This window comes from Pholcus phalangioides, unplaced genomic scaffold (assembly GCF_987345545.1).
Source record: "Pholcus phalangioides strain wild (caught in Gottingen) unplaced genomic scaffold, Ppha-v1.0 ptg000017l_1, whole genome shotgun sequence".
NCBI classification, from domain to species: Eukaryota; Metazoa; Arthropoda; class Arachnida; order Araneae; family Pholcidae; genus Pholcus; species Pholcus phalangioides.
The window spans coordinates 58,156,508-58,300,686 of NW_028301610.1; the positions used below are offsets into that span (position 1 = coordinate 58,156,508).

At 37.1% G+C, this 144,179-nt stretch overlaps 2 protein-coding genes, 1 long non-coding RNA gene and 1 other non-coding gene across 5 annotated transcripts; 1 reads left to right on the top strand and 3 right to left on the bottom strand.

The window, feature by feature from the left end:
* Window positions 1-5,615: 5,615 nt before the first annotated feature.
* On the bottom strand, window positions 5,616-100,694 carry LOC149074167 (saccharopine dehydrogenase-like oxidoreductase). The gene is made up of 13 exons (XM_089246640.1): window positions 100,423-100,694; window positions 95,203-95,403; window positions 88,119-88,219; window positions 78,284-78,364; window positions 74,572-74,701; window positions 57,516-57,562; window positions 53,563-53,702; window positions 45,740-45,857; window positions 37,967-38,086; window positions 34,645-34,701; window positions 17,248-17,377; window positions 11,619-11,700; window positions 5,616-6,550 (listed from the first exon to the last, which is right to left on the bottom strand). Exons 1-13 carry the CDS (start codon window positions 100,451-100,453, stop codon window positions 6,448-6,450), a joined length of 1,341 nt encoding a protein of 446 aa, XP_089102766.1. The 5' UTR covers window positions 100,454-100,694; the 3' UTR covers window positions 5,616-6,447.
* A 2,241-nt stretch (window positions 100,695-102,935) lies between these two features.
* On the bottom strand, window positions 102,936-103,009 carry TRNAS-GGA (transfer RNA serine (anticodon GGA)). Its single transcript has one exon. It is a non-coding gene; the product is annotated as a tRNA-Ser (tRNA).
* Window positions 103,010-118,043: 15,034 nt separating this feature from the next.
* On the bottom strand, window positions 118,044-118,397 carry LOC149074169 (protein GVQW3-like). The gene has a single exon (XM_089247344.1). It carries the CDS (start codon window positions 118,395-118,397, stop codon window positions 118,044-118,046), a length of 354 nt encoding a protein of 117 aa, XP_089103470.1.
* A 10,260-nt stretch (window positions 118,398-128,657) lies between these two features.
* LOC149074170 (uncharacterized) lies at window positions 128,658-133,203 on the top strand. 2 transcript variants are annotated; one of them, XR_016194438.1, is made up of 4 exons: window positions 128,658-129,747; window positions 130,537-130,735; window positions 130,953-131,204; window positions 132,516-133,203. It is a non-coding gene; the product is annotated as an uncharacterized LOC149074170 (long non-coding RNA). The 2 variants fall into 2 exon arrangements; XR_016194437.1 differs by having other exon boundaries at window positions 128,658-130,735.
* Window positions 133,204-144,179: the final 10,976 nt, after the last annotated feature.

Below are 144,179 nucleotides of genomic sequence, written 5' to 3' on the forward strand. Positions count from 1 at the left end.
TTTCTGCCAAAATCTCGTGAAATTTTAACAAATCTGGAGAGCAGGAGGAAGGATGAAAAACCCGGAGTCTCCCGCCTAAATCCGGAGAGTTGGCAGGTCTGGGAGCGGTATCACTGAATGCAATGTGCATCTGACGATACCATTGCTTTTGACTTGCGTTGAGTCCTTCCTGAAATACGAGCGTTTAAAGAATTTCGTAACGCAACTTTTGCGAATGTTCCCAGCGTGGTCCAACCCCTCGGGGTAAAGGGCTTATATCCCTCATGGAACAGAGCCTGGGCCACGTCTGGTCTTACAGTCAGGGCCGCAACTAGATGCTTGGTCAGTCGGGGCAAGCACGCATTTTGGCGCCCCCTCATAATGTCGAAGGAAAGGTTAAAGAGTGAAATTTGCGCCCTCTCTAGTCCTGCACCCCCTAGTTGCGGCCCTGCTTACAGTTACAGTATCGTCAATGATTTAAAAGACGTATTCAAGTCTAAAAATTCTATAGAAACTTGGATAGGAGCAAGCTTACTTAAAGTGAAGTAGAATCTAGTTTTTAAGCAATTGTCTTTAGGAGTGTTTCATCATTCCACCTTAGTCATGTGTATGTCTGGTCCTTCCACTCATAAAAAAAGAAATCAACTGGGCTGCGGGCTTCCGAAGGTTGAGCACAATTGCCTTAAACTGTGCAAAATAACTGAAGATATACAGGGTGTCCCATAAATTAGTAAATAGTTTAAAAACTCATAAAACTGCAAAAATTGGTGTATTTGAATACAATTTGCAAAAACGTTCTTCTCATGGAGTTTTTTTTGGTACAGAAAAAAAATTGTTCAAATTTTTGTCAAAGAGGGTGCTGCACGTGTCCTCCATCGACCTCCTTTCTTCAATCTCTTCTCTGTGTCTGAAACATTCATAAAAATTCAGCCGGTGATTCATGGGTGCGGTAAAACAACTTCACCAATAGTGCTTCATCCACCAATAATCAACACACCTTACGTGAGAATCAGAAACAGGAAAATTCAGAAATGAGCTGTGAATCATACACCCGACACTTTACAGGACTCTGATTTGCAATTTCCACTGATTTGCTTTTGTGCAGACAAAAATTTAAACTAAAGTTTCTTCAGTGTCAAAAAAGTGCCCCTTTTTTTCACAAACCACATTCAAATATACAAAAGTTCCTTCAATTTTTATGAGTTTCTAAACTATTTACGAATTTATGGAACACCCTTTACTTTTCCATCTGGTGAGAGAAAAAATTTTACTTTTTTTTTTTTCAACCGCATCTCATCAATTTAACTGATTCTCAGCCTACTGTGCTCATTTTCTAATATGCTGGGAGCAAATTTGAAAATTGAACATTACACTTCCCATTTCAATTCGGAAAGTAAGCAATTGAGAATTTAAAACAGTGTTTACAAAAAAAGGCAACAGAAAATGTTTTTGGGGGGATAGAAGCTACAGGTATAGCATAAGAATAGGGCAACTATGATCTAAAATAAGAAGGGGGGGGTGTTTATAAAAGTTGAAAAATCACCTATGTCAAGAAATGAAGTACTACCGCATGGGCGCGGCACCTAATATGGTGGTCATAGTGACAGACTCGTATCGTGAGAACCTGAGTTTGAATCCATCAGCAGTGCAGTGGTGGTCAGCTGAAGTTTTATGTAGGTCCCGGCTTTGAGACATAAATGGGAGCCTATCTCCTTGTTAAAAAGTCTCGCCACAGAGAGCAACAAGCCTACAATGGTAAAAATATTCAATCATTACACTTCACATCTGAAATATTGATCGCAACACTACTACTACTAAACCACACATGCACCTCGTCCATATTCCTCTGCGGAACCTCTAACGAATTGGTACATGCGGGAATGTGTGTGTACGTGTAGTGAAACCTGGCGTGAAGTTTGTTTCTCTGTAATGCTTGTTATGTGTAGTGCTGCCATCTGCCACCAGTTTTTCTAACTATGAGTGAAGTGTAATAATTGAATAATTAATCGTTGTAGGCCTGTTGCTCTCTGTGGCGAGACTTTTCAATAGGGAGATCAGCTCGCATTTGTGCCTCGAAGTTGGGAACCACAGGAAACCAACTTCAGCCGACCACCACTATGGCGACGGTGGGGTTCAAACCCGGATCCTTGCAATGCGAGTCCGTCATTATGACCACTCGACCACCACAGCGGCTGATCACAACACTGAAAAATCAAACACTATATACACACATTCAGACTGTTAGGTACACACAGTCGCAACTCACTCAGTGGTAAACTTTCCATGGCAATAGACTGGAGTTGTGCTTGATTTGAAAGCCCCCCCCCCCAATAATTAATGCACTTCACTCCTCCTACATATGGGCTTGAGTCATGTTTATATGGGACAACTGACACAACTTTCAGCCTCCTCAATATTTTCATGTCAGTACCTCTGTACTACAGTACTAGAAATGGCAGTGCTCTCTATGGAAAAAAAAAGCAGCATATGAGATTAACACTGATTTATATTATGATTTATAAGTTGAGAAAGCAATTTTAATCCTTGATTTCAGTGAAAAATAACAATTTAACTAGGCTTTTGTTGAAAATATAGGACATCTATAAAAAAAAAACATGACAACTAAAATTACAGGAAAATGCAGGTCATATGGTCACCCTAGTTAAAATAATAAAATACAGTATGTGTATATACAGGGTGTCCGATCAAGACCACCCAGATTTTCTTGCTTGGAATACATAAAAAATGGAACTGTACAACCCATAGTTTTTGAGAAATATGTGAAAGAAAAGTATGACACCATATCCAGTGCAAGAAAAAAAACTTTATTGCAAACATGAACATCGGTATTTGCATATGTTTACACAGGAAGATGTTTGAAATGTCTACTGCCCATATCAAGACATGCATGCGCATGCCGTGGAATGACGTCAAGCTGTCGTTTGATATAGCACCAGATATGATGTCATACATTTCTTTTGCATTTTTCTCGAAAACTATGCATCATACAGGTACAGTTCTTTGGGCATTTTTTATGTATTCCAAGCGAGAAATCTGGCTGTGCAGAATTTGGGCAGTCTTGATGAGACACCCTGTATATGACCGGTTTCTTAAGCTATTTCAAAAATATGAAAATTCGGAGATATGTGTGCCCAACACAAGCAAAAAAATCGTTTTTTCAGTTTTAGGAGAATTTTGTGAAAAATAGATGACAATAAAATTCTGACGTTGCACAGATTGAACAAAAGGCAGGGGAAATACAGTACAAGCAGAGAATAGCGCTCCTGTCAGAGAAAAGGGAAATAATGAAAAAAAAAAATAGAATCTATATTCGTATGCCACAAAGAGGATGATCCAGCAGTCATTTATACATAATGGAAGCAGTTCAAGGGTTAACAAACCAGAAGGATTTAATCTGTTGCAGCATTTATCGGTTACAAGTTAATCATTAATGCTACTTACAATTCGATAAGTGGTGCAAATTTAAAAAAAATTGCTATTGCAGGGAGTCCCATATTGAGGGGTTAGAACACTCACCTCTCTGTGAGTATAAAAAAAGGCTGCTGTTCGGAATCACCAATTAATTGTAGGTCCCGGTCTAATTAGCCCTTGTGTGCAGAAAATGGCAGTGGAGTGACAAAAATGATCGATGAGAAAATTTCAAGCAGGATTTGAAATAATTAAAAATTTTAATCTATTCCAGTGTTTGCCAAAGTAGGTAATATCAGTTCTGTAGGTGGAGGTGTTAGTATCTACAGATACAAAATAAGATCCTAAGGGATGGCACAACAAAGGGGCATGAAATTTGTTTTCTGAGAAGGGGGGAACTAATGAGCTAAATAACTTTTAAAAACTGATCTAATTTTAAAAAAGGCTTTCCTCTTTATCAATCTATCTCAATCATTACATGTTTCACCAAATAATCCAAACACTTTCATCTGTACAACTCATCCAATTGAAGATCATTTGAACAACTAAGCTATAAATAAAGAATAGGTACATCAACAGAAAACATTATAGAAAAAAAAATCAAATATTTATTATGTTATTATAGTTAACACAATCAATATACAAATATTAAATACAAATTTTTATTTACCTCCTGCAAGGAAGACTGGGAAAAAATTTTTGGAATGAGTTATGGAATGAGCTTATTAAATAATCAATAAATAAAGTAAAGATTTATTATTATAAACAATTTAAAAAGTGGCTAAAGAAATATTGATGCTGTATGACCCAACTCTTTGTTAGAGTTATTTCAACAGATTTTGTCACAAAATAATTCAAAAAAGTATATACATAAAGCTGAAATATATATACAGTCGAATCCTGTTTTAACAAATATGGTTATAGCGAAAATCTTGTAACTAAAACTTTTCTAGTCCTTAAATAAGTTTGCATAGAAACAATTCATTCCTGATTCTGATATTTGTGAAATGAAAAATCTTTTTTCTGAAAATCAACAATAGAGTACAGAACGTTCCAAAAATGGTCCCATAAAATCAGTTTTAGAGCTGAACTTGCTGAACTGTTGGAGAAGAAGTGTTAACCAATATAGTGCGTGAAAAAGAAATGAAATCTGTGGTAAGCCGATGCTACATTTTAGGAATATTTCCTCTGTTTCAAAATGAGTGGCCTCAAAAGGAAACAGTTTTCGATTAAAGAAATGCTTAAGATAAATTCTGAAGTTGATGCTGGAATAAATAAAAACAATGTGCATTAAAATATCGTATGTCTCCATCTAATCTTTCAACATTTTTGAAAAATCAGACCAAGTTGAAATTTCAAATAGCAGTCATAGGATCCCGTAGAGAAAATACTTTTGAATTTTTAAGATGTGGATGTAGCTGTCTTTACAATAACCAGCCAGATCGAGTCAACCAAAACACCAAGGCCGAAGCTGATCCTTAGCTATGGCTCTCTCCAGACAATCAATCCCCCATTTAAACCAAGCCCACATTGCTCACCAAAATAGGTTTAGGGCGAGACGACTCGACCTGGCAGTTATATATATATGTATATAAATGTGTGTATATGTGTATTTCTCTTTCCTCTATTCAAGTTCTTCATACATTTCATGTCCACAACACACGTGCCTACTCATATTGTTGTATTCATGTTGCTCACCGAATAAGGTGCTAAGCGAGATGCCACGGGTGATCCCCCTAATTGTATATATTCCCCCACATAATACTTCTATTTTGTATATTTTCATTAAATCCACCGGAGCGAGTGAACTCAACCCAATAAAACTGATGCTGGCGTCTAGTCGCAAGTTATCAAACCCATTTGCTCACCAATAAGGTGTTAAGCGAGATGACTCGCTCCGATGGATATATATATATATATTATTTCGCAATAAGATTCTCATTTCTTTTTGTATCCTGTGTATATAATATGGCAAGTGTAAGATAACAGATGAGATGGCATGGGGGGGGGGCGCTCAATTGCTTTTAAAACATACCTCCATCCTAATATGTGTACATTCACCTTAACTAAACCCTGAAACTTCTCCAACTCCTAATCCCATCTCATCTGTAATCACCACAAAATTTGTTAATCGCGAGAGACAGTACCCAATTGTCCGGGGAAAATATGTTGTAAAAGTTTGTATCTTTTTTTTTTCTTTTTTTTTTGACACAAAATAAAGTGTTCCAGACTCTGCAATGAAGCTGGGCAGGAAGAGATCTCGGCAACGGGATAAGTCCAATGGCAAAGTTCTGCCGTTCATTCATTCAGCTGTCTTTACAAGGCATTTTCCAGGAAAACATGTGGTTTTAGGACAATCATTCCCAAAATGTGCCAGTTACTAGCCCACTAATACAAGGAAAGACTGGAATTTACATGTGTTTTTGGATGTGAAATCTTTAAAGCATTTGTTTCAAGCATTGCATGCATTTAAGCATGTGTATACTTTAGAGGAATTTTTGTTGTTTCCTCGCCTTTCACAATACTTGTACAAAAAAAAAATCATGGATTATTTGTCTTAAATATGTTAAGTAAACTTATCCAAAAAAATTCAATGCCTTATTGATTCAAGTTGCTTTGATTCATTCTTGAAATTTAACTTAATTATTTTTATTACCTAGAACGTAAAAATAAGTAATTTTTTTCTTAGAATCAAATTCTGTAATAAAATTTTCTATTGCCGAATATTAAATTCGTAAAATCGGAAATTCCTTTGTAACGAAATGATTTCTTCAGTCCCTTGGAGTTCGTTATAATGGGATTCGACTGTGTGTGTATATATATATACATATAGTATTTCAATAATAAATTGTTTCTATGATGATCTTGTTTCAAAAACTCTACATTAAATTTAATTTATTCAACTTCTTGAGGATATGAATATTGAATCCAGAAATAATACACAGAAAATAAGAAACACTAAGAATTAAGAAAAAAAAATTTTCAACCTCAAAATAACATTGAAGAGACAGTTTAGGGAAAAGAATCAAAGTATTATTGTTACACAAGGGAATCCTGAAGAGTATATGTAAGACCACGATTTTTCATTTTTTCAATCAATGTAGTTTTTCTAAGAGCTGCACCAGGTGTAAACACTCCTCCACTGTACAAGAGAAAAAGAGAAAAATAAAACACCATATGATATGTAACAATGAAAATTATAGGGAGATCTTTCATTTCTATTGTTAATAAAACTTTTTGGGCATATACCAAACTTCACAAAAACTAATTGAGTAATTTTAAGCAATTTTTAAATACCAATTTCTAGGTTATATTATGAGCATACACATTTGAAAATACCCTGTGGTAACTATAAAAGTAGAAGATCAATTAACTCATTGGCATCTGCAAGTGGAACAATCGGCAAATTTTTATATATTCCCTCATCACTGAAAGTGGTATAATCTGGGCAAAATGTGAAACAATCTGTCAGTGTTTCTGAAATTATATTTAAAAAAAACTTAGAGGTTACATGGCTCAACTAATTCAAACAAGTTCAAATACTGTAGTTCTTCTGTTGTCTCAAATGATTTACTGATTTTGTACTTTCTTTGCCAAATGCTGCTGCCTTAAGTTGGAATACTACTGGTATGTAAAAAAGCAGTTTTGTTATCGATGAATAATGATGTAGACAGAATGTGAGTTGAGTGCACCAGATTTATGAAGTGAGAAGCATATTTACAGTGGTGATGCAAATGGATTAGAGAATGAATTCATGTACAGTAACTTCCACTTCGGTTGACAAAAGAAAAAGATCATTACAAACCCCATATAAAACTGTTTAGCAAATCTAAAGCACCTAGAATTTAAAACACACATAAAAGTAAATAAGGAGTAAAATAATTGTTAAAAATTTTTAATGCTTCATTTTTTATCATAACAAATCTAAAATTTGAAGAATAAAGTAGTAAATTGATTATTTCAAGAAAGAACATAAATTTTCATAAATTTCAATTTTTTTAGGCATCCAATAGTAGATATTTTCATCCAAAAATTGTAATAACTTGACCTACGTGAACTCAGACTTTAGCGATTTTCTGTAAACATATTAACATTTTTCAAATTCAAGCATAATCATGGGATTATTGTTGAGATGGTGATGATAATCAACTAAGATTTGTTCAATCATGAAAACTTGTCCTGATTTAGACATGGAACCCCCTAAAACTTGTACATAAACCATTTTTACAGATTGGTCACAGTCTGACTTGATGTCCTATGTTACTGCTAATCTAAAAAAAACCCTTTTAATTAATATTCATTAATTACAATTCACCGGTCTGCAACTCTCACTCAATGTCAAATAATGGGTAAAAGTTTTCTTTCCTACAAGCATGAGCAACTTCTTCATCCAGAGACCTAGGTGTTATAAAATACTACACATGAAGTTTGTTTTTACAGATTTTAGTTAATACAGACTGTTTTAAAAACCTCATAGCAGCCACAAGGCAAGTTAGATTTTATGAGAAACTGTTAATATCAAAATAACTTTTTATTGAATACAGTGTGGGAATAACCCCAGTTTTGATCAGGATTTTCACCAAAAGACAGGGGCTGTACTATCTGCTCATGCTTATTCTCATCCCATCCAAATTATAAGCACAGGTTCATAAGCATGACTTCAATTTCTCTGTATCATTTTTCGGATTATTCTTATTCTTAGACTCACTCCTTACCATCACGTGACGCGAAAGAGGAAAAATCTAAAGAAATCGCTTTTCACACAGGGAAAAGCGATTTTTCCCTTTGGCCAATCGATCACTGACCAATCAAAATTAAGCTTGGTTATATACAACTAATACTATACATTTACTGAATTTTTTGTTCAGCAACAGTGGCAACCCAAATTTATATTTGATGCACGTGCAGAACATTTGTTGTTTTTTTTGGCATTCTTCAACGTTAAAAATGGAAGGTGTTAGCAGAGCTATTGGCTAAATATTTCTTTCCCCTTTTTTAATGGGGAGAACGGAAAGCAAAAGGAGTACATTATTTTATAATTAAATATATTTTTCAGCATGTAAATATTATTCATGAGGATATTTCAGCATTCTAATTAATTTATCGAAGTTCTTTAAGCCGTACTTCAGTTCATAAGGAACTACCAAAATCACATTGGAAAAAAAATGTATTGTAGTCCTTCATTGCCTATTTTGATGGATGTGGATGATTATTACTTTGCTTTATTTATTTTTTTATATATATAATTTTAGGATAATATAATTATATCATCAAAAAATACACAGTGAAATCTCGATATAATACTCTGCGAACCAAGAAAAAAATATTGTGTTTTAGAGAGATTATCATTATATCGAGAGACAGTATATTTGCATTTTCAAACAAGACTAAAAAAATATAGTTGTAGAGGGATTTATCATTATATCGTTGTAGTGAGCTCTTTCACTGTATAGTACACTTGGTAATGAGTACATTTCTAATTGAATCCAATCAATTGTAAAAGACTGACAAAATTGCAGTTTTCTTTCAAGGAAAACACTACTTCAGTCATCGTAATAAATTTTCAAGTCAAAGAAATAAATTTTTCACTAAATCGGCGCCATCGAGAATAGAAAATACTATCATCTGATGCTTAAGGAGTGGGTCTCCCCTATCCCTATCTTCTTCTGAATATTCTGAGAAAAGCGATGCTTGTTTTTGGAGGTAGAATGCAGATAGAGTAGATAGTAAAAATTTCCCTTTCATGCTTATATTGTCATAATCGATACAGATCGGATTCCCAATAAGCATGAGTAGATAGTACAGCCCCAGGTTCCTTTCTCAAATTTTTGTGTCAATCAAATAATATTGATATGTATTTGTATGTAAAATTTTACCCCATTTTACCAGAATTTGACTTATGCTGTTATCATTTATCCCACCTATTGTATAACTTTGAGGTATTGCTGTACTAATTATCATTTAAAACTGTACAAAAAAGGAATATAAATAATATTGTTGTAATACTTTTCTTTTATAAATTTGAAAGGGCACGTGAAAAGGGGAAACAAATCAGAGAGATTTACAAACACAAACAATTACCACCAAATCTTATGAATCTGTAATGGAAGCAAAATGAGCTAATCTCTTATTTATGGAACAAAATTGCAATTCAATATGTTCAATAATGTTCATGTCTGGGGATTTAGGTGGCCAGCGGAAGTGTCTAAAGTCAGAAGAGTGTTCCTGGAGCCACTTTGTAGCAATTCTGGACGTGTGGGGTGTCGCATTGTCCTGCTGAAACTGTCCAAGTCCGTTGGAATGCACAATGGACATGAATGGGTGCAGGTGATCAGACAGGATGCTTACGTACCTGTCACCTGTCAGAGTCGTATCTAGACGTATCAGGGGTCCCATATCACGCCAACTGCACATGCCCCATACCATCACAGAGTCTCCACCAGCTTGAACAGTCCCCTGTTGGCATGTAGGGTCCATGGATTCATGAGGTTGTCTCCATACCCGTACACGTCCATCAGCTCGAAGCAATTGGAACCGAGACTCGTCAGACCAGGCAACGTGTTTCCAGTCCTCAACAGTCCAATGTCGGTGTTGTCGGGCCCAGGCGTAAAGCTTTGTGTCGTGCAGTCATCAAGGGTACACGAGTGGGCCTTCAGCTCCGAAAGCCCATATCGATGATGTTTCGTTGAATGGTTCACACACTGACACTTGTTGATGGCCCAGCATTGAAATCTGCAGCAATTTGCGGAAGGGTTGCACGTCTGTCACGTTTAATGATTCTCGTCAGTCCCATTCTTGCATGATCTTTTTCCGGCCGCAGCGATGTCGTAGATTTAATTTTTTACCGGATTCCCGATATTCACAGTACACTCGTGAAATATTCGTACGTGAAAATCCAAATTTCATCGCTACCTCTGAGATGCTATGTCCCATCTCTCGTGCACCGACTATAACACCATGTTCAAACTCACTTAAATCTCGATAACCTGCCATTGTAGCAGCAGTAACCAATCTAACAACTATGCCAGACACTTGTTGTGTTATATAGGCGTTGCCGACCGCAGCACCGTACTCTGATTGGTTCCATATCTCTTTATTTGCATACCCATGCCTGTACCAGTTTTTTTGGCTCTTCAGTTTATTTGGGAAATTTTATGCACGAAAATTCAACAGGAGTTAGTCTAGCAGTGCGATTTCTATTCAAGTTAACTTACCATATTTTATTGTGTATAAGGAACCCATTTTTGCCAAAAACTGGGTTCTGAAAATAGGGGGTTTATCCTTTTCAGACCCTGCATGCGCAAATGTGGTGATTGCTTTCGCACCGTAGAAATTTTTTTAACCTCAGGGAATTAAGCCCTGACTTGTAAGTTTTGAGTTACAAATATGGTGAATATGAACTTTGAAGGCTTTCATCAGAGGACAGTACTTATAGCTGAACTTACAGGGGGTTGAGAGGTACTTCCAGGAAAAGGTGCCTCTGGAATAAGTGTGATTTATTACATAAAATTTAGCAATAAAATTCTGGAAAAAATTGTATGTGAATATGATTAGTCCTGCATCATCTTGGCTGAAAAAAATTGAACAAAATGAATTATTTCTTCACAAAAAAATTTCAAATTTTGAAAAAATAAAAATTTGCTGATATTTATGTTTTAATGTGTTTTTTTAGTACCAAAAATGCAAAAAAAATCATAAAAATTCCAAAAAAATGAATGCTTGAGTCTTAAAGGGTTATACACATGAATAGTATTATAAATATTAACATATTACCCAATTCTTAGCAACTTACAATGAAAGTGATAATGGGAACAAACTAGTTGATGTGCGGATAGTGATGAGAAATTTGATGGTTTGTATAATAAATTGTAAAAAAATGTTAGAGAAACTGTTCGCAGATAAATTCACAAAGTACGCTATTTGCAAAAGAGCAAAATGATGTGTACTCTTCTTGAAACATCACATAAGCAGCAGAATTGGATAGGGCTCCACACCATATGTCGTATTCAAATGAATGGCTGCATATACACTTCAATTATGAAAAGAGGTTGAATTTAGAGGGGCTAATGCTATATAAACTTGTTTTAGGGGAAATATTTAATGCCAGTAAAATGCTGACATTTTGTATAATTCAAATTTAAGACTATGTATTCCAATTTGTAGCCACCTTTGTAACAAAATATTTTACTGAAGTAGATTAAAAAACTTACACATCAGGTAGTTTATCAGATTCAAATAAAATAACTTCTGCACAACTGACTGCACAAACTGCGGTAGTTGGATAGCCATCATCTACATAAAATGAAATATATATATATATATATATTACAATATTTATACACATATAAATGAAAATAAATTGTACTTTAACCACACAAACTTTTAATGTTTTATGAAAGGTTTGAAAAAACTACATAAAGCTGAAAGTTTGTAAGTTCATTAGTTCCTTGATGCTTTTCTGTATCAGAAAAATAGGCAAAATAAATATCTTTATTCCCCGTGTTTTCACCAATTTTTCTAAGAAACAGAATGCTAGCAATGCACACATAAGTGTTCTTCCTTGAGCATGGCTAATTTAGAATGGTTTTTGCAAAAGTTTGGAACGTGCCTGAGCAGCATACATCCACATGAGTTTTAGAAATCACTGTTGTAATTTTAAAGCCAGTCGAGCTAGACTTGATCAAATATATGATGATTACTGTTACCAAAGTATCACTTACTCATTGTAACGTATCCATGGGCCCCGGCGTAAAAGTCCAAAATCGTCATCGCATAAATACACAAATGTTTGTTTTTTGTTGTCAGCAGTGGTCGTGTGGCGACGATCAAGGCTGATCATGATGTTGCCGGTCTGCAATGCAATCATATGTAAATGAAATGACTGGTGAAGCAGAAAGTTTTCTCTTTAAATACCGGCCATAAACTGTCACGATCACTCTCTTTTCATTGCATTTTAACTCTGATAACTTCTTGTTTGTTAGCTCAAAATGATTGGCCGAGGTCATTAAACTAAAAAAGTCATGTCATAACTTGAATAACTCTTGTTCTCCATTTCCAGGCTGGTTCTGTGAAAATGGTTTTATCACAAAAGGTTTCGTAATGAAAGTCTAATTGCTTTTTATGAGTTTTACAGCACCGATCAGCTTATTATCAGCCTGCTCTGAATGATGAAACCCCGAATGGATTATCGTGAAGGAGTCAGTCTATGCCGATTTACATTCAATGATGTTAGTATTACTAGTCTCCAAGGACTTTCATCTCTAATCTCTGAGATATCTTCGCCTGATGCTGACTGCAGGCGATTTGCTATAAACTCCAGAACTTTGTTCTTCAATTAGCAGTACTAATCTGGAAGGATCTACATCATGTTTACCCTGGTCTATGACTGGAAAGATGATGCTCAGCAGAACATGGACTTCCTATGGTGAGATCCAACCATAATCTACTAAAATTAATTTTTGAACTAAAAAAAATTAAATGTAAAACTGTTCTTAACGAAAAATTGAAGGTTAACATGTGTTGATGTAAATTTACAAAAAAAATATACTAAATGTAATAAAGGAATTGAGGTGATACAAAACAAACTTGTTTATTTCCTGCTTGTTATCTGCTTTAACTGGATATTTCGAACCGGGCATGTAACCCGTTAAAGAGATATTACATCATAGGTCATATATTGTATCTGTAACTATTTTTGCCCCCCTCCCTCCCCCGCTATGCTCTATCACCTTCCAGTGAGTGTTATTGCTTACTTTGGGAAACACTACGCAGATCAGGAGTGGCCAACCTGTCCGCTATTTTTCCCACTCCTGACACCAAGTTCAAAAATTAAATAAATTCTATTCCATTTTTCAATCGAAGAAATTCTCTAACTTTTAAACAATCCTTTTCTTAGGAGACTTGGCGTAGCCAGGTTTTAGTGCGAAATTTGGAAAGGCCCCATTTTTTCTTCCTGTTTTAGGCGCAAACTTAAAATTACGCATTAGTAGAAAGAACTTAAAATTTTCAATTTAAAAAATCAAATTACATTTATTTTGATTCCGGTAAATGTTATTTTTCAAATTAAATTATTTACTTTTTAATTGATCAATTTATTTTAATTTTTTAACTAATTTAAAAAAATGTAAATTCTATTTTATGTTTTGGGTACTTATACATGCAAACACCAAGAACAACTGGGAAATGGCCCTAAACAGTGGTTGAAAAATATTTAGATTAAAATATAAAAAATGATAGGATAATAAAATTAAAAAAAAGGAAAATATACATTCTCTCTCCCTAAAATTAATCCAAGATATGAGAGAAAATTTTTCATGCTTCCATTTAATCGCTTTCCATCATGTTACTCTTATCGGAAGCACACATATCACATATGCAATACCATTACTCAATCGTACATATACTTCCAAGACATTTCATGATGCCCACATGATTGCACAGTGGCTATCACATATTAATAGATTGCAGACGTGCAAGCAGAGGGTGACATGAATCCAAAAAGTTTGGGAACCACACTGCTTCAAATGAATTGGTGTGCGATGGATATTGTGGTATGTGTCCATAATGTATTTAAGTATGTCTGAGGTGTATTATGTGTTTCAAATGCCACTGCTCATCTTCAGAATCGAAGTGAAAGTGGCAGGTGTATGAATTGATTGAAATAATTTTTATGTTTGATGGTCTACCGGCTTCCTTTGGAGAAACTGTTTAAAGGGGAGTTCTGCTCAAATTTGAAAAACTTAAGCAGGCATTGTGCACAGTATATGTATATTTATTTCTAGTGAAATAAATTCATGGGGTGTGTTTTATAACAAATCAGAGATGAATGAAAATATATAGAGTGATGAATGGTACAGACCAGGGCAAGGGTTCTCAAACTTTTTCCATCTGCGACGCACTCTTACTCCTAATCAATGCTTATCCGCTGCTTCCCAGAGCAGTTTAACAAAAAATCTTTTTGAAGAATCTTCAGGTTGCTCCACACTGTGCCCCCGACAAAAGTTGGCAACACACAGTTTGAGAACCCCTGGACTAGGGAGTTCTTGGTTTTTTCCCTCATGTTGTTTGACCAAAGGGCCTTTGGGTAAGTGCTGGCAAAACCACACTGTGGCAAAGTCTATATTAGTAAGTATCATAAGCCCTCAAATATGTGCTAATTGAAAAACACTAGATAAACTTTTAAGAGCAGACTCAACATTTTGTGGACACTGTTTTTCTGAAATAGTACATATTTATCTTCAGTTACTTTTAAACTTTTCATGCAATACATGGGCAATTCCAGGCCCGGTCCAGGTGCTGCAAGTGCAAAAGGGATTTTGTTAAAATGAGGTCCAGTTAAAATTTTCGAGAGTAAACTGTTAGGCAGGCATTTCTAAACACATAGGAGGCCTCAAAAGAGCCCTTTTGATGCTCGTAAGACAGCCCCTGTGTAGACCACCAATATGGTGTTGTTAGAAATGAAAAACAAATAGTGCTTGAAATTCTGCTTTAAAAAACTACAAGTATATATAGTGCATTTATATTATTTTATTTCAGAAATATTCAATGAATTCTCAAAATGTGCGTTGCACATGTGGCTCATCGTAAACCTTTTTTAGGGGTGTCGCAACTCGTTGGTGTACTGATGCTTGCTCATTCCGTTCTTTTTTACAATAGGCCAGGGGTTCTCAAACAGTGTGCCTCCTACCTTTGTCAGAGGCCCCACGGAGTGGTGACCCTGACAAAGTTTTTTCGAAAATATTTGTTAAACAGCTCTAGGGAGCCGGCAGAGGTTGCAGATAAGCATTTAATAGGGGAAAGGGGGCATCTCAAGTGGAAAAAGTTTGAGAACCCCTGCATTAAGTTATTCTGGGCAGCCGTGGATAAAACTATGACAAAGGCGGGAGGGGGGGGGTGTTACAAAAGTTTAAGAAACACTGGATAAATTAGAAGGGAACATGGGTGGAGATACGGAGACATGCCCCCAGCATCAAAGGTGGAGCCTACTGATCTAATGTATATCCATATATATGAATTGACATCATCATCATGCCTCCCCCCCCCAGACTTTCATGTCTATCTCCCCCTATGAAGGGGGATATATGTGTCGTTCTAGGGAATGATTTCTCTGATTCAGCATACTACTGTGTATGTATAATGATGAGGCAAACTGTGATTCAAAGAAAAGAGAAACTACACCATGAAAAAAAAACAATGGTTCTGAGAAAGTCACATTTCAACACAAAATTATGCATTATAAATGCATAATATATTTTCGTACAAATATAGATGAATGTAATTTCCTCTCTCATTCTCTGCATTTCAAAGCACTATTGACATAAAATTATAGGTTTTTATTTCACCTACCTTTAAGAAAAACTCTTCCAGAACCCCTTTTGTGTTTTATCTTAGGTTTTTTAGGGATCAAAATCTCAGAGTAGGTTCCACTTTTCCTAGTCTTTCACAATGCTCTATACACAAGCTAGTAGCTCTTGCCATGGCTCTCGCAGATAATGTGCTATTTCTAGGCACTGTAAATCTAGCCATGTCTCCCATACATAAGGTGATATTTCTAGGAGCTCAAGCTCTACCTATGGTGCCCGAAGAAAAGTCAATGCTTTTTGAAGCTTGAATCCTAGCTTCATAAGTTCAGCGGTCTCTCCACCATAGGTTCCCGTGCCTAATTTCTTCAGAAGGCACCTTAATCAAAGCTCTTGGTGGCCCTTCAGAACAACAAAATGAGCATTTCGTGAATGTCATATCTTCAGAATGGAGACACCTATGAATGGTATTTCTAGGATCTCTTTTAAGAGCTAGGACCTAGAACAACTAATACCGTAAGGGGAGGGGGGGGGGAGAAGTTACATCAAGAAGGGGGCAAGATTCTGTCCTTTAATAAATGTGGGAACAGAGGCTGATCTGAACATGCTTCCAGATGAACAGCTAGAGAGCCATTTTCAAAAATGGTAATGAAAAAAAAACTTCCACTTTCTTTTTTTCTTCTCTCAAATGACTAGTACAAACCCAATCACTATGAAACTGCAAGAGGTGCATATATATATATAAAAAAAAAATTTTTTTTTCTTGCTCATCATTTTAGTCAATGAAGGTAGAAATAAAAAATTCAATTTTTTTTCATAAAGTTTTTTTAAAGATCAAAAGTCATTTAGGAGAATAGGCACCAATGTAGGCGAAATTTTGATTGGGGGAGCAATTTCTCTCTCTGCTTCCCCCCCCCCGGCTACGCCACTGATTATAGGCTGCCAAACCTATATTTAGCATGGTAGGCAGTCTTAAAATAATAACTATGTGCTGACTTTCTATTCAATGCATTTACTGTTAGGTTTTTCATCTTTAGGCACAGTTGTTGGACGTCCCATGTTTATGAGATTTGGGATCGTCCACAGGGGGGGGGGACATGCATTGTATAATACAATTACACTGCATATCCATGAGTTCTTGGGGGGGGGCTAAGCCTTCTTACAAATTTTATTGAGGAGGTGAGAGACCTAAGCACTCTGAGTCCTCAGGTATGCCCAACACGGTGTAGGGGTAAGATGAACTTTTACGATATGCATACATACACAATCTACATTGTGATAATCAAATTTATGACTCAAAATAAAAACAATCAAGAACTCTCTCTCTCCTGCACTAGATGATAAATTTTTATATCAAATAGTAAACATTTTATAAATTTCAGGAGATTAAAAAAATATATAAAAAATAAATAAAACTAGATTAAAAAAATCTAGTTTGGTAACTAAAAGATATTTTTTTATATCTATTATACACACATATACTGAAACCTAAAAGATCTCATTCAAAGGGAATTGAGATGGGTTAAAAGATGTGATTTACCATTTGCTTGGAAATGACACTGTAATTTTTTATGTGGATACTCCGAATAGCTGCCATCCACTTTTTTTGAAGTTTTTGACCATCCAAGTCCTTTAAAGAGTATGTGAATGCTTGAACTGGACATATTTTTCTGCATGAAGTCAAAACAAACATTACAAACACAGCTACATGTAATAAAACATCATTTATGTTATTATTCCATGAAGCATAGAAATTATCATAATTATTGCTATACAAACCAGATAGTTACAAATGTTTGCAGCATCTTTGGAAATGTGATAAAAAATGGTAAGTACAGTAAAAGTCTAATCAAAAGAATCACTTTGCCCAAAACTATAGAAAATATCCACAACGTGACGAGGACAAATAATAATTTATAACACACAGACATGTTTCAGCACTCATGGGTGTTGTTATCAAAGTGGAAAAACATGTTATGTCCCAACGAAAGATTGGAAGAAGGTCAAAATGAAAGAGCGTCTTGATGACAGTAATTGACGTCATGAGGACATGGAATATTCTCATAATTTTCTCAAAAAATTCGGAGAAATTTTAACAAATTCAGAGAGCAGGAGGAAGGATGAAAAATCTGGAGTCTCCCACTTAAATCCGGAGAGTTGGCAAGTCTGAGTAATGTGTGTAATTTGCTTAGAAAAGAAGCCTAACACTACGGAAGAAAAGCGCACCAACTGGACAGAAGAGTATGGAATTTCTGCAACAATAAAATCTTAATTATATATTTCATTTTTTTTTATTATTTTTTTAAACATTTAATCATATTCTTTTTCCAGTCACTTTGCTAGGCAATTTACCAGTTATGGCCTTGGAGTTTGTATTTGTATACAGGATGTATAGCAAACAAGGGTATGGCTTTTTACTGGTGAACTGCTGATCCTGAGATATACCCCTTCAATTAGAAAAAGTTTTCGAATCACGTGCAGTACTCAAATATATTATTCATGTTTCAAGGGATTGTATAGTTATTCAAATAAAAAAATTAACTTCATATTCAGTCCATGTGCCTCAAATCCCAATTAGAAATTTGTTGCCGTCTCTCCTGATGCCAACAAAAACATTCCATGTTTCTAAGTGCAATACTCAGATATTCTAATTCGAAAAATGAAGGAAAGTTGGGAAAAAAACCGATCTAAATGTGGAAAAACAGTTTTACCCACATTTAACACTGTTTTTTTCCCCCAAAATTGGATTTTGGGCAAATGGACTGTATAAAAAGTTTATTTTTTATTTTATTTTAATAACTACTCAACCCCTTGAAACATGAATGGCATATCTGAGTACTACACACTATTTGGAAACTTTTTCTACTTGGAATTATACCTCTAGGATCAGCAGTTTGTCAGTAAAATGCCATACTCCCTGTTTGCTATATATGCACAACCCTGTATACTAAAATATTATTTAAATATTTTCAAAAAGAAAATCAAAAAGAAAAATTTAACATGGTTCGTACTCTTCCAACGAAAAAAAATTCAAGGACTATTCAAGCACTTTTCAAGGTAAAACTTAAAAATTCAAGGACTTTTTTTACAAAAGCATATTTTTTAACATGAATAGGCGCATATTTAATTTTGATTAAAACTTTCAGAGATTACATTTCTACCTACTTTATTTCACATCATCTGTAATGAATAAAGGAGGCCACATACACATATATATCATACAAAACATATGACACATTGAATAACACAGTTCGTGCCTGTCCATTTCCTCATTGAAACATAGTTTAGTCTCTAAATATTGCAATTAATTTCCTTTTGAAGACTAAAAAAAAGAACTCTTCTAAAGATAAAGATTAAATTATTTCTTTCATTAATTCTGAATTTATTTATTTCATTAATGCTGGAATAATCTCTTTCATTAATTCTGGAATTTTTTCATCAATTCTGGAATAATTTTTCATAACTTTTGGAATAATTGCTTTCATCAATTCTGGATTTGTTTCTTTCGCTAATGCTGAAGTCTTTTATTGATTCTAAAATTATTTCATTAATTCTGGAATTATATTTCATTAATTTTGGAATTATATTTCATTAATTTTGGAATTATATTTCATTAATTTTGGAATTATATTTCATTAATTCTGTAATTCTTTCTTTCATTAATTCTGTAATTTTTTTGTTCATTAATTCTGGAACTATCTTGTAAACTCCTTTAAACAACTATGGATGCCATTAGAAAATAACGGAGATGCGCCGACATTCAACGCGTCACGTGATCTTCCAAGTAATTATGTAGACCACTGACGTCATACCAGCGCCGGTACTAGAACGGGGGGGGGGGTAACTGCCCCGGGTGGCAATTTTTAGGTGAACACAGTTATAAAATTATCGAATTCCGAATTGGTGGGGGCGGCAAGACAATACAAAAATCCTAGTTATGGCCCTGCGTCATACTCCCTCCAGTAATATAAGCTCAATGGATTTCAGCGCCGATTCACCCATTGAAGTACAGCTTGCATTTGGCGACATTTTTGTCTGGCACACTCAGCAACCAATCTTGATAGAAGGGATTTTTCAGCCACACAAGTAATTAAAAGTACACACACTTGTTACTCATTTTTTGTTTTCTTTCTTTAAAGAACCTTATACAACCTTAGACAGCATGTGCGGAGATACGGGGGGGGGGGATGTGAAGTTGACTGATCTAATGTATATATGCATATATGAATTGACATCATCGTGTCCCCCCCCCAGACTTCCAAGTCAATCTCCGCCTATAGTTGACAGTAATCAGAGGAAGCTTCGCTCACTTACGGACCGAAAGGCTGAAATTATTTCGGCAAAAATTATGACACTTTTTTATTAAGATATTGATTTCTCAAGTCCTCCAGAAAAAATACCTTGTACAAAAGTTTAATGACTTCCAACGACTCCAAATACGTCTACATACGATCACAGGATACATGCTACCATAAAGCCGGGTTTTCCTAGAAGTGGGTTGTCGCAATACCTTCTAGAGCAGAAGGACTTCTAACTAGGAGGAGGTATTGCTTGTTGGGGGCCAGAGCGTGGCGACTGAGCTGAAGAAAAAAAACAACGATCGGAAGTTCATTTTGGACTCTAGCTTTTATTCCATAAAAGTTGCAAGGAAAAAAAACAAGATCATTTACGATCATAAAAGAAATAAATAAATAAAACGGCCGACAAATAACAACCGGCAATCTCAGGGAGAAAAAAAACAATCCCGACATAGACGCGGAAAAAAAACCAGCCTACAGTACAAAGCCGAGCTCCCGTGAGGGTGAGAGCGTGCCGTCAGCGATTTACATATTGCGTCGGGCCGAGCGGTTCCACGTGCACAGAGAATAAAAAGGGGAAAAACATTCCAACATAGGTTTTTGGCACCGCATGAACCGAACTGTATCATTTCGCGTCGACAGAAACGTTTTACATAATCACACTACACGTTTGTGTATTACTACCGTGGCGCATCAGCTCACGGCCCTGCTATCAGCTACTCTGTCATCTGCATGCTCCGGTTTGAAGGGAAGCATCAAGCTCGATGAAGGGAAGTGAAAGAAAACAAAAATGAAGAGAAGATCGGTAAAACGAGTGGTGCACAACGCATTTGACTCCTCCAGAAACAGTCAGCCAATCACGCCCGACGTAAAACACTGCCGTGTGAGGCTTGTTGCGCTCTCTAGGAAAACAGTCGAACTTGTTTTCTTATTATTGGTGAGTGGACGACATGTCACGCTGGGCGATTCACTTTGCACGCGGCACAAAAAACCTGCTCCTACGAAAACCCGGCTTTATAATAATGGGGAAAAACGTGCTTTAAATCCAATTATCCAGGGTTATTGGCTACTAAGGCTTTTTCCCTGTGCTTTGCACTTTTTTAAGGACGTCTCTTACGAAGCAAAAAAAAAAAGTGGCGAAAACTATTTCGGAAAACACAAATTTTTCAAGGACTCTCACAGAATTCTGAAAAAAAATTCTTTTTCAAGGACTCCTATTTATTTTCAAGGACTTTCAAGGCCTTGAAAATGAACTTTATTTTTTCAAGGACTTTTCAAGGTTTTCAAGGACCGTACGAACCATGTTTAATTTCTATCGATTTCTACAGACTAAAAGCATATTTTTTATTGAAATTCAGATTACTTTCTGAACTTGTGCCTAAATCAGGAGCAGAAACAGGCGCCTTTCCCAATTTCGCTCTCTCACTGGCAAAAATCTGGCTACGCCACTGCATATTTCGGTGTGTTATAAATTGTTAATTGTCTTCATCATGTTGTGGATATTTTCTACAGTAAAAGTGTGTTGTAAGGAGTATAGCAAACTCCCTAACCACTCGACTGCCACCTAGCAGCCGAGTGGTTAGGGAGCTAGCCTCTCACTGTGCCGGTCTGGGTTCAAATCCCAGTTCGAGCATGGAGATTTTTACAAACACTAACAAATTCTCTGGACGGATCATGCCGATCCCTTGGGAATACGTGAGGATCACGTTATAAAAAAAAAATTTAAAAAATAAAAGCTTATAATGGCAATCTCAATATAATAAGTGATTTGAGGGTGATTGTCAAAGAGTTAATGTTACAAAAACATCCGCTTATAATGAGAAGTGTCTGTTATAACAGCAATTTTTCGATCGTGAGCTGTCATTATAACAGACTTCTACCGAATTCAGGGGCACTCCTGCCTTAAGGCAGTGTCATAACTAGAGCCAGCATTATATACAAATGCATTTGCATATTTTGGTTTTTTTTAGCATTAAAGCATATGAATGCAAGAAATTTAAAAATTTTCAAAATAAGCTATTATAAAACTTTAAACGTGTGTACTAACATTTATTGTAATTTTTCAAATGAATGTTTCTCATAATATATGAATGACATCAGTATTTCCCTTACCACACGAACAATGATTAGTGGGAAAGTGTTTGTAACTTAACTACAGTCAATACTCAATTTTTACAAAATTCCAATTTATAAACTGCATGTTTTTGCAAACTAATCTTCTGGCTCCAAACAATATTCATTCAAACATCTTCCCTATTTGCGAACTAATTTTTCATGTCTGTACACATTTGTAAAAACTAGCATCGACTGTATGTAGAAGATGAACAAAATTGAGAAAGATAAGAGGTGGAATCTATGTACTACTAAAGATGTTTGTTGCCTTATCTGGTATCCCATTAAGCCAGAACCTAGTATTTGGGTTTAAAATTACCTTATTTCATTCTCATTACCATCATGTACAAGGTTTTTTTAAAAAGTATCTGACCATAGTTTTTCATTTTTGAATCAATGAAGCTACTAAGGAGTCGTGGTTTGGTGCACTGCAACTTGACCCATTTGCACATCTCCAGATCCATTTTTCTAAGTTAACAGACGGAAGAAGAAAAAACATGAAACTAATTATTCACAACAAGGCATTTATTAACACATTAATATTTTTATACAATTAAGATCAGATTTCTCTAGTTGTTTTGGATCTGTTGATATATCCTTCCTACTTATGATGCGTGTGAGTGTAAATGATTATAACCAGAATATTTAACTGAACTAAGACACACATTTAATAGAGATTTAAACACTAAAAATAGGAGACAACATCTGTTGTTCAAACTTCAGCAGCCATGTTTTTTGTACTGTTGCCAAAACTCTGAATCTAAATACTTGACTAATAATGTGTAGCCAGATAGCAAAAACAGAAATAAAAATAAATCAATTGTTTGTCCATCAACATAATATTGTAACACTTTCCTTTGTTAATAAAACAAACAATTCCAGTACAATATAATTACAAGGCCACAACAGGCAAAATGCCCAAAGAGGTGGCTGAGAAAAAGATGCCCATAACCAGGGCTCCCACTCAAAAAATGAGAAAAAGTAGAAAAACGGAGGACTAAAAAGTAGGATGGGGGAGGGTAACCCCCTTAGACAACATAATCATAGCATAATGGAAAAAAATCCCTAAAAAATTTTTTTTTGCAAAAAAATTTTTTTTAAATAATTAAAATTCTTTTTTTTAATTTTAAATTAACTTTTTTTTCCCTGGCACTATTTCAGTAAAGCCAAAACAAAATGACAAATAACTTGGTTACAAAAAAAATTTTTGGCCAAAAGAGTACACTAGCAACCACAGATAATTCTTTGCTGTCTCTCCTCATATATACACTGCTGGTCACCCAAATTGCAACACCAAGAAAGACAAGAGATATCGCAACAATATTTATTCTGTAGATAACATGTTGACCAAGCATCAAATGATTAAATTTATAGACTTCTGTGAAGTGTGGTTCCTGCCAAGATCAGTAGCCAGAGTAGCCGCCATTGTTGGAGATCACCGCTGCCACGTGCCTCGGCATTGATTCAAAGAGACTTTGGATGTGCTCTTGGGGTACAGCAGACCAAGCAGCTTCCACGCGTTGCCAAAGTTGATCTGGTGTGGCAGCTGGGAATGTAACCTGGGTCAATCGTTGAGCAACCATGGACCACATGTTTTCTATCGGCGAAAGATCCGGAGAGCGAGCTGGCCAGGGAAGCAATTCAATCTGGCGATTGACGAAGAACCTTTCGACAATGCGTGCCACATGTGGTCGCGCATTATCGGATTGGATTGGATTGGATTTTAAATTTTCTGGCGCAAGGACCAATTTGGTCAAACTGCGCCAAAACAAATTATAAAAATAAGAAAAATCATCCTTTTGTCATGTCAAAATACTAAAATTATGCATAATAAAAAGCAACGTAAAGCATAAAACAATGACATGAATTGTAAAAATCTATAATTTGTTATAAAAACCAATGACTTTAATGAATTTAAAAATGCGAGATGCATCGCTATGGTCATTTAAAATGTCATGAAGTGAAAGATGACTTTGACCAAAAGCGGTCGTAAAATGATGACGATGATATGAACAAGTAAAAGCATGAGCAATGGTCAATGGACTTTGACAATGTGGGCACTGTGGCTGACTCTCTCGTAATAAAAGATATGATTGTGTGATACGACTGTGTCCTATGCGTAACCGGGCAAGCAGAACTTCCTCCTTTCGGTTAGTTCTGCAGCTCGAACGCCAATGGCCAAGTGTGGGCTTGATGGCATGAAGTTTATTATTTATCTGATGGCTCCAATGATCCTGCCAGCGGTGATGCATCACTTCCCGGAGGATTGAGAAGTGGTCACTGGCAGGTACCAAAAGGTTATTGTCAATGTTAGTTGTTGTTCGAGCTGCGGTGTCTGCTTTTTCGTTGCCCGGTATTCCTACATGACCTGGTACCCAGTAAAATTTTACTGTGGTACCATGATGAATGAGGTAATGCAGTTCATGAAAAATGCCATGAATGAATGGATGAGTGTGAAACGTACAGGAACACAGTGCTTGTAATGCGCTGAGAGAGTCGCTATAGATGATGCATCGTCGGTGGCGTTTGCGTCGTATATGACGTAGAGCCTGAAGGATTGCGTACAGTTCTGCCGAATATATAGTAAATGTGTCTGGAAGTTTGAAAGATGTCTCCTCACAGCAGATGTAGGCACAACCGACATGGCCAGGGCTCTTGGAGCCGTCGGTATATATGGGGAAGTACCTGTTGTACCTACCCCTGTGCCTAAAGAATATCTGTCGATATATGACATCTGCTGTGGTGGCTCTAGGGTATAATGATAATGAAAGAGAGACATCTGGCAGAGACTGCTCCCATGGTGCCAGTTGCCAAGCAACTGGAGCCACACGACTGATGTCTAATTCTAGTTCTTCCACAAGTGCCCTCATACGAAGACCGTAAGATGGAACACATGAAGGGCGAGCAGCAAATAGTCTATGAAATGAGGGATTAAAAATGACACGATGAAGTGGATGATCTGGAAAAGACTTCATCTTGATAAAATATTTCAAGGAAAGTTGCAGGCGTCTTGATGTCAGTGATGGCTCGTTGCATTCGGCATACAGGCTCTCCATTGGAGACGTCCGGAAAGCTCCAGAACAAATCCGTAGGGCGAGATGGTGGACCGGGTCGAGCACACTCAGATAGCTCCGAGGTGCCGACCCGTATACAATGGAGCCGTAGTCGAGCTTCGATCTTATTAAAGCTTTATATAAGTGGAGGAGCGACTTACGGTCAGCTCCCCACGATGTAGAAGAGATGACTTTCAAGAGGTTCATCGTCTTCATGCAACGAGCTCTTAATTGCGCAATTTGAGGTTTGAAAGTGAGTTTCTTGTCAAATGTGATGCCGAGGAATTTAGTATTTTCTACAATAGGTATTAGATTGTTATTGAGAAACAACTGTGGGTCATCGTGTAGGTCTCGACGCCGACAAAAGTGCATAGCAACAGTCTTGTCAGCGGAGAATGAAAAGCCGTTATCATGAGCCCACTTGCTAATCTTGTTGAGAGCGGTTTGTAATTGTCTCTCGGCTGACCTCATATTCACTGATTGGTAAGATATCAACAGATCATCCACGTAGAGTGCGCCAGTGACTGACAACGGGAGTTGGTTCAACACCCCGTTGAGTCTTAAAATAAAAAGTGTTACACTTAAAATGCTACCTTGAGGTACACCTTGTTCTTGAATTTGGGGAGCTGATAATGTGCTTCCGATCCGTACCTGGAAGATGCAGCGAGCAAGAAAGTTCTTAATGAAAATGGGCAAGTTGCCCCGCAAGCCGCTATTATAGAGGTCGGAAAGAATTCCGTGCCTCCAAGTACGGTCGTAGGCCTTTTCTATGTCGAAAAATATGGCTAGCATATGCTCCCTCTTCACAAATGCTTGTCTTATTGATGTCTCAAGGCGTAATAGATTGCATGTTGTGGACCTGAACCGTCTAAAGCCGCTTTGATGTTTCGATAAAATATTGTTAACCTCAAGGTAGTGCATAAGGCGATAGTTGACCATGCGTTCCATGAGCTTACACAAACAACTGGTCAAAGCAATAGGTCTGTAACTGTTAGGTTGCTGAGGATTTTTGCCAGGCTTCGGGAATGCAAGAACAATGGCTGCTCGCCAGGTGTCAGGAAATGAATGACTGACCCAGATCCGATTAAATAATATGAGTAAATGTGAGAGTGATTCAGATGAGAGATGCCGAATCATGGAATAATGAATAGCATCGGGCCCTACAGCTGAGTCAGGACTTCGCTGCAAGGCCGTCGTGAGTTCATGAAGGGTGAACAATGAATTGTACCCCTCCGGTGTAAAAGGCCGGAAGGTGTACGATGTACATTCGGCTGATGATTTAATGGGATGAAACGATGAGGGATAGTTCGCATCACTGGAGACAGCGGCGAAATGGGCGGCGATGGTATCCGCAATATCCCTCACATCGCTGATGATAGTGCCATTGGTATTTAAAATGGTAAGTGGATGAGACTGATAATGACCATTGATTTTTCGGATCCGGTCCCAAATGACTTTAGATGAAGTAGATGAATTGATTCCAGTGGTAAACTTTTGCCAGGACTCGCGTTGAGCCTGGTGCCTAGTTCTTCTCGCTATCGCCTTTGCTTTTAAAAATGCCAACTTGTTGTCATGGGTAGGATACCGCCGGAACCTACTCCATGCTTTCTTTTGTGCTTTAATAGTAAGATTACATTCGTGGTTCCACCAAGGTTTAGGAAATTTAGGAAGTTTCGAGGAGACTTTGTGTATTGATTCATTTGCTGCAGAGATGACACAACCGGTGACAAGGTCGACACAGTGGTCGACGTCGGGTTGCGAAACCATATCCTCCGTGATTTCTGCCTTGACCGTGAAGTCTGCCCATCGGGCGGCCACAAGCTTCCACCGAGGAGGACCCTCAGGTATGCTATGGCTTCGATCAAGGCACTTAACCACTAGAGGAAAATTATTGCTCCCGTGGAAGTCCGGATCAACCGACCAGGACCAGTTGGGCAAGAGTGAAGGTGAGCATAACGATAAATTTATTGCAGTGAAACTATTGTTTGGGGCATGAAAATGAGTGAAACTGCCATCATTCATGATGGCAAGGTCCATGTCTTCTAACAGCCGTTCTACCATTTCCCCACGAGGGGTGTTGCTGTTAGAACCCCATATCATGTTATGAGCATTGAAGTCTCCAAGAAGAAAAAATGGTGGAGGTAATTGATCAATCAGATCTTCTAGATCTCTCTGTAAGATGGTGTCATTTGGTGGCAAATAAATGGATCCAAATGACACCATCTTACAGAGAGATCTAGAAGATCTGATTGATCAATTACCTCCACCATTTTTTTTTTTTTTTTTTTTCCTTCTTGGAGACTTCAATGCGCATTATCCTGTTGAAATATGGCTGTGGGCAAGCCCTGAAGGTAAGGAAGGACAACTGGCTCCAACACCTCGGAGATGTAGCGCTGGCTTTTTAAAGTACCGGCAATGCGTACTAGAGGAGTGCGAGAGTGATATCCAATACCGCCCCATACTATAATACCCGGTGCATAACGCAGCTGTTCAGCATCCTCTCTCCACGGTGTCTCCAGACTCGAATCCGACCATCGTGGTGTTGCAGACAGAAGCGTGACTCGTCAGTAAAGACAATTTCATTCCATTGTGCCGTCCACATCCTTCTTTCATCGCACCATTGGCGGCGGAGACGTCTGTGGTTCTGCGTCAAGGGTAGACGAAGCAATGGACGTCTTGCGGACAGACCACTCTGCTGTAAACGGCATCGAATGGTACGCGCAGACACTGGATGATGCGGTACAGACTGAATGTGCTGTGCTATGGTTCGTGATGTGGCTGAGCGATCCGTCACTGCCATGCGCACAATACGCCTGTCATCACGTGAAGTGGTGCACTGAGGTGGATGCGATCGAACACGTCGGTCCGTCATACCCTCCTGCATCCAACGATCACATATCTGCAATCCGCATTACAGTTGTTTGGTTTCGTCCAACACGACTACCGATTTCCCTGAAAGATAATCCACAGTCTCGGTAGGCCACTATCCTTCCTCTGTCGAACTCGGATACTTGATCAAAAGATGATCGCTGTTTTCTACGAGGCATAATTGATCGTTTTTTTGAAAAAACCACAAGAAAAACACAATTGCCGTACTTCAAATCGTCAAAATCTCCAAGCCTTAAATAGCGCTTTGAAGTGGCGCCACAGGCGCACGTGATGTGCGTCTGCGCTGAAATTCTAATCATTTGCATATCTCACCTCCGCTAATGCATGTTGTAAATTTCACATTATTTGCATGCTTCCTTCAGGGTGTTGCATTTACGGTGGCCAGCAGTGTATTTCATTCTTTTTAGGAGTCTTCCAAACTCTCTTTGACAAGGCACAGCAAATTTCGAAGATGTACATTTTTTTTAAAATGACACACCTTCGAGACCACTTTCGAAAGCACAATGCAAAATGTGTAAATTACAAGATCCAACGTAAATAAGGCAAGGTGAACCAGATAGTTTTACTGCGTTGCTCATCATTTTTTAAATTTTTCTGTTTTGTTCACATTTTACTGTTCAATGCCAGTGTAATCATTTTTGAAAAATGAAGCACTTCCGTTTCTAGCTCTTTGCTGAGCATTGTAAATATTGTTTATGCCTGTACATGCCTTAAAAATACAGAAGACAACTGAATGCTATTGGGTAGCATCAGAATCACCAAACCTAGAATATGCCTATGTATCCAACTGTTTTGAAATGCAAACTGTTGTTTCACCTATTTGCACCATAATTTTGAATGATGAAAGTTACTGTCCAAGACCACGAAGTAATAAATACAAAATTATTTTTCCATCCAGACAGAAGTTTTTAATGACTATTATACTTGTTGAACCCTCAAACTAAGCAAATGAAAAATTAATCAATCAAATGGTCCACATACCCCCCTCCCCCTCTCAATTACCTTAAAAATGATACAATTTCTGCTTTGGCAGAATCATTAATTGCATTCTCCAACATTTGTAATATTGGCAATGTATCAATAATTTCCTGCTCAATTAAAATCAATTACACAAATTTTGTCAATAGGATTTGGTAAAAAAAATAGGAAAAGTAGGACAAAAACTAGAAAGTAGGACAAAACCGAGAAAGTAGGATGAGTGGGAGCCCTGCCATAACAAATATGGACAAATACAGCAACCCAATTAAAAATGCAACTACAAAAATTATAAACATACACATGATAAAATATTATACAATGTCCATAAAATGTATTTATGGTTGTCTTATTCTAAGTACAGATAGCTTCTCAATTTACCCCAACATGTTTATCATATTTCTTTTTAAACGCATCAATTGTGTTGAAATTTACTGTCCCCTGGGGTAAGCTGTTTCATTTATTAACAACCCCATTAGAGAAAAATTCTGTCACACCATAACTTAGAATTGTCCCTTACTAAATGATACTGGTGTCCCCTTGTAAAAGTAGTTGAATGACAGAAAATTAATAAATCATGGTCCATTGTACCCATACCATTAAAAATTTTGAACACTTCGATCATAACTCCCTGACACCTGCGTTCATCCAATGTAAACATATTAAAAAAATGAAGTCTCTCTTCATAACTTAAGCCACGTGTGTTAACGAGGCCATGTGTAGCTCTTCTCTGCACCCATTCAACCAAGTCTATATCCCTCTGTAGGTATGGTCTCCAAATCCTTACAGCATACTCCAGTCCAGGATGAGTTAGGCCTAAAAAAAGTGGGACAATGATTTTAAGAGAACGTGAAGACACCTTTTTGAAAATAAAATCGAGCATACTATTCGCTTTTTTTACCACCGCTGGACAACGTTCAGAAAACCTAAGCTGCTTGTCAATGAGAATTTCCAAATCGGTCACCCTAGTTGCATCCCCGGGATAGTGGCACCATTCAACTGGTAAGAGTACGGAAACATGGCTTGTTCAAACCAAAGTGAGCAACCATGCACTTGTCAATGCTAAACTTCATGCTCCATTCATTTGCCCATGTTTCAATCCTATTTTCGCATCATCTGTGAATTTGCTAACAATTCTATCGATACCCTGATCTAGTTTATAGATAAAAAGTGAAAAAAGTATGGGGCCAAGGACACTTCCTTGAGGAACTCCACTAGTGATGCCTGTCAAGTCAGAGAATTCCTGCTCACCATAACACGTTGTGACCAACACTAAACTTCAAAAACAGACTCTTGTTAATATCAGGAACATACCAGACATCTTGTAAATTTTTAAATTGTTTTCTACCATTTACTATGGGCATTATTCTTATTGTACCTTCCCCAATGGCTGTTAGTACTTTTCCATTTGCCACAGTTATACCATATGGATATTCGAATGTTCAAAGTCTATGAAGAAATTACTACTCTTGATAACATGTTTAGATGCACCATTATCTACATACCAATCATCACAATTCCCTTATGCAGCAAAAACATCATCTATGGCTAAGAAAGTCGTACTGACAGCAGCAGCAGTACCACCATCCTACTCTGATATCTTGTGGAATGACTTGAACTGGGTTTCAGTGGTTTACCATTAGCAATCCATTTACAACAGTTCTTGACCCAATGCCCTTTCAGATGACAGTAATTACACGTACTGTATTTCTTACTTGAAGATGTGCCTTCTTCTCTTTTCTGATGATTCTGGGTATTCTTCTGTTTGAAACTTGCAACTAGTGCTTTGTGACCTGATTCACTTTAATTGATGCCTGTCCTTAATTCCCGCTCATGAGAACATTGCTGTGTCATTAAATCATCAACAGTTCTTTTTTCTTCACTCAGGATCAACCAACTTGATTTGAAGGCATGTTAACTTTATGGAAGAGCATTGAGTATCTTGCATATCGGCAGCATATGTGGAAGCTTGGTTTGTTGTTTACTTTCTAAACCCATTCCACAGATTCTTCAATTTGGATAAGTTTGCTGTCATATCCTCAATCGATGACCACTTGAACTGGAAGAACTGTAAACAAATGTTGTACAGTTGATTTTCAGATGTGGCTTCAAATAGCTTGTGTAGCTCTGGCCATACATCCCTAGCACAGTCAAATCTCATTACTTTCTGTAATGTGTCTTCTGTCATTGAATTTGTTGGAACCATCATAGCCAAGTTATTTGCTTTATTATACTCCTTCAATTCAATCTTGTATTGACTTACAATAGCTGCTGATGATCCATCCAATAGCTTCTCTTGCAGTTCCATTTTCCCAATGACTACATCTAAAGCCTCAGCATAGAAACTTAATGCAAATTTTATCCTATATTTCCATAGTGTCCAGTCTCCTTTGCCACTCAATAGCTTAACTTGAATCTTGCCAGCTTCCACCTTTAGGAACTTCACTTGGAGTAGGCGTCTTGACTGGAGTTAGGATTAGGAACTCATTGTTTATTCACACACACACAGCAGAGTCAGCATGAAGTGACTCATAACCTCTAGTTATTTTGGATCTGTTGATATATCCTCATGCATAGGGGTTTATTTTATTATACAAAGCTACCATTTGTAATAGTTTCAGCTCCTGCTATCTTCCAGAGGGAAATGGATAAGCTTCTGCAGGGACATGATAGCGCTTTGTGCTATTTAGATGATTTACTCATCACAGGCCAATCATCAGAAGATCATTTAAGGAACCTAAAAGGGTTCTGACAACCTAGCAAGAGGCTGGCATCAAACTGCATCCATCAAAGTGTGTTTTCATTCAGCCATCTGTAGAGTATTTAGGGCACAGAATAGATTCAGATGGTCTGCATCCTGTCCAAACAAAGTTGGATGCTATTGAGAAAGCACCTGAGCCAGCCAATATGGAGGGACTCAGATCTTTCATAGGGTTACTGACTAATTATGCTAAATTTCAGCCAAGTTCAAGCAAGACAGCCCATATTTAACTAGACAGTACAGGTCCAACATGGACACATTTGGAGAGATGAGACCATCTTGTCATGTCATCATAAAGTTGCCAGATGACTTGGAATAGTACATGGTTCATACTCTTTGAAAGTAAAAAAATTTTAAAATTCAAGGACATTTATACAGCGGTTGATAAAAATCAGGATTTAAAAAATAAAATAAAATTACATGGATTTTTAAAATTTATATTCACCATTTCCTCATTTTTAATTTTGAGTTTGAGAGAGAAATGTAAATTTATTAAAGATATATAATTTTTTAAAACAATTACGATTCTCAATTCAATTTGTAGTTAATGTCCAATTCTAAAGGGGTGATCTTGCTTTTAAATCAAAGCCTTTGTAGTTTAGTATGCAAACGACATTTAAGTAGAAATCATTTTATGTTTGAAACAGTATAGAAATATGCCTTTGATAAAAAAAAAATAGAAAGCATGTAATTATATATCTAGGGAGACTATACTTCTATTTCCTGGGACATTCCTATATTTTCATGTAATTTTGGTCATCCTAACTTTTTATGAAAACGTCCCATTATTTTCCATATATTTTCAACAAAGCCTATTGAAATTTTTATTCTTTGGGAAAATAATTTTAATACCTTAATTTCAGTAATCCTATGAATTATATTATAATAATTATGACTTTAAATATTTTCATGTTAACGTTTCTCTCCCATAGAATTCATTTAAATCTACTGTTTCAATGCAATGGTGCTTCTTTTCTGCCTTTGGTGTTTCTTTGGCAATATTTGCAACTTCACTTACCATTGGCATAATTTTTGGTGGCAATTGGTGGTTTTCCAGAATTTTTATTGAGGAAATATGGTCAGCCCACGTGTATGCAATTGACATTCATTAATTCAATAGTTTTAAAATATTTTGAAGCAATATCTTAGAACATTTTTTACCGCCAGATTTTGGGCAACATCTTTTTAAGCATAGAAATACCTGAAGTACATGTGACTATATGTCCTGTTTTGAACATTGTCTCATAATCATTGTGCCATTGCTGCTCTACACGTTTTCGCCTCAGTGGAATATGATTTAAAGGGGGATCTAGTTGAAGGGGGACAAAAATTGATGGAAGAAATTCACAAAAAAAAAATTTTTTCAAGCACTTGAAAATGACTTTTTTTTTTCAAGGACTGCAATGATTTTTCAAGGACTTTTAAAGACTTGAAAATGAATTTTTTTTTTTAAGGATTTTCAAGGACTGTACGAACCCTGTAGTATAACTGAGCTGCTGATGAAACATGAAAAGAGTTTATGAAGCACCAGTAGATTTTTCTGAACATAAATAACAATGAGGGAGAGAGACGTAAGTATCCAACTACTCTGGCATTAACATAGATGGAGTCGACAGTAGGGGTCCACAGCAAGATCATCATAGGTTCATGATGCATCCCAAGCCCTTCACATCCACTGGAACAGACTCAAATAGAGACTCAGTAATAATTCTTAAGATATATCCCGGTCCAGTTGGATTTAAGCAAGTACCTAGGCACAATTTAGAGATTACTTTTACATGTTATTGGATATAAGTCCTGCCAATGGCAAAATAAATCAGCATAAGCTTAAGTAATGAACAATAGAGTATGAAGAAATGTGATTGTGCTCTACTCAGAGTGAGCATATATACACAATCGCAACACTTTTCTTCTCAGCTGAATTGGACCACACATATCTACCGTTGAGAGACAGGAAAAACTATGTCATCACAATCAATTTGCATAATCGTACACAGCAATAAATAACTAAGTATCAATATTTTGGAATGGCAATAAAATATAACAATATGAGGGGAACTGGCCAGGTTCGCCCAATATGTCAACTAAGCCCATCTTATGATGAACAAAGCAAAAATATGTCGGCACTAATGGAAGCTGGTGATGGTTTTGCCGTGCTGTGCATACTCGTGATCAGCCATGTCACTGGAGTCGAAGAAGACTGTTAGCATGACTATTCCATTACATCTCCTGAAGACCAAATCATCAGTCAAACTAGAATGAATGGATCCAATGCTATTGCTCACCTTGTCTGCAGGTTCTCTGATCATGAGTTGATGATCCTGCATCACCAGAGTCTTCACTTGGTCAGTAACAATCTCGTTTCTGGATGTGAGGGTCTACCAGCAAGTCTTTCACTCTCCAATTATGTGCAGCAATCTTTGAAGCAGTTGTATCATTTTTTTTATCAGTGTGGTGCACATTTTTTCATTTCCGAAGGTCTGTTGAATCTTGCAGATTGTTTCCACTTGGGAATAACCAAGTTTCACACAAAATTTAATGCAGTAGCATTCACGTTTTTCCTGTCATTTTGTCAAAAACAAAATGTGGCAGCGCTCACATGCCCTCATTGACCTCATTCATGAGCTGCCAGTTTCTGCAGCAGGTAAAAATTCACACATGCACACCAGAATATATGTGCACCAAACCACGCCCCCCTAGCTTCATTGGCTTTATGCAAAAAAAAATTAATGTCAGATACTTTTTGAACAAACCTTTTATATCAACAAACCTCATTATATAATCTAAAGTGATGCAAAAAAATTAATAACTAATTAATTTGTTAAACTAAATTTAATAAATATACTCACATTTTTCCTAATTGGGGGAGCTTTACTGAATGTTCCATAAGAAAATAATTCTGGGTACTGAAAATACATATTATTTATATTCATTACAATATATCAAAACAATCCATCTGATAACAACAGTAATGATTATATAAATGAAATAAAAAAAGATTAAAACTTAAATGGTGATTTAAAAACAGTACCTAGACCAGAGTTTCTCAAACTTTTTGTTCTATCGCCCCCCCTTCTTCAATGTGTGTGTGTTTCAACATAAAAGCGCTGATGATGGAAATGGGTGTTCAGTATAACCCACAGGAGAGGATGACTATTCATTGATTCAAGTAAAATTGCTTAAAAGCAGTATTATTGTGTAATGGTAACGACTTTCACTGTCTGTGGCTTATGCAGTGAAAAAAAGAGAAACATATGAAAGCATAATTTTCAGAGGTGCCGTTGATGCACCAAATAACCAGAATTTCAGAAAAGGACTAATAAAAATTTTATCAACGCGGCCCATGGGACGCATATTGCGTTCTAGTTCCCAGGGAAAAAAAATAAAACAAAGAGAAACCTCTCAAACTTTTCTTTTTTCCCTTTTTACCATCTATCATGATTGTGTGACCTTGAAAAGTAGTTTTACTACTTTGAAGTACAAATGAAGCAATTTACTGCACTGTATTATATTAACCGTTGCATTGTTGCAAAATAAGGCCAGGTTCACGGCAAGCAATGCAGCATGCTACTCGACGCAGATTGGTTAAAAGACTTGAAGTTCAGATTCTTAACAAATTCATGTCAAGTTACCTGCTGCATCGTTTTCCGTATTGCACCAGTGTGAACCCACCCCATTCTTCAACAAAAACTATAAACAATATCTACATATGCAATGTACATATTGTATAATATATTATCATGTAATATATACATGATAAAATATTATACAATGCCCATAAAATGTATTTACGGTTGTCTTATTCTAAGTATGAATAGCTTCTCGATTTACCCCAACGTGTTTATTGTATTTCTTTTTAAACGTGTCAATAGTGTTAGAATTTACTATCCTCGGTGGTAAGCTATTCCATTTATTAACAACCCTATTACAGAAAAATTCTCTGTGACACCATAACCTACAAATGTACCTTACCAAACGATACTGGTGTCCCCCTGTAAAAGAAGTTGATTGACGGTAAATCATGTAATAAAAGTAATAAATCATGGTCCATCCTATCCACTGTTGAAAATTTTGAACACTTCGATCATATCTCTCAGACATCTGCGTTCATCCAATGTAAACCTATTCAAATAATGAAGACTTTCATCATAACTCAAGCTGTGTGTGCCAACGAGGACATGCATAGCTCTTCTCTGCACTCATTTCAACCAAGTCCATATCTCTCCGTAGGTATGGTATCTAAAACCTTACAGCATACTCCACTCCAGGACGAACTAAGCCTCAGAAAAGCGGAAGAATGACTTTAGGAGAATGCAAAGACACCTTTTTGAAAATAAAATTGAGCATTCTATTCAATTTTTTGACCACCGCTGAACAATGTTCAGAAAACCTAAGCCGCTCGTCAATGAGAATTCCCAAATCGGTGACCCTAGTTGCATCCGGGATAGTGACACCATTCAACTCGTAAGAGAACCGTGGGTTGTTCAAACCAAAATGAGCGACCATGCACTTATCAACGCTAAATGTCATGCTCCATTCATTTGCCCATGTTGCAATCCTGTTTAAGTTGGTCTGGAGCAACTCCCTATCGTTTGATTCCCGATTACCCTCCATTGGCTTCACGTTATTTGCAAATTTGCTAACAATTCCATTGATACCCTGATCTAGTTTATCGATAAAAAGTGAAAAAAGTATGGGGACAAGGACACTTCCTTGAGGAACTCCACTAGTGACGCCTGTCCAATTAGAGAATTCCCTGTTCACAATAATCTGTTATCTCTCAACCACGATTCTATCCAATTCAGCAAATTGCCCCCAATCTTGTGTAAATGCTTCAAGAGTTTACCATGTTGGACCCAATTGAATGCCTTTTGGATATCAAGGTAAACAATGTCTACATTTTTGCCCTTACCCAAATTCTTAGTCATAGAAGCAAAGGAGGTTGGTTACACGTGACTTCTCCTTCCTGAATCCATGCTGATTATCTGACAATATACTATTCTTTTCTAGCTACTTCACCAATTGCTTTTTGATAATAATTTCCAAAATTTTCGAGAGGGAGCTCATTAAACTCACTCAACGATAATTGGACACAGCCTCTCTACTACCCTTTTTAAATATCAGAACATTAGCAAGCTCCCAATCCCTTGGGGCAATACCCTCAGCAACATTACTCCTGTAAATTTGTGCAACTGGCCCCAACAATTTATTAGCACATTCCCTGAGGACCCTAGGATAAATATCATCTGGCTTTGGTGCTTTGCTCACACATACATTTTCAGAAAATTTAGTACCTCCACATCTTCCACTTGAACATCGTTGAGGATTTTATTACTCCAAGCAACACACATACATTTAATATTGTATTCTTTATTGAAAACGGACACAAAAAAAATCACTGAAAGCATTACACATGCCTACATTGCTCTCTACCCTAGACCCTCTGATCGAGAGGGAGCTAACTGCTCCCTTACATCCATTATTGACGAAGCTAAAAAATGATTTTGGGGCAGAGCCAATGTTATCTGCCAACCTAGATTCAACTTCATTTTTACTATCCCTTGATACTCTTCTTTTATCAGTAAACAATGACATGTCACCTCGCACACTTTTATACTTTCCGTGAATGCTGGTTTCTTTTCAAGATAAAGGTCACGCACGCTATCCATGAACCATAGGGGATGTAATGTACTAACAGACTTTTTTTGAACAAAGAGAATGATGTTGTGCAAAACAGAAGATAGCTTCGTACCAAATTCTTCCCATTGACTTACCACCCGGACTGATTCCAACTAGTCTTTGAAAACCTTTGCCTCAAAACATCAAAGTTAGTTCTCCAAAAAAAAGGAACCAGTCTTTTGTTATCAACCTTACCCGAAGAAAACTTAAAGAAAACTGACGACTCTGTGATCACTGGAAGAAAACTTGTCCCAAAAGAGTTCAGTTCTTGTCCCTTCAGTGATCATCATGTCGTCAGTTTTCTTTAGGTAAGGTTGATAACAAAAGACCGGTTCTTTGTTTTCCGAGAACTAACTTTGATGTTTTGAGAGAAAGGTTCTCATCATCATATTAATCTATTAACTTTTTAAGATCTTTTATTCAGTACTGTTTACTTCATACAAAGAAAATACAGAACATTAAAGACATGCAATGTGGAAAAAAATAAAATACCTTTTTCAAAAGATCACGTCCATAGGAGAATTTTGTAAAAATAACAAATATCAAGCCTAAAATGAGAACACCAATAGCATTGAAGAGGGACCCAACACACAAGTATGCCCTAACTCCAACCTAGAGTGAAAAAAACCATCTGCTTTTAGTTCACTTTGAAACCTTTAGTAATAAATAAAGTCCATTCAAAAATGCATCTCAAAGAAAATTAGAAAAGTAATTTACCTACAATTTGATTTTAAAAAAAACTTTTTATTTATAAGTGCATGATAAAATAAGGGCAATCAATCATTTCAAATAATTACTAACAGTGAAATTATAGAAACAAAAACGAGGGGAAAATAACAAAAGAGTGTTTAAAATGCTTTCCCAAATCTTTGGCTTGATATATATCTAAAATGTCTGTTCATATTTGAAGATTTAATGATCCATCCTTTTGAAATACTTGAATACAGTGGGACCTCACCAGAAGGATACTTAATATAATTATAAATCCCTCTAGAATGATACTCAATTATTGTTTGGTATTGCATGTAGTCTGATGTTAAAATCCTCTCAATGAGATGATATCCTTTAATATGATAAATCCCTTTATAATGATATTTTGAAACTGCTACAGTGAAACTTCCATAGGCAGCCACCTCTATTCTCCGGCCAACTTCCCTTTGCGGACAGTTTTTCTTGAAACTGGCAATAGGCTCCACATACATAATACAAAAATCACCCCTATTCCGCGGTCATTGACCACTTGCTTATAGATAAGAGTTTACGAAAAGAAGTTTTTTTTTTCTTTCCAATGCAGTCCAGAGCTTGTACAGTGGAACTTCGGTTAAAAAGCTTAATTTGTTCCACTATCGTGCTCATTATCCAAACAGCTTGTTATTCGAATCAAACTTCCCCCATATGAAATAATAAAAACTTGGATAATTTGTTCCACAATTATTCATTCACATAATTATGATTAATAAAAACGGCATTCAATCAATATTAAACAATAATAATACATAATACAATAAAAGAACCATAATATAAAAATAAACAAACATAATAGCCATAATTAAACATACAATACGATGTTTACAAATACTCTAAACAACAAAAGAGAGGAGGACTATAGTTTAGGACGATTTATGGACTCGCTGTTCTTTTTCTTTACAAACTTATTCTTTTGGAGTGAATTTAAAGCCTTATCCAATGACACTTGCTTTTTACTCCTTTTTTATGATTTTTGGAAAATGGAAAATTACAGTGTTCGTTGGACAGATTCATTGCTCACACACACTGCTACAGCTTTATTTGGGTGTTTCTTTTCTACAGAGTTTTGCACAGATTCCCACATTTTACACATCTCTCTAATCTCATTTTATGAGAGGGACTTCTCCTTACTTCTCTCTTCCTCAGATGATATGTCATTCATAAACTCTTGCTGGTGCAAGCAAAAGAAATCCATTACTTCATCTACCATCAACTTCTAGACATTTTTCGTCACTAGTTCTTGAACGTTATCCTCATGCACCTCCAGTCCATGGCCTTCCTCAAGCACACAATATCTTTGACAAGTAGTGGCTCCTGTTCATGAGCTAGCTCTTTGAAAGTCATGTTCAATAATGCAATCAGCCCACAGTTTTCTCTAGAATTTAAAAAGAATTAATAAAAAATGTCAAGTGCACATACGCTTGCCTGCAATATTACATATAGCTTCATATCGTAAATATTTGTACTCACACGAGTGTTAATTTTCCGAGTGAGGCACGCTTACCAGAGACTGTAGTGGAGAATATTACCCAATATTCCATAACGTGTGTGGGCGAAAGCAAAAAACCATCAGCTCAGTTATGATAGCGTGAAAATAAATAAAGTGCAAAAACTTTGCTCTTAATGTGAATCATCACTTGTTAAGTGTCGAAATTTGTTCAAAATTTTTGCTCATTAACCAAAGTTCCACTGTAATTCTCTTTGTATATAACCTTATAATCTCTTTATATATTAGCATAAATACGATTTTCTGTTCATGTGTGGTACTATCAGGTTGGAAACATTTGTAAATAGGATGAAAAAGGCTAATGCTATACAGTTGTGTTACTGATAAGACAGTTTAAAAATTTGCTTCCGAGGTGACTGGGTAAACCAGACAAATAACCTATGATCTTTACTGAATAGGTAAAGGATGTGGAGGTTTTGACTTTGATGATTTCTTCACTCTTTAGCAAGCAGAGATTCAGCAGAACAAGGTACAACTTGTTACAAGGCAGGAACAGATCCCAGGTAATACAGATTAAGGAACTGATTGGATGATCTCGAATTTCAAGTTCTGCATAAAATACAGAGAAACCTCGATATATATAACAATACCGGAACAAGGCAAAATATCTTGGTAGAGGAATTATTGCTATATTGAGAGGCAAAATTATCATCATGTGTCAAATTTATGCTGCTGTTGACAACTTTTTCAAATTGAAGTTCTTAGTAACACCAAAAATTAGCTTTTCAGTACCTATTTCCTGCAAAATATTTTAACTAATTAGCTAATAACAGAAATTCAGTTTAATGTGTTTGTTAGTTAAATGCCCTGTAAAGGGGTTTATCATAATGCACTTTGGTGTATCACACAAAAAGTAGCAATACCAAACACTTTTGGTGATTAGGTAATGCCCAATACAGATATTATTAGTCTTAGTCTGTCCTCAGAAGAACTGAAACATGCGAGATGAGTTAAAAAATAGACAACATTTTGAGCAAAAAATAAATAAAAATAATAAACTTAATAGTGGTTTCAAAATCCTCTTAAAAAATATTGTTGTAGAGGGGTTGATCATACTTGGTAAAAAATATTGTTGTATCGAAACAAGTTTAACATTTCAGACTATAGACTATTCCAAACAAGATTTCAAAAAAATATCGTTGTAGAGGAATTCATCGTTATATCAAGTATCATTCTAGCGAGGTGCCACTGTATATGTATTTTTTTTTTTTTTTTGGCATTATAAACAAATTGAGCATAAGATTTTTTTGTGACATTGAAAACAATTATTTTGGCACGCACCCTCACCCCTGAAATGCATTTTTCCTGTCATACAACCTCTATTTGGCTGTCACCTCTGCAGACTGCTACTTTTTTTGCCGAATGCTGAGTGACCATTTTAGAGGAGGCACACTGTATATATGTTATATTTCACTAAAAATCACCATCAATGTAATTTTTTAAGCTCTTCACCAGTTTTTGTTTTCATTGAGGATGATTGATAACATAGGTATTTTCCACTATCTACCCTCCATAAGTAATCATCGTGTGAAGTTACTTTGTGTAGTACACACAATAGTTACACAGTAAACTACTTTACAGGATTAGCCTAAAAAAACTGCAATGCAAAATTCTAACTATGGAGAATGGCTTTAACCAGCCCATTAAAAAGATTACATATTTACATTTTTTCATGGTCCTTGATTTGAATTTCATCAGAATGAGACACCTGATTTGCTTATTTACACCCCCCCCTTTCTACCTTATTGTTTTGAAACTTGAAATGCTTACTATTAGGATTTAAAAACAGTTGGAATTTTTTGCATATTTACCATATTACGGTTACCAACCAATCTCCTTTAGGACGACATGTCCTCGTTTTTGATGTCATTTCAAGCATCTTCATACATTTCCGAGAATTCACCCTTTTGTCCTCTTTTTCAGGTTTGCAGAATTTTTTTCTTTTTTTTCTGGGGAAAATTCTTTGCTCCACTTTGAAAAAAATATCTTTTCATTGATATGAGTGTTAGTGTTTATTTTTCACACACACACATTCACTATATAATAGCCGTCGAAATTCCTAGAATTTTTCGGGTTCTGTTTTTTTTAAGCGGTTCTGTTTTAGAGTTGGGAAAAATTATTGTTGTGGCCAGTTTTATTGGTCAGAATAGTGTGTGTGTGTGTGTGTGTTTTCTCACACCTGTTTATAAGCTTTGACCAATCGGTGTCGAAATTCCCAGAATACAAGAACCCAAGTTGCAAGGAGGGCAACGATACTATTCTAACCACAGCCCAGCTTGCTTCCGATCAGGGCTGCCACTAAAGACTCGCCAGGCGGGACAAGTACGTATTTTGATGCCCTCTTGTAATGTTGAAGATGAGGTTGGAGGATGAAATCTGTGCCTGGGGCACAAGAACCCCCCCCCCCCCAGTTGCATCTTTGCTTCAGGATAATATGAGAAAGACAGTCCAGGAAACAGCTCTGAAAGAAAATTGCAACATCCAGTTTGAGAATACAATTGTTTGCAACATCTAGCGTCATGTACTGAAGTGGGGAGGGAAAGGGGGCACCCCTCTCACATTGAGAATGTATGGCAATGTGAATATTCTGGTTCATGAACCTAATGCGCGAAATACAGAGTGGGTGAGAACTCCTGGAAACATTTTAAAAATAAATGACAAATCAACCGATTTACATAAAAAGGTGTGGTTCACACTAAAATACTTATCATGGCCTAAAGTTTTATTTTACGTTAAAAAAAAAGTTCAGTACAAAAAAGTTTGCACTGTAAAATGAAAAACTCAACAACACATAAAATGCAAAAAAAACAGTGCATAATTGATGTTTGACAATTTGCATCATGAAAAACAATCATATTTCAATACGAGTGTCTTTTTTAGCTTGGACTACATCTGAATGGGTGCTCATGTTAAAATATGGCTATAATACATTAGCTATAATAATGTATGAATCACTACATAAACCAACACATATTCCCTCTTTTCCTATCCCTGCACATGGATATCTAACAAGATTCTCCAGAAACTGTATCCTGACCCCTACAGCGAGAACAAATTTCAAGAAAAATACGGTTTTCTTCGGTATTCACATTTGGAATTCTCTGCCATTGAGTGTTCAAAATAAATCCTTAACATTGTTCAAAATGACTGTATTTAACCATCATAAAAATCCCTTGGAATGAACAGTCCACACGTGTACATATGTACAAAAGCACTTGTTATCACTGATAAAAAAAAAGGTCTTCTTTTCCTTCACCCTCCCCCCTCCTACTCCACCAAACACCAACTCTGTCCATATCGCTATATTGCAATTTACTGCCATTAGTGAGATGGGTTGGAAGTGAAGGCGCTGTCTATCGGTGGTCGCCTCGAGTTCATTAGAGAAAATATCTTATCTATATCCTCCCTTGGGTTCGAACCCGGGACCCAGACAACAACCTTCACGATGGTAGACGGGCACCCTCCCCCCTCCTCTCGCCAAAAACACTATTTTATTCAAATGCTATCTTTGTAAATGTTTCTCCCTTTATACATTCTGTTTTGATTTTTTCAACACCTGTTCCCCATAACCAAACTGACGAAGTGACAATACCGGATTCTCTAAGCGGCAAGGGGTCTTCCATTCCTGTCCTTATCAGTACCCCTACTTTATCCATACCATTTTATCTTTTCCCCACATCAACACGCCTTGTGAAGTGACACCCTTGGTCCTGCTTAAAAAATTATTCTTTTCGCTGATGCGTTCTTCAAAACTAATTATACAACCAATTATGAACTTTTCACAGAAACTCAGATGAAACTCCTTTGATTGTGAAAGCAACTTTCCTTCTGTTTCATCAACTGTGGTTAGTAAAGTACTGCAATAGCAATGTCACATTAACAAATTAATGAATGGGAAGACAATAAATGAAATTTAAACAAATATGATGAAATAAAAGATTAATTTAACCTGATATCAAATTTTCTATAGCAAATAATAAATAATTTTACAGGTAAATTTAAATGGAAACAATAACTCAATTTGGTTATGTAGATAGTTAACATCAAGTGTAGATTCTATTTATTTTTTCCTAGCTTTTTCTCTCCCTTCTACATTATTAAAAATTTGTCATTGAATTAAAGTGAGAAAAAAAAATGTAGCAGAAATTCTCTTATATCAGCTTTTGATTTCCATAATTCACTTTTTAATTTAATAAATATATTTATACCTATTGGGTCGATATACTTCATTCTTTTTATTTTTCTTTCAGGTCAAAAGAAATAAGATTTATGTGTATCACAAGTACAGATGCCATAGGGTCGAAAGCATTTTACTAGCTTTTAGCTACTGCTGTCCCAGCTTTCTTCATCATATGAATTAACTGGTTTTTTTTCCTACCATGTCCATTCAAATATTTTTTCTTTTTCTTTGCATTTTCTTTCAAATATTGTAAAATACATAATTTAATTGTAAACTCTAATCTGTATAGTATTATCGTAATATTATACAAATTTCTGACTGGATTTTTGACTGACAACAAATAAATTATGTTATAGTAGTTTTGTGTAAAGTACATTGAAGTAAATGAACTACTTTTTTTTTCAATGAAGCAAGTTCAACATAGCACCCAAGCTGGAGAAGTAGACAAAACTTCTTGAAAATTTGACGGCAGGTTTTGTATCCTGCTATTTTTAGGATCTAAATTTTTAAATTTATTTTCTACAGAGACCCCTTTCCAAGATTAATTTTACTTTTTAGCAGGTCTTTGGTTCCATTTGCCCCTTTTAAGGAGACAAATGGAACCCAAGGCTGATTGTGCTTTGAAATTGAAGGATTGCTATTTGACCAAAGGGGATACACAGTGAAAGCAATATCAGTCACAATATTTCATAACCAATTGGATTGTGGTAAACAATTTTATTGGTATAATCAATATTTCATATCCAATTTTATTGGTTCAATTAATATAAAGTTCATACCATCTTGGCATATTGATAATTCACTGAAACAAGATCAGTTCAATATGCTTCATACAAATGAACAAAAATATTAAAAAAATATCTTCCTCACAATCCTATTAAAACAACCTGGGAAGAAAAGAAAAAGGGAAAAAAAGTAAGTCCACGTCTGTTTGACGTCATAGCATCTGATTTTCATAATAGTTACATCTCGCATCTTATAGCTGGCTGAAACAATTTCTTTTAAACAAAAATCATTCATAAATGAAAGAAGAATTGAAGACCAGAAATGGTAAATGCAGCGAACACAAAAAAAAATTTCTGCCTCAAAACATAGTAAATACCAAGGCTGTCAACCTGAAAAATAAGATGAGTGTCAAACTCATTCTAAATACAAGCTGCATTAGTATCTCAAGCAGGCTCACAGCTTCATTCTTACCACGATGTTGAAGTGAACAGATGCACTTTTTCCACTGAGCAACCGAGCATTAACATTTGGTATTCAACCCAAGTGGGAAACTCTGTCAGTATGACTAGTGGTTAAATATTTTTCCTCTGAAGACGACACCCATTGGTGTTGAAATGCATTAGGTTTTTTGTATTTTTGTGTATTTGCCTTATTTGTTGGTGTCTTTTTAATCATTCTAAATAGTTGAAAAATGTGTCAGCAGATGTCCCTTAACACATTGGTCTATGGTGCCTGAAACTTGTTTTTCGCTCTTGTAAAATTTGTGATTTAGCACTTATTGCATTTACCATTTCTGGTCTTCAATTAACAAAGGAGAAAAAATTCATTTGACTATTGAAAGCCAAACATTTCATTATCTCTATGCTGTGGCAAGGGCGAAAAAAAGACAGGTGATATAAGACCATGGACAGGTCATTAACTTAAAAGTCCCCACACCTTGAGATCACAACCTTCCAACCCTCTCCGCTACACAGATATATAAATTGAATTTAGGCTAGTCAGGACCCCACGTTCCCAAGGGTTAATGAAAAAATATTACTTTAATATCATAGGAAAATTTAGAACAATACAAAGGTATAAGTTTGTTTGAATAAAATTTACTTACTGGAGATTCACCTGCTAGATTAAAATTATAACGCTGCGTTCTAATGCATACAGATTTATCACTGCCAACAAATGGAACACACCATTCACCTGAGCTTTCATCTTTGAATAATATGGGTCTAAAATATGAAAAAATTTCATTTTCATCAAAATGATGATTACATTCATTTTTAGGTATATCAAAACTTTCAAAATTGTTCTTAAAATATGCATTACAATCACATGAGTAAATAGCTTGATTGACTTTGACTATTGTACAGAGATATCAATGATTGCATTTTCATTCACAAGCACTAATGGCATAAAAAACTCCACTCAACCTCATTCTAAGAGTCACACAGACTTGTGTTTGAGTCCCAACACAAGAACATAACTGAAGAGGTGAAAAAAAGCACAGGATCATTCTTGCCGCACCTCTGCCATTTTCTGCACAGGAGAACTAATTAGATTACTGAAAAAAGTGATTAGGTAAAGTAAAAAAGAAGTTGAATCTAGGTTGGCAGATAACATTGGCGCTGATCCAAAATCTTTTTTCAAATATGTCAACAATGGATGTAAGGGGACAGCTGCCCCCCTCCTCAGATAAAAGGATCTAGAGTACAGAGCAATGTAGGCATGTGTGGTGCCTTCAATGACTTTTTTGCGTCAGTTTTTAATAGTGAAGGTGATATCCAAAGTATTGGTGTGTCATGTGGTGACAGTCTCTTTAACGATATTCAAGTGCCATGATGTGGCAGGACCGATATTTCAACTTTTCCAGGGAGGGGTGGCAGAACATGTACTCAATGTATGCATACATACACATATATATTTGCATATATACAGGGTGTCCCATCAAGACCCCAAAAACTCTGCACAGCCAGATTCCTCACTTGGAATACATAAAAAATGCCCAAAGAACTATACCTGTATGACCCATAGTTTGAGAAAAATGTGAAAGAAAAGTATGACGTCATATCTGGTGCAAGAAAAAAAACTTTACAGCCATTCCACAGTGCACACATGCATGCCTCTATATGTATGACGGATATTTTGAACATCTTCCTATGCAAACATATGCAAATACCGATGTTCATGTTTCCAATAAAGTTTTTTTTTCCTGCACCGGTTATGACATCATACTTTTCTTTTGCATTTTTCTCAAAAACTATGGGTCATACAGGTACAGTTCTTTGGGCATTTTTTATGTATTTCAAGTGAAGAATCTGGCTGCCCAGAGTTTGGATGGTCTTGATGGGACACCCTGTATGTACAGTAAAATCTCCCAACAGCAGCCACTAACAGGACTGTGAAAATGTGGGCGCTATTGGGAGGTATAGTTTTATTTCTGGGGGAAAAAAAACTAAAATTTGCGATCCACATACATAGCATGTGAAATGACAATTCATTCTGTAATTGATTACGATAGTTATAAAATTGATTATATTGAAATATATTATTATATTTTGATAATACAGTAAAACCTGTCTTTAACAGAATCGCAAGGGACCGAGGATTTTTTCGTTGAACACAGGTTTCCGCTTAATAGAGGTTCAATTGGCATAATGTGTAAAATTATGTAACAATCTCATATGTAATTGAAGTACAGTATAGTAAAAATAAATCAATTGAAAATAAACTAATTAATTTGAATGAACATAAAACAAAGTATAATGTACATTATTTACTCTATATAATTACTAAATATTTAGGTTTTCACAGCACCTGTATGAAACTTCACCCCATCACCAGTCTTTATCTGAAATGACTGCATTTACCTACGTTCTGGCTTTTCAAAAACTGCAGTATCAAGTAAAGTAACGGTTTTTACAAATCTAAGGGTGGGTGAAGTAGAACTCGCATGGGCAAGCAGTAATTGAATTAAAAATTTCGATAGGAGCGCTAATATTTTGTATGACCCTTTGTTCAATTGGTCACGAAATGGTCAAAGTGTTTGTATGAAATTTTCTGTCAAAGGGTAAAATTTTCCTTTCCGTTTCCACGTTAGATAGGTTCTGTTTAATCCATGTTTTTTAATGTGTATTTTGGCATTGAAATCACGGGAAAAATATTTTTTTTCCATTACACAGACAGGTTTCCACTTAATACAGGTTCTGCTGTGCGAAGACAGGTTTTACTGTATTATAATTAAATGATTAATTGATCTACAGCACTATTATGACATTCTAAAATTCAGGCTTGCAGTGCTCAGGTAAAACACAACCAGCAGAAAAAATAGATATGGACCAACAGTGTACCAGCAACTCCAAATACACCCATGTCTATAAATTAAGGATAATGCCAGCTCCGGCAAATAAAGGTTCAGAAACAAAACAAACGTTACTTATTCATAAAGCCCATTTATTAAACAAAAGATAAAGAACAAAAACGATGGTATATGTATGATACCATTCATAAAAACTACGATTTTTGCTCCCTGGAGCAATTGTAAAAAATATCTCCTTTACAAAAACTTACTATTACATGGTTGGTATGATGGTTAATACATTGTATGTCTCCCATGCGATGAAATACAGTCCGTACAACGCCTAGGCATGCTGAGTATCAAATTATCGATCTGATCTTAGGGAAGATCACTCCACTCAGCAAGCAATGCTCTCTGAAGTTCCGGTACACATGTAGGAGGTGGTTGACGGGCTGCAACTCGTCGGCCAAGTTTGCCCCAACATGCTCTATCGGATTCAAGTCAGGTAAGAATGCTGGCCATTCCATACGGGTTATATCCTCAGATTCAAGGCATTCGTTTACGATGTTTGCTTGGTGAGGACGGGCGTTGTCATCCATAAACACAAATTCTGCGCCCATGGTGTAACGTTCTTGATCGTTACCTCCCGGTTCTTTAATATTTTTTCCCCCAGTAAACATTGAGTGGATGACAACAATGGAATAGACAAAGTTTAGAGAGAACTATAACATTTATTCAATTATATTGTTAAACCATTAATCAGCGTAATCACAATTATCACAGGCCTTTTATATGTTAAACTATTAATTAACGTTTTATCACAATTATCACAGGCTTTTCTCTCATTGTCACAATGAAACAGAAATGTGAATCGATCTCACCGCCGTGTCCAGGTTTTCACGTCTTATCACATCGTCCGGTAGATACTCTCAGGTGTCTCCCACACAACCAAAGACTCGTCGGCACCAGCTTCAGACGATTTTGGTGTAAACACACACGTTGAGATGAAAGCTCAGCCACTTGCACATGGAACTGGAGATGAAGGTCCACGGGTGGCCGGTCTGGCCACTAACCAATCACTGGATCACGACGACATTGAAACCTTACGTGCGATGAGACGGGATAAGTGCCAAGGCACACTTCTACTATTGTAACTTCATCATATTTATGAGACGATCTAGCTCACACCATGACAGGGTGTGACGCCTTACTGATTAAGTCGGTCGTAAGTCGTAGGTAAGGAAGTCGAGAGGAAGTAGAGTGTGGGTCAGCACATCTCTAGCTGGCTTTTATATAGCAGCATTCCCACAATGCCTTACTGAAGAACCAATCACAACATTGAAGGTGCGGTATTAGCTTGTATCTGATTTACATAATTTCATGAGAAAAGGAAATATTGTAAACATTATAATATTGAATCTGGCAACCAAACATAACAAATTGGAGACCGATCGGCGTACACACGATCCTACCGGTCGATCCCGGAGACAAAATATATAAACAATGACTAGAATAAAGGACGATTTCCACGGGAGCCCAATTGGTAACGTTACAATGGCACCCCTAAACAAACGTACATGTTGTTCCAGCATGATGAATGTTTGGGCTTTCATGGTTCCGGTTTGAACATGCAGATCTGTTCTGGAACCCAGTATAATTCCACCCCAAACGAGCAATGCTGCACCACCATAACGGTGTCGTTCAATGATGTTGTCTTGGTGGTAACGGGTACCTGGCAATCTCCATATGAAAGTCCGACGTGAATCAGACTGCAAGCTAAACCTGGACTCGTCGGAAAACATCACACAAGCCCACTGTGACAATGTACACATTGCATGTTCTCTACTCCAGGCTAATCGCTGCCGACAGTGAGTTGCAGTGAACGGAACACGTCTGACAGGCCTGCGAGCATATAGACCAATATCTCCCAAACGTCTGTACACGGTTTGCCTTGAAACTGTGGTACCCGTGGCTGCAGATAGCTGAGACAGGTCGGATGCTGTGCTCCGTCTGCTTCTTTTAGCAGTTACTGCCAAATACCGGTCTTCATTCGACGTTGTAATCGGGGGCGACTTGTACTGTAACGTCTACTGACATTTCCGTTATCTTGGAATCATTGCCAAAGCCTAGAGATGACACTTTGGGCAATTCCAAGTTCCTCGGATACTTCCATCGGAGTACGCCCACATTCCAGGCGGCCGATAATTCCACCACGTAAAAAATCATCCACATGCGCCCTCTGTGTCATAACTATTCGCTTATGGCACTGAGCGCCTTACAGAACTCTTGTGAACAATTTTACTTCTTTGCCCCCATTCCTTATATACCCCCCTCTTCCACTCTCGTCATTATGACGTACTATCGGCATCATCTGGTGGCTTCCTGAAATTTGCATGTCATCCTTGCAGATGTGTGTGATAATTCTACAGGTGAAATTTTTACTTTAGATTTCGATTTCCGTGTGATTCTGAATTATCCTTAATTTATGGACATGAGTGTAGTTCTTTGTTCACACTGGACCTTCAACTACACCAGTGTTCCCCAAAGTGGGCAATATCACTCCCTGGGGGCGCTAGAATGATTCAAGGAGCGGTAGAAGCTATGGGTTTAGTATAGGATCCTATGGGTTGGCTTGAATTAGGGGCGACAAGAACAAAAAAATGTTGAAGGGGGGAGACGGAACAAAAAGTTAAGGAAACTATAAGCTAGACCTTTCCAGGGCATTGCCGAGTCTAATCCGATAGGTGAAAACATAGGCGCTGACATACATTGTTGTTAAAGAAAAGATTGATACATACATCCATACAAAAGATTAATACCCTCACCATTTCTATTCCTATTTGCAAGCACATCTTTTGGATGGAACCATCCCTTGGACTAGGGAGTGCAGTGAACTTGCACATTTCTCTAGTCATTAGAGTGGTGACAACCTGTCTCTTCTGTTGTTCCCTATATTATCTCCAAGATTTTTTTCCTCTCCACTGCTTTCAATATACCCATCTAGCATTTGTACTCAAGAAAAAAAACATACATAATCTTTTACCCCCCCCCCCCCCCCGAGTTCTGGGAGCAGGAAAATCCCTTAAAAATCAGCTTGAAAAATATTTTTCTCATAGCGATATGCATACTTTTTTCCAGACTCCATGTCCAAAGTGGCTGTTATTCGGAAATCATTTTTTGGAGGTTTCTTGTAATGCTAAGTCTATGGGACATATTCGGTTAAAACAAAATGTGGCCATTGTGCAGAGATTACTGTTGTTCAGAATTGGCCGTTAGAGGAGATTTTACTGTATACCATTTCTAGTGTACTTTCTAAAGCCAGGGGGCAATTGCCCCCCACCCCCAAATAATGGGCCTGTGATGTCGAAGTCCTAAAACTTCTAAAAAGTTTGCATTTGCAAGCAAAAAAGCACCACATGATATTTATCCTAGGGTTCTTAGGGAACTGTACAACTGGTCCCCCAGTTGCACAGATTTACAGAAATAGTGTTACTGAGGGTATCATCTTAGTAAATTAGAAGCTTGCTAATGAGGTTCTGATATTTACAACCCATGTTTCACTTATGAAATGAATGGTATTATTGCCCCAGATGCAACTAGGGTCACTGATTTGGGAATTCTCATTGATGAGCATCTTTAGGTTTTTTTTTTTTTTTTTTTTTTCAAATCGAGCGCAACTCAGGTCTATCGCCATAGGCAATTTACTACCTAGTGAGTTGTGCCGGAATTGTAAGTTGTGTACCTAACAGTCTGAGTGCATATCTAGTGTTGTGTATGATTTTTCAGTGCTGCCATCTATATCTCAGAAGTGAAGTGAGTAATATGTAGTGACTGAATGTTTGTACTGTTTGTAGGCCTGTTGCTCTCTGTGGCGAGACTTTTTAACGGGGAGATCGGCTCGCATTTGCACCTCGAAGTTGGGAACCACAGAAAACCAACTTCAGCCAACCACCACTGTGGCGATGGTGGGACTCGAATCCGGGTCCCCACGATGCAAGTCTGTCACTATGACCACTCGACCACCACAGCGGCTATCTTTAGGTTGTAACAAATTGTTATTTCCGATGTTTACCGGAGCCAGTTTGTGTCACGCCTGGATGGCCTTGACCATGATGTTCTAGATTAGAATGGTTTTGATAGCATAAAATTGTAAAACTGTTCCCATCAAGTAGGTCTTGGATGTTCTGAATGTTGAGAAATGCAAATGAGATGGTGGCGCTTTAACCAAGCTTATAAAGCTGGGTGTTGTCAGGAATTTCCCTCTCTACCGTATGTAACAAATAACCAGTGAGGACCCGTTGGTTCTATTTTTTTATTTTATGTTTTACTAAATTACGCTCGTCCGTGAGACATGTTTGTCACAGGATCTTCTGATAGCCAGATGCGGTGAATTGGAGGGTCGGCTGACCAGGTCATCTCATTGAGGCTTGCTTGAAACAACGGTGTGAAGGTCAGTGAGTGATAAATTCTTACTAAGCCTTACTTTTACTAAGTCTTACGGGAGAACTTTAATTTATTATTTTTTAGTTTTACTATTTGTTTTGTAAATTCTCATAATATAACTTGGGCAGAATGTGTTGATGAATTTGTTGCAAGGTTTTCATTGTTCAGCAATGATCAAAAAAGCAAATAAAATGCTTGGTTTCATTCTGAAAAAGGTCTCTTCGCGTTCTCTTAAAGTCATTCTTCCACTTTTCTGAGGCTTAGTTCATCCTGGACTGGAGTATGCTATAAGGTTTTGGAGATCATACCTACAGAAAGGGACGTCGACTTGGTTGAAGAGAAGAGCTATGCATGCTCTTGTTGGCACACAAGACTTGAGCTAAGAAGAAAGACTTAATTTCTTGAATATGTTAACATTGGAGGAAGGCAGGTGTCAGATATGATCGAAGTGTTTAAAATATTCAATGGGATGGACCATGAGTTATTAATACACTGTCAATCAACAACTTTGACAAGGGGACACCAGTATTGTTCAGTAAGGGGCAATCCGAGGTTGTGGTATCACAGGGAGTTTTCCTTTAACAGGGATGTTAATAAATGGAATAGCTTACCTCTCGGGGTCGTGAATTCTAACACGATTGGCACATTTAAAAACAAGTATGATTAAACATAATGGAATAAATCGAGAAGCTATCCTTAGACTAAGACAATCAATCTTTTTTATGGGCAGTTGTATTACATAGTATTAATTATTAGTTTTTTCTTTCGTGATATATGCTTTATATTGGGTTGCTATATTTTGGTGATATTTGACATCTATATTTTTTATGGGCATCTTTTTTTTTTCAGCCACCTCATTGGGCAATTTGCCTGTTTTGGTGTTCATGTTTGATTTTGATGTGTTTCTTTAACATTTATGTGAGCCGAGTAGATAACACATGGGTATTTATTTTGATGAGCATTTATTATTACATTAGACTTAGATAGATTACATACATATATAGATAGGAAGAATTTATAAAGCGGAAGGAGCAGAACATAGAGACATCTTATCTACTTGATGTCCAGGGTGGAACTTCCAGAGTTCCCCTTACACAACACTAGGTGGTGGTGTATGTTCTTATCAGTTTAGTTCTTTTAGTCATTTTTCTATAAGGACACCACAGAGTTAAAGTTATTAAACATGTTTAACTTACTTTTTTTGATTGAAATCATTTGTAGGTGGCTTTTGTGGGAATAACTCATTATTTATTCTGTTCCGAATGGATTTCAGTTCAAATTCATGCAAAAATCCATTTATTGCAGACTCCCATGTAGCAAAATTGGCAGTTGCACCCTAAATAGCATGAAGAAAAATACAATGAAATTGTGAATTTATAATGCATTTTCATAAATTCAGATTAAATATAAAATGGGTTAGCTTTGATGGAAATTTTCTTAAAATTGTGGGAAGTTATATATTTTAAGAACTACAGCATCCTTCAGATGATCATTTTTGTATTGTCTGAAAAATATTGAAGTTTCTTCAACAATAAAACCATAAAGTAACAGAGTAAAGTAAACAAACGACTCGTAAAATACATTTATTCTTTTCCTAATTCTTTGAATTTTTACAATGTAGGCCTATATAAGTTAGCTACATCAATATCTTCTTATACATATATAAAATATCTTTAAACATTTTATTATTTCTCCTTAGGAATTATACAGGGTGTCGTAAACTGTTTACAAAAAATTTGAGGTGTGATAGTACCAATGAATACAAATTTTGCAATGAAACCAATGGTCACAATGCACTCAGAGCATCAGAAAAGCATAAAGTAAACTGTTCATGTTGAAGTTTCAACAGTGAAAAAAGAGAGAACAAAATCATAAATTTTACAATCCTGTGCAGTTCAGAGAAAGACTCAAAGACGACGCTCAAAGTGATGTGCAAAGGTGTTGTTGTATAGTTCACAGGGAATGAAAGACTGGCACACCATCTTTTCTGCTGCAACAAGGATTCTTGTGACGAGACCTTCTTTAGCATTTGCAGGTATCTTGTACACCAATGCTTTCACGTGTCCTCACAAGAAGAAATCCAGTGGGTCCGGTGAGTGTGAAGGCTGTGCCACAGGTCCACCATGTCCAATCCACCGTCCGAGATACTTGATATTCAGGTAGCAGTGCTAAAGTGTACTGGGGTGCAATCATGCAAAAATCTAATGTCCCTCTGTGTCATAGTTTCTCAAACTTTTTAATTCCACTGCCACCTTCTTCAGGATTTTTTTTCCCCTCATCGCCCCCAACTCAAGCGAACCCATAGGATCCCGTTATATCCGTGTGTAGCTTCTATCACCCCTCCCTCTCCGAACCATTCCATCACCCACCAAGGGGGCGATATTGCCCACTTTGGGAAACACTGCTCTGTGTGATGAATGGAACAGACTGCAATGATCCAGGGAGCACTTCCTCCAAAGGAAACAGGTGGGTACACAGCGTCAGTCAGACATTCTGGCAATAGCATGGGCGAAGATACGCCCCCCCCCCCCCAGCGCCAAAGGTGGAGTCAACTGATCTAATGTATATATGGATTAACATCATCATCGTGTCCCTCCAGCAATAATGACCGAGCCCACCCCCCCCCCCAGACTTCCAAGTCTATCTCCGCCTATGGGCAACCGCCTATGGGCAACAGGTAAGGTCTCAGCACTCAATCACCATGGTGAACTGCCCAGATTTTCACAGCAAATATTTGCCAGCGTTTATGAGAGACGGTGGTGTGACGATTGCTTTCAGCCCAGACCTGTTTGTAATGAATGTTGAAAATGTCTTCGTAAACGAAACTTCATTAGTGAATAACACTAATGGTAAAAATTGTGGATTGTTACTTTATTCCTGAAGCATCCACCTCACAAACTGTAGCCAATGAGGATAGTATTCTATGTAAACACTAGGACATTCTGCATGTGGAAGAGGTGCATACTTGCCTCATGTACATTCACATTCCACACTGTATTGCAACAAACACCAAGTTTGGATGTCACAGCTTGCATACTTATGGTAGGCATTGTTGCAAATCTCTTAAAAAAGTGCTCTTCTGTTTTCAGTGTCCATGCACTTCACAGACATCCGGTATCTCTTTTCACAAAAGCAAACAAGCTTGTTTCTAGCAGTCTTCTATCCACACTGGCAAAGGTAGGATGTAAAATATGATGCCTTGGAAATCTCTTCCAGTACAATCTTTGTGCTCTCTTTGAGTACATTTTCATATGATTGAGCATACATTAAATGAACATCTGCCAATTCCTCGTATGTGTAATCCGCCATAGCCTTTAGCTAGTTGTTTGGGGTATTTTCATCACAGTAATAATCAGATTATAATCTGAAGCATCAAGGATGTAAGGCTTTTAAAGAATCAAGTTTGGTTCCTCAAAGTTTGGATTCTCCAGCACAGCAGAAATGATGTTATAAGCGAGGACTCACGCTTGTTGGACGTATTTCTAAGTTAAGCTTTTCTGACACTCTGAGTGTATTGCGACCATAGGTTCCATCATAAATATTGTTCATCTTGATGGGTACTGTCAACACTCCAATTTTTTCTAAACAGTTTATGAACACTCTGTACACAGCTAAAATTTTTCTGAACCAAACAGCCTAGAGTTTAAATAAGGTTTTTCAATTATTTATCTAGTTTGATACAGAAATTGAAAATTATTATGATGGTTCTTCTACTCCCAATATATCAAGTAAAAAGACTTCTGTCTAGATATTATGCCAAGATCAACTTGGAAACACAAGTCTTCCGCTCCCTGACAGGAATCTAACCCTGGTCCTCTAGCAATCCAGACAAGTGTGCTACAATATACACCACAAGAAACCTTGTAGAAACTGCAGCTTGAATACCATCAAGCTACAGTTTGTCTTTTGACAATATTTTCAACAACCTTGCCATAGCAGAGATATCAATATCTTTACTATATTTTCTCAAAAAGGCTCTCTAGAATCCCTGATAGCTTTATTAGAGGCGGTGAGTGCAGTCTTATATTCCTGCCACCCACCACTTTTTCTTAGCTCTACTAAAAAGCCTTCTGCAATTCTTTCTCATTTTACTCAGCTATTTTAACCATCAAGGAACTAATCTCTGTGAATCAGCATTGGTAGTCTTAAAATCTTGGTGAAAAGATTGGAGAATGACATGTTGCAGCTAGTCAACAGACAACTCGAAAATAAGTACAGAGGAAAAACTTATCAAACTGACCAGATGTCAGTGCTTGAAGATTTTCTATGTAGTCAATCCAATTGGTGAACCTTGGGTTCCTACTTATTACTAGTGTCTTAATTAGTCCCGTAACAGTAAACATGACCAGACGGTGGCCTGAGAACATGATTTCATAAGAGACCTTCTGGTCTTCAATGCGATCATAGCATTAGCTATTAGTTACATTACATATGGCATTCTTCTTATTAAATAAATCTTAGTAGTAACTACTGGGTTATAATCAACTATCTCAGCAATAATCTCATGGTTATGCTTGAATTTGAGAAATATGCATTTTTCACAGAAAATAATTTAATTTTCCTCATTGTCAGTTAAGATAGCTTCAAGTTGGGGGGTACAATATTATACACATTTAATTATTAAATAATTATTTTAATAAAACTACTCACTACACAGAAAGAGAATTAAATGCAAGAATGGCAAATATATAAATGTATATATATAAATGTGTGTGTATGTGTATATATATATATATATATATAAATGTGTATATATATATTATATAAATGTGTATATATATATTATATAAATGTGTATATATATATATATATATATATATATATATATATATATATGAGCACAAATATTTTAAGTTGGATTAAAGAATTTTTTAGAACAAAAACAATATTCATACAACTGTATGATATACTGTATGAATAGCACTATTGATTTTGTGAATCTCAAAGAGTGATGCTGATTGGCTAACAGAAAGGTACTGGAAATAATTTTTTCATGCTTCAAATATCACCAGAATTTAACTTATTCAGCAGTGCAGTAAAAATGTCTGAATCATGGGTATTTATGTTGTGGCCAATCTATTTTGGCCAATCTATGTTTGGCCCATGAAATTAAAAGGTAAATTAACTGCAAACTAATTAATATACTTACAGGAGCTCTAGTGAATTTAAGATATATATCTACAGAACATAATTCACCTGAAATAAAATTAAAAAAAAAGTTTTTGATATACTCATGATAATTTTTAAAGACAATGTCATCAAGAATGAATCTAGAGGAGTAATGGGGGCAATTGTTCCTCTCAAGAGCCAGATAAATATGGGAAAAAATTTGTCTGTTCTATAAAACATGGGACAATCCAACACATCTAGTCATCTTTCCTTACACATCACACTAGATCCATGTGTGGCTGCCTTCCTTTTCCATTTCAAAAAAACTTGCTATTCCAATAATAATTTGACTGATAAAGTCCCAGCAGTTGTTGATTATCAGAAATTAATGTATTGTGTTTTTATTTATCTAATTTTCAATAAGAAAAATCTTGAATTTTATCATGCAAGAGAAAACTCTTTCAGCATCAGTCGAGAACAGATTTTCTTTTCCCTTTTTGATAGTCCATGTCTATTCCCCTCAAGTCAATTTACTGCTGCATATTTCTCATTTGCATAGGTGAGATATGTCAGAACTGTGTTGGGGAATTCTAGCAGCAGGGCTTGACAAATCATAAAATAATTTAGGAGCTAGCCAAATTTTTCAGAAGCTAAACATTATTATTTATTTTTCAAGAGAAAAACAGTTTAAAATATTTTGTCCATTTTTTTTCCAAAATGGAATATATTTGTGACAATGTGATGATACATTTTCCAATCACACAAACATCAAAAATGCAAAATATGTGGATTAATAATAGTTATGAATTATAAAAAAATCACATACAAATTCACAAACCTTGGTTTGAGGAAGAGTAAAAGGAGAGGAGGAAAAGAAATCAATTTGAGTTCTCAAGAGGAAGTATTGCATGTACTGGGCAACCAATCAACTAGATACACAACCATAATTAAACAATTAATTACAAACATATAAAGATGCAAAATATTTAATTATGGTTATGAAATAGAATGCCAAGCATATGCATCACAAAACAAAAATTTGTTGTGTTGAACTAGGAAATTAAACTCTGAAGAGGCAAAGGAGAATTTCATGCCAGTTGAAGTATGATTTTCATACAGTTGAATGATCATCTAAAAGTAGTCTTCAATATTAGAAATTGTTGTAATAGAATAGGTCATTTTTAAATTCAGAATATGGAGATTTATTTGTTAATTTGAATGACAAGGCACTGTGAATTTTGGGATCTAAATTTCTATTTTAAATTTGAGTTTCAACCTAGATACCTACATGCAGGGCCGGATTAATAAGTCTGAAGGCTCTAAGCACTTAAGTAGTTTCGGTGCCCCTTCCGACTTTTCAAATTCAATATTGAGTATTATATGCTTATATGCACAATATTGAATTTAAAAAGTCACGTCAGGCAGAATTAGAATTAAAAATTCTAATGAAAAATGTATGTTTATTTGTTGAAATTAAGTAAGCTGAAAAAACACATGTCATGATTACCACACATCACTGTTTCTTAAGTTGTCAAAATGTACAACCTTTTGGAATTTTTCTTTCATATTTTCCAAAAGAGATAGCCCTTGGATTTTTACTTTTTATGTAATGAAAACATTTCAAGATATTTTCTCCCATTGACTGCTTTTTTAGAATTTCCCAAAATGACTTTAGGTTTTCCACTGAATCTCACAATGGCCATAATAATTACCCACAAGCATCTTATTTTTGGTGAATCACCATAGTTCAGTATCTTTTCTTTCTGATACATTGAGTAAGTTTGTACATTTTACACTTGATCTGCTAATGACTCACAAACACCTGATATACAGATACAAATACAAATACAAAGCCACAACAGGCACAATGCCCAAAAAGGTGGCCGAAAAAAAGATGCCCATAACAATTATGGATGTCATTATTTTACTAAAATACAGCAATCCAATTTAAAATGCAACTACAAAAACTATAAACAATATGTATATATATACATAAAATGACCATAAAATGTATTTATGGTCGTCTTATTCTAAGTATAGATGGCTTCTCGATTTAACCCAACATGTAGGCTATCGTATTTCTTTTTAAATGTGGCAATAGTGTTAGAATTTACCAAGTGGTAAGCTATTCCATTTATTAACATCCCTATTAGGGAAAAACTCCCTGCGACACGATAACCTAGAATTGTCCCTTACCAAACAATACTGGTGTCCAATTACTTTATAAAAGCAGTTTATTGACAGTGAATTAATAAATCCTGGTCCATCCTATCCATGTGTTCCTATAAACGCCATTAAAAATTTTGAAAACTTAGATCATATCTCCCCGACATGTGTTCATCTAATGTAAACATTCAAAACATTAAGTCTCTCTTCATAAATCAAACTGTATGTGCCAACGAGGACACGCATAGCTCTTCTTTGCACCCCTTCAACCATGTCTATGTCCCTCCATAGGTATGGTCTCCAAAACCTTACAGCATACTCCAGTCCAGGACAAATTAAGCCTAAGAAAAAGGGGAGAATGACTTTAGAAGGCAAAGACACTGTTTTGAAAATAAAACTGAGAATTCTATTGACTTTTTTTTTACTACCATTGAACAATGTTCAGAAAACCTAAGCTGCTCATCAATGAGAATTTAAAAATCGGTCACCGTAGTTGCATTCGAGATAGTGGCACCATTCAACTGGTATGAGAAATGTGGATTGTGTTCGAACCATAATGAGCGACCATGAACTTGACAATGCTAAACTTCATGCTTCATTCATTTGCCCATGTTACAATCCTGTTCAAGTGGGTCTGGAACAACTCCCTATCGCTTTGATTCCGACTACTCCCATTAGCTTCACATCATCTGCGAATTTGTTAACAATCACATCAATACTGTGATCGAGTTTATCAATAAAAGTGAAAAAAGTATGGGGCCCAGGACACTTCCTTGAAGAACTCCACTAGCAACACCTGTCCAATCAGGACTAATCAGTCGATACCTGATTAGTCCTGGTTCACCATAACCCGTTGTGACCTACCTCTCAACCACGACTATCCAATTCAGCAAGTTGCCACCAATCCCAATCTTGTGTAAACACTTCAAAAGTTTATCATGTTGGACTGGATCAAATGCCTTCTGGAAATCAAGGTAAACAACGTCTATGTTTTTGCTCTTACCCAAAGCCTTAGTGACGCATAATCATAGAAGCAAAGGAGGTTAGTTACACTTCCCCTTGCTGAACCCATGCTGATTATCCGACAATACATTATTCTCGTCTATCCACTTCACAAACTGCCTTTTGATGATAATTTCCAAAATTTTCGAGAGGGAGCTCATCAATCTCACTTGACGATAATTGGACACAGCTTCTCTACTACCCTTTTTATATATCAGAACAATATTAGCAAGGAAACAGTTATTTTCCAGATATTATGCTGAGGTGAACACTGGAAGAAAAGTCATCACGTCTCCACAGAGACTCGAACCCATGCCCTCTTGCATACAGGGCAAGCATGCTACCATCTACACCACTGGAGACATGACCCTGCCTTCCTTATTTCACGCTCTTTCGAGTGTAGGCAGAGACGTGATGATTTTTCTTGATGAGTTCTCCTCAGCATGAAAGAACTGTATCCAGAAAATAACTGTTTCCTTGATATCTCGAGCTGAGAAAAAGCCATCTATCTCTCTCTAATATTAGCAAACTTTGAATGATAAAATTTTAACCAAACTTCATTAATGAATAACACTAATGATAAAAATTGTGGATTGTTACTTTATTCCTGAAGCATCCACCTCACAAACTGTAGCCAATGAGGATAGTATTCTATGCATAAACACTAGGACATTCTGCATGTGGAAGGGGTGCATACTTGCCTCATGTACATTCACATTCCACACTGTATTGCGATAAACACCAAGTTTGGATGCAAAACACAGCTTTGACGATACCCTCAGCCCCACTACTCCTGTAAATCTGTGCGACTGGCCCCAACAATTTATTAGCACATTCCCTGAGGACCCTAGAATACGTCTGGTCCTGGTTCTTTGCTCGCACATACATTTTTTAAAAGAGTTAGGACCTCCATGTCTTCCACTTGAATGTCGTTGAGGATTTTATTACTCTGTGCAACACCTGTACATTGAATATTGTATCCTCTATTAAAGACCGACACGAAAAAGTCATTGAAAGCACTACACACATACCTACATTGCTCTCTACCCTTAAACCCTCCTATCGAGAGAGGGCCAAATATCCCCTTACATTCATTATTGTTGTACCTAAAAAATGATTTTGAGTTAGAGCCAATATTATCTGCCAACCTGGATTAAAAACTTCCTTTTTCCTATCCCTTATCGCTTTCTTCAACGCCCTTCTTTTATCAGTAAACAATGACAGGTCACCTCGTCCACTTTTATACTCTCTGGATGCTCTTTTCTTTTCAAGATAAAGGTTACGCACGCTATCTGTGAACCACAGAGGGCGCCATATAAAAACACTTTTTTTCGAACAAAGGGTATGATGTCTTGCAAAATAGAGGATAGCTTCGTATTAAATTCTTACCATTGACATGCCACCCGACTGATTCCAACCGGTTTTTGAAAACTTACACTAACTGTTCTTTCGAAACATCAGTTAGTTCTCCGAAAACAAGGAACCAGTCTTTTGTTATCAACCTTACCTGAAGAAAAGTTAGAGAAAACTGGCGACACGATGATCACTGGAAGAAAACTCTTCCCCCCACCGAAACATGTTCAACAAGATCCTCAGAACTAGTAAGAACTAAATCCAAAATACCGGTACCCCTAGTGGCTTCTGATAAAAAAAATTATCGAGCACCAACTTAAGAAAGTCTCTTTCATATTGATCTCTAGCTGAAAGATTCTCCCAATCTATACCTGGGTAATTGAAATCCCCTAGTATTACAACCCTCTTATGCTTACACATGTAGGAAATTTCATCATGAAGTTTGGCGATGTACACTGCTCAAAACAATTAGGGGAGCACATGGTTTTAACAAAATTATGCAAAGATGTATACCGATAAGTAACATAAAATGAATCATCCATAATTTAAAGCCTAGCAGAAAACGGAAGAAGAAAATTTCATATGCAAATCAAAGTTCATGACGTCAAAAACCAGAAAAAGGAGATAAGGGCAGAAATCGGCATGTTGCAGAAACGTCTGTTTTACTGCCGTAACTGTGAAATTCGATTGCGCAGTATTTTTTTTTTTGAGACAAGGTGACTTGAGGATGTCTCAACAATGTGATTTACCGGAATCCATGGCATGGCGTGTTATAGGCAGACTGGAATCCGGGCAAACACAACGTAGTGTCGCGGACGCTGTTGGAGTCACCAGAAGTGTTGTTGTAAGGCTGTGGAATAGATTCCAAGAAACAGGAAATGTTAGACGTCGACCAGGGCAAGGTCGGCCGTGCGCCACTACAGCAACTGATGACCGGTATACACGGTTAACAGCCCGTCGAAACAAAACAGAGAATGCTACGCATCTGCAAAGACGGTTGCTCTTGGCAACAGGACGAAGGGTGTCCAGCTAAACAGTAAGTAATCGGCTTCATGAGGGAGGGCTCTATGCACGTAGGCCAATGGTCTGCATTGCGTAGACCCCACGCCACCATGCGGCCCGAAGAAGATGAGCTGCTGAACATCGAGATTGGGAGCAACATGATTGGAGCCAAGTGCTGTTTACAGACGAGTCCCGATTCAGTCTGGAGTGTGACACCCGACGTGTTCTGGAGGGACAGGGGCACTCGAAATAACCCCGCATTCGTTCGTGAAAGGTCACAATACAGACGAGCTGGTTGGATGGTATGGGATGGAATCAGCATAGGCGGACGTACAGACCTGCATATCATTCGGAATGGCACTTTGACGGCCCGAAGGTATGCAGACGAGATACTGCGACCTCATGTCATCCCTTACGCTGGAGCCATTGGAGATTCCTTTGTTTTCCAGGATGATAATGCCCGACCGCATAGAGCACGTCTGGTGGAGAACATGTTTGAAGCTGAAACAATACAGCGTACGGAATGGCCAGCGTGCTCTCCTGACCTGAATCCAATCGAGCATGTCAGCATGTTTGGGACATGCTCGGACTACGCATTGCTGCGCGACCAAGACCGCCTGTTACTGTCCGAGACTTGCAGATTGCACTTCTTGAGGAGTGGAACAGTATTTCCCAAAGTCTGATTGATAGCCTCATCGCATCCATGGCAAACAGGTGTGCAGCAGTCTTAGCTGTTCGAGGAGACCACACGCCCTATTAAAACTCATGCATCATGTCTAAACAGTACTTTTTTTTATAGTTTACATGTAACCAAATTGTTGCCCTAAATCATCTTTTCATGTTTTTTCCATATTTTCAAAGAATTAAAGCTTAATTCCAAATTTTTTTACGTCTTTTTTTCTGTATTGCGCATTGATACGTGTGTACTATCCATTGTATGCCAATACGTGGTTGTCTCGCACGGTTTTCTTCACTTTTTTGCCTGCTCCTCTAATTGTTTTGAGCAGTGTAGTTTGGATCCCTATTCGGAGGATTGTAACAAACCCCAACAATAAGTTGATGACGTTTTTTGTTTTCAAGCTCAACCCATATAAAAGTGAAAATTTCAGAAAATCGATTTCGAAAGCAATTCAATAATGCAAAGGAATAAACTGAAATTCAGCAATAAAAACCTTAAAATAATTAAATTTAATTGATTTATTCTGAAAAGTAAATGAAAAAAAAGCAGTGTATCACAAAAGAAAAAAATTATAAAAGAAAAAATAAAATGGTAAAACATATATACATACATATGCACATGACAAATAATGCCGTCAAACTATTCAAAAAAATGAATCTGTCTTTAATTGCTTATATGAGATTTTGCAGTTTCATCCCATAATAGTTTCAATATTAAACATTGAAGCGGGTCAGCGTTAGGCCGTGATTTTAACCACGAGACATTTTGTGAAATGCTGTTCTGTCTCACTGTGTGTTATTACATCTGCCGTTGGTTGATCTTCATCACTTTCACAGTCATCCTTATCAACTTGATCGGTCACTTTAATTATTTTTCTGTCATCCAAAAAATGATATCCTGGATCATTACTATCAATTTTCAACCACTGAGACACATCCTCTTCATGACAGGACTGGAATACAGGCAGTTTCTCAAGCACATATCTAAGCATTCTTTCGAATCTGGAAGATTTTGATCCTCTTCAGTGGTTGTGTTCAAACCATGAAAATACAGGCATCACTTCCTAAAAAAAACTTCACGAGACTAGTCCATCTGCTGCTTTCAAACTGGCTGCAAATTTTTTTATTTTATCGCAATTTTTTTTTTTAATCCCTGATGGTTGCCACTGTAATGTACCTGCCGTCGTTACATCACAGATTCTATTTCACAGATTCTCTTTTTCCAACATAAGGTTAGCCCCTGTGAATGATAACAATGAAACAAACAATATTTTTTCCACTAATATTATTTATTAACATTAAAGTTTTTTTACACTTCTTAAAGTTTTAACCAGTTAAAAGGATTAAAAATAAGCAACAATTTTTTAGAGTTTTAGCTTTAGTAAATTTTGCACATCAAATGGATTAGGTCTCACCGATCTGTCAATCTGTTAGACTGAGTTCATTGCACCTACACATCAGTTTTCCTAACTGTGTGGATGCCACACCGGCCAGTGTCCCAAGTAGTCGAGTCTCAAGATGGTGTCAGCTCAGCATATAACGTGATGGAGGTTCTATGATGGCATCAGTCCTGCTCCGCTGTCCTCGTCGAGGTCTCCCTTCTCCACGTGAGGTATACAAGACCAGGTTTCAGTGAAGAGTCGATGTCTCAAAGAGAAAGCTAATACTCTATCTCTCGTCGTCCCACGGCTGTTAGGAACAAGAGCCTCTAGGTCATTGCATTCAACCTAGTTAGACTGTAGACTCACCAGAACATAATGACGTACTCTGCACGAGGTGAGATGCCTTGTTAAGTGCTGAACTTTGTGTGTATTTTTAGATCTGCCTTTTTCTCTGCACAGTGTGGTGGCTTTTAAGGAAAAACCACCATATTCCAAGAACCAATCAGACAGCAGAATCAATAGCCTGTAAAAACTTAACATACTGAACAATAAAACTCATTTAGATATCATATACAAATACAACGCCACAACAGGCAAAGTGCCCAACAAGGTGGCTGAGAAAAGATGCCCATAACAAATATGGATGTCATATATTTCAAAAATAAAGCAACCCAATTAAAAATGTAATTAGAAACATTATAAACAATATATACACATGATAAAATATTATACAATGCCCATAAAGAATACTTATGGTTGTCTTATTCTAAGTATGGATAGCTTCTCGATTTACCCCAACACGCTAATCGTATTTCTTTTTAAATGTGTCAGTTGTGTTAGAATTTACTACCTCCGGAGAAAGCTATTCCATTTATTAACAACCCTATTATATGGAATAAAACACTATTTTCAACTTTTGACATACGGAAGTTGGCAACATAGAAGAAGTAAACATTGACGACCTGGCCAGGATCTGCAATAATAGGCCTACTGTACATTGAAATTGTTATGAAATTATTGACCGTGAAGTGGTCCGCAGCCCACAGACGGCATGAAGGTAAAAACATTGCACATTATTCTTGTATAATTACATTGCAAAACATCACATTTTGATATTGCACAATATTTATTATATTTTGAGTTCGATGAAGATCCCGTGCAGAACCTCCACTGGCGATCTGTGGGACTTCCCATCAGTAACTGGCGGGCCCCTCATGTTACACCACACGTAGTCCGTATTCAGCTGCAAGTTTCCACCATCGCGCACTTTCAATCTTTTTGCAATTTCCACTTTTTTTTATGTCTAAAACAACATGTTTCGTTTTGTCGCCATTCTTCACTTGAGAAAGACGAAAAGTGTTGACACTACTAAAGCTAAAGAAAGATTGAAAAATATATGTTTTTAAGCAAGCTAGGACAGATACTTGCCCCCCTCCCAACAAGACTGTTTTGTTGTCAAAAAGATCCTCGCCTCTCTTTCATTAAGGCACACCCACAGGATTAGGATGAATTCATAGACAAGAAAAAAAGATGGCAGCTAAATCTGCTCTAATTCACGCATTTGTTTGCTTGTCAATCGTTTATAACTACAAACAATGTACCCAGATCAGCCATTGTTTACATCTATAGCTCACAGGTACAGTATGTACAATTGTTTGGAAGTGGATTATTGTACAATAGAACAAGGCTATCGAGTTGGGAGATGAGAGGATTCAAATTCCAAGAAAATATCGACTGTGTTCAGTTCAGCATCATTTACTATAGAAAACTGAAAATGAGTTAGGTTGAAAAGGTGTTTGGCTGACAGAGTTGTTCGGAAAATTGATGTTCGGATAATCAATGTTCTACTGTAGTTTCAATATTGTGTAATAATAATCATCATCACCAGATGATCAAAGCCATCTGAATGGCAGGGGGAATGGAGAAGCAATGTGTATATCTTGCTCTCTGCGTGTTTGTGTATATGCTGTTTTTCTTGATTTAAATAAAGTGAGCAGAAAAAATGTTCTGATACACATCAAGTTAGCGATGTAAAATTCTCGAGAATATTCTCTGGGAGGACTAGTATTATAAATAACTTGAGAATATTCTTATAAGTTCTTGATGAGAATATTCTATTATTTATAATATAGTTACATATAATATCCTTGAGAATATTCTCTGGAAGGACTACTTTCATAAATTACTGGGGAATATTCTTATAGAAAATAATAAGAATTATTCTGAAGTTATTAATAATAGTCCTTCCAGAGAATATTCTCCTCGATGAGAACATCCTTCAGTTACCGAAATCTTTTCAGAGAGTATTATCACGAATATATACAATAACATGTATTATAATAAATAATCTCAATAAATAACTTGAGAATAATTATTATTTTTGATAAGAATATTCTCTAGTAATTTATAATAGTAGTCCTATGAGAGAATATATACTCAAGAATATTCTTTGTCCCCATCTCTTTTCCCGTCAAGAAGATGGGAATATTGAAGTTTGTATAGACACCACAATATTAATGTTTGAAAGCAAAAAAATTAAGCCAACAGGGCGGATTTGCACAACTTTTAAAGAAACATGAATGATACAGAATTTAAGTGTATGTACATTGAAGAAAACAACAGCTCTGTATCATAGAATGAAGGTAATTGTATAAAAATAGCTTCCTTTATCAATCAACTTTCGTTTAATTTCTTTTGTTTTGAACTTATTTCTGAAAATTTATCTAATTTTAAAATAATTTTTTAAGGTTTTAATCTAAAGGTTTCTCTCTAAAATCTTTGTAACCAAACTTTTAAAACCTCTCATCATGACCTGGTCATGAACCTCTCATCTCGAACTAAAAGTTGTCATTGGGGGGTGATTATACCAAAAATTGTTTTGTTGTAAATATTTCAGGCAATGAAAACTGATTTATATTTCACAATATAAACAAAATTAGTAAAAAAATTTAAATTATTTAAAAGAAAAATGAATATTCTCGATTATTCTCCAATTTCTACATCCAGGAGAATATTCTTGTTTTCCAAGAATATTCTCACCTCACATCTCTACATCAAGTAGATGAAAATCAGTACTCGCAAGGAACTTTCAATCTGAAAAGTAAGCATGGCTGATCCAGAGCACTTGCTTTTTGCAATTCCAGCAAATACAGATGAACCAGCCGGACAATTTTATATTTTCAACACCTGCAAACTGGTCAAAATGGATAACTTTCTTCCAGAGACTCTGGATAGCTTCTGGACTTTCCACCAAGACGGGAGAAGAGCAGGCAAACTCACTTATTTATATGGGTGAACAAGCTGAGGACATTTACACTTCTTTCAAATTGACCGATGCTGAAAGGGGAAACTATAAACTTTGTAAAAGTTGATAATTTCATTGTTAAAAAGAATACAATTTTTGAACGAGAACAGTTCAACAAGCGTGTACAGCAAGAAGGAGAATCAGTAAACAACTTCATTACTGCTCTATACAGCCTTGCTGAGCATTGTGATTATGGAGAATTGCATGAATAAATCATGCGTAATCGTATTGTTGTTGGTATTCGAGATAAACCTCTGAGGAAAAGGTTGCAATTGAATATGCCAAACTTACACTAACAAAAGCAGTAAAACAAGTTAGGCATAGTGAATCAATCAAGCAGCAACAACATAAGCTTAATGAAATGGAAACCACACAGTTCTTATACATGCAATGTCTTCAAGAAAATCTGATCACTTTCAATCTCGAAAGTCTGGAGTAAAAAATAAACCAAAGAGCAAGAACTTTTCAGATTCCCAACATTCTGAGACATGCAAATGGTTTAGCAAGAAGAAACATGAGAGAAGATTGTGTTCAGCTAGAGATGCCAAATGTTTTGAATGTTTGAAACTGGGACATTTTGGAAAAACATTTGTTTAGCAAAGAAACTAAACCAGCGTTCAAAAATTTTGTTCTTGGGTCATATTCGAGACAACACAAACCAGGATTGGAGAGTTTTTGTTTATATTATGAATAAGAAATTGAAATTTTGACTAGATAGCGGAGCAGATCATACAGTAATACCTGCAACTTTGTATCATAAGTTGTTTCAGAAATTGAATTGGAAACCAGCTGATAGAACTCTCTGTGGTCCAGATAACACTCCGTTAAAAGTGATGGGCATGTTTGAATTACCGCTGAGCTATGTAAACAAGCAATGCACAGAAGAAATCTATGTCTTCAATGGCTTGAAATCCTTTGGCTTAGGACCCAATATCAGTGCTGTTCAACAGATTACTGCAATAGATCCGAAACAAAGAGTTTCCGAAACTGTTTGAAGGATGAAAGAATGCTATTCCATACAACTCAAGCCTGATGCTGTTCCATCTGCAGTAACATTGCCAAGACGAGTACCTATACCTCTTTTGAAAAAGACAGAAATTGAGATAAAAAGAATGGTTGAACCGGTCATAACTCCAGTCACTGAGCAACAGAGTGGTGCTCTCCTGTCGTCATAGTGCCCAAAAGTGACGGAAAGGTGAGAATTTGTGTGGATCTGATCAAGCCGAACAAAAATGTTCTACGGGAATTGCATCCCTTACCCAGAGTGGAATACACACTAAATCTCTTATCTGGTGCTAAAGTGTTCTCAAAACTGGATGCAAATTCAGGATTCTGGCAAATCCCATTGGATGAAAAGTCATCTTATCTCACAACATTTATTACTCCGTTTGGAAGATTCAGATATCTTAGGCTGCCCTTTGGAATCTCTTCCACTCTAGAACATTTCCAAAGAAGAATGATACAAATTAAAATTCTAGAAAACACAAGCGGAACAGTTTGTCACATGGATGATATACTAGTTTGGGGGTCTACTCAAGAAGAGCACAATGTGAGATTGAGAAGTTTGCCAGAAACTGAAGAATGTTCATTTGACTTTGAACAAAGAAAAATGTATCTTCTCAATGAGTAAAATTTAAATTTCTTGGTCACATCATTGATAGCTAAGGAATTAACCCAGATTATGAGAAAATCATTGTTATCAAGGAGTATAAGTCACCAACAAATAAGAAGGAATTGAAACAGATGTTGGGCATGGCGAATTACTTGGCTCCTTTCGTTCCAAATTATGCAGAAGCTGTAACTATGCCTCTCAGCAACAAAATAGATTTTGTCTGGGATATACCTCAGAGAGCAGAATGCTTTTCTCAAATGGAAGGAGATACTGTCATCTGATCCTGTTTTGAAAATCTTCAATCCTAACCAGGAATCCATAGTTACTGTTGACGCATCTTCGTATGGTTTGGGAGCCACCTTACGTAAAAAGCAAGATGATGGTCAGATTGGTGTTATTGCCTATGGTTCCAGAACTTTAAGCATAGCTGAGACTCGATATGCCCAAATCGAAAAGGGAGCCTTAGCTATTGCGTGGGGTTATGAGAAATTTAAAGATCATCTAGATTCAAGATAGAGTGTGATCATAAACCTCTGATTCCTATCTTCTCCAGAAAACATTTGGATGATTTGTCACTAAGGCTACAAAGGATCAAATTGAGGATGATGTGATACTCTTATGACATAGTTCACATTCCAGGAAAGGAACTGTATGTAGCAGACGCTTTATCCAGGAGTCTTCAAGTATACCCAAACAAGACAAATGAATTGGAAGACGAAATAGATGCATATGTCCAAATGGTTAAAGAGACTCTACCAGCTTCATCGAAAAGACTGGAAGAACTGAAAGAAGCACAACTTGCTGACGAAGTTTGTCAGAAACTTTCATCATGTACAATGATGGGATGGCCTGCAAAGAAAGATGTAGATTCATTTTGTGTACTTTTCTGGCAACATCGTTAGGAAATCTCTATCCAGGATGGGATAGTGATGAGAGGCTATAGAATCATCATTCCTCGATCACAAAGTGAAGTTCTAAATCAGATTCATGAAGGTCATCTTGGAATTACAAAATGCAGAGCTAGAGCCAGATGTTCTGTCTATTGGCCTGGAATAAGTAAAGAAATAAAAGAAAAGGTAAAAAATTACATGGCTTCTATCCAAGAACAGACACCAACCTCTCATTCCAACACCATTTCCTGAAAGACCATGGGAGATGATTGGTATGAACTTGTTCAAGTGCAAGAATTTGTGGTATCTTCTTTTAGCTGACTACTATTATTGTTTTCCTGAAATTGCAAAACTTGATAGATTGACAGCTGCTGAAATCATAAACCATTGCAAGTCCACATTCGCTGGACATGGCATTTCAGATATTTTTCTATCAGACAATGGGCCTCAGTTTAATCAGTGAGAACATTGGAATTTCAAACATTTTCTAAAGGGCATGGATTCACACACATTTCTAGTAGCCGAAAGTTTCCTCAAAGTAATGGACTGGTTGAGTCAGCAGTTAAAACCGTTAAAATGCTGATTAAGAAGTCGGAAGATCCATACATTGCTTTGATGGCATATCGAGCAAGTGATCTAGAAAATGGATTCCGTCCAGCCGAGTTGTTGATGGGTAGAAGAATTAAAACAACTTTGCCAATAGCTAAAGGTCAATTGCAACCACAAGCAGCAGAGAAAAACCATCGAGGTCAAGGAAGAAAGGAGAGTCGAAAGACAATGCCAAAACTACAACCAAAGACATGCAATGAGAGATCTAAAGAAATTACAGGAAGAAAAAGTAGTACGGATAACTGACAGAAGAGCTACTGGTGTAGTTCTAAAAAAGACTTCATTCCCAAGATCTTATCTGATTAAGTCGGGAAATAACATCTATAGAAGAAATTTTTTATGAGACATCTAATACCATCACCAAATTTCCGCTCAGAGAAAGAAAAAGAATTGGACTTTCCTTCATTGGAACATTGTCCTGCAGCAAATTCAAGTGACAACTCAGCTGTCAGGGTGACATATGTAACTAGAAGTGGAAGGATTGTTCTACCCTCTAATAGGCTCAACCTATGAAAAAAAAGGAGGGGGGGGGAGATGTGTAATAATCATCATCACCAGCCAGGGAATGGAGCAGTCAAAGCTGTCTGGATGGCAGGGGGAACAGACAAGCAATGTGTATATCTTGCTCTGTGTGTTTGTGTATATACTGTTTCTTGATTTAAATAAAGTGATAATACAACAAATATCACTTTTCTGCACGCGTTACACTCTCTAGCCTCGCCACACTCTCTCAAAAATAATTTCACATATATCAAGACTCCTTCCCCTTTCCTATGGGATCTATTTCGTAAAAAATGAATCGTATCCTGAGATGCGTAAGATAGATTCATCCCTATCATTTGCCCAAGATTCTGCAATGGCTATAAAATCCAGTCCCTCCACAGCTATCATAGTTTCTAAAAGATCTTTCTTATTACCCAAGCTCCTGGCATTTATAGCACACATTTTAATTTGCCCTGTGATTTAGTGTCAATCAAGAAGCCATCCAAGTCAGAGGAGGGTAATTCCCTGTCAATACTGTTGATATTATCATTAATTAACCTGCATTTCCGACTACATGGTCTGGGACATATACACATATAAATACGTATATTCTCACAGAGCAGATACACATATATGGTTTTTTTTTGTTCCCTGACATCATGAAAAAATGTCTGATTTGTTTTTAGCCGCAATTAAAATTATCCCAATATTTCCCATTCATGTCATTATTTATATTGTATTCTATGAAAACAGTCTTAAAATATATTTTCATAATTTTGTATGCTTTTTGCATACATGAAAGCATTATAGTTATTGCTATGATTATGAGCTGTCGACTGAAATGAATTCATTATTTTACTGAACAGTTTCACTGAACAAAAAGCATTAATAAAAATGATAAAATGTATCAGACCCAAAACACAGTCCTGGGAATCACTTTAGTTATGGTTGTATACTCACTGAAAGAGTTGCTTAGCTCTCCATTTTCTTTTGTTTACGTAAGACTTGAACCATCATAACATTTCACCTTTAGCAACAGCATTAAAAAATTTATAAAGTAGGGTCTTGTGATTGGCATGTTTCAATTTTTTTTTTATTTTCTGCAACTTGGTGACCCTTTTCTATGTTAGTTGACTCTCTGACATAATTTCCAAAAATTTTGGGCTGTCATCAGACTCCAATTTAGTATCCAATTTTATTTTCCCATTATTATTTTCTTTAAATCACTGTTGAGTGGATAAGTAATTGAATGTATATATTTATGTGTGGGCCCACTGACCACTGCAGCAACACCTTTTTGAAAGGGGTAACCAATTCACAAGGAAGAAAAATCACAGAAACTCACATTCAGCCAACCACCATTGCACAGTCTCAGGTGTCAAACCTGGACTTCCAGAATGAGAGCCTATTACAATCAACAACTCTGATGATAGCCACACAACTTTACAGTGGCTACATGGAAAAACAGCAGATATTTTGGCTAGAGTTTTTACAGATTCATGATTTTTCCCAATGATTTTAGAAACTTTTTTGATGATTTTGACAAGTAAACCATTCCTATAAAATTTTTCACAGAAGTACATATGTAATCTAGTCTGAATAAAGCAAATGTGAGACATGGGTACGATAGCTTTAAATAGAGGTAGCCATGAAAGTACTGTAATTTCTGGTATGCAATCCACACACACAGGAGAGTAAAACACTCATTAAAATCAAGAAATTCTGTGTATATAATCCATGCAGTTGTATAGCCCATATTTGCAGATTTGTACCATTTGTTCCGACATGCAACTCTACCAGAGGGAGGCAAGGATGGATATGAAATATCGCTTTGAAAAATAACATTCTTAAAAAAAAATCTTTTCAAAGGTAAAGTTACACAGGTAAATAAAAGTTAAAATATTTCCTTTAGATTGAAATTTTCTTTCCTGTTTCAGTAATGAAAAAAAAATTATTTGTAAGTATAATTCGTATTGTTACAAAATCTCAAAAGTTTAGATAGTTCACTTTTTATTGAAAAATATTATCCTAATTGTCAAGTCAATTCTAGTCACCTTCATGACAAAGTCTTCTTTAATTTCTTTACACTTTCTTTTTTTTCATCCTAGCAAAAAATTCATATTAATAAAAAATATAACCCACTAATATTGTTCCCACCGCAATTGCCATCGCATCAACTTTATATACAGTATTCTGTGTTTTCCCCTCTCCTTTTATTTATTATATAATCATTATTATTTGTTATATATAATTGTGCTGAATTTTCTGTCAATATATATATAGTAGATTCTCAATAATAGGGCCCATAAAATAATCTGGCGTTTTTTTAGGCACATTTTCTTAGAGTATAAAAGAGGAAAACATGCCACTGTATGTCTGTGCGCAAAAGTTTATATTCTTTAAATGGGCTTTTTCAATTGACAATCCAGTGATTTCGATAATTTAGCACAGCCTGGTCCGATATGTGCCGGATTAGTGAGAGCTTACCGTACTCTACACTGTTGCGATTGCCAGTATGAGCCAAGTGGGCTTCTTGGCAACTCCCCCCCCCCCCCATTTTTTGTATAATATTGTTTTCTTAAAGAATAAAAATCAGGGGAAAAAAACATTTTCACCTTGGAAATGACTTTTTAGGTACTCAACTCCAAGATCACTAGGCACACTATCAAATCCACAGCTGCCAACTATATAAACGTGTTTCTCTTGTGCTGATTTGAAGTATTTCAGCTGCATACTTTCCAGAAACTATAATAAATTGAAAAGTGATTATTAAAAAAGTTGATGAAAATCAACAGATAGAAATGTAAAGTAGCAAACAAACAAAAACATTAAAAAAAGGCTATTAATAAAACAGAAAAAAAAATTTATTTTCATTAAAACTTTTAACATTATAAATACAAAAACAATCCATATACAATATCCTGATTATAAATAAGAACACAAAAATCTGATAAGAACACAAAAATAAAAAATAAAATTTTTTTAAAGCAGTGTTTTTCAACTGCTGGACTAATGCAAGTCAAAATAGGTAGCACATTATATAACTTCATAGCTGAAATATCCACTATTTATCCACTAAGTTTTTTCCTGATTGAAATCAGCACAGTGGTGCTTAGCAATTTACCACTCAAGTTCTAGTGTATGCATGGAACTGCCGAATAAACTTGAATGGAAAATATTGTATTTCACATTAGTTCTTTGATGGATTACTATGCTGTAGGAGGGTAGGCAAATCAATACAATTAGATCCTCTTTTATACCATTCTGGGAAATTCAGAGATAACAGGGCAGTTCCCCCAAAATGCAAAAATGGTGTATTGCACCACTGTGGGATGTGGTGGAAATTGAAATTACTGGAAGCGTGCCCCCCCCCCCAGAATTTTTTTTTTTTGCCAAAACCAACGTGATAAAAATCAACTTCACACAAATGAGATTGAAATACATCCAGAAAATACGTATTTAGATTTGAATTCTCAAACAGGATAGGCAAAACCCAACCCACTGGGTTTTTCCGAAGTATTTTTGGTTTTTGATGTCAAAGCAAGAGGAAAGCAAGTTATATATGCTGTTGCCTACATAAATGTAATAAACTGAGTCATTTACAGCAACCATTATGTAACTGTTATATCAGTGGCAGCTCGTTACAGAAAATTCTGGGGGAGCCAAAATCGTTTCTCATTTTATTATGATGAGGGCAGGGCCCATTTACTCCTGGGAAAATATACCATTTGCCTCGGGCTTGATGATTTTGGAGCCTTAGAATTTAAACAATATGGGCTATATTTACTGACAAACATCTTTGACCCTAATTGCAGGGGTTTTTTGATTTCTGCTTTGCCCCCCCCCCCCCCACCACATCAAAATTGATCCTGGACATAGGCACAAACTTATTGGAAAATCTCAAACTTAATATTTCTATCATAGCTATTTACAGTCAAAATAGGTAGCAAATATATATATTGGAAGAGTGTTATGGGGTGGGGGATACTCAGGCCATGGACCTGAGTTTATGACTATGGTCCATGTTGCAGGTAAAATTCACTATATATTCTGTTTTTTTTTTTTTTTTTAATTATTCAAACCCACTGTGAACCTGGCTGTAGGCACATCACTGATGCAATATATTGCAATCCTATTGACATTCTTTTCTCTCGCTCCCATCAGCAGACAAAGGAAAGAAGAGGGAAAAGATCTTAATTCAACGCCATTTCCTTCACCCTATGTTAAAAATGTGACAAAGGATTCCATACTCAGCAACTTTCTGCATTTGAAGAACAAGTTTTAAATTCCAGTCAGACAAGGTTGGACTGACTCAGTCCCCTGCTTACAATGTGTTATAATGTACAGTGGAACTTTGATTAGCGAGCGGTTTGGTTAACGAGCAAGAATTTTGATCAAATTTTGACTTGGTTAATGAACGATGATTCTCATTAAGAGCAAAAATTTGAGCTTTGTTTATTTATTTTCACATTATCACAACTGAGCTGACGATTTTTTGCTTTCGCCCACACACGTGTTATGGAATTGTGGGTAATATTCTCCCTTAAATTCTCCAGTAAGCATGCTTCACTTGGAAAATTACAGCGTGAGTGTGAATATTTATGACACGAAACTAGATGTGGCATTGTAGCCATGCGTATGTGCACTTGAACATTTTTTTAAATTCTGCTTTGAGAAAAATGTGGACTGATTATATTATTGAACGTGACTTTGAGAGGCTAGCTCATGAACAGGAGCCACTACTTGTCGAAGAGATAGTGTGTTTGGGGAACATCAGGGACTGGAGGTGCATGAGGATGGAATTCAAGAACTAGCAGTGAAAAATGTAGGAGTTGACAGTAGATGAAGTGATGGATCTTTCTTGCATGCACCAGCAAGAACTTATGGACGGTATCTCATCTGAGGGAGAGAGAAGTAAGAAGTCCCTCTCTCACTTCAAATGAGATTAGATAGATGTGTAAAATGTGTTTATCTGTACAAAACTCTGAAGATAAAAACCACCTAAATAAAGCTGTAGCAGTGTGCAAGCAATGAATCTGTCCAACAAACACTGTAGTTTCCTATTTCTTAATAATTCCAACCTCCATATGCCCTTGTGAGCCATATATAGACGTCTAGCAACCCTACACCCACGCCCCATCCCCGTTTTCTTTGTATCCCTCTTAAAGTACCTACAACGAAACATTCTTTCTGACACAAGTTCCATGAGTTTGACCATGCACTATGCAAATGAAGCCAGGTCCAGACTCGCCACGCTGAACCATTCAAAAACCTGTTTTTAGTCCACAGCGTGTAGCAGTTTTGACAAAAAACAGGTTTTTGCATGGTTGAACATAGAGTTGAGTGACGAGTTTAGACGTAGCTTTACAGATTGCCTTCCGCTCACAGGCAAAACAGATTGGCTCCAAGTTTGTCTTCTCTCAAACTTTCTCACATGCTCATCGTTATGGTAAAGATCAATGCAATTTTATGAAAATAATAATAAATTATAGTAAAACACTCGGATCCAATTTTTTAAACCAATTTCTGTGGTATTGAGTGTCTGTTCACTGCGGCCGTCCATAGAAACTACGAACAATCTGTAGCAGTTGGCAATTCTGTATGTTGTAAAAATTGAGTTTTTTTATTCAAAAACAAGTGTTCCTGATTCTGCCACGAAGCTGGGCTGGAAGAATCTTTTCAATAGGATAAGTCTAGTGGCAAAGTTCTGGCGTTCATTCACGATGTTATCAGATGCCTTCAGAAGAAGGAAAACAAGTGTAATTTCAAATAAAATAAAATTCAAAATGATTTTGAGCAAAATATAAAAAAGTATTGTTTTATAGTGGTTTCAAAAGTCTCCTAAAAATGAGATCAACCAATAACATTTGTGAAAGAAAGATTCTACATATCTGTAACACTTAAATTTTGCTTTTTATGCCTCTATGACCTGTATTTTTGTGATATACAGGTCGATTTTTTACAACATACATTGTGAACAATTCAGTCTTCCTCATGTATTACTCTCCCAAAATTATCAAACTTTTCCAAGAAATAGGATTTTTTTTCTAAATAAAGTCATCATCTCCATCATAAATGAAGTTGAAAGAATTAGATTAGCTAAAAAAAATGAAATGCTAAAACCCCTCTTAACAGGCACTCTTCTTATAAGACCAAATAATAATTTCCTTTTGCATAATAAAAGTATGCATTTCAAACCAATGATTAACAGTCACCCCTCTTTTACAGATGGATTTTTTTGTCCCGCCAATATCCATAAAAGAGGTTTCACTGTATTGAAATTTTGTATTGAAGCACACAAACAATCATAAACTGAATTCAACTTACTAGAGGTTCACCACTGACATCCACATGATGAGTACCACAATCAATGGCTGCAGCAACAACTTTTTCACCATAAAAATTAAACTGAAAAAGGAGTATGATGCAATGAATATTGAATATAATCATCCAAAAAAATGTAAACAAAATTACAGTGGAACCTATCAATAACAGACACAATGGGACCAAAAGTTTTTGTCCTCGAAAGGGGGGAAAATATGACAAGATATAATGAGGTCGTTTCAGACTAAAACAGTGTTCACTAATGGGGAGTGCCCATTATGGAGGTTCTACTGTACACAAATGCAAATGCCACAACAGACAAAACGTTGAATGAGGTGGCTGAAAAAAATTCATAAAAAATATGTATGTCAAATATAAGAAATGCAGGGATAATAAAATAGTCTGGTATTATGAAATACTGTGTTTTCTCCACTTTCAGGTATGGCCGTTAAATGGAACAGTGATAAACTATTTTAAAATGCCCCCAAAGTAGATGCATTTACTCAGACAAGTTTTTAAAAGTGTTCATTAGTTATTGGAGATGTGCCCAATAATTTGAAACTAAGCTCAATGTACATCACAAGTATTGTATTTTATACAAATACAACGCCACAACAGGCAAAATGCCCAACGAGGTGGCTGATAAAAAGATGCCCATAAAAATATGGATGTCGTACACTTCAAAAATACAGCAACCCAATTAAAAATGCAATTAACACAAATTACAAACAATATATGCACATGATAAAATATTATACAATGCCCATAAAGAATACTTATGGCTGTCTTATTCTAAGAATGGATAGCTTCTCGATTTACCCCAACATGTTTATCGTATTTCTTTTTGAACGTGTCAATTGTGTTACAATCTACTACCTCCGGAGGTAAGCTATTCCATTTATTAACAACCCTATTAGAGAAAAATTCCCTGCAACACCATAACCTTGCATTGTCCCTCACCAATCGATACTGGTGTCCGCTTGTAAAAGCAGTCGATTGGCGGTGTACTAAAAGTTCATGGTCCATCCTATCCATCCCATTCAAAATTTTGAACACTTCGATCATATCTCCTCGACACCTGCGTTCATCCAATGTAAACATATTCAAAGAATGAAGTCTCTCTTCATAACTCAAGCCCTGTGTGCCAATAAGGACATGCGTAGCTCTTCTCTGCACCCCTTCAACCAAGTCTATGTCCCTCTGTAGGTATGGTCTCCAAAACCTTACAGCATACTCCAGTCCAGGACGAACTAAGCCTCGAAAAAGCGGAAGAATGACTTTAGGAGAACGCGAAGAGACCTTTTTGAAAACGAGACCAAGCATTCTATTCGCTTTTTTGACAACCGCTGAACAATGTTCAGAAAACTTAAGTCGCTCGTCAATGAGAATTCCCAAATCGGTGACCCTAGTTGCATCCGGGATAGTGACACCATTCAACTCGTAAGAGAACCGTGGGTTGTTCGAACCAAAATGAGCGACCATGCACTTATCTACGCTAAACGTCATGCTCCATTCATTTGCCCATGCTGTAATCTTGTTTAAGTTGGTCTGGAGCAACTCCCTATCGCTTTCATTTCCGATTACCCCCATTAGCTTCACATCATCTGCGAATTTGCTAGTAATTCCACCCATACCTTGATCGAGTTTGTCGATAAAAAGTGAAAAAAGTATGGGGCCAAGGACACTTCCCTGAGGAACTCCACTTGTGACGTCTGTCCAACCAGAGAATTCCCCGTTCACCATAACTCGTTGCGACCTATCTCTTAACCACGATTCTATCCAATTCAGCAAGTTGCCCCTATTCCAATCTCGTGTAAACGCTTCAAGAGTTTGCCATGTTGGACCCTATCGAATGCCTTCTGGAAATCAAGGTAAACAACGTCGACATTTTTGCTCTTACCCAAAGCCCTAGTCACGTAATCATAGAAGCAAAGGAGGTTAGTTGCACATGACTTCCCCTTCCTGAACCCATGCTGATTATCTGACAATACATTATTCTCGTCTATCCACTTCACAAACTGCCTTTTGATGATAATTTCCAAAATTTTCGAGAGGGAGCTCGTCAAACTCACTGGACGATAATTAGACACCACTTCTCTACTACCCTTCTTAAATATCGGAACAACGTTAGCCAGTTTCCAATCTCTCGGGACGATACCATCAGCAACACTACTCCTGTATATCTGTGCGACTGGCCCCAACAATTCATTAGCACCTTCCCTGAGAACCCTGGGATAGATATCACCTGGTCCTGGTGCTTTGCTTGCACATACATTTCTTAGAAGATTTAGGACCTCCACGTCTTCCACTTGAATATCGTTGAGGGTTTTATTACCCCATGCAACACCCGTATATCGAATATCATTATCTCCATTAAAAACCGACGCGAAAAAGTCATTTAAAGCACTACACATGCCTACATTGCTCTCTACCTTTAAGCCTCCTATCGAGAGGGGGTCAACTGTCCCCTTACATCCATTATTGATGTATCGAAAAAATGATTTTGGGTCAGAGCCAATGTTATCTGCCAACCTAGATTCAACTTCCTTTTTACTATCCCTTATCGCTTTCTTCAACAGTCTTCTTTTATCAGTAAACAATGATAGGTCACCTCGTCCACTTTTATACTCTCTGAATGCTCTTTTCTTTTCAAGATAAAGTTTCCGCACGCTATCCGTGAACCATAGAGGGTGTGATGTACGAACACGCTTTTTTCGAACAAAGGGTATGACGTCGTGCAAAACAGTGGACAGCTTCGTACTAAATTCTTCCCATTGACTTACCACCCCTACTGATTCCAACCGGTCTTTGAAAACTTCCGCTAACCTTCTTCTCAAAACATCAAAGTTAAATCTCAGTTAAATTAAGGATTTTGCGTATATCAACACTCCACCCCCTTTCCTATCAGATCTATTTGTCAAAAAAGTATCGTATTCCGAGATGTGTAAGAAAGATTCATCTCCATCATTTGCCCAAGATTCTGTAATGGCTATAAGATCCAAGCCCTCCACAACTATCATAGTTTCTAAAAAATCTTTCTTATTACCCAAGCTCCTGGCATTTATCAACCACACATTTTAATTTGCCCGGTGGTTTAGTGTCAATCGAGAAGCCATCCAAGTCAGAGGTGTGTAATTCCCCGTCAGTACTGTTGTGATTATCATTAACTAACCTGCATTCCCGACTACGTGGTCTGGGAGTAAAAAACCTGACCTAAGACTATCGTAAACCTCCCAGACCCCTCTCTTATTTAGATGGATCCCATCCGAACGAATCCACCTATCGGTAAATGCGGGAAGCTCCAAGAACGTGACCCCAAGTGAGGAGCAAATGTCCTTCAGGCCTATATTGAATTGGTGGATCCTACTCCTATATCCCCTACTACCCCTTGCCAGCACTGGAATCACTGCCACATCTGAACCCCCCTCCCTAGCGGATAATAGTAAATCCCGGTATTCTGACAGAGACTCACTAATATTCGCTCCTACCTGATTTGTTCCCACCCACAGAATCACCCACAAGGGCAACTTTCGGCAATGAAAAACGTCTCGAACGTTGCCAATCTTCCCCCCAGGAAGACAACAGCGCTCGAAACCCCGAAAATCCCTACACACTCAGTTCCCAAGTTCCCTAACCATAGAATCGCCGATGATTCTATGGTTAGGGAACTTGGGTGGAACTTGGGTAGAACTATGGTGCAGTGTTAATTTTTTTGCTAGCAGTTTTCCCCGGTTAGATAAGGTGCTATTTTTTTAAGATGTGTTGGGTGAAATATGGCATATCATTAGTATCATCTGAGGTGGACTAAAATATCTCTTCAAGATGGAAAGTTTAGTAAGATGAAAGGTCTAGAAATAATGTGTCTTGTTCTCTGTAGGCCCACCATGACTTTTTTGGGACAGAGAAAGAAGATTGCATTTGTGACTCTTGTAAATAATAGGCAGCACCATAGGCACCTGACACCATCAGATCCACTACAAAAACAAAAGATGAAATTTCCCTTTTTCATTGTCATAGACTCATTAAATTTTGTTTTGTACTGTTTGCCTGTTTGAGGTTTTCAGGAAAATCCATGAGAAAAATGTACAAAATCTAAAGTAAGAGGAATCTTGCTTTGCCATGAAAATTATTTGTCACATTCAGCCAATCTTACCCTGAACTTTTTGGATGACACTTCTGTTAAATTGATCACACATACAGTCCATCTCAAAAGTTTAGACACTATAGATTTTTAACTGCACCATGGATACCATTTAAAATTTTGATTTCATTATTATTATTTTTTTTTTGCTTGTGATCAGAATGCAAACCCCTATTTTAAACTTTGGTCACTGCTGAGAAAAATAAGTTTTGGATTTTTTTAACTCAAAATTTTAAAAAACATCCAATTCTATGCAAATTTTGAAGATTGAATCTATATGGCACATCAGAGATGGGATAGTATAAAAGGGTTAAGCTCTCAGATTGGTTTTCATTTAAAAAAAAATTACTGAAGTTGCCACATATTTTATGCAATGAAATCATTCAAGTGCATCATTTGGAAGCAAAAAGAAAGGCTGTAAAAAGCATTGCTATTGCTTTCAGCAGGTTGAAATGAAGTGTTTGATGTGTATTGACACAATGTGTGTCCCAAAAGCTAAATCCTGGTTGTGGTAGGCAAGACAATGCAAGTTTATGCTGAACAAAAACGTTTGAAAACAAAAATGCATGAAATTATGAAAGATCTCTTCGGAGTGAAAGTTAAAACAGATACAGTCTATAGACAGATCAGAGAAGCTTGTATTTAATTCATAAGAGAGTGGTTAGGAAATCGCCTGCCACAAGGAAGCATCAAAAAGAGGTGGAGAAAAGAGACTGGAATGGGCACGAAATCAATGGTTTATACATGTAATATAATGGTAAATATGATTTATGGAGACAAATAGATTGGGGTATCATATTTAGTGGTAAAAAAAAAAATTGAACTCGCACATTCCAGACAGATGTTTTTAGCGTACAGTAAGATGGAGCTTGGATAATGGTATGGGCAGCATTTGCTTCTAATGATCAGGCTTCCTTAACTTTTGATATTGGTCATCAAAACTCTGATGCTTAAAAGAGATTTTCGAGAACAATTTGCTACTGATTGGAAAATATTTGGGAGGACCAAACTTTACATTTCAACATTATAGCATGTCTATTCAAAGCTCTGCTGCCACAAAAAAAGCTCTTTAATCATGAAAATGTATTGGTTTTAGACTGGCCGTCCTGATTTGAATCATATTAGGAATGTACGGGGCATACTTATGATAAATGTGTTTGCAAATAAAATACAATATTTGACAGCTGATGACTTGAAGAGCTATATTGAGGAAGCATGGTACAATTTTGATGTTGGAACCCTACAGAATTTAATTAGATCCATAGATGATAATGTGTTTGAGGTTATGTTATTAGGAAAAACAAAAAGCCTTTTAGATATTAAAAAACTAATTTATGTAAATTTGAATTTTCTCTAAATTTTTGAGACAACCATTTATTGTACTTCCAATATTCTAAATGTTGTTTTGAAGAAAATCTTTTTTCCCTATAAATGTAGAAATGCTTCAAGTATTATTCATTAAAGCGTACTAATTTTACTCACTGTATTTTTATTGTTATTTTAAGAAAAGTGTGTGTGTGTATCATATCTAAACCTTTGAGATGGACAGTACACCCTACAGTCTTGATGTGGCCCCATGTGACTTCTCTTTATTCCCAATAGTCAAGGGTGGGAAATCCTCAGTGATTTCGCACTCCTGAAGATGCTGTTCTAGTTTACAAAAACGATTCATGATAAAAAAAAGACAGATCCTACTTGGCATCCTGACATCAGCTGAAGCTGCTTTCAGGAAGTGGTTCTCTAAAGATATCTGTTTTATGTTAAAAAGGATGGCACTTGCTGCCCCTGCATTAATTTCCCACCCCTAACACTTCCCAGATTTACACACCCGAAAACTTGTGTTATAATTGCTTTGTTGGGTTTTTATCTTTGTACGAACACTGGCAAAAGTTCATAGTTGAACTGAGTAGCTACTTTGGAAGGAAACACTGCATTATCTGTAAACATTCTTTCTTGCTAAAAGAAATTGCCAGAACTTTTTTAATGTACTGGTAGATTTAGAAACAGGGTTGGCAGGTTTTTGATGGCTTAAATTGTCACGTCAAAAACCTCAAATATTGCTTTTCAATATAAAAATTCCCATTGAAAATAAACACATTGACTGCATGTAATGTTTAAAGTGACTGTTATACAAAGAAGAAATATTTAATACCATTGTTCAATAGTTTTCTATTCTCTAAAAAATTATTTTGACAATACACACATATATTGTAAAATATACAATTTGAAATAGAGCACAGCATAAAAGCTGGAGGAGAAACTATGGAATAATTTGATATTCTCTAATTCTCAAGATGACTCATGAACTTCCAAAATTTCTTCTGCTGCTTATGTATGTGTAAATATACAAACATATATATATATATATCTACTGTACTGTTTTTATAACAGATAGGTGTTTAAAAAGTTCTTTTACGCTATATATGTAATGTTGATTTCTGTGTGTTATTAAATTATCTAAGAGATAATCTTGAAACAATACTCTCATTGTGTACAACATTAGAATATATTTAGCAATCAAAATACTAAATTGTATGACTAATGTTACAATATTATATTAATGGACAAACGATTGATTTATTTCTGTTTTTGGTATCTGGCAACAGATTATTAGTCAAGTATTTAGATTTGAAGTTTTGGCAACAGTACAAAAAACATGACTGCTGAAGTTTGAACAATAGATGTTGTCTCCTATTTTAAGTGTTTAAATCTCTATCAAATATGTGTCTTTGTTCAGTTGAATATTCTAGTTATAATTACTTACACTCACACACATCATTAGTATGGATATATCAACAGATCCAAAATAATAAGAACTAGAAGTCCTTTAATTTGGCAGTGCTGAATATATATACAAATACAAGGCCCCAACAGGCAAAATACCTAACGAGGCGGCTAAGAAAAAGATGCCCATAACACACAAATATGGATGTCACATAGTTCTAAAATACAACAACATAATTAAAAAAAAATTCAATTATATAAACTGAAAAGAAAACTAAAAAATTATAAACAATATATACACATGATAAAATATTATACAATGCCCATAAAAAATATTTATGGTTGTCTTATTCTAAGTATGGATAGCTTCTCGATTTACCCCCCAACATGTTTATTGTAGTTCTTTTTAAACATGTCAATTGTGTTAGAATTTACTATACTCCATGGGGGGAAGTTGTTCCATTTATTAACAACTCTATTAGAGAAAAAATGCTTAAGAAAAAGTGATGCTTAAAAAAACTTATTCTTGGTGCTAAAGTAAGAATGACTAACAAGGGAAGGGTCCCAAGGTGAAGTCTTCAAAAAATTTTGAAAAAATACCCCAATAATTCTACTCATTTAAATTTGCACATAAATATATATAAAACTGGTGGAATTATTATGGGTCACTCAAAAAAAAAAGTAAATATTAATATTTTGAATGGCAATAGATGCCAAGAATGAATTTGAAAATCCCATAACCCCCCCCCCCCCTCAGAGTGTTAGAATGACATCATTCAAACATCAAACAACACATGATCAAGTACAGCACAGACAAAGAGAAATAACTAGTTTTTAGAACAGAGAAGCTGGACGAAAAAAAGGAAAATAAGGTAAAAATAAGTATTTTTTATAGGTATTGCCAAGGAGCGTGATAGGTGATGAGTAGCCAGCCAACTGTTATAATTTTTATAATAATTGTTTGCAGCTTTAATAATTGCATTCTGCCACTAATTTTTTTGTTTTTATGTGTCTCAAGGTGAGATGAATGTACTTAGTTTTTTTCATAATTGTTTGAGGACGAAACCTTGGGACCCTTTCCCTGTATGTTTGACTCAACGACGTGGTATATTTGCCAGCATTTATAATGCAATCATTTTCCAATTGAAGCCGTATCTGTAAATGTGCAAAATAATGCTTTGGGTATCAAGTCCTACCAAACTCTGATGATTGAAAATATCTTTAAAGCTAAGGATTTATACAACCTAAGTTAAGAAATTTTTAGGTGGGAATAAATTACTTAATTAGTCTATTAACCAATCAACTGTCCAATTAATTTCTCCGAGCGTTACCTGCAGTGCCCACTTTTTTTTGAAGATGCACACTTTTTCCCTTTTTTTTCCTTTTCTTGAAAGTTTGAAATATTAAAATATTTTTTTATAGCATGTTTTTTTATAGCTCGAATGTGTCGAGACATAATATGACACCCCAAAAATGGGGAGGGGTGGTCATAACGTCCTGTGACTAAAAGAAATGCTGTTGATGGATTTATGTGGAACCATAGTAGTTGAACCTTTGCTAAAAGATATATGAGTAATAAAACAGATGCATCTGCACAAGGGAGTTGGAAATTGAAACAAAAGCGATGGGGATGCAGCTTTGCAAAACATGACAAAGATAATAGTAATAATAATCTCACACCTTGAAATATAATTGTCAACTCCATCTAGTGATGAGATAATAAAGTAGAAGGATGGCTGTACAGAGATGGCAGCACATGTATGACAAATTATTTTGTCATATCTATGTGAAAAAGACAGAAAAGTCTGCGTGTCGGCAAATGCCGTCATAGGCAACACCATTACGTATTGCAGTGACGGCAAACACCGTCGTAACCACTTGACTAAGAGATGCTGTACAAGAATTTTGTATGAGGAATAAAATTTTGGGCAAATCAGAAAACTTAAAATATCAATATAGATGTTTTATACTCAGTAATTATAATTCAAAAAATAAAACACTTTAATCTACATAAAAATATGTTTTTTGTTATTTAACATGTCAGATTAAAAAAAAACTATTTAACAACCTTGGCAATGGGTTTTTGACTGTTTTAATAATGAGTTAGTTTCTGAGGTCAAAAACCTAAACCCTGATCCCCTATCACACATATTTTGAATAAACAGCTCGATAAGTAAATTGTGCACAGGTAATTAGTTGAGATAAAAAATTAACCATAAAATTATATATCTATTCTAGGCTCTTTGATGTCAAGAAGTCCAAAATTGCAAATTATAACGAATATTTTATTTAATTATTGTAATAAAGTAGTGTTTAAAAATAAAACATAATATGCAGAAAAGTAAGTTTCTCATCATGTTTTATACCTATTGTGTTCATAACATTATCCAAAAGCATTCATTTAGGTTTTTGACGGTTTAAACCAGTTTGACAGTTTAAAGCAGTTTTTGACGCTTGTCATGTCAAAAATCCAACCCTGCTTAGAAGTTTGTTAAATTCAGTTTTAACACTCCACTCAGGTCTCACTTTAGTTAAGAGCGTTTCTTTAGGGGGGGGGGCATGTTAAAAAATCTTGTTTTTGATAGCTAAAACATTTATTATTTTTATGAAAATTTAAAATGCAATATCACAAAAAAATGATGGCAGTTAAAGGTCATAAAACTTAATACTAACAGGATCAAAGAATACAGCTGCTATTAGAACTTTAGTTTTTTTTTCTATCATCTCTATCAATGATTAGAATGAACTGACATCACCAATGTACTAGTACATTTAAAAGCTTGTTGAGTTCAATTATAACACCTCACTCAATTTTCACTTTAGTTGAAAGCAAGTATTTCAGGCATGCTAAAAAATCAGGTTTCTGAAAGCTAAAATGACTTATGATAATTTAGAATGAGATATCACCAAAATGAATAAATAATAATAATAATGCTCTCTCTCTGGTTTAAAATCATAAAACATTATACTAACAGGACCAACACAATTGATTATAACTTTAGTTTTTTGACACATCTCTATCAATGAACTGACATCAACAACCTCTGCTTCAATAACTGGAACTTCTAATGAACCTAATAAAGAAATGAAAATATTTCAGATAAATATACGCAATATAATGGCTTATCCTATAGCAACTCAACCAATGAGATTACGTAACAAACTCCGGCTTTCTTCAAATTCGTTACATATGTAGGTGCAATATTGTGGCATAAAAATGCTAAAATTTTGAGTTACTCACTGAACTTACACATGGAACCTGCAGAAACAAAAGTGGTATTAATAATAATTATTATTTGCAAAGCTGTCCTATTCATGCAATATTGGAGTGTTAGGTGCCCATGAAAATTACATTTTCTGTACATTGAGAATTAAAATATTGAGACAATGAGAAACTTCTCAGTCTGGTCGTCAATGAGAGAACTCGCCGTCTACCCATCCAAAGTGTGCCAGCTTCAACATGGTCGCTGCTGAGAGTCCTTCCTCAATTCCTGAACTGCCGGTTGTCAATGTTCAAATCCACAAACTGACTTTACCATGTCTCGTAGACACAGGTGATGCTATGTCACTAGTTACAGATGACTGGTCTCAAAAGTCCAAACTGACTCGTAAATATCAAGCTGTCACTCCAGCAGTGCGAATGGCTGGTGTCACTGGCAAACCAATCTTGATTCGACACAAATCTCTCTTCATTTCGATATGAAAGATCGACATTTCTCTCACACATTTTTCGTCATACCACACAGTGCTTGTCCGTACTATGAGGCTATCTTTGGTGTCAACTTCCTGAGTGCACAAGTTGCTACATTCAAATTCAGTAAAGATGGACTGTCATTGACCATTCCTCATCCAGTGTCATCTGTCAAAATCTCTGTCGCTTGCACCAAGAGAGACATTGTCAGTCCATGCCACACTGAACTTTTCATTCCTGTCTCACTGGTGGAAACTCTGCAATCTTCTATGGTCTTCAATGGTACCTGCTATTTGAACCAAGTTTCGCATGTTGCTCATGTTCTAGATGTTCCTGAAGAACACAAAATGCCTGCCAGTGTTGTGTTACCACAGAAATTTTTTGTGTTGGATGTAACTTCAGTAAATCTCGTACCAAATCACTCGCTTGAAGATCTGCAACAAGCTCAAGGTGAAGATGAGTTTTGTCAACGCATCAAGAACTGTATTACGAACAACAAACACTTGCCAAGACATTACCAGAACATTACATTCTTTCACCACAATGACATCTTGTGTGTTTCATCTAGAGCGAAATGGTTTAAAGTGAAAACGATTCTTCCCAAGTCGTTTGTTCCAGATGCTTTATCATTGTCGCGTGGTGTTTCATCATCTACACATTCATGAAAACTCATTCGCCTTCGACAGAAGTATTGGTTTCCTAACATCGTAAAGCTGATAAAAGCATTTGTTTCTTCACGTGTATCTTGCTTGGAGAAACAGAGACCACAGAACTGTACCATGTCTCATGTGTCCACCACTGACTGTAAAAATCCATCGACAAATGATTCCCATCTTCCAGATGAAGATAAGTGGACTGATACGTGACTCAGGTATTTAAAATTTCTTTCTCTTTTTCGTCTCCTCAAGTATCTTGTACCTCCACAAATTGTAATTTGAGGTCATTTTTGCATCAAATTGGATGTCCCACATAATTCTTTTTTCACTCACTTAGGAAAGCACACTTACATTTTATTATTCTTATTGTGTTGAATCTTATTAGTGTTAAATTTGCATAACCACTGTGTCACTCGTCACTTATATGTCCACCAACAAGAACTGACCCAGTCTAGTGACTGCATCTACTTCAAGTCATTGGCTTTTATGTCTTGCATCGAGTCGACTTGTGATGTGAATATATATTCTTTTTTTTTGTGTGTGATCTTTTTTGAATTTTATTTTTCAATTTGTTTAATGCTTAAAACCTTTTTGGTATATCATTAAATTGGTACAGGCACTCCCTCGTCATCTCCTACACCTTCCCTATATTTATATATAGTCAAGTATTGGTGTGTATGGTTAGGATATTGCTGTATGTGTGTGCACGTTATTGATTTTTTTCTAGTTTTTCTTCAAGTGAATCCTCGTTCTTTGTCAACATTGAAGTTATATCATTGATGATATGTGTTTGTGCATACTGCTCCTTGTGAAGGTGACGTGTTCATTTTCTTTTTGGTGTTCATGTGAAAAGTAGTTCTAGTGTTGATGTCATATTGCGAAGCTTATTTCTTTTAGGCTTGGAAGTTTAGATTCTTGGCGCCAAATGCTGAAGTTTGTTACCGTGGTTTTGATTTTATTTTTTGAAGTTGTTGATATATAGTTGTGACGTTGAATTGTGATTCATTCTTTTGTAAAAGAAGAGAAATGTCAAATGGTTTTTTTTCTTTCGAGCAGAGGATATGTACATAGATGGACATTTCTAATATTGATTACAGTCAAACCTTGTTAATGAGTCACTCTTGGGAGAGCAAAAATATGATTTGATAAGCGGAGTGAGCCATAGCTGTGTCAATTCCTGGTTGAGGATAATTGGTACTTCCAAAAAGTGATCCGGTAAGCAGAGTGACGTGTTAACCGGGTGACGCACTAACAAGGTTTGACTGTATATCTTCATTGGCAACTACCAAGCACAAGTTCGTCTTAAATTTTTCTTTATATATTTTATTTGGTATCACACTGTTGATTATGTATTACACATACTAACCAAACAGTATTCTGTGTAGCATTGTTTGATCTATATAGTATCACACGCACTTGACCTTGCCAACACGAAATTCCTTTTTTTACACAACCTATGATACTGTTGCCATATACTACTTTGTTTTTCTTCCTGGCACGTATTGTTATGCTCAGCCATTCACAAAGCTACATCCTTCGTAACATCCATACATATAACATATACACGCACATACACCATATGTTGTTTTCTTTTTGTTGAACTCTGTTGCAAAACATTTCATGTTTTGTTTGTTTGGTCGTATATTATGCTTACCATGTTTACATTATAGTTGTATGTGATTCCCTCTGACCTTTTCTCTCGTGCCATATGTAATGGTCTCTCACCCATCTTGTATTTGAAAAATTTTAATTCGTAAAATTCCCCCCTTCCCGTAGGTAATATGTCACGAGTGCACCTACACTCAATCCCCCCCTCGCCTTTCCATAGAGAAACCACATACCACACATCAATACATACATGGGAAGCAACACGTGTGTTCACCTTTTCCCTCACCAGGGATTTCCACGATGCATTTGAGCACCGAAAAAGTACTTATTACATAACACAATCACAACTCTCCAGACAGACATTGTGCCTCTGGGCCAATGAAAACCCCTTTCAGAAATCAGGCAATTGCCTTTGTCCAATAGCAGAAGTCTTCACCAACTTGGTTTGGGAACACACGAGGCCTTTCGCCAGAGAGAGATTCTGGGAGTCGCACAGATTTATACCAGCAGTGTCGCTGAGGGTATTGTCCCAAGGGATCGGAAACTTGCTAATGTTGTTCCGATATTTAAAAAGGGTAGTAGAAAAGCTTTGCCCAATTATCGTCCGGTGCGTTTGACGAACTCCCTCCCGAAAATTATGGAAATTATTATAGAAAGGCAATCGGTGAAGTGGATAGACGAGAAAAATGCATTGTAGGATAATCGGCATGGGTTCAGGAAGGGGAAGTCATGTGTGACTAACCTCCTTTGCTTCTATGATCACGTCACTAAGGCTTTGGGTAAGAGCAAAAATGTAGATGTTGTTTACCTTGATTTCCAGAAGGCATTCGATCGGGTCCAACATGGTAAACTCTTGAAATGTTTACAAGAGATTGGAATTGGGGGCAACTTGCTCAGTTGGATAGAATCATGGTTAAGAGATAGGTCGCAACGAGTTATGGTGAACAGAGAACTCTCTGGTTGGACGGGCATCACAAGTGGAGTTCCTCAAGGAAGTGTCCTTGGCCCCATACTTTTTATCGATAAACTCGATCAGGGTATCGACGGGATTACTACCAAATTCGCAGATGATGTGAAGCTAATGGGGGTAATCGGGAATGAAAGCGATAGGGAGTCTCTCCAGACCAACCTAAACAGGATTGCAGCATGGGCAAATGAATGGAGCATGACGTTTAGCGTTGATAAATGCATGGTCGCTCATTTTGGTTCGAACAACCCACGATTCTCTTACGAGTTGAATGGTGTCACTATCCCAGATGCAACTAGGGTCACCGATTTGGGAATTCTCATTGACGAGCAGCTTAGGTTTTCTGACATTGTTCAGCAATGGTAAAAAAAGCGTATAAAATGCTCGGTTTTATTTTCAAAAAGGTCTCTTCGCATTCTCCTAAAGTCATTCTTCCGCGTTTTTGAGGCTTAGTTCGTCCTGGACTGGAGTATGCTGTAAGGTTTTGGAGACCATACCTGCAGAGGGACATAAACTTGGTTGAAAGAGTGCAGAGAAGAGCTTAGCGTGTCCTTATTGGCACACGGTACTTGAGTTATGAAGAGAGACTTAATTTTTTGAATATGTTTACATTGAATGAATGCAGGTGTCGAGGAGATATGATCGAAGTGTTCAAAATTTTCAACTGGATGGATAGGATGGACCATGAATTATTAGTACACAGTCAATCGACTGCTTTTACAAGGGGGACACCAGTATCGATTGGTAAGGGGTAATGGGAAATTATGGTGTCTCAGGGAATTTTTCTCTAATAGGGTTGTCAATAAATGGAATAGCTTACCCCCAGAGGTAGTAAATTGTAACACAATTTACTACCTCTGGGGTAACACAAACGTGTAATTGTAACACAATTTACACGTTTAAAAAGAAATACGATAAACATATTGGGGTAAATCAAGAAGGTATCTATATTTAGAATAAGACAATCATAATATTCTTTATGGGCATTGTATAATATTTTATCATGTGTATAATATTGTTTATAATTTTTGTGATTGTGTTTTTAATTGGGTTGCTGCATTTTTTAAATATATGACATCCAAATTTCTATGGGCATCTTTTTCTCAGCCACCTCATTGGGCATTTTGCCTGTTGTGGCGTTGTATTTGTATCCTTGAGAATATTCTCTGTGGAAGGACTACTTTAATAAATTACTGGGGAATATTCTTATAGAAAATAATAAGAATTATTCTGAAGTGATAATAGTCCTCCCAGAGAATATTCTTCAGTTACCGAAAACTTTCCAGACAGTATTATCAAGAATATATGTAATAACATGTATTATAATAAATTATCTTGATAAATAACTTAATAATTATTTTTGATAAGAATATTCTGCAGTAATTTATGATAGTAGTCCTTTGAGAGAATATTCTCTATCCCCCTCTCTCTTCCCATCAAGATGATGGGTATATTGAAGTTTGTAGACCACAATATTAAAGTTTGAAAGCAAGAAAATTAAACCAACAGGGCTGAATTACACAACTTTTAAAGAAATATGAGTGATACAGAATTTAAGTGTATGTGTATTGAAGAAAACAACAGTTCTGTATCTTAGAATGAAGGGGATTGTATAAAAATAGCTTCCTTTATCAATCAACTTTCGTTTAATTTCTTTTGTTTTGAACTTATTTCTGAAAATTTATCTAATTTTAAAATAATTTTTTAAGGTTTTAATCTAAAGTTTTCTAAAATCTTTATAACCAAACTTTTAAAACCTCTCATCATGACCTGAATCTCATCATTCATTCATCATGACCTGGAGAATATTCTCGAACTAAAAGTTGTCATTGCGGGGAGGGGTGATTATACCAAAAATTGTTTTGTTGTAAATGTTTCAGGTAATGAAAATTGATTTATATTTCACAATATAAACGAAATTAGTAAAAAAATTAAATTTAAAAGAAAAATGAATATTCTCAATTTTTAAATCCAGGAGAATATTCTCACCTCACATCTCTAGTCACAATGAGCCCGACGGATATCCCATCACAGACGAGAGCCGACATCTCATAGAGACTTCAACACAGGTCGAGTGATTTTTGACTAGAAGAGCATGATCAATCGATCGATTGGCGCCGAGACCCCCAGCTAAATTATATCAACTCATGGCTTCTGGAAAGAGTCGGGATGAAAACTTCACAGGTGAAATGAAGTGCAACAATCAACATCTAGCGTGTCTGATCTCAGCACACTACCGCATATAAGGGAAAGTTCCCCATCTCACATCATCACCAGAACCAATCTGTATCGAAATGTGGCGGGGTTAGGGCTAGAACCAACATAATATTTTTGACAAATAAATTTGTATATTCACATGAACTTAGAATAATATTGTACAACAATGGTATTCGGCATCTGGCAACACAAAAAACCGTAAACATCTAAGACCTGGCTAGAGTCTGCAACATTAGGCCTATTATAGATTACAAGATTCATCGAAAGACTGGTTATTTGTGGAGATGAAGATTACAAGGAAGTAAATTCATCACTGCCCCCCACGGGGACTCGAACCCCGGTCTCTCGCTTGCCGAACGAGTGCTCTACCATCTAAGCTATGGAAGCAGATAGAATATTTCAACCTTGGAGCGTATATATATATGTTGAAAGGCACCGTACATGGACGACGTCAACAATCAACTAATAGCTCGTGAATGACAAAGGCCAACCAGATGGCCATATGGTACCATTTATACAAATAACCAGTCTTTCGATGAATCTTGTATTGACAAGTGGAGAGGACGTTTATATATGCTATTATAGATTGTATAAGCTTATGACATTATTAACCGTGAGATGGTCTTAGACCCAGATGGCGTGAAACCATTTTCAAGTTAGCACCCCACACAAAACTGCGGAAATATGGTTTAAAATAGCTGGTACACACGCAGCTATGCTTACATATAAGCCATAAACGAATAAACATACTTAATATGACAAGCCATTAGCCATGGTACATCAAATAAATGCACACCATGTTTGATCTTTAAAAAATATGGCAATCCATGTGATGACACTTATATTACATCAGCTGCCATACACCAAAAGAATGCATGACAACATGTACATATTGTCAGCCAAAAATTTATTTATTACCATTAGCAGTAAAAATTTGTTCTTTTACTCTTTCTTCATGGACATATGAACGAACTTCCTCAATTGCATCTTGAACTTTCTCACGATTCCGCCCGGCAGCAGCCCATGTTAAGCGTGGATGATGTAACCACAGCTCTTCCATAATATATTTGCCTGTATAGCCACTTGCTCCAAATACAATAACATCATATATTCGGGTGCCTAAAAAAAAGTTAAGCATTAAAAAAAATTCAGTTCACACTAGAGATGCAACTGGGAGATTATCATTATAAAACAAACCAAGAATTTAAACACAAAGACTACTAGAATTCAAAAATTAAACCCCAGGAAGGAGAATATTATTTATTGTTGATTAGATATCTGAGCTTGAAGTTTTTGTGCAGTATCCTCTTTTTTGCAAAGTTTAATTTTAAACTTGCATAGTCTCAAGTTTCCTTCTAAGTCCGGCTATAATCAGTTTTCATTTTTAATATTGCACACATCAAATCTAAAAACGAATTGATTCACACTAATACATAGAAGATGTAAAGTTATTGGAGATATAAGGGAAGGAGGCTCAAACCCAATCAGAAACAAGTTAATGCCTATGCACAAATGTGAAGTTAAGAGTGAGAAAGAATAAATATTACACTTTTTCAATCAATATTCAGACGGTCTAGACGAGTTATCAAAATTGAAGCAATTATAAATTAAATTGAAAATATTGTCACTTCGTTGTAGTTTAGGATGGTTGATAAAGTAAAAAATATTCTATGATAAAAGCAAACAAATTTATCAAATGCCAGGACCATCATTTCAACTTTTTCTGGGGACGGGGGGAGGAGGGAGGGAGGGCAAAGAACATATGTGTCATTCCCAAAAAAACTGTACAAACCGTTTCCGAGACTGATTTTATTTACAAAATTTCAGAGCACACTGGTAGTAATTTTAATTTTTTCCTAGTACTTCATTTAATTCTCTGTCATATGGCATTTCTTAATTTGTTTCAGATGGTATCTAATTTTTTTTTTAAAAATCATTGTTTGTAGCAAAACCTAAAAATCTGGCTGTCCCAGCTTGAAAAAAGTGTAAGGCCGGTATTACCAGGGCTGCAACTAGGGGGGGGGGAGCAGGCAGGTCTGGTGCATAGGCGGAGATAGACTTGGAAGTCTGGGGGGGGCAAGGTCATTATTGCTGGGGGGGGGGGCAAGATGATGATGTCAATTCGTACATACATATATACATTAGATCAGTTGACTCCACCTTTGACGCTGGGTATCTTGACGCCCGTATCTCCGCCCATGGTCTGGTGCCGCGGGTGGTGAACCAGAAGGGGGCACAGAATTCCCCCTTTAACTATTTCTTCTACATTACAAGGAGGGCCAAAATGCTGGCTTGTCCCAGATGACAAAGTACCTAATTGCAGCCCTGGATTATTACACTATAAAATGTTAATAAAAGTTCTTGTATGAAACTCAAAAAATGCTACCAATAAGCACATCCGTTACATTTGAGAGAATGTAATGTAATGCACATATTGGTTGCATTTTGATAAAAGAACATTTATCAAAATTTTACAGTGTAATCCCGGCCTTAAACAGAGACTTGGTGCAAATCTGGAATTTTTTTTCCAAAAATTTCAAATCACATTTTATGTATGTGCCATAGATAAATAAAACTGACAATAAAATTTTGGGAAATTTTTTTTTTGTTCTCTTATATAAAACTATTTTTTTGTTCGTGTCAAAAAAATTTTCACGTATTAAGATGTCCACTCTGTTATGGTGATTTGGGAAATATATTTTTATTCAAGATTAAATCTGATAACACTTTTGAGATGTACATGGAGATATGCTTCAAAATATAAAAATAAGTTTAAACTTATTAATTTAAAATATTATATAAATTATTTATCAATAATTTATATTCCATTAACTGTTCGTTCAAAATGAATGAAATTTGGTATTTCAGCATTTCTTGAGGTACTGAATCCAAATACGGAAGGAAAAAAATGATGTTTCCATTTAAATTTATAAAAAAATAATAATTTATGCTAATTTGTCCACTCTGTTATGTCTTCAAAAACTCAAGCAATGTTAACAGAATGGAAACTATGATTTAAAGTAAATTTTTCTTAGTTAGAAGGTTTTGAAGGTTTAAATTGAATTTAATAAGTTATCTATTCAATTTAAACCCATTACCACATTCTCCATAATGTTATTTTTTCAGTAAAATATGAAAGTAAAAAAGTAGTACAGATCGTTAAAATCACTGCCAGAAGGAGCGGCTTAAGCAAGGGTGCAGCACACCCGGGAAGCAGGTTGTAAGGGGCGGCAGCGCAGACTTTAGTTAAGACCTCAAAATTTAATACAGTAAAAATTTACATGGCATCACGCTTTTGAGTCATATCTCAACAACGGGAATATTGAGAAAATAGACAGGGCCTGTAATACCAGAAACAAGAATGTAAGCTATCAGAGCGGCTCGAGACAAAATCTGTACCAGTGAGGGACTTTTTTATGCCTCCTGCCCCCACCCCATAGCTTCTACATCGTGCATCAGGGCCCTAAGGTTGGAATCTTTTGCTTAACCCAAGCCATATTTTCCATGGGGGGACAGAAAACATTTTCTTTTATTTTTTCGGCCAATGGAACTTTTTCCATCATTCACCTCGGATTTAGCACCCCTTTCGAACGGCGGCCGCAATGGGTCGCATGGCCAAGTGCCAACCCTGTGCTCTATCACAAGGGGCAAGTGTGCATTTTGGTTCCTTCACCCATGGCCTCCATAAGGGTGGGGCTGACAGGGATCTAGCCCTGGGCTCCGGGACAATTCTCATAACTTTTTTGCTTATTCATGCTATAAATTAACTATAGAAAGTCCAGTGAGAAGTCTGACTGAAGGACTCGTAAAAGATCCCAGCCTAGGGGCCCCGTTCTAGGATGGGGGGATTGCCATGCACTCACCCAGAATTTATTCGAGAATAGTCAAATGAAAGCAAAGGAAAAATTCTGCTTCTCACTTGGCCAGTCCCCAGAGTACCAGAAACATCTTTGAAAAAATTTCTTATTAAAAATAATCTTGTTACATATCATCTTCACAGGATAAGTGATGATGGCTTACAAAAAGAAGTGCTGTTTCAAGGATTAAATTATCTGGCATTATTAAGAATAGTAAGATAATTCTGGAATAAAAAAAAAAATAGCAGAAAAATCTGCTTCAAAAGCGGGACATATGGTCATGCACACTCTTTGCACAGTAAACAATATGATGTGCGGCTTTCTTTTGGAAAAAAAAATCAGGATTATCTCGATGTCCCCTTCACTGAAGCCCTGTCAACCTCCTGCCAGGGTCGGCATATGAGGCTTCACACCCAGGCAGCAGGTAAGCTTGAGCCGCCCCTGACTGCCAGGCACAGATCCAGGGAGATGTGTCATACAAGACATTTTAGTATGAGTGAAGGTCATTATTTATTCTATAATATAAAATCACAAACTCAAAAACTGCCTGTTTCTATGCAATGGAAATCTGTTACGTATTTTGGTGTGTTATGGAAATTGGTAGCAATTTTGGGTGAAGTTTTCATTTAACTTTTGAATATATCGGGAACCGTTTGACCCATCGGGACCAAATTATGAGTATGCACCGAGAGGCGTGACCCCCCCCCCCCCCACACACACACCCTGCAGCAGGGCCCCTAGGCTGGGATAGTTTGCGGGCCCCCAAACCAGCTTCTTTAGGGGCCCCTCTGTCTCATTAAGCTGGTTTCAGTCAGTAAACTGGTGCTTTTACATGTCACTTTTCATAGCACTCTTATGAAGTTGGACAAAATAAACAAGATATGTTGTGAAGGGGGGTGGGGGTGTTGGCCGCCACAGGCGACAAGGGGGCAGAGCCCTCCTAGTATGACAATACATTCTGTATTTTTTATGGGACACAACCATTATCTTCCTATATTTTTGTTTCCTGGCCCAAGTCCACTCTGGATCACTAATGTGGGAGGCATAAAGATGAGATTCATACCAACATCAAATTACTATTCAATTTCAACAAAAAACTTTGAAATAAAAGAAAAATCATCCTGATGATACAATATACAGCTGAGCAAGTCCAGTGTCCACTTTGACCAGATTTTAATAATTTTACCAGACCAAAATTCAAACTACGAGGGATGGGGTAAGTGTTTTTAGAATTTGGTCACGGGGTGAACATTTTTCAAAGGTTATAAGAAGAGTTTCTGGGTCACCTATTACATTTTGTACATAATTTTTAGGAAAATAAAAATGTACCATCAAAACGACAGAAATTTTTTTTTTTTAAATTTAACTGCTTCTTTTAGCATATGTGTAAAAAATAAGCCGATTTCATTATTTTAACAGATAAAAACAGCAGAAAAAATTATAATTTTTTTTAAGAGTGATATTTGTTTTCATAAGAGTGGACAAAATCCATGATTTTCAGTCATAAAACAATAAAATATTACAAAATAAAACTGAAAAATATTTATGAAATGTTAAACCTGAAGTCATTGGCTATAATTTGAGATCAATTTTATTTCGAAAATTCCATTTTGAATTTTTCATATAAAAAAATGTGGATTATACACTTTTTGGGAGTGAATCATATATATTCCAATGTGTATATATATATATATACACACACACACCATTTCTAGTGTATTTTCTAAAGCCAGGGGAGGGAGCAATAACCCCCTCGACACATCCAAATGATGGGCCTCCCAAATGCTAAAAGTTGGGCTGTTCAACTGTATTGCTTACATACATTGCCCTTTCAGAGGAGATGCTATTAATAATTCTGCATTTTTAGTTAAATACAGTAAAACCCCTCTTTACAGACACTCCTCAGATGTGGTCACTCTCTTTTACAGCCAAATTATAATTTCCCCCTGTATAATGGAAATATGCATTTCAAACTCTTGATTAACGGTCACCCCTCTTTTACGGACAAATTTTTTTGTCCCACCGGTGTCCGCAAAAAAAAAGAAAAAGAGACGTTTTACTGTACTTAATACACATGTATCACAAAGGTCTTAACTTACATTTTTACACTAACTGTTATAAAATTTGAACTCGTCATGTTTTGGACTTTATTAGAAAGTAATGTAGCTGATGTCCTATCGACCCTCTCTCCTGGCACACCAGTTGAAAAACAAACTATTTTCAAATTGTTAAGTAATTTTGGTTATTGCTGAATATTTCTCTATCAAAATTATATTATTACCTGTCGAAGATGATTCCAGTGTAGACATCATTCAAAAAGGTAATTTTGATCAGGAAGAAGGAAAACCACTGGAGATTAAATTGCCTCTCGTAATGACTGTTTCTACACGTGGGTAAGGAACCTCCAAGTCACGTGCACATGTTTGTTAACAAATGAAACTAGCGAAGTGTAAATAAAGCCAATGGGATAATACAATTGCCAATTGTAGCGCGGCAGAAGACGTAACAAACATGGAGTTTATATTACTGGAGGTAGCATCGCAAGTTCACCACAGAGTCCAGATTCCGCACCCGGATTGGTCGAAATGAAGGTTGCCGGAGCGCTGGCTGTTTGGCTACTTTCCTTTTGCTTGGCTGGTTTCCCTTTTCATGCTATAGATCATTCTTAGTCTGACCATATTTTCTCGAAAGAAATACGGGAAATTGGGATTCGAAATACAGGACATTTCGTGGAATTTAAATAAATTCCACGAAATAAAAAGTTCACCAAGACAAATATCAGAGATTTATATTCTTATTTATAATTGTAATTATCATAATATAATTTATGAGTGGGAAAATAATTTCATTCTTTGATTTCAATAAAGAATAAAAATTCAAGTAAGCTTCATGTGAAATACGGGAAAAACCGGGACACTTTCGCTAAAAAAAACAGAAAAAGCCTGTCCTGGGAAATACGGGACGTATAGTCACCCTAATAATTCTTCATATATTTCTCACTTTTTCCCCCTTTTCGATTTTTATCCTTTTTAAATTTTAATCTTATGCTTAATTTTATTAATTTAACAAAAGGCCCTTCTCAGAGCCAAATTTACATTAATCGCAATATGGAGGATCTTCCTAGCAAAAACTTACAATAAAGTGATCAGAAATGACGGGGAGAGAAAAACTTGTTTTCAGAGTAAAAGATGTGACAAAAGAAAAGAAACCACTGTGGTAAATGCATAGGCCCGTAACCAGAAATTTCATTCGGGGAGGGGGGGTACTTGCATTTCAGGCGGCGGCGGGGGGGGGGGCAAACGGTCGAACAATAGATTTGGCCATCTTTTCCCCCTTTTCAATAATTTTCTCATATTTCGTGGGTGAGGGGGTGGCAGACACCAAGTACCCCCCTCTCGCTACGGCCTTGTAAGTACTGTATTAGCTTTTCGGTTATACCAGGGATCTTCAACGTGTGGCCCGTGAGCCACATTTGGACCTTGGAGATTTCTGTCGTAACCCATCGATCATTTTCAGAAAATGGTTGAAGTATTGAAAAATGATTTATTCCAGAAAATTAAAGAAATAACTTCGGAATCTCTCTCTCTCAATGAAAAAATAATTCCAGAATTTATGAAAGAAGAAAGAAATACTGCGGTATTTCTTTCTTCTTTCATAACATGTAACTATATGTAATTACATTACATGCGATTTTGGAATTTATGAAAGAAATAATTCTAGAATAAATGAAAGAAGTATTTTTGTAATTTATTTAAGAAACAATTCCAGAGCAAATCGATGAAAATTCAGAATTAATGAAAGAAATAATTCCAGAGCAAATCGATGAAAATTCAGAATTAATGAAGGAAATAATTCCAGAATTGATAAGAATTCAGAATTATTGTACGAAATAATTTTAGAATTTTTGAAGTTAATAATTTCCATATAAGTGAAAAAAAAACAACTTATATATATAAATGAATCAATGAGAGAAATATTTTCGTAATTTCTGATAGAAATTATTTCACAATCAATTATTGCATAATTACTGAAAGAAATGATTTCAAGATACGTATAATGCAGTGAGAAGGAAAAGAATTTCAGAATTCACCGAAATAAATAATTACAATATTATTTTAAGTGATTTCAGAGTGAAATTAATCTCAGAATTAATTAATTTAATCAGTAATTAATCAGAAACTTTTTCAGGATTAGTGAAAAAAATATTTCATAACTGAAGTGATGGTATTTTTTTTCGGCCTGAAATATACTGAGAAATTGAATTTTCTGGATGTTATGCCGAAACTGATGTGTGCACACTTTTTAATTCCTTGGAAACTTAGAAGTGTGTCTCTGGTGTATTGGTTAGCGCACTTGCCTGCCATGTAAGGGAACCCGAGCTCGATTCCCGGAGGAGGCAAATCACTTTTCTTTCCACATATCAGTTTCGGCATAACATCCAGAAAATTCAATTTTTCAGTATATTTCATAACTAATCAAAATTGAAAAATAATGAAAATATCAGAATAAATGTCTTCATTTATTTTTCTCCCTATTTAACTCGAGGCCCCATTGACCCCTTCCATTAAGATGGCACAAAATTACATAAGTTGGTGGCCCGTGGGCTTCATGGGAAGTTTCAATTTTTCCAGCCGTGTATGCATTACCCCTGCATTATAATATTTTATTCTTTCTCAAGAATCTTCCCGTGCACATAATGGTTCACTTATTGTTTTTTTTTTATCTTAGGCTCTTACGAAGGTTTTAACAACTGGATGTTGCGAAGATATATTTTGGAAAGAGAGAAAATTCAACTGCCTCTGCGGGGAATCGAACCCACGTCCTTTCACTTTCCAGGTGAACGCCCTAGACCACTAGACTACAGAGGCACCGAATCTCTCAATCTTTCCTTGGAGCTCGTGTACACTGAAAGGGACCGTACATGGACGGCCGGACCAGACTCAGGCCAAGCTCACAACTGCTGACGCTGCCACCAGATGGCGACTTAGACAAGGATGACGTCACTCTCCGCTATCATACGAAGGTTTTAACAACTGGATGTTGCGAAGATATATTTTGGGAAGAGAGAAAATTCAACTTTCACTGTACACGAGCTCCAACGAAAGATTGAGAGATTCGGTGCCTCTGTAGTCTAGTGGTCTAGGGCGTTCACCCGGAATGTGAAAGGACGTGGGTTCGATTCCCCGCAGGGAAAGTTGAATTTTCTGTCTTTCCAAAATATATCTTCGCAACATCCAGTTGTTAAAACTGCGGAGTCACCGCACAGAGCCACAGCTTCGGAGTAAACATTTATTTTGACGACACATAATGATTATCTTGGTTAATGAAAAAATAAGACAGGCATAGAAATTTTCGAACCTCACGCTTTCGTGTGCAGTGACTCTCTGCTCTGCTGTTTTCCAGACGGTCGTCTCCAGTACCCGGGATCACGTGACACACTCGAGGTCGTTGACCCGACTCTTGGGGGTCGTCTGCGTGAGACACCACACACTCCCTCCCCAGTGATCACGAGTAATAAGAGGTGATCGCGTACTATGGAGTAGCATCAGTGATCACGAGCACTGTAGACGATCTGGAAAGTGGACAGTACGTCCAGAACGAGTGGTTCTGACTGGTTTCACAGCAGAATCAGCTGCGAGTCTGTCAGACGTAACTGCAGTTGGTACGTTTGGAGATACAGGTACCGGCTCCCCCGTCGGATTCACAAGAAATGCCGGTTTAAGCCGATCGACTGACACTGATTTTCCTCTTATGTCCACGTTGAACACTTTGTCGGTCCGGCTGATCACTCTGTATGGTCCTTCAAATGGCTGTTCCAGAGGACGTTTCACCCTATCAGTTCTTACGAAAACGTGAGAAGTAGTTTTCAAATCATGGTGAACAAATGTAGGATGTCCTCCATGCCGTTTGATTGGTCGTGGCTGGAAAGTTTGACGTGAGTTCTCAGCATTTGTAGAAACTCGGAAGCGTCAGTTGAGTTGGAATTAGCTCGTGCTTGGAAAAATTCACCAGGTAATCGTAAAGTTTCTCCGTACAGTAGTTCTGCAGGTGTGCACCCCAAATCTTGTTTCAGAGAGCACCGAAGACCGAGTAGAACTGTAGGTAATACTTCAGTCCATTTATGGGTTTGGTTGCATTTCAACGCAGCTTTGAGAGGCCGATGCCACTCTTCCAACATACCGTTTGCTTGTGGATGGTATCCAGTTGTTCTAACCCGTTTTGCTCCGATGAATTTGGACAGCTCTCGGAATAGCTGCGATTCGAATTGGCGACCTTGATCAGTTGTTACTGTCAAAGGTGTGCCGTATCGAGAAATCCAGGTGGAAAGAAAAGCTGTAGCTCATTCAAAAGTTCCTTGACTTTTTGATGTTCCGTAGCAGCGAACTCCTTTATGAGGCGATCCGACAAGGCTTGATAGCGGTTGATTGCCGGAGGATTTAATATCAGATCCGAGACGAAAGACAAGCATTCTCCGTCCAAGGAAGAGACCAAGGCTGCATACTTCGTGTCATCGTTAGTGATTCCACTGAGTTGAAAAGCACTGTTGCACTGTTGAATCCATAGTTGGACATTGGATTTCCAAAACGGAGGTAATCGAAGTCCAATCCTCGAAACTTGAGCATTTTCTTCCGCCATCGCTCAGCTCCAACGGGAGAGAGAGAGAGAAAAAAAAAGAGAAGACGAGAGAGAGGAGGAGGTCACACCAGAAGAGAAGAAGAGCAGATGATGATGCGTGGGCGAGAGGGGTCTGTTCTTCAGGGGCCTGTTTGAGGGAAGAATCGAGTCGTCGTAACCACAGACATAATGGAGGCTCGGAAAGAAGAAAATTTCCGAAAATGCATGAGATGAAATCTTCAATGAAGATGGACTTTTTTTTTTGATGGTTAATGTTCCTAAACGTCGCTGGTCACCACTGCGGAGTCACCACACAGAGCCACAGCTTCGGAATAAACATTTATTTTGACGACACATAATGATTATCTTGGTTAATGAAAAAGTAAGACAGGCATAGAAATTTTCGAACCTCACGCTTTCGTGTGCAGTGACTCTCTGCTCTGCTGTTTTCCAGACGGTCGTCTTCAGTATCCGGGATCACGTGACACACTCGAGGTCGTTGACCCGACTCTTGGGGGTCGTCTGCGTGAGACACCACAAAACCTTCGTATGATAGCGGAGAGTGACGTCATCCTTGTCTTAGGCTCTTGGTTAGAAAACTATCACAATACAGGGACGCCGGAAGTCAGAAATGATTGGTGTTGCTCAAAGTATGCGAGTCATTTCCTTAGAGGAGAAATAAAGGATATAAAAAGAAAAGAAAAGAAGTGCCGTGGGTGGAAAAAGTTTGAGAGTCCCTGACATATAAGTGTATAAAAGGCCCCACACATCCTCCAACGCTGCCTGCGCTAGGATCTTTGCCTCCAGGCCAAGTGATTTTTCTGAGGCCCTATTACGCAAATTATCGAAAGTTTCAACCAGATCTAATTTTTGTGAGGCTCCTCTTCTCTTGGACCCCCGAGCCGTGCGTGGGTGGGCCCATTCTTTTTGACGGCACTCCCGCCCTTTGGGCCGTTCAAGGATTACGTCAACAAATTTTTAGTCATTTTTGACCCCCCCCCCAAGCCATATATGGTAAACCCTGGACTCCCGGACCAAATGTGGGCCTCAAGGTTATCTGATGTGGCTTGCCCCCTCAAACCCAATTTTGTGAAAATGAACTACGCGGCACATTTACAGATCGCTTAAATAACCCGTGGCACAATTCCAGAGCATTTAAGTGGCCCATGGCACATTTTCGGATCACTGAAGTAAGCCCGTGGCACATTTTCAGGTCACTGAAATAAGCCCATGGCTCATTCAAAGATCACTTAAGTAACCCGCGACACAGTTCCAGAACACTTAAACGATCTGTGGCACATTTAGAGATCCCTTGAGTGATATGTGGCACAATTTTAGAGCACTTAAGCGGCCCCTCAGTGCAGTTCTACATCACTCAAGTTACCCGCGGAACATTCCCAGATTACTTAAGCGATCCGTGGCATAATTACGGATCATTTGCACAGTTCCAGAGCACTTAAGCAGCCCGGACACATTTCCTGAGCACTTGAAGGATCCGTGAAACATTTAAAGATCGCTGAAGAGGCTCTGCAAGGAATTCATCATTAGGAAGAATGTTAGTTCAGGCGCCCACAATCTATCCAAAGGTTTTATTTTAGGTTATATTTTCATAAAGAGTGGTTGGTGACGTAAGCATCATCCAAAACCCCCTCCCCCCTTGTCATCAAAAGTCAGCAAATCGGGAACCCCCCCCCCACCCCATCGATGCTGACGTAATACTTGAATGCCCGCTTACCTAAGAGGCCCGGTGCGTCTCAATAGTTTCGGACACGAAAAATATTTGCCCGATTTTATATATTTGGGGGTAGGAATCACAAGAGCGTAGTGTGGGGGGGGGGGACTTGAGGGTCTGGTACCCTCCCGAAATGTGAGAAAACGACCGAAAAGGGGAAAAAGATGGCCAAATCTATTGTCTATCACTTTTGTTCCCCCCCCCCCCGAAATGAAAGTGGTCTCCCGAACGAAATTTCTGGATACGCCCCTGAGGAATCTGCATCCATTATTTCAAAATATACAAGAATGCTGTAAAATATCCATACAGAAAATGTTAAATACACAATTCATTAGATTAACACAAAAACTGCCGAAAATTCAGCACTGAAGGTAATTTTAAACTAATGAGAGAAAATAAAATCCTGAAACTGATAAAAATTTTGGACTTGATGAATCAAAAATAATTGAAAGAAATAATTCTTGCACCACACGCAATTAAAATTCAGAATTTACGGGGGAAAATTTTCAGAATTGTTGAAAGAAATAATTCCAGAATTGATGAAACTTCAGAGGTAATGCAAGGTAATGCAATGAAAGTAATTTCAGAATTCATCAAAGCCTCCAATAGTTTACCGTGAGTGCAGGGGCCTACAAAGCACGGTGCCCATGCGACCGCTCCTGTCACACATTCCTAAGAGCGGCTCTCTTTCACAGCGGAAATCACTTTTCCTCATTTCTCTTTGACAGCCTTAACCGTTTGTCAGTGAATATCTGTTGTTTAAATTTTGTTGACTGGGCTATGCCCTCACATCCCGTTGGCTGGGATTTCTGGCGGCCCGAAGCAGAGGTGGATTTAAGGGCGGGCGCACACCCTGGGCCATGTCAAATCCAAAAGTTACACTTTTTTCTAATTTAAGGGGTCCAGTATCTACTTTTGCGTCCGGGACCTCAACTGACTTTAATCCGCATCTGCCCCCCACGCAAAACTTTTCACGGGCTCTTCTGTAGTGAATTTACAGCTTGAAAAAAACCCAAAAAATTTATGGTAATTGCCCCAGAGCGGTTCCCATGTCGGCCCTACCCTTGTGGGGTAGAACTTGATGGGATATCGGGCGTCGACATCTGCACAATAATTTTACGGAATTTAAGACTTGAACTTGAAAGTTATTGGCAACATTCTCAATAGGGTTGTTAATAAATGACAGCTTACTCCCGGAATTGTACATTCTAACACAACTGATATGTTTAAAAAGAAGTATGAAAGACATAGAGGGATAAATCTCTCAAGATGCTAGCAATACTTTGTTAAATACAAATACAAATTATGAACAACTTGCCGTTGTGATGCCGTTTTTTATTTTTCTTGCGGGTCTGTATAATTAAATATTTCATATTATCCACGGGCTGTAGCAGTTCCAATTTGACGAGAGAGTCATCCACATTATTTCATTTTTTTACTTCAACCTGTTGTTAATATCCTGTTTTTGCAAAGACAATTTCGGTGTTTTATCCATGCGTACGTTGCGAGCCATAACCCCAATAACCATCAGCAGGAGCCTATGGACTGGGATCTTTAATGAGCCCCCAGGTCAGGCTTTCTCACGGGATCTATAGTGTCTGTCATAATGAGGCTAACTGAATTAAAAATAAGCAGTACTCTTTCGAACCAGATTTTCAAAACTTTACCTTCATGTCTTGGTGATAATCCTCAGACTTTTTCGGCTCGCCGCCTTCGACGAAACCAATATTACTTCCTCCCAACAAGCTACTCAAGCAGAAGTGCGAATTCTTTGGAAATGCATATATTCACCACGATATGTGACTTTCCTTCCCTCCCCCCGTGTCCAGTGTACGTCAAAGCGTGTGGGTGAGGAAAAAAATCTATGTTTATAGGATTCCAGAGCAGCTACAAAGAATTGAATTTTCAAATGGCTCTGCCAAGCAAGATACGCATATTTCGTTTATGTCATCAAACGATAAAGAAGAAAGCTACTTTTTTTGCAAGAACTCTTGAAGAAGTGTACACAAGTGTATATAATACCAAATATGTTTGCGAATAAGAATAATAATAATAAAAAAATGGAACTCTTCCGTTAAGAAAGGGACGGTAATGATTCAGTGTGAAAGACCTATCCTGTCAACACCCACCCTGAAGCGTAGCAGCTAAAAATGCTTTGACGGATCTTTAAAAAAAAAATTTCCCGTCTTCCAGATAACTTTGAAATAATACGGAATAAAAATTATAAAAAAATAATAAAAATTATGCGGTATATCTTTTATATATGATATGAGGGGCAAACGAAAAAGGACTATATTTTTGGCGGTGTTGTACTGTAAGAAATACAAATACAAATACAACGCCACAACAGGCAAATTGCCCAACGAGGTGGCTGACTTAAGAACATCATGGATCCCCGAGCCCCTACCTACTACTGCTACACCACACATGCACCCCCCCCCCGCGGAACCCCCCAACGAATCTGTACATGCGGGAATGTGCGTGTACGTGTAGTGCAACCTGACGTAAAGTTTGTTTCTGTGTAATGCTTGTTATGTGTAGTGCTATCATATGCCCCCAGTTTTACTAACTATGAGTGAAGTGTTATGGTTGAATGATTTACCGTTGTAGGACTGTTGCTCTCTGTGGCGAGACTTTTTAACGGGGAGATCGGCTCGCATTTGCGCCTTGAAGTTGGGAACCACAGAAAACCAACTTCAGCCGACCACCACTGTGGGGTTCGAACCCGGATCCTCGCATCACGAGTCCGGCATTATAACCACTCGACCACCACAGCGGTGAAATGTTCTTCAACCAATCATTTTGGGCATCGCACACTTGCTATTATTTACATTAGGACCCTAGTTAAAATGAACAGAGAGTAGGAAAACCCGGCTTAAGACAAAAATTTCAACACCATGTAGAACTAAGCGCGCATTCTTTGCGGTTGAAGGTTTTTCCAATTGGTACGAAATTCGTGATGTTTATGACTTAAATTCATTTACGCTATTTACAGACACGTCATTTCATGATCTCAATTGTTCATGAAATGGCGAGTTATTTAAAGAAGGTCATGAAATATCACGTCATTTCATGACCTTCATTGTTCAGGGTCATTAAAAGACTTTGAAAGGACGCGAAATTTTTTCCTCATTGACGTCATTTATAGAAAATTACCAAATTATCACGTCATATTTGGTGTCAGGCGACTAATCGGTCGTATTGACTTAGAATATCCGATCGCATCAATCCATATAGTTTAGGATGTTTTGAATTTAATTATGGGCCCATATAAATTACATTGAAGAAATTCCGCAGCTTGGATCAAGCATATTATGAAGCAAAAAAAAGCAGATCGATAACTTGAACTTAGAAAAAAAATTCGAAATATCTTGCTCCCATTAAAAAGAAAAAAACGATTAATTTCTATGTTTCTTTAATTTAGATTTGGTTGTATCATGAGTCGCCATATTGGTTGCCTTGTATGTCCCTCAAGAAAAAAGGAAATATCACGTGACCCAAAAACCCTCATGAAGCCAACTTGACCTTTTATTTATTTTATTTTTCAGATCAACGATTAAAATTATCTTCCCAACTCAGAAATTACATGATAATTACGACTACAAATAAGAATATCCGTTTCAACGTGCGTCTGCAGCCTGCGGTAGACCCAAAACCAGCAACCAATCAAAAAGCATCATTTTGACGTCACCAAAAAGAGAGATTTCCCCCTCCCTTCCTCGCTTAGCGGTGACTTGTCCTGCTTGGCGACTTGTACACGTGAGAAATGTCCACAAAATTTTATGTGAAGGTTCTATTTCTTGCTTTGAAGAGAGTGCTTGCTGTTCTGTGTGCAAAGTTTAGAGCATTTTGTGATTACAGAGAACATTTGAAAGAAGTGCATTCTGTTACGTAAACTTAACATAAAATTTCTGTTACGAGGATATAATCATCAAGAACAAATGAGTTTTCCTTCAAAAAAATTATAAACATGAATTTTTTTTATAATTAAAAAAAAATCTATGAAACTAAAAAATAAATTTTATAAGTCATTTCATACTCGCTATTCATGCGAAATCTGCGTTAAAACACTTACTTTTTTAGTTCATTAATCACCTTTGCAATTTAAATATTGAAACAATTAAGTTTTATGTTTTTTCTATTTGTATTTTTTACCGCTTTAACAGGGGTTTGATCCTTAAAATTTCTTGGGCTGTGTACTATTGACAATAACTTAATATGATTTTAGAAAAAACAAGTAAGATTCATCCTGTTTTGAGTCTATCATGTCAGACATAATATAAATAGAACATTTATTTATAAAAGCATGCTTATTTTGATTGGATACTGGTGATATGAATGCATCACATTTAATCATACATTAAAAAAACGAAGATAGTAATGAGAAAAACGAAAAACCTCAGTCGAGTTAGTGGGATTCGAACCCACAACCTTCGCAATGCGTGTCTTAGGCCGGTATTACGCTATGAAAGTTCTTTGTCAAAGATCATTTATAAAATACGTTTGACAAAAAATTTCATAGTGTAATGGGCAACTTCGATAAAAGTCGCTCTTTATCAAGTTTTATTTCATCAAAGTTAGCCTCCTCGTCCTATATTTGAAAAAAGATTAATGCTGATGCTTTCTATACTGCAGTTTCAATTGCTGAAGTTTACGTATAGGCTATACTTTATGATTTCATAAAGAAATTAGAAAATGAGTTGTAAGGTAGTCAGTGGGAGCTACAAATATCTTAATACCGTATATGTGAACATCAGCCTACAAAAACAGAAACAAACAGTTGGATGCTTATCGGTTATAACGAATTAAATTCTGTCCTAGTGAACCTGCAATGCTAAAATAATGTTGAATATATCGTTATAACGAATGGTCACATTTATATATATGGGATACAAGGGGTCTCATATTTTCAAGTAATACGTCACCACTCGCGGTGGTGGGGGGGGGGGGGGTCTCACGTTTGCTGACTTTAATGACAAGGTGGGGAAGGGGGAAGGAGTTCGAGTGATGATTGTTTGAGAAATAGAGGGGTAAGAAAATATGAAATTGGGTTATGGTATTTGGTTGGCATATATGACATGGTATATTATTTCCGAAAGTAAAGTATTTATGTAAATTAGGCCCTATACTTCTGGTACTTGCAATCAGGTAGAGGGAGCCCTATAACATCACTCGGTCTGGGACCGTGGCCCCCCACAAGGGGTGGGGCTGACAAGGCTCCAGCCCTGGGGCCCGGGATGATTTTCATCATTTTTTTGTTTTTTCAACTATAAATTCATCATGAAGGGGAACGTGAAAGATCCCAGCCTAGGGGCCCTGCTTCAGGATGTGGGGGCCATGCCCGGGGCCTTATGATGCTCTTAAGTTTTGCAGACATGGGTTATAGCAAGATTGGGGTTGGATGGGTCAATGAAGGTTACATGTCGCGGGTGACAATCTACGAGTCCGCAAATTTTAGGGGGCGGGGTTGTTTCCAAGTTTTTCTTTGGGGAGAAACACTGGTGGATCGATTTTTTTTCAGTGGATTAAGTTCCATAAAATCAAAAGTTGTATTTCAAGAAAAAAGCCCGAATATCTCTCTGAAGCACTACCGTACTATTGCGAGAATCGACGTCGGGTGTGTTTTGTCAACGCGATAGCTAGATGGCGATCTCTAGCTTTAGATAACGCTCTGATTCTGTTCATTCCCATATAACCACTCAAAGAAGGATCGACGTAACTACAGATTTGTGTCAGAGTTCCTCACTCTTCGTAAGCCAATGCGCCACAGCGTTGGTTGATTTTCAACTTTGAGCCCTGAAGGCTAGTCGATCTCACGTTACAAAGTCGCGCCACTGAGAGCAACAGTCCTACAACAGTACAAATATTCAATCATTACGCTTCACTCACAATTTAAAATATCGATGGCAGCACTGGAAAATCAGACAACACTAGATAAGCACTCAGACTGTTAGGTACACTCCTACATTTCCGGCACAACTCATTCGGTAGTAACTTGCCCATGATGATAGACCGGTGTTTTGCTAGGTTTAAAAGAAAGTCTTTGTAAACGTTAGAACCATTGAAATATTGATAACAATTCAATGGACCACTTACAGCCATGATTCCATGGCTCCCTTGTCTCAGTCAACGGTTTACCCACGGCTCTCTTAATACTTGAATTACTACTTCAAATCACTGAACAGTTACACATCAATATAGATAGCTTGGCTCTGATAAAGGCTGGTGACTCACCCACAGAAGCTGCGACTCACACTTTGAGAACAACTGACTTTCAGTACACGGGTATTAATATTTTATTCAAAAGCTACGTGAACATCTTTAATGTTTGTGATACATAAGTAAATAATTTTAATTTCTTAAAATTTTTAAGTCTGTTCGATGACCACCTCTTCCATTATCGCGAATAGGTTGAGGACTGTTTTCTTCATTAAATTCGAATATTTACGTTGTATCTGTTTTCACGAATATCGGATCTGTCGAATTTTTTTCACGTGCCCCTTCGCTATATCCGGGCTCGACTGACACATCACTGGATTTGTTGGTTCATATAGATGATCCATTTATTTCATTATCATCTGAGATAGTTGACAGTAAACCAATATCAGGTGGGAAATCTTTTATCAAATATTGTCTCCTCATCAATGTTTGATAAAAGAGTTATGCCGATGCACTTCCTATCCTGCACTGTGACGTATTAACTCTTCAAAAACCTGTTATTTCTACGCAGGGCCGCAACTAGATATTTTGTCACCCGGGGCAAGTCGGCATTTTGGCGCCCCTTGTAATGTAGAAGCAGTTAAAGGGTGAATTCGGCACCCCCTTCTGGTTCAGCGCCCGGAGCACCAGACCCACCTACTCCCCCTATTTGCGGCCCTGTTGCTACGTTACCTTCTCCTCTCACTTGCCACTCCCTTCTCTGGGGACAAAAAAAGATTCTTTTCCGTGTGTATTTCTTGGATTTCAAAAAAAAAAAAACTTGATTTTCTATCATATTTATTGTTGAAAAAAAACGCAAGAATCTATAACTAGGCTGAGGCAATCGGGGCACTGTCCCAGGGCTCCGAGCCGAATGTGGTGCACAAAAACTTACACTTACTAGGGGTCTGTTCATCCAAAATTTGGGTCCGCTTTCCGGACCCTTCACAAAATTTCGTATCCGAAAAATGAACCCTTCACGAAATAAAAAATAATGAATCCATAAATTTGAAATTTCATTTCTTTTGCTATAGATCAACTAGATTATTTCGCTTCCCACAAAATTACTCATTTCATCCAGGTTTAGGTTCACTTGTATTCAAGGCCATTAGTTAGGGTCCCGACATTTCCAGAGGGGTGTGGGGTCATCATGCGCTCAATGCGTGGAGAGGCGGATGTGGGCAAAGCACACTCGGCATCATAGGCGGAGATAGACTTGGAAGTCTGGGGGGCACGATGATGATGATGTGTCAATTCATCTATACATATATGGGTTAGATCAGTCGACTTCATCTTTGATGCTGGGGGGCAATGCCCCCATGCCCCCCCGTATCTCCCCCATGCTCGGCACCCCCACGCGCCATCTCATGACGAAATAAGTTTTACTTAAATACTTATTACTATTAATTCATCAATAAGTATCATTCACACTAGTAATTATAATTATTAAACAATTATTAATTAATCAAGATGGTTGAATTAATGATGTTAAATTAATTAAAACGGGCTTTAACTGGTAGGAGTAAATTAATTATGAGCATCAATTACTTAAATAGCATCCAAAACTCATCATGGTGGTTATTTCGTTTGTTAATTCATTATTTGTTTATAATTAATGAATTGTTATTCATAAACTAATCATCATCAGGAACTAATAAGTTCGTGATGATTAACTGATTCATTTAAAACGGACTTTGACTTGGTAAAAATCCGAAATGAAAACGTTTACAAGCGTTTTTTTGGACTTTCACCAACTTGCTTTGGTAAAACCAGAGTCTTTGGGATTTTGCCGTTACATATAAGACGCAATATTAATATAATGAAACACGGGCAATTTAGTCGCTAAACTTTTACTCTGAGCGTTGTATTCCTCAACTTCTTCATAAACTGACATATTCATTATTCATTAAGTTGCGTTCACAGATAGATGTAATGCATCAAAATAATTAGCTTCTTCCGCAAATTACTCCATCCAATACAATCATCCACATAAGTTTCATGTTTTTTAAAACCGAGGCCATTACAGAGGTTTCAAATGATAAATTTCCTATAGCAAATGGTAAAAAAATTTCTTCATCCATAACTACTACCAGCAACAGCACAAGACAAAGGCCGGGATTACACTATAAAAGTTTGATAAAAGTTCGTTTATAAAACTTCAAAAATGCAACCAATAGGCGGATCAGTTAAGTTCGCTCGAATTTAACAGATGTGTTTATTGGTTACATTTTTCAAGTTTTATGAAAGAATTTTTATCAAAGTTTTATAGTGTAATACCAGTCTAACGAAGACTGACAAACGGACGAAAACGTTTGCAAAAACAATTGCATATAAATCTTTTATATAGTGTAATGTGGTCCATTTCCTTTATAAAATAAATAATTAAAAAAAAATTGAATGCAAAATTTATAAAAGATCTTTGCCAAGTTTTATAAAAGAAAATTTATCAAACTTTTATAGTGTAACGCGGGCCTTACGCTCTAACCACTGTACTAATTGCGGTTATAAAACACCTGTAAAATTAAGCATATCTATCATTAAACGTCGCCAAGTATGTTGGCGTCAATCAACAATCGTGCCGATGTCCCGTATTTTCCCGTATTTGGAATGCCAATGTTCCGTATTTCTCTCGAACAAATATGGTTAGCCTACTCATAGACCACTAAGCTATTGTCTGAAATTTTAAGAACCGACTCATCATTAAGATCCGTTCTTTATATTTTATTCTTGAGTGAACGGGTCTGTTTGAACTTGTTTGCGATCCGTTAGTATCGTTGAATTTTAATTCTCGTAATCTCGTTCCCGCAATGGCGGACTTGTTGTTCTTGTGTGCGGTCGCGAAAAATTTACGCGTTTTTTTATTTTTTAATTTATCAAGCATTTTAAAGAACAGTGATCATCCAAGTTATGTCGCGGCTCCACGAACACTTTTTTTCAAGACTTCAATCAACGCAGCTTCTTCAATGGAGAGTAGCGACAGTTTCAAGAACTCGATGTTAAGCCTAACGTGGCTCGAACTAAGTGCGACCGACTTTACGCGTTATCCCTCTGTTTATATACCCTATTAATTAAACATTTATGTAATTTCTTTTTATACAGTTTTTTATTCAAGAGAACTTAGAACAACTCGAACTTTTTTCTTTCCAAGGACTTTCAAGAGCATGAACATTTCATCCGGTGTTCTTGTGACAAGTAAACATATCCGGTCAAGTAAAAATATATGTTTACCTGAAGTAAACATACATGTTTACTGGACACGTCTTAAGCAAACATATATGTTTACTTGGCACAAGAAACTCCACGGGATTGTCGTCCACAAATTTAAATTGTTGACAATAGTGAATTAATTGCTATCTACTATCGTCAACAATTTCCAGTCTTTCTTCATTCGCCATCATCTACGAATGGAAATTGTTAACGATAGTGAATTATTTGCTATCTACTATCGTCAACAATTTCCATTCTTTCTTCATTTCGCCCATAAGGCGAGGAGGCGCCAATTTCCTAATACGTGGCTCTTTAAAATTGCTGCTGTTAAATAATCGAATTCATATTTAACAACAACAATTTTGCCCCTTGTAAGAAGATGTTGTTAGATAACCAAATAGTTATATAACACCATCTTCTTACTCTTTCAAAACCTGTTAAGCTCTAGTGAGTCAGGCAAACCATCGGAACTCAGCCAAAGCCGGTGCCAAGCCCGGTTGTAAAATGAGGAGGCAGATGATGGGAATTTTAGTCGGGCCATATTCACATACGACCAATACAGAGATGCTAACATGAAAATATTGGGAGGGTTAAAAGTAGCTGGTCATACCATACAAGCGGGATGGGATGAGTATTCTGTAATCCGCCCTTTTGCCAAATAGTGTTTGACTAAATATCTGTAAATCCAAGCACAAGATTTTCAAAAGCTATTAATTAGAATTTTAGGTATAAATTAAAAATTTGAAGTCTGAGTTTTAAACGTTTAAGCTCTGCAAACATCCAGTAATGGCAGTGGTCTTCGACATGGTAAATTCCCAATATGAAGTATACTGCTATTTGGCGAATTTATTACCAGACCTGATTTGCAGCTATATGTTAAGGTTGCAGGCAGGATAATAGGAACATTTGTGTTTTAGTACTGGGGAAGATGATATTCATGACATCACCAGGGACGTCTGAAGTATTGGGAACTTGCAGTTGCTCATTTTAATCTTTATGTATTAAAAATTTTGATTTCTGAATCAATTCAGTGGGTGCTCGGACCCATGCTTAAAATTAACATGGATGCTTGAGCACCCCTGGCTCTGATGCCGCTGCATATCACTGTTTTCGCATACTTGTAAACTAGGTGACAAAAAAAGTGGCTAAGTTTCCGTAGGCAAGGTTGTGGCGATTTGTTTTGTTGCTAATAGATTACCTTGGCACTTTGGCTTTTTAAAGATTTCTCTTCAGCAACAAGAATGCTTTTCAAGCCAATGTGCTCCTATCCTTACTTTAGTATAATTTCCAATGCTCATTATACCAGTGCTGTAGGCATGGGCGAAGATACGGGGACCCCCCCCCCCCCCCAGCATCAAAAGTAGAGTTGACTGATCTAATGTATAAGGGGTGATCAAATGAAAAGGTACGAAACGACACGGTGGGTACAAATGTAGACTTTATTCAAAATATACACCATAGGCCTGAGCACAACGATTCCACTGATGAACAAGCCGCAGGATTCCTTGTTCCCAGAATTCCTGTGGCCATGACGAGACCCAGTCCTTCACAGCGTCCTTGAGTACGTCGTCCTAGTTGAAGCGCTTCCCTTTTAGGTGTTTCTTCAGTGGACGAAACACATGGAAATCGCAGGGCGACATGTCCGGACTGTGGGGCGAATGGTCCAACGGCTCCCACTTGAACTTGGCCAGTTCCATGTGTGTGACTTTGGAGACGTGTGGACGCGCGTTATCATGGAGCAGAACCACACCCTTCGTGAGCAGCCCCGGTCTTTTGTTCTTGATGGACCTGCATAGGCGTCGCAGTGTCTCACAGTACACATCAGAGTTAATGGTTTTTCTGTGCTTGAGGAATTCCACAAGTAGCGGACCTTGAACGTCGAAAAAGACGGTGAGCAACACCTTGCCTGCTGACGGCACGGCTTTGAACTTTTTAGGGGGAGATGACGATGCATGCTTCCACTGCATGCTGTCCCACTTTGTCTCTGGCTCGTAGTGATGGCACCAGGTCTCATCACCTGTGACGATCCGCTCCATGAAAGCGGGGTCTTCCTGATACCGAAACAGATGTTGCAGTGCTAGCCCCATACGCAGTTCCTTTTGCTGGTCGGTGAGCTGCTTCGGAACCCAAGCGGCACACACCTTCTGATATCACAACCTGTCGTGAACAATTGTCCACACGGTTCCATAGCTGACATCCACCTTCACTGCCAACATTCGCAATGTGACACGCAGATCACTTCTCACTAGGTCGTCCACCTTGTCGATGAGATCGCTCGTGATGACAGTGTTTGCCTGGCCTGGTCTCGGGTCATCACCCACACTCTCATGGCCTGCACGAAAACGGGCACTCCATTTTCTGACAGACTTGTCAGAGACACATTTCTCCCCGTAAACTGTCACCATCCGGCGATGAATAGCTGCCGGTTTCTCACCTTCCGCTGTCAGAAATCGGATAACACCTCGCTGCTCCTCAATCGTCGAATTTTGCAACATGAACGCCATCTTGTCTTCATACGGACTGCCGCATCATTTGGACGGCGCTTTTGATAAGAGCCTCTGCTCTCTCCTGCGCATGCTCTGATCCCAGTCAGGGACTCCAATCGCATCCCGAGATGTCTCGCTACGTTCTCCCATGGCGGAATATGCAATATTTAACTGTTACGTTTTTACGTCGTTTCGTACCTTTTCATTTGATCACCCCTTGTATATGTGAACTGACATCATCATTGTGCCCCCCCCCCCAGACTTCCAAGTCTATCTCCGCCTATGGCTGTAGGTCTCGTAATCATGGATTTTTCAATTTTTTCATGAATGAACATTCTTCATGAAGAATGCTTCAGTATTTGACAAGGCGGTATGATAACAGCAACAGATAGTTTCTTTCCCGAAATGTGCTGCCAAAATTTTTTCAAACCATGATTGGCATAAAAAATTTTGTTTGATTTGCCAGAACAGATGATACTCCCAATCAAAATGTAATGGTTAGGTGTCACCAGGGGGTTAAAACCTGGGAAAATGAGAAATCTCCAATAATCAAAATGGCTGACAAAAACACATACAATTACACAAAAACACAAGTTATTAAATAATTTTTTTTTTTTCAAACTGAGTGCAACGCAGGTCTATTGCCAACATAATAAATCTAATATGTGGGAATGAAATATATACAGCAAACTTCAAAAAAATATCACAAAAGAATGAATTAACAAAATATGCAGATTTTCTCTCTTCCGGTTACATACTTGAAATTACAGCACTTTCACGGCTATCTGCCGGCATTCAAAGATAACATCTATGCAGCTTAAATTCGCCTTGTTCCTACAATATTGCAAATGCACATTTTTTTAAACTCAACCTTGAATATCCACAGTTTTGTCAGCCAGCTGCTATGAGGTAGATACCGTTTCAAATCGCAGAAATCACGGGTGTGTACGCAGAATCGACTTTTGAAGGGGTACAAGGATCTAATTCTTAACAGAAAGTTTGGGTCACTAACACTTGAAAACAATTTTAAATTAACAGATAGTATAAAAGAAATTGTTTTATTCCAATATTTTAATTCTCTACAAAAATATTTTTGATCTTTGGTGAAGGGAAGAGGACCCCTTATAACTCTTCCCATCGAATTTTGCTTTTGGTGAAAATCCGGGTTTGGAACCCGCAATAGTAATTGGCTAAACATGTGATTTTCTAAGGTTTTCAAATTTTGAGTTTGCTATTCCTTTGAAAAACTTCTGGTTGCCACGGTGATCAGACCTACGACAGAAATATATGTATACATTAAACTTCAAATGCACTCAGCAGGGCCGCAACTGGGAGGGAGGGAGGAAGCCCCCCCCCCCCCTGTTGTGTGCTACAGTTGGAGGCACACAACTGGGGGGTTGTGTGCCTCCAACTGTGTTAATTAAAGTGTATCCTGCTTACAACATTTTTCAAAACTTGTCATAAATAAACGTAAGCAGGAAATCACTTTAGGGGGGGGGGAGTCTAGTGTCCCGGGCTCTGGACTAGGGGGGGGGGCACCAAATTCACCTTTTGTAACTGCTTTTTCTACATTACATGTGTGTGCCAAAATGTGTGCTTGTCCCATTTGAGAAAGTATATCTAGTTGTGGCGCTAGATAGATGGCACCACCTACTGAACACAAAACACGCCAAATGCTGGGCACACACATAAGCACACTGTTAAGTTCCACCAACACAAATCTGACGTAGCTCCCATATTCAGGTGTGAAAATATGTGGCAGTTAAATTGCGACAGATCAGAGTGGTGGACCATCAGGGAGGAAAAATAAAATTTCACCAGGAAAACCAAAGTATGAATAGGGAATCAGAAGATAAGTGTCTGGGAGGGAAGAGAGAGAGAGAATCTAATTTGTTTTATAAATTTGACCAAAACATATTGAAAGTGCTAAGATTTTTTTAATGCAATGTAAAATCAATCAGAAGGGAATTTATAGATTGATTTATTATTAAATATATAAATGTGTGCCTCCAACTGTGTTAATTAAAGTGGATCCTGCTTTAACGTTTTTCAAAAATTGTCATAAAAAAACGTAAGCAGGAAATCAATTTAAACGGGAAATCTTAATGAGAATTACTTATTGTTAGGACCACGAAAATAAGTTGTACTAAATGGGAGAAACTTTATAAGAGCGGGATCAATTGTATGTTTGTTTTAGATTTATTACATGTGCGGAATTTTATATGTTAAATTCTCAGTGCTGATGAGCTTCTTTGCAAGCTTTCCCTATTAGTCGACAATAAAAGTAAACGAACCTTTGGATAGAACATGTTTTTAGAAATGAATTACACTTGATTCACAGATGCCTTCTTCTCCTACCCAGAACATGACTCACCGCTCAATCTCAACGAATAAATATAAGCAAGTGATCAAAGATCTGGGGCATGCTGGAAGAAAATTCATAAGAATAAAACCAGTGAATTATGGGGGGCATAATTTTTTTTTGAGAGGTACCCACTTTCACTCAAGAAGGACCCAGATTTTTTGAATAACCTGGGTCCCGGGATCCAGGTAAATTAGAGGACACTGGCATCTCTGGCTGATAAAAGGTTGCCAAACCTAGCAAACATCGATTCGGCTATCGAGGTTGCCAGTTTTGGTTTAAAAAAAAGTTGCAGTGTTGGCACTGACTATGCTTATGGAAAATTAACCATTGTGGGGGTCTGTGGCGCAAGCATTCATGACAATTGATTCATTTTTAGTGACTTAAATTTTGGGGGTGGATCAGCGGGCGAAGCATACACACTGCCCCCATGTGTGCCATCATGACAAAATAAGAGTGAAATTGCATCACACTAATTATTATGTAGATGAGATAATTATTTGTTTTATTTTCAAAAGTTACAGCAAGCCTTGGACATAATCAAATCTGCCTGTATGTCGAATAAATGACCCATGTCAAGTGCCTCTAAAAGATCTGGTAAGGAATGTGACATCACTGCCAACAAATAAACGTCCGGGCTCCATATATGTATCCTCTGCCTTTATTAAATGATACAAAACAGTATCTATATATAAAATACTCATATATTGATATTAACAACATTAAATTTGTGTTGGATGAAAGTTGAAAGATGGGGCATAGTTGAAGGTTTTTTTAGGTTTTCATTGGCTACCATAGACATTGGGGCCCCTCAGAAAGTCACCTAATGTGCCGCTTTGTTTTTTGATTTTCTGTGTGCGTGCTTGATTAGAGCTACTATTTTACTATTTCATTGGTACAGTGGGACTTTTGAGCTGCTTAGTGAAATAATTTATGTGAAGTAAAAGATGAAATTTTTAGGACTTGTTAAAGTTTTGAAGGTGTGGGGGAAAAGGGAGTTTAATAATGCTGCACATGTTAGTTTTCATGCATATCTCCAACTGAGGGGACGATACTTAACAATACTTAAGCGAGGTTATCTCCTAGTGAGATTGGGGCTAAGATTCCATATGCGAGGTTGCGCCAAATTGGAAATTTATAATTTTGCCAAGGTTTTGGCCCTTTGGCTACACAATTTTTTGCTCGCCAAACACCAACATCGTAAAAATTCAAGATGGCCACCAAAGGTTATTTGCAATTTCATGGTGAATGCAAAAACTGCAGGGAGAACATTGCAAGGAGAGATTCTGGAACCATGACCCAGAAAATTGGCCATGGGTTTCACCGAACCATTACATTTGGATAAGGAGTACCTGTTAGGTACAGATCCAGGCCCCATTCTAAGACCAGAAAAATATGGGAAAAATTGATCAGTCATGTAAAATACAGGATGATTTAATAGACCTAAACAATATCTTGCCCCTTCCAACACATTGCCTCTTATCTGCACGTGGAAACAGTTCCAGTAAACCCAATGCCAACCAAATTTTTTTATTCCAATCACTGTTTGAAACCATTTTAATGGCACATTTTGGTAAGAAACTAAGGTAATCTATTGATGACAAAGCAAAATGTTTTTCATCTGATTGAAGAATTTTCATGCATGAAATAATTGAAAAATTCACAATAACAAGACCTATGATGCTGGTAATAATATAAATTGAAAATGACTGAAATATAAAAGGACAGCACATTAGCTAGAAAAAAATTCTTGTCATTAGGGTTCCCAAATTCTTGACATTTTGGAGCCATCAGGAATGGGAAATCATATTTCCAGAGATTTCTGGAAATAAAACAAAGCGCAGGGGATATATACATTCTTATTTACAGGGGAACCCCGCTTATACGACTAATTTATAATACTTTCTCATTTATACGACGTTTACATTTGGTCTCAATTATTCTCTCTTTATCTCTTTCGAAAGGGGAAAACTGTTGAATGCCCCTCTTCCTGATGAAAAAATCCTGCTTACGCAACAGAGTTTGTATATATAATAAAACCTTGCTACAACAACAATCAATAATAAATATATCTATTTTTTTTTTTTCAAATCTTGTTTGGAATTGCTTAGTTAAACTCTTGATACAACGATATCCTCTACTATGATAAACCCCTCTATAACGATATTTTTAGGAGATTTCTGAAATTTCTACAAAAAATAATTTATATTTTTCAATCATTTTGATTTAATTTGAACATTGTCACTTGTTTTCGTTCTTCAGAAGATGTCTAATATAACATCGATATTTTGCACTAAAAGATCACCAAGGAAGTTATTGGTATTGCTACTTTCTGTGTAAGACACAAAAGTTTAATGCGGTTAACTTCTCAAAAGGGCAATGCATCTAAGTTAGTTTTATAAATAAACTAATCAATTACAATTTTTTGCAGTGAATAAATACATAAATGCAGGTTTTCTGTTGGTATTAATAATGCAGATGTAGAAAAGATGACAATGGCATAAATTTGATCACATGTGAGGATAATGTTGCTTCTTGATATAACTATAATGTGATGTGTATATATTTTAAGGGATACAGTAACACTTCCTCATGGGCCGGTTAAGAAAATGAATTTGTTAATCGATATGGTTTTCCCATAGAAACTTGTGATCACCATATGCGTACTCAGGATTTTATGGGGAGGGTTAAGTTTTTTTCTGCAAAATAACACTATAATCTTGAATCTGAGGGTGTTAGAACTCCAAAACCTCCTTTGCGTATGCCAATGGTGAGCCCATGGTCTGCAGGGCCGCAACTGGGGGAGGGGACAAGCAGGTCTCTTGCCCCAGACCAGAGGGGTGCAAAAATTAAACTTTTATAACATTTTTTTCAAAATTATAAGGGGTGCCAAAGAATGTGCTTACCTCAACTGATCAAGAATTCAGTTACGGCCCTGATGGACGGTATTCAATGTCAAAGTCTCTTGATTCAATGATAATACCTCTACTACAATATTTTTTCTTTATCCCCAGGATATCAAGATTTCGGTGTAGTTTTATTATGAATATACATAGTATCACATTTATTCTTAGTTTCTCTCAGATAAGATATCCACCGCATCTCTATAGTTTTGTTGTGAGGCACAACCCCAATAATTTCTGAAAAACAATGCAACGCACCCTCTCTCGCATATGCACTTGAATCCTGTATATGCAAGACAACCAGCAACTTTCAGCCGCCGCCGCTCCCCAATGTTTACTTCCTGTCTGTGCCTGTCATCTACTGCTTTGTTTGCTTACTCACAAGGTACTGAACTACTGTTGTTAAATTTTCTAGCACATACACTGCTTATGCAAAATTCTTGTGCATGATAAAAATTCATAATATCTTCAAGCTACTTATACAATCGAAACGCTTACGAAAAATTCTCATACAGATGCTCAAACATGATTGTACAAAAAGATTGCTTGTCAAGCTTGCAGTTGAAATTCTCATTCATCTTATTGTCCTAGTGGTCATGGATCCCTAAGGGCTCCATGGTACACAAGTTGAGAACCCCTGGTTTAACCGAATTTTCTCTGAACTGGTTTGTCCGGCATCCATTAAGCTTTGGGTAACCACATGTCCTGTATTTACACATAATTTCTGTCTTCCCGACTTTTTTGAAAAGCGTCTGGCATTTTCAATGAAACCTATTCGTGCAATAGGAAAAGGATGGCTGGAAGAAGGGTGAAAGAATGAAAATCAGCTCTTCAGAAATATTTTTTCCCTTTTTTTCCTATGTATTAACAATACCAATTTTTCAGATTTATCTTTCTAGTTTAACTGCACATCTCCCAAATTTGTTGCTAAAAGCCTGCATAAAGGGGTGTAGCATAATTTTTCTGTATTTGTGGGATCTCAAATTGCCACATTTAAGCTCCACCGTAACCTTTAATAAAATGGAAGTTTGGCTTACCTGCACATTCATGTTCTAAACATTCAATTGCTACACTGAAAATAAATTTGAAATCCTTTTAAAATTGACACAAAAGCACTATTAATACAGTAAAACCCCTCTTAATGGATACTGCTTTGATGCGATCACCCCTCTTTTATGGCCAAATAATATTTTCTCCCATTGTATAGTAAAAGTATGCATTTCAAACCTATGATTAACTGTCATCATTTTTTTACATACAAATTTTTGTCCCGCTAGTGACAGCAAAAAAGAAATTAAACTTCTTAACAGTGTTTAAACCCTATGCTACTAAATGGCAGTAATCAATTAAACTGTTTTACCATATATATCTAATTTTCAGTGGCCGTACCAAACTCTGCCATTCAAGCAAAGAGTTGAAAGTTATGGACTAATCTCTCATAAGAAAACCTGTAATTACTACAACCCTGTAAAAATGTCTCCAAAATAATATTGCCAAATTATACAAATACAACGCCACAACAGGCAAATTGCCCAACGAGGTGGCTGACTTAAGAACATCATGGATCCCCGAGCCATTTTTTGGAGACCCTACCTACTACTGCTACACCACACATGCACCCCCCCCCCCGCGGAACCCCCAATGAATCGGTACGTGTGGGAATGGGCGTGTACGTGTAGTGAAACCTGACGTGAAGTTTTTTTTTGTTTCTCTGTAATGCTTATGTGTAGTGCTGCCATCTGCCACCAGTTTTCTAACTATGAGTGAAGTGTTATGATTGAATGATTTATCGTTGTAGGACTGTTGCTCTCTGTGGCGAGACTTTTTAACGGGGAGATCGGCTCACGTTTGCGCCTTGAAGTTGGGAACCACAGAAAACCAACTTCAGCCGCCACCACTGTGGGGTTCGAACCCGGATCCTTGCATCGCGAGTCCGTCACTGTAACCACTCGACCACCACAGCGGCAACAGGGCGTTTTTGACTTTTTCAGGACTATTTATTCATTGACGCCTATTACTTGAGCTGGTTGACTGATGTGGTATTTATTTTAACAAATAAAAAAAAACTAGATTTAATTTAATAATTGAATTTATAAATTTATTATTTGTCATTAAATATATTTGCATCTAGTTTTTAAAAATAATTTCTCTAATACAAATACAACGCCACAACAGACAAAATGCCCAACAAGGTGGCTGATAAAAAGATGCCCATAAAAATATGGATGTATATTTTACAGAAATACTTACTAATTACTAAATTTTACAGAATATTACAAATTTGAGGAAAGAAATATCTGAAATATATTTTGCTACATATATTTTTCCTAGAAATATATTTAAGGTATTTCTTTTCTCCATGTTAATATAGAGTTGTGATTTTTGGCTATTTTAGATTTTTTTAGAAAGGAAAACAAGTAAATATTTTCCCCAACCCTCTGTCATCAGTGGGTTTGAAAAGTTGATTCCCATCATCAATGTGTGTTGAAAGGTTCGATTTTAATATTTTTTTATGTTGTAAATTTGTTACAAAATAAGGCACGAAATTCAAAAAATAAATCCAAATGCATGAAATATGAAAAATTGCTTTTATGTGCTCATTCATTGCAAAAAAATGTTATTGATTAATTTATTGATAAAATTCACTTGGATGTATTGTTCCTGTTAAGAGATTTGCTACATTACACTTTTGTGTCTTACACACAATATCAACAACTTCATCAAAACCTTAGGTGGTGCAAAATACTGGTTATTAGACACTCTAATAACCATGCACCAAAGACATGCAGTGACATCTTCTTCTATGTGCCAAGAAAATCCACCTAAACATATTGAACCACTGAACTGGCCAGACTAGCACATGGCTGGATGTTTTAGAGTCTACTGTATTACCAAATATTTTGTTTTTTTCCCAATAAAATGAAAGTATTGTTTTTCACAGTTCAACAATTTTGTAAATACAATGCAAATATTGTTTCAGTTTTTCATCATAGAAAAGTACTTGGGAATTCAAGGAAAAATTGTTGAAGACAAGGCCAGTATTCATTCTCTGAATTCAGGGATGAAAAGTTAGTCATTTTTTTCAATTCAATAATTTTTAATGCCAAATTGGAAGGAATATTAAATAATTTTAGTAATGGTTATAGTTCTCATTTCACTCTTATACACACTTATTGACAATATCAAGTTCTTGAGATCTTGTTTTTAAAAAAATGTTAAAAATCTCAGTTATACAGGGTTCACATAACTAACTACTCTCACTGCAAATTAATTGCAAACCATTGATCCTAGAGGTATATTTCCAATTAGAGTGTCCAAATAATGGGTAGACCTCAGATATGTCATCCATATTGCAAGGGGTTGTATACTTATCAAAAGCGATATAAAAAAATATTTTTTGTACGGACACCCTCTCCTCAAAAACCTAATCAGAAAGTTGTTGTGCTGTATCTCCTGAGTACAAAAAAAATATAATCCATGTTTCTAAGTGCAATTTTTGCTGATATACTTTAATTTTAAAATGAAGAAAAGTTTGGAAAGAACAGCATAAACGGGGAAAAGAAGCATTCATTAATTTATGCTGTTTGCTCTCAACTCTTGTCCGATTTTTGAATTGAAATTTTACGGCCAATATCGCACTTAGAAATGTGGAATTTTTTTGTCCTCAGGAGAGACAGTAAAAACTTTAATGGTGTTTTTGAAGACAGGATGTCCGTATAAAAAGTCATTTTTCTTTATTTTGATAACTACACATTTCCTTGCAATATGAATGGCGTATCTGACGTCTACACATTATTTGGATACTGTCTAATTGGAAGTATGCCTCTAGGATCAACAGTTTGCCAGTAATTTGCAGTGTTAGGTGAGGAGTTAGCTATGCACCCTGTATTAGGGTTTAGCAAAAAACATTTTCATGAAAACATTCCATATTGCCAGTCATTATATGGTTCCAAATTGGGTAGAACAAATTGTCTCCAAGTTTCAGCCCAAAATAGTGTCATATTGAGGTTTTACACCTCAAGTGAATCTTTATTAATAGATCTCTCTCCTACCTTTTAACATGGTGAAAAACCAACCTCTAGTGCAGGAGTTCTCAAACTTCTTCCACCTGCGGTACCCCTTATTCTAGTCAGTGCTCCTCAGAGCACTTTAACAAAGAATCCCTGAACAACTTTGTCAGGGCCTTGACAATCTTTCTGCGGCTTTTGTTTGTCAAATCTGGAGATGGAAAAATCCTCAGCCAGTATGTCTCAGAACTGCCTTCCCCGAGGATACTGCCCTAGAAAAATCAAAGGAGTATTTTTTTGGTCTATACTGAGGTCTTTTCGTCGATATCAGGCAGAGCAACTGGAATAGACAAAAGAGTTTTGACATTTCCAGGAATTTTCTTATTTTTCCAGGAAACTGTTTTGGCCCAGATGTCTTTCCATTAATCTTCTGTAAAAGATAATGAACTGTAGTTCATTGGTATGTAATAAGTATACACCAATGCAAACAAAGATTTCAACGGGTCTAACTAAGATATTTTTCTTCTCAATGTTGACATTCGCTTCATCATATCCAACCGCAATCAGTTTTGAAAGCGTAATCCCTTTCTGTGTATTGAAGTTGATGGTTCGTATAATATATGCACTAGATTCACAGGATCTGAAGTTGCATGCCCTATATAAACAGAACCAGGTTCTGACAATAGAACAATATGCTCTTCTACAGCTCTAGTCCACTGACATCAATATAATTAAATAAAAATTAATTCAAAATAAAGGAACCTATATATTTTTTCAGTTCATAAAATATTTGAGATCCATTCATAAATACTTAGGTTATAATAATTTTTTAATTTTAAATAAAATTGAGTCAATGACCATCTCAAACTTCATCTTTTCATAAACTTAACAATTTTCTTTATATCGAATCAAATTTTATTCAGTTACATTGATGATATGCACAATATGTTAAAAATTCTTTTTTTTTTTGAAAATTTGCAAAAAATTTAGTGTTAGAGACGTAAAATTTTGCACTGGCATAGATTGGCATGTACAATGAAAAATATGTGCATCAAATTTCAAATAAATCAATTGTTAAACAATATTTTTAATGATATTTTGACTAGAGCATAATTCTTTGCCATGTTAAAAGATGGAAGAGACCCCTTTAATAAATATTCACTTGGGGTTTGAAACCTCAAGAGATGGAAATATTTGTGGCTGAAATTTAGAGGCAATTTGTTCTAGCTAGTTTGAAACCATGTGATGACACAGACAATATGAATTTCAAGAAAAAGTGTTTTTCGCTCCATCCCATTGTATATACAGTGAAACTCCTGCTTGAGAGTCTAGAGAAACGTATCATTATAAAGGATTTACTATTATCGATGGAATATATTAACATGGAAAGTGCATTGATATAAGAGAATAATACAGGCAATTGCGGCAGGGCCGCAACTAGATACTTATTCAGCCTTGGCAAGAACGCATTTTGGCGATCCCTTTCGACCAGCTCCCAGGGCACAAGACCCGCCTGCTCCCACCAGTTGCGGCTTTGCACCGAGGTAATTAGTTTGGAAAACTTGGGATAACGTTAAATTATTGATGGAGTACGAGTATCCAAGAAATAATTTACAGGTAACATTCACGTGAACCGTTTTTTGAGACGATTAAACATTTGCTATAAAGAACACCAGTCTGCGATGGGAGCCAGGTTATGTTGAAGTTCTTGATCAGATTCATGGTGAATGATACGATAAATTACGCAATCAGCAAATAATCTAGTGCAGTTTAGATATTCTGGGAAGTCATTAATATAAATTAAGAACAGGGGAGAAAATCGATCCTTGAGGGGTCCCAGACTTTACGGGGGCGGATCTTAGAGGAGAAATAAAGTAGAGTGAGGGAAACCCTATTTTTCGGGTGCAGACAGTAAAGGTCAAGTGACTTATAAACAATCTTCCCCCCTCCCGCGGCCATTTTCTATGTGTTTACCCTAGACTCTTGGAAGTGTCGTCTTCTCTCGCGTGTTATTTTTTGTTAATAATGGTGCTAATGTGCTGTGCTTACGCTTGTAGTGAGAAGAGTGTGGAAGGGGGACGAATAACGTTTCACAGGTACGTAAAATCGTTCTTTATTTTATGTTTTCAAATATATATTAGTCATTAAAGTTTGCTATGCAAAAGTGCATTCATTAAAACGTGAGTTTTTTCGTTAAATAAGGTGCACATTCTTGCTAATTTTTAGATAAATATTGAAATTAAGTTTAACAACTAAATGTTTATAAATATTTCTCCACTCTTGAATAAAAATTTAGTTAAATTTTGATCTATTTGTCACTATGTTCCACAAGTATGTTGATGTTTTTCTTGGCGACCAAATTTTTCGCCAACTACTGCAGCTCGGATGCGTTTTCTCAACCCATTTTTGACAGATCTTCAGATTTTTAACCCAATTTCACAAATTTTGCATATGATTACTGGTTACTTAACGTACCTGAGCAGTTTCAAAAAAATGGAAAAAATTATATGAATTTTGATTTTTGAAAAATCAAAGTTAATTTCTTTGTACCTTTTTTTTAAAATAGTATGACCATCATACTTTTCTATTTCCCTAAAATGATAATTTCTTGGAGAGGACGATTTCCCCACCCCCAGCTTTCACAAAAATTTAAAAAGTAACAGTAAGTGAAAATAAATAAATAAAAAGTTAAATAAATAAAAAAATAGATTCAGAGGCCACAGTAAAGCCATTTTCAAAGTAGTAGCTGGAGGACAAAAAAAAAATATTGCTCATAAAACATAATTTGTTAATAATTATAACAATTTTAACATGTTATTTGGATTTGTATTCCAATAGTCTCGTTTTTTTGCCTTGAACTGACACAAATATTCTTTATTTTTCAGTTTTCCTAAAGATCATGGAAAAAGGCAGCTTTGGGAAATCAATCTTTGAAGAGAAGCCTCTGATTACTCCAAAATTTGCTCCAAACATTTTACAGAAGACGGTTTTGATCGGGAGAAGTTCATGGCTAAAAAAAGCTTGTTGGAAAGTCACAAAAGAAGCGGAAAAGTGATGAAAATTCAATGTGCCTAAGTAATGCAGGTAACAAAACACATTTAGTTTTCTGTTATAATCCAGCTTAAACTATTTTTTCATAGATGAATTTGATTCTAGTCTGTCATAAGAAAAATATCTCAAAATGCAGATGTGAAAACTTGTGGACATGTTTCTCGTAACACAAAACTTTGTTTTATGTTTTCGTGTTGATTGACGTGAAACTGATGCTTGTCACTAATTTTACTGTTAACATATTTTGCAGTTGCCAAAAACAAAAAGAAATACTACCTTGGAGATTTTGGTTCTGATGGTATGAAGTCCCCTACCCATAAGCTATACTGAAGCTTTGAAAATAGCTAACCACAGGATAAGCTAATAATAGCTAAATTACAATATTGGGCAGAAAAAAAAAAGAAGAAAGTCAATCGAGGTAAAAGTCAGTTCTCTTCAAAAAATGCTGGAAATCATGAGGAAAAAGTCTTCAATCTCTGATGCTGCTTGTAATATGTTAGAGGTATGGTTGCATTTTTCATGAGGTTATTCTACATAGATCTACAGTCAATTTTTTATCAGTTGAACTCTGATGACTCAAATATCTGCTTGAGTTGAACTTTTCTTCCTTTAAGCCGAATTTTTTGGTTTGAAATGAATTAAATTCATTATCAGAGTGAAGAATTTAGGTACGACATATATTTAAGACATTTTTTTAAATTTCCTACTTCCCTTCTCTAGTTTTGTAAATAAACTAACCAATGACAATCAACTTGGTCAACAGTGCTTGCAAATCTCTTGTTGCATGTATGGTCATGTCAGTAGTTTTTTAGCTCAGTTGTGAGTAATGCACAAATGCCAGAACACATCTTGATTGTGTGTAGACTTTTCTTGAAAATATCAAAGAAGTAAAATTTTAGATTTGAAAAAAAAAAAAAAAAATTATTGGGGCGTAATGAAATGGAAAGAAATCCATATCTCAAAAGTTTGACGTTAAATTTTTTTTCCTGAATAGGCTATTATTTTTACCGACTTTGTAAAACATGGTAATTATTTGTGCAAGACTGCAAATATGAATGAAAAGAGATAATTAAAAATTGCTGAAATCACTATAGAAATTTATACAAGTATTGAAGGTATGTGTGCAATTAGTTTTTTTGTTTATCATTTATATTTTATGTATGTCCACGTTAAATTTTTTTTCAATATTCTCATTTCTGTGCTCTGATGGCAAAATGTCACTTTTTCAAAATTTCATGAGGGCAAATTTGTCAACAATATTTTGTAAAAATGTGATACTGTGGCTTTTTGACTTATTGCAATTTGCCTTCGTTGGTTCCTCATAAACCGAAAGATAGACAAAATTTTGTTGAGCGAGACTCCAGAATGCGAAAAAATCAATTTTTTTGGAAAATTGACGTGTGGCATTTTGCTATTTGATTGTATACAACTGTATATGTTGTATACACATAGTTCAGTACCATATAAACATTTTCAGAACCAAGGAGTCATTCAAGTATTACGTCAGCATCAAGGGGGTTTCGGATTTGCTGACTTTTGATGACAATGGGGGGAGGGAAGTTTGAAGGTTGCTTATGTCATCAACCACCTCTTTTTGAAGATATGAAATATTCTAAGCTGCTGACGAAAATTTTGCTGACAGGGGGTGGGTCAGTGTTTTGCTGACTTTTGCTCACAGGGGGGGGGGGGGTCAAAAATGGCTGAAAATCTGATTATGTAATACTTGAATGGCCCCCCAATTCCTGAAATGTTGAAAATAAACCGCTCCTTTATTAGGTACTTGTACTGATAGTCGTTTTCACCTTTCTTATAGTTTTCATTGCCTGGTCCAGCAGCAGAACTTACGAAAGCTCAAAAATGGAAAAACATCCACAAGAATTTGGAGCCTTTGCCTTAACGTTAGTTTTATTCAAGCAAGGCTTATAACTTCATGAGGAAGACATTCAAAAAATGCTTGTCATACCCATCGGCAATGCAAAAGTGGTATCAGATGGCCAACCTGATGAATGAATGTTTGAAATCTGTTCAAGAGACTGGTGTGGAAGTGGTCTCTATGACTATTGATGGCACCAGCTGTAATTTTGCAACAACCAAAAAATATGGAGCCATAATATGGAACATGAAACAATATTTCAAGCATTTATTTATTCGCAGCATTGTTTCATACATCATATTTATTCCCATCGTGTTTCCAGCATCATATTTATTCCCATCGTGTTTCCAGCATAGTGTTTATACATCATGTTTATTTGCAGAAACGTGTTTATACATCAGTTATTTGCATCATGTATCATCAAAACTATTGAATAAACAATTTGATGTTTGTTTGACTTCTGAAAATTTTTGAGTTGAATTTTGAACGAATGATTATATTTGTGAAATTTAAAAGTTGGTGCCACACGCACACAATATCTAATAAAGTGTTCTTCACTGTGTTTGCTTTATTATATCACTCTTGAGGTTTTATGTTTCATAAGTATTCAAAGTTTACTTAATGTAACTTAATCTTTGTAAAGGTTTTAATTTAACTTCCCATTCAACTTTTTAACCAGTACAAACTAATTAATAGTATCCACTTAAAATAATTTAACATTGTGATTGGGGGGAAATCTCCTATTTAATAAGAAAAGGAAAAAATATTTATGGGACAAAAACATTATTGTAAATTAGGATATGATTTTAACTTCTGAAAAATTATTTTAAAAACCAGTAAACTTAAAAATTATTTCTTTCAGACATTCTGAATTTTCATTAAATCCAAAATATTTTTCAATTAATTCCGAAATTATCTTTTGTATAAGTCACGTGGTATACTCTGAGCACCTATTCGGAAGAGCGCGTGAATGGGTTTTCGCCCTTTACGTTATTTCTCCTCGATGGGGCGGATGGGGAGGTATGATCATTAAAATGGACAAACTGTTTACGATGTTTTAGGAAAGCTAACTATAAAAAATTTGTTTTTTTTCTCTTGTAGCTTCATGATTTGAAGTGGGGGGGGGGGAGAGATCGTTTTATACACTTATTAAGTATCTTGAAAGAAACATATATTGTCCCTCTTCCAAAATGAAAAAACAATTGTGCATGTTTGGACTTATGCGTGCAATTTATAGATGAAATAAAAATATAAAACGTGACTTTTTTTTTGCATATTTTTCAGTTTTTAGAAATAACTCAATATTCTTGACAGGAAAATTGTAACAACCATGACATGAATGCTAGAACTCTGTTTCTGGACTCGGGGGGGGGGGGGGAGACATGGGAGCAATGCCCTCCAGTGCAAGGGCATAGCGAGGGGGGGACTTGGGGGGTCTGGTCCCCCCCCCCCCGAAATGTGAGAAAATTATCAAAAAAAGATGACGAAATCTATATCTCTATCACTGGTCCCCCCCCCCCGAACGAAATTTCTGGCTACGCCCCCTGCCCTAGTGTCGTAGGTAAAGCCTACTGATCTAATGTATTTGCGTATACATGAATTGACATCATCATGGCCCTAAAACTTTCAAGTCTATCTCCGCCAGTGGCGTCGGAGCCGGGGGTGCTGTGGGTGCTTGAGCACCCACGGTAATTTGTGACATGGATCCGAGCACCCCCAGAATTGATCCAAAAATTAAAATTTCCGATATAAAACTAAAGACGAGCACCCACAGTTTCGAAACACTTCCGACGCCCCTGATCTCCGCCTATGGGATTTGGCCCTGTAGAGCCTAGAGCAAACGTATATATATACGTACTGTAGTTAGCTAATTCTAATAAGTATAAATTGTACTTCGTAGCTTAATACTTTTTTAGAGGGTGTTGTATTGTTTATATACATATTTATTTTATTCTTCGTGATTTAGTGCTGAGCATTCTACTTTACGTAATTTTTTCGTATAATCTCTTACGTATATTTTGCATAGTAATGTATTGTATATTATTTTAATTTCCAGTTAACGTTTCTCATTTTCCTATTTTTAAGTATTATTATTATCTAGCTTTAGTAATAGTGTTAGTATGCCTCGACCTCGACTAGTGTTGTGTAGAGCTTGCGACGGGAGGTTTCCCTGGTCTAGGGGTATAGTAGCTGATAGTTTCAATTGTAAAGGGTAATAAAACCCTCAACGATATTCAAGTAGAAGACGTGGAGGTCCTAAATCTTCTAAGAAATGTATGTGCAAGCAAAACACCCGGACCAGATGATATCTATCCCAGGGTTCTCAGGGAAGGTGCTAATGAATTGTTGGGGCCAGTCGCACAGATATACGGGAGTAGTGTTGCTGAGGGTATCGTCCCGAGAGATTGGAAACTGGCTAACGTTGTTCCGATATTTAAGAAGGGTAGTAGAGAAGTGGTGTCTAATTATCGTCCAGTGAGTTTGACAAACTCCCTCTCGAAAATTTTGGAAATTATCATCAAAAGGCAGTTTGTGAAGTGGATAGACGAGAATAATGTATTGCCGGATAATCAGCATGGGTTCAGGAAGGGGAAGTCATGTGTAACTAACCTCCTTTGCTTCTATGATTACGTGACTAAGGCTTTGGGTAAGAGCAAAAATGTCGACGTTGTTTACCTTGATTTCCAGAAGGCATTCGATCGGGTCCAACATGGCAAACTCTTGAAGCTTTTACGCGAGATTGGAATAGGGGGCAACTTGCTGAATTGGATAGAATCGTGGTTAAGAGATAGGTCGCAACGAGTTATGGTGAACGGGGAATTCTCTGGTTGGACAGACGTCACAAGTGGAGTTCCTCAGGGAAGTGTCCTTGTACTTTATACTTTTTTCACTTTTAATCGACAAACTCGATCAGGGTATCGATGGGATTACTAGCAAATTCGCCGATGATGTGAAGCTAATGGGGGTAATCGGGAATGAAAGCGATAGGGAGTTGCTCTAGACCAACTTAAACAAGATTGCAGCATGGGCAAATGAATGGAGCATGACGTTTAGCGTAGATAAGTGCATGGTCGCTCATTTTGATTCGAACAACCCACGGTTCTCTTACGAGTTGAATGGTGTCACTATCCCGGATGCAACTAGGGTCACCGATTTGGGAATTCTCATTGACGAGCGACTTAGGTTTTCTGAACATCGTTCAGCGGTGGTCAAAAAAGCGAATAGAATGCTTGGTCTCATTTTCAAAAAGGTCTCTTCGCGTTCTCCTAAAGTCATTCTTCCGCTGTTTCGAGGCTTAGTTCGTCTTGGACTGGAGTATGCTGTAAGGTTTTGGAGACCATAGGGACATAGACTTGGTTGAAGAGGTTCAGAAAAGAGCTACGCGTGTCCTTATTGGCACACAGGGCTTGAGTTATGAAGAGAGTCTTCATTTTTTTAATATGGTTACATTGGATGAACGCAGGTGTCGAGGAGATATGATCGAAGTGTTCAAAATTTTCAATGGGATGGACCATGAACTTTTAGTACACCGCCAATCGACTGCTTTTACAAGGGGACACCAGTATCGATTGGTGAGGGACAATGCAAGGCTATGGTGTAGCAGGGAATTTTTCTCTAATAGGGTTGTTAATAAATGGAATAGCTTACCCCCGGAGGTAGTAAATTGTAACACAATTGACATGTTTAAAAAGAAATACGACAAACATGTTGGGGTAAATCGAGAAGCTATCCATACTTAGAATAAGACAACCATAAGTATTCTTTATGGGCATTGCATAATATTTTATCATGTGTATATATTGTTTATAATTTGTGTTAATTACATTTTTAATTGGGTTGCTGTATTTTTTAAATATGACATCCATATTTTTATGGGCATCTTTTTATCAGCCACCTCGTTGGGCATTTTGTGTGTTGTGGCGTTGTATTTGTATAACATAAACGGACTTGGAAAAAATACTGAACGATCAGGAGCAAAAAAAATTGCGACTTATCACTAAGAGCACGCGGCACTGTTGCCAACTTCCTAATGGAATCATTTAGAATTAAGTAACTAAAAACAAAAAATCGACCTCTAAGCAGATGACCTCAAAAGCTAAGGTAAACAAAGCACTGCTGTCGAGGAATATATCCAGTTATAGGATATATCAAATGGAAGTTGTTGGCAAAGTAACATGGAAATTAATTCCCTATTGCCAACAGCTTCCATTCTTGGATGCAGCATGTATGGAATTTCTTGTGCCGAGTGAACATATATTTTTACTTGACAGGACATATTTACTTCACACAAGAACACCAGATGATGGATGTGGAAGGGCTTGCAGAGAGTTCAAGTTCTTGAAATCTTCTTTATGGCAAAAAAAAACATAATACATTTATAACACATTATACAGTATATGCACTAAAAATGCAGGAGGGCGAAGTCCTTGTCACATTCAGTACATGCCGCGTTAGGCTTAACATCACGTTCTTGAGAAATCGCAGACACTCATCATTGAAGAAACTGCATCGACGAAAGTCTCAATAAAAATGAATGTAGAGCAGCAACAAAAGTTCGACGACCACAGTTCTTTGAAATACCGGATTAATTACAGGAAAAAAAACGCGTCAACGTTACGCGACCGCACAATTCGAAGCCCGCCATTTTAGGAACAAGATCCAACGAGATTACCGGATCGTGAACAAGTTCAAAGAAACCCGTTCATTAAAGACCCACTCTTCAGAAAAACAAAGAACGGATCTGAATGACAGGTGTTTCTAAAATTTTAGAAATAGATTTTTCAATTTCTTTTTTGCTTGAAATGAAAATTTAACCTCTTTACGATCGAGGACGTAATATTGCGTCCAACCGACAGTGGAATAATTCAAACAAATCTATCTTTTTTTTTTTTCAAACCGAGCACAACTCAGGTCTATTGCCATAGGCAATTTACTGCCTAGTGAGTTGTGCCGGAAGTGTAAGTGCGTGTACCTAACAGTCTGAGAGCGTATCTACTGTTGTGTATGATTTTTCAGTGCTGCCATCTATATCTCAGAAGTGAAGTGAGTGATGTGTAGTGACTGAATATTTGTACTGTTTGTAGGACTGCTGCTCTCTGTGGCGAGACTTTTTAACGGGGAGATCGGCTCGCATACGCGCCTCGAAGTTGGGAACCACAGAAAACCAACTTCAGCCGACCACCACTGTGGCGACGGTGGGGCTCGAACCCGGGTCCCCGCGATGCGAGTCCGTCACTATGACCACTCGACCACCACAGCGGCAAACAAATCTATCTGCTTTCTTTCCTATCCTTACCATAAGCTTGCGTGACCATACGTCCCGTATTTGCCGAGACAGTCCAAGTTTTTCTGTTTCTTTGGCTGCTCTGACTTTTTGGCAAAAATGCCCCAGTTTTTCACGTATTTTCAACGAAGTCAACTTGACTTTTATTCTTCATATCAATGATCAGTGGTCGGTTGAAGTTGGTTTTCTGTGGTTCCCAACTTCAAGGCGCAAATGCGAGCCGATCTCCCCGTTAAAAAGTCTCGCCACAGAGAGCAACAGTCCTACAACGATAAATCATTCAATCATAACACTTCACTCATAGTTAGAAAAACTGGTGGCAGATGGCAGCACTACACATAACAAGCATTACAGAGAAACACAAAAAAAACTTCACGTCAGGTTTCACTACACGTACACGCACATTCCCGCATGTACTAATTCGTTGGGGGTTCCGCGGAGGAGGAGGGGGGTTGTGTGGGCGGGTTGCATGTGTGGTGTAGCAGTAGTAGGCAGGGCCTCCAAAAAAATGGCTCGGGGATCCATGATGTTCTTAAGTCAGCCACCTCGTTGGGCAATTTGCCTGTTGTGGTGTTGTATTTGTATTTGTATTAAAATTACCTTCCAAACTCAGAAATTACATTACAACATAGGCAGAGATAGACTTGGAAGTCTGTGGGTTAAGTCTGCCCCCCGTAACCCCCACCCATGGGTCCAGGCAGTTTTTCGTAAAATTGATAACAAGCCGACGGTCGGTGAGAAAAATCAAGTTTTTAATAATGGTCGTTGAGAATTTGCGTTAAGAGCGTGATATCACTTACAACTTCGTTGAATAACTACTGCAGTGTAATAGACTTCCTGGTCTTACTGTGCAGCCAAGCTCAAGGATTATGCAGCAGCCGACGTTGAGGCGAACGCAATCCTGAGGGAAGTATGAATGGTCAAGAAAATCAATAAATTTCTCAACAACTTTAAGTCGTATGAAGTAAGACGCCTTCATATTGTATTAAGGAGTTCTAGTACGAAGAGATCCAAGATATACTGACGTCGAAAAGGACCTGCCGTGATGACTTTCTTTTCAGAGAGACGTACAAGGTGAACAAGAATCGATGTGGGGGGGGGGGGCCCGTTGGACCCCAATACGACCAGCTCAAGATAGACTTATGGGAGAACATGTACATTCTCACTAACGTTTGCCCGCAGGACCCTTGCAACGTTTCCAGAAAGAAAGGGACGAAGACGAAAAACCTGGACGAGGCCCCAACTGCACCACCGCTGTCCTCTCCGGAGCCGTTCCCACCCTCGGGAAAATTGACACCCATCGAATCAGAAGCAACTAGCCAAACAGTCTTTAACTGCTCCTCCTTAATCTCGTCTTACTCGCCCGACACTAGTACAGATACAGATTAACGTCCTCTATGCCTGCTTAGGGCTTTAGGACAGCTTTAGTTCATATCTTCAGAGTGTAATCTTGTACAAAAACAGTTGCGAAGGAGATCAGGAAGGACAGAACTGTGTGGAACAAAGAAGTACAATAAAGAAACAGTCTCGGCAAAAAAAACCAAAAAAAACTGTTAGATGATGCGAAGAAAAAAACTCAGCTCTGAGGAAAAAATGAAAGCAGCCAATATCAAAAACGATTACATTTTTTCATAAAAATTTCAAATTCTTTGACCAAGGTGCCCGGAGGCACTTCAGTGAGTGTATGCCAGTCAGATGTTTGATTATTACCAAGGCCTACATTCTGCAGAAAGCATTCCCTAAAAGTTTACCATTTAGGACACGTGAATAAGAAATGATTATTAGATTCATAATTGTTGCCACAGATACAGCTAGGTGAACTTATTTGATTAATTCTGTGAAGATAACCATTGGTAGGTGCTCTGTTGGTCATGAGACGGTAAAAAAGTGTTTCAGACTTGCGGCTAGTGAAGTAGGGCGAAAAAGTTTTAACAGCATCGAAGAAACGATCCGCAACAGGATAAAGAGGTTGATTACAAAAATATTGATGAATTGATGATTGCCAATTTTTGTGTGAAAGATTTATCACATCCTCGAAGTAAGCATATGCGGGGAAAACTGGATTTTGGGAATCAACTGCCGTACGTGCTAGATCAGCGGTTCTCAACCGGTGCTCCGCGGACCGAAGGGGCTCCGCGGCAGCTCGGGAAAAATACAAAAAAACAGTAAATTCGGAAAAAATAATTATAAGTATTTTTGAATAATATTAAATCAGTAACTTTGATGAATGAATGAAAAATAGGCCTACGGAGCTCCTCCACAGAAATTATATACCAGAAAGGGCTGGGTAGGAGAGTCAAAAAAGGTTGCGAACCGCTGTGCTAGATGATCTGCAAGTTCATTGTAGAAGACTCCCTTGTGACCAGGACACCAAACTAATGAGATTCTTGTCGCCCGCCACGATGCTAAATATAAGGCATAAAAAGTGGCTAAAACCACGGAATGAGATTTTGGATTGATGTTGGCGATTGCCTGAATAGCTGATTTGCTATCGGATAAAATTATTTAGTTTTCATTACTGACAATGAATTTTAGTGCTGCGATCATTATTGCAACACATTCTCCAGTGAAGACAGATGAGCAATCGTGGAGGCTGCTTGAAATGAATTACGAGTTTTCACACAGTAAATTCCAATGGAGGTATGAGCTCCTTTTGAGGCATATGTAGTGGCGTCGGAGCCAGGGGTGCTGTGGGTGCTCGAGCACCCACACTCTCTTGTAGAATGGGGCAGAGCAACCACAGAATTTGATCCGGAAATAAAAATCTCATACGTAGATTTTTAATTTTTTTCGCAAATACCGAACGCGTGGAAAAAAAATTGGAAAGAAAAAAAAACTGCCTATTTCCCTCATAATGAATGTCCTCATAATAAGTCTTGAATCTTGCTGGAGCCTTTGGTTTCAAAACAACTGATATAGCCTTTAAAGACACCGATAAAGGAAGATAAAGAGGGCCCACCCTTCTTTCTCACAATTTTTGCTTGTGTCAAAGATTCCCGGTTTTTGTCTAGGGATGGAGGATGTTTTAGCAGTAGTATCGGAACCCGGGGGTGCTATGGCTGCTTGAGCACCCGCAGTTTAGAACGGAGACCATTTACTGATTGTTTTCGTAAAAAACTAACAAAAAAATTTTTTTTCACCCTATACTAGTCTTATTCTGTCGGTTTGTTTTATCTATACACGTGTCCAGTAGTTAATTGCATGGTCAAGCACCTACGAAGAGTATTTTCGTAGAGAAAGAAAGAGTGCACATCCTTTTTTTTCTAGATTGTGTCTCAGCAGGTGTCCCTCCTTTGCCTCAAGGGTAAAAGCGTGTTTTATTACAATAAATGAAATTCTGCATTGACGGGTAGATCCAGACACACGTTTTCAGAGGACCAAGTGAATTCCCGAAGAGAGTGCTGTTTTTTTAAAGAAAAATTTGTCTCCTTGTTTGTGACTGATACCGGCGGATATATGGGGTAATTTGCTTATGTGATCTTGACAGAGTGGCTTGGCCATTTATGCTGTTCATTTCCTTTAAACTGTTAAAGGTAAGACTTCTGCGTGTTTGGACCATCTTTTTGAAGCAACTAGATAAGCAATAATTCCATTTATACAGTATCAAGTGGTTCTCGAAGTTTTGTCAACCCTCTTTTTCCTAGCCATCGTTTCTCCGCGGCCTTCTAGAACAGTTCAGAGAAAGAAAAAAAAAACTTTATAGCACGGAACTGACACGCATCAATGTTGCAAACTCGCAGTGACACCCCTTGGAACTTCGAGGTACACTTTGAAAACCACTGCTATTTAAAATTCTTTATGAAAAAAACTGTATATTAATAGATAGCATTGCATTTTATATTCATTAATTATTGTTAGCGCTCAGCCTCCTCACAAAATTTATTTGAGGGAAGGAGTTGAAATGGTTTCAGCCACTAGGTTCCATTACCCATGTATGGTGCCCGAGTGGCATGATGGTAAGATGCTCGTCTACCATCGTGAAGGTTGTTGTCAGAGTCCCGGGTTCACCCATGTATCAATAAAATGCAAACTGTAAATGATTCGTAGGAGAGAAATAATTTTTTTAAGCATTTTACCTAGATCAAAAATACAGCGGCGGTTTCTCAGGATCATTTTACAACTTATACGCCAGAAGAGAGCCAAAACTACGTCTCACACTATTGACAGTGTAGTCAGGAGCGGCCCTTGATGCTGGGACCTCACACCTTGGTATCAAGCCGCTCCAGGCTTGCTTCTTTCACTGAGTCCCAGACCTGGATTTTTCGTGCCTACCCCCCCCCCCTCCAAATGTAAATACTGTGTTCAGTGCAAAATAAAAACTAAACTTCCTATTTCTTGGAACAAGCACTGCATCAGCATAGTAGTTAGTCTTTTCACTTGTATTACGCAAGAAAAATATTTATTAAAACATCCTTGCTAGATGCTCAGAACTAACCAGCATGGCCCACACTGTCAAAAGGCTTCAATCCCTGAAGAGACAGAGCCCGGGCCATGTCTGGTATGACAGATGCTCAGAACTGAATCTCAATAGCATGCAATTTACACTGCTCAAAACAATTAGGGGAGCAAGCAAAAAAGTGAAGAAAACCGTGCGAGACAGCCACGTATTGGCATACAATGGATAGTATACGCGTATCAATGCGCAATACAGAAAACAGACGTAAAAAAATTTGGAATTAAGCTTTAATTCTTTGAAAATATGGAAAAAACATGAAAAGATGATTTAGGGCAACAATTTGGTTACATGTAAACGATAAAAAAATGTACTGTTTAGACATGATGCATGAGTTTTAATAGGGCGTGTGGTCTCCTCGAACAGCTAAGACTGCTGCACACCTGTTTGCCATGGATGCGATGAGGTTATCGATCAGACTTTGGGGAATACTGTTCCACTCCTCAAGAAGTGCAATCTGCAAGTCTCGGACAGTAACAGGCGGCCTTGGTCGCGCAGCAATGCGTCGTGATTGGATTCAGGTCAGGAGAGCACGCTGGCCATTCCATACGCTGTATTGTTTCAGCTTCAAGCATGTTCTCCACCAGACGAGCTCTATGCGGTCGGGCATTAGAAGGAGGAGCCATTGGAATCTCCAATGGCTCCAGCGTAAGGGATGACATGAGGTCGCAGTATCTCGTCTGCATACCTTCGGGCCGTCAAAGTGCCATTCCGAATGATATGCAGGTCCGTACGTCCGCCTATGCTGATTCCACCCCATACCATCCAACCAGCTCGTCTGTATTGCGACCTTTCACGAACGAATGCGGGGTTATTTCGAGTGCCCCTGTCCCTCCATACCAGAACACGTCGGGTGTCACACTCCAGACTGAATCGGGACTCGTCTGTAAACAGCACTTATCTCCAATCATGTTGCTCCCAATCTCGATGTTCAGCAGCCCATCTTCTTCGGGCCGCACGGTGGCGTGGGGTTAACGGAATGCAGACCATTGGCCTACGTGCATAGAGCCCTCCCTCATGAAGCCGATTACGTACTGTTTGGCTGGACACCCTTCGTCCTGTTGCCAAGAGCAACCGTCTTTGCAGCTGCGTAGCATTCTCTGTTCTGTTTCGACGGGCTGTTAACCGTATATACCGGTCATCAGTTGCTGTAGTGGCGCGTGGCCGACCTTGCCCTGGTCGACGTTTAACATTTCCTGTTTCTTGGAATCGATTCCACAGCCTTGCAACAACACTTCTGGCGACTCCAACAGCGTCCGCGACACTACGTTGTGTTTGCCCGGATTCCAGTCTGCCTATAACACGCCATGCCATGGATTCCGGTAAATCACGTTGTTGAGACATCCTCAAGTCACCTTGTCTCAAAAAAAAAAATACTGCGCAATCGAATTTCACAGTTACGGCAGTAAAACAGACGTTTCTGCAACATCCCGATTTCTGCCCTTATCTCCTTTTTCTGGTTTTTGACGTCATGAACTTTGATTTGCATATGAAGTTTTCTTCTTCCGTTTCCTGCTATGCTTTAAATTATGGATGATTCATTTTATGTTACTTATCGGTATACATCTTTGCGTAATTTTGTTAAAACCATGTGCTCCCCTAATTGTTTTGAGCAGTGTAGTTGATTACTTGAATTTACTTGGGGAGTGAAGAGAATCATGGCTCCCCGAATTCGGGGCTGACAGGGCTCCAGCCCAGGAGCCCAGTTTTTCATCTCACAACAAATTCTCTTTGCAGGGGCCCATGAAAAATCTTGTCTGGGAGTCCTGCTGCAGCCCATGGCGGGGGGAGGAGGGGAATACAGAGAATATCTTACGGAAAATTTTGCATTATTAACGTAAAAAAATTAGCATTTCAAAATGAAGGA

Excerpts from the sequence above, each read along its gene's own strand:
- LOC149074167 (XM_089246640.1), bottom strand. The coding sequence starts at position 100,453 with ATGATGTCTACACTGGAATCATCTTCGACAG. Across the intron at positions 95,404-100,422 it reads ACTGGAATCATCTTCGACAG|GCACCCGAATATATGATGTT; the intron begins GTAATAATATAA and ends ACTTTTTTTTAG. Across the intron at positions 17,378-34,644 it reads CTCCCCCAATTAGGAAAAAT|AAAAATATGTCCAGTTCAAG; the intron begins GTGAGTATATTT and ends GACTTCATGCAG.
- LOC149074169 (XM_089247344.1), bottom strand. The coding sequence starts at position 118,397 with ATGGCGTTCATGTTGCAAAATTCGACGATTGAGGAGCAGCGAGGTGTT.